We start from the raw sequence: 113,392 nt of genomic DNA, 5'->3' as shown, positions 1-113,392 counted from the left end.
TTTTTTTTTCTGAGGCAAAACTGTATCTTCACTTTATGTTCCGCAAATTCAACGAGATTAATGAGGTGCTCTATTAGTCAATCTATAAATATAAAAAAATCTTTAATAAATGATTAAATTTAGGAGATAGTTTGGTAGATGAGATAAATACGATTGATATGATTGGGAAAAAAAAATCACTCAACTTTAGAAACGTGGACCAAATAATTAATCATAAGCTCAATCATGTCAATTAAATTATTTTACTAATCATGTCTAAGTAGATGCCTCCTAGCAATCTGCAGAATAACATGAACATTCTTTAATAAAAACTCTTCATCCTCCTCATGTTTCGTCGTAATTTGAGTTGTCAGAAAAAAGAACTTTCAAATTCTCGATTAATGAGTTTCGCATGCTCGAGGTTGGAGAAATGAGAAGATTATAAGCTGGCAAAAAATAAGTAGTAAGTAATATTAATCGATTCAAGTTAAATGTTAATTAATTTAAATGCAATATATTTTTTAAAAAAAATTATACCCTTCACAAATGCATTGTTTTCAAATTTAATATAATTTTCATTTAGTATAATTAATGCTTCTATTCATGAAACATTTAATTTATTGCGTTTTTTATTATATAGTTTATCAGCTCCATTTTTCAACAAATATTGGCTAAGTGATCTAATCTGTATATTATACTATGGGGGAAAATACAAAAAAAAAAAAAAAAATCCCGCCAAAATATATAATCCATGCAAAAAATACTATTATCATTTGATATACATATTATAAATATTACTCCCTTTGTTTCATTATAAGTGTTCGTTTGGTTCAACCAGAGGAATAGAAAGGAAATGAAATCAAATAAAGAATTGGAATGATAACAATACTTATTACTTTTATCGAGTGTTTGGTTTAATAATAAAAATGAATCACTAGTAAGATATTCTCTTTCTTTTGTTTCTCCTCTATTTTGAGGGGTAACAAATTGGCTGATTGGATTACCCTCAAGTAAGGCTAATGATTAACTCATTTGCAAACTAAACATAGTCTCCAAAAACACCTAATCAAACATGGGGTAAATATTTCATTATTTTTGGGCACAAAAATTGAGAAATGCATTTAGTAGATACAATGGATTGGTAAAGATTGTTTAAGTATTATTTTAAAAATAGGTATAGACTATAAAGGGAGTAAGGTGGATGAGCTGATGATCATTAGTTAATGAATTTAAGTCCTTTAATTATTTATCAAAAAATAAATAAGACATTTATAATGAAACGTTCTATTATTGAAATTGAAATATTTGTATGGGAGCAAGGAAGTATATTATTATGCATGCATTTAGTTCCATTGTATATCAAATTATGCATTTGATAAGCATATTCATGAACAACGATTATACGTGCTATATTTTCAAATTAATTTGTATTCTCTATGTGTTGCATGTTTGTTGCTGCGATTTAAATATAAAATGTATAATAATGGTGTATTAGATAAATAGAGAATGATCGAGACGGCCGATCACTTGTTCTTGAGCTGTGATAAGGTCTACCAACTGTGGAGCGAGGTTGTTGCTTGGCTTGGCAAGCAAACGGTACTTCAGTGCAAGGTAAAAAACCATTTTAACGCCTTCATCAATCTTGGTTGTAAGAAAGAAAAACGTTTCCTGCTTGGTGTGCGGTCTGGAGTTATTTGGAGTATCTGGAAATTGAGAAATGAGTGCAAATTCCAACTAGGCGAGTGGAATACGTACAAGATGATTGTTGAGCTTAAGTCGAGATTGTGGAGTTGGATGACGATCCATAACGTGCAGAAATCATCAGAGGATTTCAGGAGTTGGTTCAACGCAGCTTCATCTGGAGAGACTTGAGTGGCTGGATGTTTTTGTTTGTCTTTTGTTCTCCTTTTCTCATCTATTTCTCTCCCCTTTGTACTTCTTTGGTACTGTTGGTACCGGTTCAATGAAGTTGCTCCATTTTTCTGCTCAAAAAAAAAATAGAGAATGAGAGATAAATATTGTAAGAACGAAATTTGGAGAAGAAATCACAAGAACAAGATGAGCGGCGCAACAATTATGATCTAAATTTAGGGATTATTAATTGAGGTGGTCTCCTGTACACTCGGGTGTATCGTATACTCGGGTTGTACCCGATTTGGATTCTGACCCAATTGAACTATCTTGACCATTTTTTTTTTAAATGACACTAACACTAACACGATCTTGGAATGACATTAACACTATTTTGTTTTACAAATGACACTATTTCAAAAATAACACTAACACTATTTTGTTTTACAAATGACACTGTTTCGAAAATGACACTAACACTATATTGAAATGACACTAACACTTGACATTCAGATAGGATAGTCTAGTTAAGTTAGATGCGGGTCAAGATCTGGATCGGGTACGACCCAAGTGTACCGTGCAAGCGGGTGTACATGAGATTTTGTGTTATTTATTAGGGTTGTATTTTATAATTTTATTTTTATTTTTTGAACATAAATTAATTTTCTTTAAAGCATGCCTATATGTTTTGGACTATTGATTTAGTTTTAGTCCGTCCACAAAAAAAATAAGTATCTTCTATATTTCCTTTTTGATGCGTCCATCAAATGAATGCTCTAATTCATCTTATTTATAATGGCAATTACTAAGTATAGTATGTACATAGTTCTTACCAACTACACACACATAAATTACATAAAATAAGTTGTTTTTATCCATTTTACATTCTCAACACTTTATTCTAATGTGTATGCCCATTTATAGAGATATGTGCCATTATAAGTGGAAGGAAGGGAGTATAACATAAGTAACTCATTAATTTTATATTCCTAAAAAATATAAATTAATTTTTTACTATTTTAACTAAGGCGTTTGATTTGAGTGATAACACACATGATTGATAAAATAATTCACCATAATCAAGTACTTGGTTTGCATCATTGCATGATTGAACTCGTGATTGATAATTCGGCCCGCAAATAATCATCAAATCAAGTTATTATTTATCACTCAAAAGTTGAGTGGATTATTCAACCACCTCTTTAATCCTATCAATCTTATTTATCTCATTCATCAATCCAAATGCTTCCTAAGTATATATGTTTGTGCATCGCAAATGAGTAAAACTGGTTGATAACATATACTTCATCCGTCAACAAATTAAAACATGTCATAACCCTTTTTTTGATATTCATGGACCTATGATTTTTTTATTTGTAGAGTCAATTTTTTCACTAATTCGCTATATTTTATAAAAAATTTGGGGTACTTTTTCAACTCATTAAATTGTAAATAATTAACTTTTCTTAAATTTTATGCTGCCCTTCGTTACGACGTATTTTTATGGATGGAGATAGTAATATTTTGAAAGCCAAGGTTGATGTTATTTGAATGGTAGATATTTTATTAAATATTTTAATGGTAGTAGTATATTTTAACCGTAATCAAAATAGAGAGTGACTGTGAGAATGAAGATCAGAGAAGATAGAGAAGTGAGATTATAGGAGAGAGAAAGCAGACACCTCAGCACCAATTGAGATCGCTCAATTTCAGTGTAGATAAGAATCAGATAAGGGCGAGGCCCCCTCCACCGTCAGATCGATCCACTCCCCCAATCCAACGCCCCCAATTCGCCTCCTCTCCAAAAAATCTCGATCTCGATCATCAAACATTCAAACCCTCGTCCCTATATCTCAACCGCAAAATCACCACATCTCCCAACTCCCACAACTTCCAACCTCCATACCATGGCCGCCACCGCCGCCGCCGCCTCCTCCTTCATCGGCACCCGCCTCGCCGACGTCCACCCGGGCTCGGGCCGCGTCCAGGCCCGCTTCGGATTCGGCTCCAAGAAGGCCGCGCCCAAGAAAGCTGCCAAGAACTTCACCACCGACCGCCCCCTGTGGTTTCCCGGCGCCAAGGCGCCGGAATATCTCGACGGCTCCCTCGTGGGCGACTACGGCTTCGACCCGTTCGGGCTCGGGAAGCCCGCCGAGTACCTGCAGTTCGACCTGGACTCGCTGGATCAGAACCTCGCCAAGAACTTGGCCGGAGACATCATCGGCACCAGAACTGAGGTCGACGACGTCAAGTCGACGCCGTTTCAGCCCTACAGCGAGGTTTTCGGCCTCCAGAGGTTCCGGGAATGCGAGCTCATCCACGGCAGGTGGGCCATGCTCGCCACCCTCGGCGCCCTCACCGTCGAGTGGCTCACCGGCGTCACCTGGCAGGATGCCGGCAAAGTAAGATACTGTCTGCTTTCAGTCATGCATGTTTATTTTTTGCTTTGTGGTTTATAATTTATTACAAGGTCGGTTACAGTTTACGACGAAGCATAAGTTAATTCATAAGAAGCATGTATTTTACTTAAATCATGAAAATATCCGTATTTTATTTGAATACTTGTACCATAACTTGTATCGTCAAATCAAATTATAAGAAAATTATCTAGGAATATTTTCTGGGTTAGCTTATGTCAGATTAGTGTGTGTAAAGTTTGTTAGTATCGTAATTTTGACTGATGTGAGATATTGGATTGTTTGACTTCACTTTATAGGTGGAACTGGTGGAGGGATCGACGTACTTAGGGCAGCCACTGCCCTTCACAATAACCACATTGATTTGGATCGAGGTGCTTGTGATCGGGTACATCGAGTTCCAGAGAAATGCGGAGCTCGACCCGGAGAAGAGGTTGTATCCGGGCGGGTCCTACTTCGACCCGTTGGGGCTGGCGGCCGACCCGGAGAAGAAGGAGACGCTCCAGCTGGCCGAGATCAAGCACGCCCGCCTCGCCATGGTGGGCTTCCTGGGCTTCGCCGTCCAGGCCGCCGCCACCGGAAAAGGACCGCTCAACAACTGGGTCACCCATTTGAGCGACCCGCTCCACACCACCATTTTGGACACCTTCGGCTTTTTCTCCTGACCGGTTTCTAATTATTAATCTTTATATTTTGTTGAGAACATAGTAAATTAATTTGCATGCTATATGTAAAATGAATTTATGGGTGTTCTCATGTAAAAAAATGTGATATTATCTCTTTTATTTGGTTACATGGACATGATGTTGTTAACCAACGTTGTGAAATGTGTTAAAATGATTATCGAATTTCATCACTATAGGTTATATAACCATATTTGATTTTTAGTTAATAATATAGCATCAATTGATAGTTCTACTTCTGTTTAAGTAGTTTATAGTATCGAAGAGTATATGTGTTAGTGTTACTATTCATTAAATAGTGTATAACCCGTCGAAATTCGACGGGATTTTAAATTATAATTTAAATTATTTATATTATTTTTGTATAATATAATTAATTTTTAATTATTTAGTTTGATGTAATAGAATTTACATTATATTAATCTTAATTATATTTGTCAATTAAATGTCACTTTTTGTTAGAATAGTAAAAATACCCGTTTATATAAATTTTGTACATTTTTAATATATTGATGGATAAGAATTAATTTAAGATCTCATTTTTCATCTAAGCATCATCTCATCTCATGATCATCAAGAACTCGAAAGACGATATCTGACTTTTGAGCATTATCTCGTCTAGACCCTAAAATACTATGCCTGAATGCGTCAATCGTTTGAACATCACTATCTGATGCTTTAAATATCATAATTCACTTCTAAACATCATTTTCATTATGAGCTTGAAAGATCAGAGCTGACTTGTGAGATTCTATATTCTGAAGCTTGTGAGATTATAAATAACTTCTAAATATCATCTTGTATAGAGCTTAAAAAATCACCACTTGTGCATCATCTTATTTAGAGCTTAAAATATCATAACTGAGTTTCAAGCATCATTTTGTTTGGAGTTTGAAAGAATAAAACTGATTCGTGAGAATCATCTTATTTGAAGTTTGAAAGACTATAACTAAGTTGTGAGAATCATCTCGTCTAAGGCTTGAGAAAATTGATGTGATATTCAAATTATATCATATCAATTTATTTAGTATTTCAATTGGTAAAATTTCATAAAAAATCAATCTTCATGAAAAATTTATGCAAAATATCTTATTTCATGACCAAATTAAAATGAAGAAATAATTTATTTAATCACAAGTATTTATTTTTTAAAAATTTAAATAATTTTTTATTCAACTAAATAAATTTGATCAACTTTTATTGCAATTTAAATTGTATTAATCTCAATCACTTCACCAATTAAATGTGGGTTTTTGATTTGGAGAGTAAGAACATCCTTCAATATAGATTTTATTTTGGTGAAATCTCATAAAAAATCAATGTTCGATGAGAAGATTTAGATAAATAAGAATGAATAAATATGAAAATGTTTAGAGAATTAGGATAAATAAAAATGCAAAAATATGGTGATGCCACACAGGAGTATTCCATTTTCCTATTAGATATGTGATGATTTTAATACTTATTCTCGTCCTAAACCCATATAATAATATCAACTAATTTCTCGAATTTGTTTAAATTTATAAAATATGTATATAAACAAATAAAATATCAAACAATAATTAGTTAATAATCTAGATAAAATTTCAAACAATAAGAACCTATTTATTTCAAATATATTTAAATATATTTTTATTATTTTTTCAAAGTTAAGTATTTTTTTTATTTAGATTTTTAAATGGTAAAGTTTAATAATCATTATATTTAAATTGTGAATTGTGAGATTCAATATATATGAGCATGTCTTAGATCAATTCGAGAATGATAATTTATTTGAAATTATTTTTCATGACCAAATTTAATTGAAGAATCTATTTATTTTAAATGCATCTGAAAAGTATCCTTTTATTTATGTTTTTTTCATGGTGAAGTTCAATAAAGATCAATGCACAATGATAAAATATCAATGTGGGAACGATGATAATTGATAAGCTAATATATGAATGAAGATTAAGCCTTTTATTTAGATATATCATTATGAGATTAATGTGGAAATGCATATTTATTTCAAACTATTTTACATGAAAAATTAAATTGAAAATTTTATGAATTTAGATAAGCTAATATTTATTCAAATTATTTAGATATATCATTATGAGATTAATGTGGAAATGCATATTTATGAATTAAAATAAATCTTCATTTCCACATTAATCTCATAATGATTTATTCATATATTAGCTTATCAATTAAATTTAAAATCCCATCGAATTTACTTAGACTCGAATTATGAAGTTTAGTATAAATCTACTATGAAAAACTATTGCAATTATAAAAAAAATATGGAATACTATTTATTTGAAATACATATCATAAGTATTTCTTTATCAAGGTTTTCCCATAATTAAATTTTATAGAATATCAATGTGGGAAAGATAGATGGGCTAATGTATTAATGCAGATTGACCCTTTTATTAAGGTTATGATTGATGAAGTTTAGTATAAATTCAATGTGGGATAGATGAAAATAATTCTACACCATATGACATTTATACATTTGTTTTCATCTATCCCACATTGAATTTATACTAAACTTCATCAATCATAACCTTGGTCAATCTCCATGAATACATTAGCCCATCTATCTTTTCCACAAGTGCCACATAGGATAGAGAATAGTGGAGAGCTCTCTAATATGTATAGATAATTGATATAGTACATAGATAAATAACAAAATATAAAAAATCAAATTTGATGTACATATTTGGATATTATATAATTGATTAAACCCATTTTGAATTTATAAATCCATACCCGTATTCGTTTGAAAACTAATAAAGAATTATTTACTACACATTTTGATTGAGGACCAATTTATAGTAATACCCACTACTACTCATACTTATTTAAGTTATGGAAATATATAGATAACTAAATATAATTTGTAATCTTAACTGATCATCTGTCTCAACAAAAACTCGAAAGATGAAAGGCTAATATATGAATGAAGATTATGCTTTTTATCTAGATATATCTTTATGAGATTAGTGGGGGAGTGAAGTTTATTTCAAATTATTTAACATGATCAAAATTAAATTGAAGAAATTATTTATTTCGTATATATCTTAGTATCATTTTCTTTATTTATATGACCAATTAAATTGAATAACTTATTTATTTAAAATACATTTAAGTATTATTTTTTTATACGACAAATTCATTTCAATAACCTATTTATTTTGAGAATATCTAAACTTTTATTTAGGCTTCCAAATATTGAAATCTAATTATAATTTTCTTAGACTCGAATTATGAAGTTTAGTATAAATCTAATATGAAAAACTATTGCAACTATAAAAAAATATGGAATATTATTTATTTGAAATACATATCATAAGTATTTCTTTATCAAGGTTTTCCCATAATTAAATTTAATAGAATATCAATATGGAAAAGATAGATAAGCTAATATATTCATGGAGATTGAACCTTTTATTTAGGTTATGAATTGATGCAGTTTAGTATAAATTCAATGTGGGTCAATGAGTGAAACAAATATAAATTAGTTTCACTCCCAATTCTACACCATATGACATTTATACATTTGTTTTCATCTATCCCACATTGAATTTATATTAAACTTCATCAATCATAACCTTAATAAAATGGTCAATCTCCATTAATACATTAGCCCATCTATCTTTCGCACATTGATATTCTATAAAATTTAATTATGGAAAAATATTGATAAAGAAATACTTATGATATGTATTTCAAATAAATAGTGATTAAGTTCAATAGAATATTAATGTGAGAATGATGAAAAGCTAAAATATGAATGAAAATTAAGCTTTTTATTTAGGTTATGAGTTTAATGTGAAAATGAGGATTATTTCAAATTATATACATGATCAAATTAAATTGAAGAACTTATTTATTTAATATGATCAAATTAAATTAAATTATTTATTTATTTAATATATATCTAACGATCATTTTATTTACTTTAACCAAGTTCAGTTTAAGAACCTATTTATTTCGGAAACATCTATACTTTTATTTAGGTTTACAAATATTGAAATTTAATTTTGATTTTTTAGATTTTGAATTATGAAGTTTATTATAAATTTAATGTGAAAATCTATTGAAGTTACAAAAATATGTGGAAAACTATTTATTTGAAATACATATTATAAGTATTTCTTTATCTATATTCTCCAATGATAAAATATAATATCAATGTGAAAAAAATAGATGGCCTAATGTCTACATGAAGATTGAGCCTTTTATGTAGATTATGAATTGATGAAGTTTAAGATAATTTCAATGTGGGATGGATGAAAAGATGTAAAAATGCCATATAATATAGAATTGAGAATGATCAAAATACTCACTTGTGGGAGTGCCACATAGGATAGAGAATGAAGGAGAGCTCTTCAATATGTATTCTATTTAATACTCCCTCCGTCCCCCAAATAAGTTCCTCTTTTTCCTTTTTGGGACGTCCCCCAAATAAGTTCCTCTTTCTTTCTTTCTATTTTTGGACAACTACCCCACCACTAATAATACTTTATTTATTCTTACTTTTCACTTTTTCACCACTCTCAATACTAATTATCACACTTTTTCACATTTTCATCACTCCCAATACTAATTATAACATATTTTTCTCCACTATCAATACACTTTACCATTTTTCCTTAAAACTCGTGCCGTCCCCAAAGAGGAACTTATTTTGGGGACGGAGGGAGTAATAGATAGATGCATTTTTATTCTAGGAATCTTGTATCGACTGATGCTTATATTTTACTAGTTTATGGCGTCCCAGAAATACAAGTGTAAGTACGAGCTTGAGTCATGAGAGCGAATTAAGAGTTTATATTTAAATTGACCTTTTAAATATATTTAACTTTTCATTTTAAAAGTATAGTGCATCTTATATGTATAATGACGTTTCTCGTACCAAAATCGCGCTTGTCTGCATTATGTTGCAGTCCTTATTTTATATTTTCATGCATGGCTAAAGCGACGACAATTATATTATCTCCGCAAAATATATGTCGATTTAATTGCATTTTTTTTATAAATATTAATAATCATTATTCTTCTTTGCAATTTTTCATTGATTTATGGAAAGTTTTGTGTGTTAACCCCTCAATTAAACATAATTATAAAATAAGGAGTTCTAATGACAACCCTTACATAAAATGAGAATTGAGAATCGCCTCAAAAAAAAAAAAAAGAGAATTGAGAATCATTCTCAGTCATTTGATTGTGAATATATACGATGGATGTATCGTCTTGATAGATTAATACATTACTTAGGTTTGAATTTTGGAGGTAGCAAAAATTATAAGTTTTTCAAGTGAATTAAAATTTAACGTGAATGCATTAATTTTATAAATAAAAACCATTGTTCTTACGTTCTCATGAAAGATGTAAGTCTCACGATAATTGTAGCGAACACACATGGCGCAGTGAAGGTACACTGGGTCCCATATGGTTTTTTTAAAAAAATTAGAGGTATTTTAATAATGTCAAATTTGGGGGATTTGAACTTGAGACCTTAATAATATGTGAGTGATACTTTGTCACCTTATCCGGTAGTAGCAACCGCTTTAATAATGTCATATTTAATAATTAAAAAATAATAAAATAAAGAAAAAATTATAAATTCCCTTACAAATATGCAATGATTGACCGAAAAAAAGCACATATGCAAAATGAATAGTTAAACAGTTTTTGTAAAGTTTTAAAAATTCATGTGCAAAATGAGAATTTATTGGAAGTTCAATAATTTATATGTAATTAATCTTATACTTTCTCCGGCCCAATAATAATGTCCCAAAAAATAGGCACGCAAATTAAGAAAATGTAAATAAAGTAAGAGAAAGATAAAGTAAATAAGGAGAGACATAGAAAGAATAGTGAAAAGAGTAAGAAAGAAATAAAGTAAATGAAAAAAGAGATATATAGTAGATAAAGTATTTGGGGGGGGGGGGGGAGTGGGGGCTGGGACATTATAAATAGGACGTCCAAAAAAGAAATTACTTAATGAAGTCAAATTTATATGACCCCTTTTAATGGAGCATAAAAAATGAAGAGTGATATTTTATATATGAGGCATTTTCTATCCCTAACGATCGCACTCTTAGCTTATGCGAGGACCAACCCTTTATTAGTGGAGAATGTATTTATAGATACCTTATATCCCCTTCGGTTACGAAAATAAGACATAATTTGATATATTCGTTCATTCATGAAAATATATATGTCTTATTTTTAGTAATGATTTGATTAATTATTGGGCCTCTTTTTTTATTCAATAACTTAATTAGTTTTTTTTTTTTTTTAATTTATGAATTTTTTTATTCACCCACTAAATAAACAACATAAACTTTCTTAAAATTCGTGTCACCATTGCCCCTGAATGTTATTATCCCATATATTGTGCATAAAACATGTCGTAGATGACTAATGATATTTTTATATATCCATATTAAATATCAATCATTCAAAATAAATGTCCAAGTAAAAATAAAAATAAAAATTGTGTATACAAAATATTAGTGGGCAGCCATCTAGTTGACCCGGGCCTGCTGGCCGTTGTCAAGCCCGAGCGAAGGGGGCCCAAGTTATGTTGGGCCCCGAGCCAGATTAATATAGTCGTTCCAGAAAAATGGCGGGAAAATGGAAGAACGCGATTGGGGATTTTGGTTGGGAGTAGTAATATAGGGTTTCATCAAGAACAAAATTAATTAATCCGATTCTACAGCCACGAGGAGAAGTGTCTGCGAATTCGCAATGCCGACGTACAATATTAGGGGTATCAATGTGGATTTTCCTTACGAGGCGTATGAATGCCAGCTTGTTTACATGGAAAAAGTCATCGAATCTCTTCAAAGCGTATGAAAAACTCCATGCTCCGGGTTTCTTTTATTTATTCAATTTCTCTGATTGATTGAGGAGGTCTCACTGAACATTTTGCTAGAAGATAAGGACTTCAATATTCTATGTTTGCTTATGGAAATATGATAACTTGTTGGTAAAATTGTATAAAAACTGACTACTGCTGGGGTGTGGTTGAATTGACTAATCCAACATCCGGTTGAATTCGATTATTGGCAGGTTTTATGCAGTATCATATGTTCATATGGAGTTAAATCACACCACGTTTTGTGCTTTATAAAAGAAAAAGTTAAAGATTCTATTTTTATTTTTTCTATCCATTTACTTTAGTTGTGTGAAAAAATTGCTTCTTGCCCAATTTCGCGATGAAATAGTTTATGGCATTTTAGCTGCTGAAAGAAATGTTTCTTGACAAATTTTCAGCTGATTTTTAAATTATGCCATTTGCTAAGTTGCGCTGCTGTATAATTATCACAAGCCCTTATATTTTTAGAAGAGATACCAGCCATTTCCAAACCCCTTTAATAGAATGAAGTATGAGCGTATATGTTCGTCATTAGGGATCTCATTCCATCGCTGGAAAGACAGTCTGTACGAGTATATCATTTCATATTGCTTTAATTTTTATTTGATTCATTGAGGTGTTTCTCTAGCACAAATTATATTAATTCTGTACTACATTTACTAGCCCCATAGTTGTTTGCTTGATGATATCCTGAAATATATACTTGTTTTGTTCATTAATGTCAATAGCAGTTTCATGCAATATCCTAAAGATTCCATTCACCACCGATTTAATTCTGTTTCATTTTATACAACGGCAGAAAAGTAATGCTCTATTAGAGAGTCCAACTGGAACAGGAAAGACATTATGCCTTCTATGCGCCACATTAGCTTGGAGGAGAAGTTTTGGCGAGTTTTCTAGAGGCCGGAACGATAAAAGTAGCATCAGAGGAAGTCAGTCTGTAGATGAAGATCTACCGCAATCCCAATCTTCTCAGTTTCCCACAATAATTTACACATCACGCACCCACAGCCAGATTAAGCAAGTGGTTAAAGAGTTGAAGAGGTCCAACTACAGGTCTGGTCTACTCCCCTGCTTGTGCTCCAACTACATTGTTCTTTGTTTTTGGTCACTGATGGTTATAAGCGCTTGTAAGGTTGATGCTTAGAAACTTCTCTATGGAGAATGGGTTTCCAAGATTTTTTTTGGATATGCTTTCAAGTGACATTAAACATATTTAAATTATCTGCATGCCTGATGAATGGCTGAATAGGTACTATAGTATATTGAATCATTGATATGCTTGCCCTCCCCTGTTCTTCCAATAAGTATGTGCTTCTTTGTCTTATCAAAATCTTGAAGTCCTTGGAGAAACAAAATCTGCATCCGCAAAATTTGCTGATCAGGCATTACTGTTTTAGTAGTGAAAAATTTGTTACCTGGAATTATTCTGTACGAGTGATTATTGTTGGCTCTTCTTCAAACTATATACTATTAAAGATTGAACATATTAGCCTTTTTATTGATAGTACTTCAAATATAAAGGTTCATCTAAGATGGAAAGATAGTTCGAGGTATAGCCGCTTGATTGACATTAGGACTGAACAAAGCTGGTAGAAAAGGAAGTGGCCGCAAGCTTTATCACACTGTTCCTAGTTCCTTTATTTCAAGTCAGTAATGGCTTGGGATACAATAGGTTTGCATCAAGCTGATGATAGCTTGTAAGTATGTTAGTCATCGGAGTAATGGTGATGAAATTTTGGTTCCACTGTTGTTGGGAGCTCTAACCAGAACACATATTGTAGTTTTTCCTTTGTGGGTCAATGTCATTTTCTTTTGTTTAATTGTATTTATGAGTAAATTTGATAGTTCTTATAACAGCAATGCTTACCAAACATACCGGACTTGTAATTTTTCATTCAACCTTTCTTTGAGAATGTCGAATGCATTTCATATATATGTGAGTATTTTTGTACAAAGGTATAGTAGATTAACTATATGTGAATATTCAGGCCCAAAATGGTGGTGTTAGGATCTCGAGAGCAATTGTGTATTCACGACCAAGTAAGTCTACTTCGTGGAAAGGCGCAAACAAATGCTTGCCATGCCCTATGCAAAAAGCGCACAAAACGATTTTGTGCTAATTTTTCGCGTGTTGCAGGTATGCCTTAGTTTGGCATCGTTCAAATGCATGCATGACAGGCATCATATTTAATAGACCATCAGTATCCTCATTTATAATAGTAAGCTTGGTTGTTATCTTTTGGAAGACACCGTTCCAACTATCTAGATTATTATATTGCAGTCCAATATATATGACTATGACTGTAAATTATTAGGCATAGGAGCGATTAGAGCTATATTACCCGACATAAATATTCAGTATAATAGATATGGTGTCACATGCTGAAGAAAACTGATAAGATATGATTTCCATATTACTTTCTTAAGGCCGTTGTTTACGACAATACAACTTATGGTATATACAGTATATTTGTGATGCAAATAACTGCTATTCAATTTGTATACATTACTTTCTTCCTTGTCTCTTCAGAATTTGTCAAGAAGAATCCTGGTATTGGAGATGATCCTATTGATATTGAGGACTTGGTCAATATTGGAAAAAGCTCGGGATCGTAGGTTTATGGTTTCTGCCTTCTATTGTTATCTTTGACAGAAAATTGATCAAGTTAAACTTAACAATGATTATTCTCAATCTTAGGTGCCCTTATTACCTATCACGGGAGCTTCATAAGGATGTTGACATCTTATTCGCACCTTACAACTATCTTATTGATCGTGGGAATCGAAAATCTCTAAAGATTGACTGGAATAAGTGCATCCTTATTTTTGATGAAGCTCACAACTTAGTACGTATAACTCTTTGACTTTTGGAGCACGCCATTTTCCCCAAATCATTTTACATCTTATCATCAGTCCGCAAATACATCTTGTTTTAGAGATTTCAAATTCATCTTAACAAATACATTGAACTTGTTTGGTAAACTTCTTATTTTGATTGATTTGAAATCTTTGGTGTCCCGTATTGATCCAGTTTTTGAGTTACCTAACTCATACAGACATATATTCACTTAAAGTCCTCCATATCCTCCCATTTATCAAATCCTCTATCTGAATGCAACCATAATTTTTTTGAGATTGCAAGTAATACTATACTATATGTTGGTGGCATGTGAACATTCTTTGTCTTACAAGCTTCACTGATGACAATTTCTTTTCTAATGCAGGAAAGCTTATGTGCTGAAGCTGCCTCTTTTGACCTGCCTTCAGGTCTTTTGACAGCTTGCATATCAGAGGCTAAAAACTGCATTGATCTTTCGGTTACTAGGAGGGACACTTCTAATGATAAATCTTGTAGTCCAGATGATTTTGCTATTCTTAGAGGTATATCAGATCTTTTACCTAATGTTTCCCTCATGAATGATTCATGGATATCAAATTTGTCATTATCCTAATCCTGGACCTGTATGTGTGTTTCTCATCTAGATTTAATTTTCTGCCTTTATCATTATATGGTAGAGTTTTATACTATGGGTATGGCATGTAACACTGGATCTTCCGGCCTCATTCTTCTTTCTTGCTTTTATTATCTATGACATTCTATTCCCAAGTTTTAGGTCATTATATATTCATTACGGTGTTCTGCAGCACTTCTTTTGAAGCTTGAGAAGAGAATTGCCGAGGTGCCAATTGCATCCAAGGAATTAGGTTTTACAAAGGACGGGCCTTACATTTATGAGCTGCTGTCTGAGCTAAATATCACCCAGCAAACTGCCAACATGCTCATGGGTATTATTGAGAAAGCATGTGAACTTCTTGAAGAAGGTACGTACCTCCATTGGTTACCACCATGGACTGCCAGGATCTTTCACTACATTTCTACAGTTCAAGTTTATAACTTTGTTGTGACTATATTGGGATGTGTTGCCTTAAGTTTTTTTTTTTTTTTTAATTACAAATAGTTCCTATGCATGGGCTTTGGTCTGGGAACTCTGTTAGTTATTCGTGTTAATGCAAACAGTAACAGAGATCGCCATATTTGGAATCTTAGGTTGCGACATTTTCACAATTTGTTAATACCCAATGCCAGCAGCGCACCCCCATTTTGCCTTTGGTCTTTCATTTTGAAATACTTTATCCTAGGTGTTGTTATTATCTGTTATGCTCCCGACATAGGGATCTGTTATGAAATCTTTTCCTAAACCTTTCTTGGAAAATAAAAAATATGAGAACATAACCAAGCATGATTGAAGCTTGTTTCACAAATTTATGCAAACATAACCAATCATCAGTGAACTAATGTATGCAAACAATTGTATCTCTCCTGCTATCTCCTTTTTCTTAAATAAGCCATTTTGAATACTCTAACATGTGAAATTAAGTTCCGTTGGTGATACTGTCCCTGATATCTAAATCTTCTGACTTTTCCCTCAGATGGAAATGTCACTGGAAGTGGAGGATCACATAAAATGAATGGTACAGTTTGCAGGCTTGAAAGCATAGGTGATATCTTTGGACTGATTTTTAAGAATAATTGTACTGCTCATGCCCAATATTATCGTGTAAGTTATATCAATTGATTCCCTCACATAATTTAAGCCAAGTAACAAGCTGTACTTTTGTTCATGCCGTCTTCCTGAGACATTTCTCTTTTGTGATTGATTGCTTTGACATTTGACAGCTTCACGTCCAGGAAGTCGAAGCTAGTTCTAATGATTCCCTTAGAGGTAGTCTATGAATTTCCTTTCTACGTAAAAGATGGAGATCATTTTAGAGCCTTATGATTCCCACATATTTGATTATATAGTTTGTTGAAGTCCATGCTTTTTCTTGAATTTTGGCAATTAACTTTGCCTAATGTCTCGTGCAACTGTTGTCTTTTTATCACATGCTTTATACAAGGATTATTTTAAAAGGTTGTCAAAATCATAAAAGTGTTGGCTTTCTTTTTTAAAATAAAGAACCATTAAATTCTGAAGAATGCACTGAAACTGTTCCTGTGGTTCCGTCATGCATCCAATCACATTCTAGCGTTATACTGCATGTTGTTTAGGCTAATGTATGAGAATGAAGATAATGATTAAAGATTCTTACTTTTCCACTTTTCCTAGAAAACTTAATTTTTGAACTGGACTATCATATCTGGTGGACACAAATAACTGGAGCCTATTACTTATATAGCTGGCGAGTTTGTTAATGAATGTGCGTGACATATTAAAATTAAAAAAGGATAGGTCCCATACATGCATGTGTAAGGTGTCTATGCATGGGTGATGCAATTTCAAAGGAAGTGTTTCAGCAATTTGTGCATGCATATGCACAGTGATATCTTCTTGCCATCTCTCAACTAAATTGTACATGTTCTTATACTGAAAATTAAGTTCATATCAGAGTTTTCTGATTTTTGTAAATCAGAAAAGGAAAATGAAGAGGAAAATAGATTTTCATCCTGTACTTTCTAAATTGTAGCTTTGGCTCACTTATTTGCAAATATGATGCATTGTGATTAACGCTTATGAATTTACCCCAACATTCATAATTAGGGAAAACTTCTAGGACTCTGAGCTGGTGGTGCTTCAATCCTGGAATTGCCATGGAAGAATTCTCCAGGCTTGGTGTTAGATCTATAATTTTGACATCTGGTACATTATCACCAATGGATTCATTTGCAGAAGAATTGAAGTTGTGAGTATTATTGAATGAAACTGTTTCTCATAATCATGTTGATGGTTGCTTCCAAATAGAGAAGTATTCATTAGCTGTTTGCTGTTGTAGAGAATTCCCTATCCGTTTGGAGAATCCTCATGTAATATCAGGAAATCAAATATGGGCTGGGGTTGCACCGGTTGGGCCATCTGGTTATTCATTCAATTCTTCATATCGCAATCGTGGTTCAATAGAGTACAAATCGGAGTTGGGCAATGCTATTGGTATGATAGCTTATATACAATATGCCTCAAATCCCTTTGTTGTATCTGGCGAGTCATTTGCAATATTCTCCATGCAACTTTAGATCTTTTCGATTGTCAAAGCTGAGTTATTAGTTACCATAATTTAGAAAGTTACTAATTTGGAATTTTTGCGTCAGTCAACTTTGCTCGAATTGTACCAGATGGACTGCTTGTATTTTTCCCATCTTACTACCTTTTGGAGCAATGCATCAGCTGCTGGAAGGTAATTTATCTTATGTCAAGATTAATGTTTTTTATATTTTATTAAACAAACTTCTTATTGACAGGATCAACAAAATTTATCAAATCCAACAACAATTTGGGAAAGGATCTGCAAGCATAAATTACCTGTTGTGGAACCTAGGCAATCGTCACTTTTTCCTTTAGCGATTGAAGTAAGTTGCCTAAATGCAGAATTATTTGTTTGAGGCTTTTTCTATGCTAAGCTCCCTTCTTTGCATCCTTTGTCAGGATTATATGACAAAGGTAAAGGGAACCAACTCTGGCGCAGTTTTTTTTGCCGTGTGCCGTGGCAAGGTATGGATATATTCTGTGTAACAAAAATAGTTCTTGATTGTGCACATTTTATATGCTGATACTAGTTTGTGGTTCAATTGAATTTCAGGCTGGTTGCCCATGCGCAATTATGTATTGAACTCATTAGACTGTATTATGCAACATTGTTAGAAAGGAAAGTACCAAAGAGTTTAGCTAGTTTAAGATGCTATGATTTAAAGCTCCAATCACTAATCAGTAAACTGTGTGACATGATACAAGATACCATTACATGTCATGAAAGCTGGCAATAACTGCCAAGGCAGCTTGGAATGGCTTAGTAGTTTTCTTGGTCAAATGTTTGCTATTTATTCTTTGAGAAACTCTTAGTAGCCTTGTGCCACTTTTATTATATGTAGAAAATATTTCGTCTTCAGTCCCAAGAAGTCATTCCTGAGTTTCCCAATTAACATCCTTGCAACATGATATTTTGTTCTATCATATTTGTAGGTGAGTGAAGGACTAGATTTTGCTGACCATGCTGGCAGAGCTGTGGTCATCACTGGGTTGCCATTTGCCACCGTGACTGATCCTAAGGTTTGTCTTAAGTGTTATTTAACTTATTTTGCTTTGTGCTTATGCATCTGTGGCTATAGCAATGTTAATATTACAATACTTTCCCTTCACATTTCAAATCGGTAGGTTGTCTGAATGTGCTGCAAAAGGCAACATTCACAAACTTATAAAACTGCTTCTCTCTCTCTCTCCTTTTGTATGTTTAATTTGGGAAATTTCATTAGCAAAATGGCTAGTCTTACTGGGGGATACTTTTTCAACATTGTGCGGATCCTCTAGCTTGAAAAGAATTGAAGGATTTTTTAAATTGTGAGGAATATTTAGGGAGGGTGTATAACAGAGTAAAGTTTAGAGTACCTTGGTAGATGTCAAATTATAATGAGTTTAAAGCCTATCTGTATCAGGTTTAGGTAGAAAAAGGACTTGTATTTTCTAAATAGGATAACATTTTTACTTTAGGGTGGCTTGTGTGTTGCACTGTTTTTTCTATATCAACAAAATTTGTTTGTTTTTTGTAAACGAAAGACCTTTTATATTGTGAAATGCAATGTTTGAGCAAGAAACTGCACATATTGTTTGTTGAAAATTCAAGAATGTCCCTTATAATCTCGACAACACATTTTTGGATTTTTCATTATCTTACCTCATGCATAAAATGCACTTGTTATGATAAAATATTTGTCAAATATGTCAAATACCTTCCATTTGTTTCATTTATAATTATGTCTGCTGAGAAATTTCCCGTGTCAACTGCTTGAGACAGATTCGCCTGAAACGTGAATACTTGGATCATCAGACACATTCTCGGAAGTCCATAAACAAGGTAGCATGCATCTTAACAGCTGGAGCAATACCATTCACATATTCGCACGTTTCCTTAGCAATGACCTACTGACATTGTTAATGGACAGGGTCTCACAGGTGAAGAGTGGTATTCTCAGCAAACATTACGGGCTATAAATCAGGCCATTGGCCGAGTTATTCGTCATCGGCATGATTATGGAGCAATTATCTTATGCGACGAGAGGTGGTTTTTTTCACTGATTGCATCACATCTTGTGTTGCAAATTATTTGCCGACATTCTTCAGTTTTTACTAAGAGCTATGCTTCTCAATTAGAGACACAATTTGGATTCCTTCGGGTTGATCTTCTTTAAAATTTAAAACTAGGAAATTCATCATTCATTTGCATATTGGGTCCTGAAACTTTTTCTGAAAAGCAAACTATTTTTTTAACTGAAAAAAATAGTATTTTTTTTCTTTGTTAATTCTTTAAAATTTTATGCTAGGTATTTCATTATGCTTTGGTGTATAATCCAGAATTATTAGGTCTGCACATTAGGTCTTTCTATGATTTTCTACCAATCATGGCTGAATACACGGACCATTTTAGCTGAAATCAAGTGTTTCGTTGAGATGTTCTCTTGTTGTCTTAATTCTTGAATTTCCAGGATCTATGTTGTCAGTTATATTGTTGGTTATAGTATGTCTCATAGACATCTTTAAGGACAGACTAGAAGTGCTTAACAATTTACTCTCCTTTGTTATAAATAGGTTTGCGCATTCTAATCGCCAGTCTCAGATATCTTCATGGATACGACCCCATCTCAAAGTGCGTTTTGTCTGTCACACTTCATTCTATTCAATTTCTTTATTTCTAGTTAATGCTGTTATTATTTGTATTTGCAGTGTTACTCCAAATTTGGCGATGTAGTATATACATTAAATCGATTTTATCGAGATGTTCAAACATATCGTCTTCCAAAGCTTGAATATGCACAAAATGAAGATCGAGGTGATTTATGTTATTTTATATATATATATATATATATATATATATATATATATATATATATACTTTTTATGTGTTTCTAATGTACAAGTATTTTCTTATGCTTCTTCCTCTGCAAACAATCTCAAGTTCTTGTTTATGTGAAAAACAGTAAGCATTATTTTGACTTCAGGCTGTGAAATCGATTTGGGAGTTGAGCCAGGCAATAAGTTCAATATAAAATAGATGGAATGACCAAAGAGAACTTGTAAACTCTAGAAACCAGCAAACAGAAATTAGTAAATATAAGGGAAAATTAAGTGGGTGAGCAGCAGAAGGACTAACAGAAGTGGTGCTCTAGTTTCTCTGCTCTTTGCCTTTCTCTTCTCTTCTAGATAACATTTTCCAAATACGAGGTGAACATTTGAACAAAGTTTCATAGGAATTCCCCTGGAGGAATTATGAAATAATTGTTGGATAAGATGAAGTTGAAGTACGAATATCCGATCCAATCTACTCTATATTTTCAACCAAATGTGATTAGAATGCAAAAAAGATTTCGTCACTGGAAAAGATGGAACCCAACTGAGGGTATTATTTTGAACTATCAGTATATATTGAAATATTCCACTTTCCCCAGAAAATTGTTTAAAGAATATTTAGTAGTCATACATATGTCGCTGCAGAACGTGCTGGAGTTTCACAGAGCAGCTTCCAGCCTTTGGATAAGATTCGCCTGGAAAAGCTCCAGGTAATCTCAGTTTGCCACTTCAAATTACTTTTAACTATATTTTACAGTCATCGATGCCCTTATTGTGTTCGTAATGGTTTTCTCATTGAAGTACGACAACCAGAAGACAACATTCAATCCAACTAGCTCCTTGGACTCAGTATTCACTGCTGAACAAGTCAAAAGAGGCAGTATTTCTAGCCACACGAGAGAAATACTTCCTGCGAATCGCTCTTCTCTAACATCAGACAAGCTACTTCAAGGTTTGAAGATGAAGTGTTCAAGAGATCTTACACACACTGAGAAAGAGTCTTCGATCATTGATGGGAGAAGCATGCAGGATTATGATGAAAAAGCTGTTGACCTGGTTGCACCTATTTTACTGAAAAAACAAAAGTTGCTCATAACCGGGCCTAATCAGTTAAAACATGAAGAAAAGTCTAACCATTTCAGCAATTTGGTGAAGAAAGAACACTTGCAGTTTCCAGAAAACGTCTGTGACCTCAATCCTCGAGAAAAAGAAGTATTGATTGATGAACATCTAAGAGAAAGAAGAACCATTGAGCCCGACATCACGAAACATAAGGATGTTGTGTCTGAGACTGTATCTAAAAATAGCACTGAGACCAAGGGATCAGCTTTTCTCATCCAGGTGAAGTACCTTACATGTTAATAACATTGCACCTATCCACTTCTCTTCTTCTTAAATAGTACTACTCTCTTTTCCACGTTACTTATTTTTGGAAGAGAAATTGCCTGAACAAATTTGTAATTTGCAGGTTCGAGAAAAGCTTACTGAGTCGGAATATAAAGAATTCGTAGGCTTAATGAAAGCGTTGAAGTCTAAAGCAATGAAAATTGGGCATGTTCTGCAGTCAATTGCTAGATTGTTTTCTCTTCCCGACAGGCTCTTTCTTCTCCATGGGTATGAATCTTTTATTAGATCGTTGTTTTATTTCTTCTCCATGGGTATGATTATGAAGCTTACTAAGGCATCTTTCTTGATCTTTGACAGTTTCAAGGAGTACGTTCCTGCAAAATATCACTCTCTATATGAGCATTACATTTCCACTACATGCGACGCAGCTGGTGTTTAAACTTACCTCCTTCCTGCTGAATGGATTATGCTACTTCACATTGAATTTACGCATATAGTCTTACATTATTTCTTTTCCTCACTTATATATATATATAAAAGCTCAACCATTTATATAAATAGTAAATTATATTTTTTTGCCAAAATCACTTTACTATTTTTAGAAATAAATATTTTTTAAAACTTTTTTGTTTGTTATTTTTGTCTACTTAAGATTATCTGAAATATTTTTTTGTTATAATTTTTCATGTTGCCCCAATTTAAGTATTAGTGAATTTTTGATCTTTTAAATATTTTATATTTGTTAGTCATACAGATAAATGTAAATAAATTATTCAATAAATATTTATAATATTATTAAAATATTTATATTGATAACATCTATGATTACAATAGACTTTCAGATATTTATTTATTTATTCTTACTTGAATATTTAATCAACATATGTAAAATATTTGAAATTTAAGATTATCATATGATTGTGTATCAATTAAAATCTCAACAAATTAATTATAACATAATCATAGCACTATAATTTATTGCATTAGTAATTTTTAATCTCTTAAATATTTTATAGGTAATAGACTAATAGTTATATTATATACATAATTTTTTTTAGTAACATATTTTTGTATAAAATGACCACACATGTTCAGTAAATGTAAATAAAATACTTCATTCGTCCCCATATTTATGCATATATTTTCTTTTTGGTGCGTCTTCCAAGTTTATGCATATTCTATTTTTGGACACTCTTCCACACATAATTTTTACAATTTTACCCTTCTAACTTATACTATTTACACATAATTTATTTAATAATATCCTCAGCGTGTGACCCTTTCTCCACAATCAATAATTCAAATAACTTTTTATTAAAACTTGTGTCGCGTTCAACCATGCATGTTTCTAGGGGATGTAGGGAGTATTTAGTAAATGTATGTATTACAGATTTAACAATTGTGTTGGGATGTGTAGAGTAGAATTTGCGGGCCAAGGGGCATTTAAGAGACAAAGGGAGAGTCATGTGTACAAGGTTGGGATGAATAGAGTAGAATTTGCGGGGTCAAGGGTATTTTGGACCGAAATTGTAAAAAATGGCTATAATTTATACTCCCTCCGTCCACGAAAGAACTTCCTATTTTTCTATTTCGGGACGTCCACGAAAGAACTTCCTACTTTTTCCTATTTTGGGACAATACCCCACCACTTAAAAAATACTCCCCTTTTAAGACAATTCCCACCACTCAAATAACATTAATTAAAACAACACAATAAATTATTAATATCTTTTCACAATTCCCAATACACTTTACAACTTTTTCTCCACTCTCAATACACTATACAACATTTTATTAAAACTCGTGCCACTCCCTCCTAGGAAGTTCTTCCATGGACGGAGGGAGTATTTTTCATATGGGTGGCCGAAAATTGAATTTCATGCTCAATATGGCTATATGAGTGTATATTTTCTAGTATGGAAGGGGCAAAAACATCTAAATATTCTAAATTATATTGTTTAAACAAAATAACTCAAAATATTAATATTATATTCAATCAAATTAGTTTATTAAAAGTAATTTGTCACTCGCATACACAAACATAAAAGATTAAATTTTCACCTTTAAAATTTTGAGGACATTATAGAGTAACAGCTTTCAATCAAGACAAGTGATTTACTATATTTGTTACTAACTTCATAATTCTTCAGTAGAAAATACGAGGTGAGCAGGAATAAAAAATTTAGAATACAATTAAATTCGTTATTACAATTTGAACTTATGAAGATGATTGATTTTTTTATGAAGCGTTAAAGCAAGAATGTGAAAATGTCAATTCAAAATAATTTCATTTTTCATTGAATTATTAAAAAAATAAATTACTTTCTTAAAAAAAATAATTCATTTTAGTTTTAAATTTATCTAAAAAAATATAAATTCACACTGAAAAAGAATATAAATTTTGGTGTGCTCAAAATAATCATCCAACTACTTCGTATCTCTATTGTCCTCATCCGCGTTGATAAAATATACTCTATCCATCTCAATTAAATATAGTACTTATTTTCTTAATGAATAAAAATTATTCATTAAAAGTTCTAGAAAATCTTTTTTGCTTAGTACAATCCTTAAATAGAAAATATATGAATATTTTGATGGATATTTTAACTAGCTAATAATGATCGTTGATAAAATATGTTGTTAATTGATATTGGTCATTGATTTGACTCACATACAACTATAAAAGTCTATCTTTATTTGAACAACTATATTATTAGTGAAATCTATCATATGTATAAGTTAGAAAAATTATTAATGTTATCTTTTAAGTTATGAAAATATTACACTTTCAAAAAAAATTATGAAAATATTACTAATTTTATTATAGTTGTATAATATAAAAAAGCATTCAACTTCAAAATTATAAATTACTTATACTATAAATGAACTGTGCCAACAACAAACATTTTCGACGCAGCAGTTGTACTAGTTGTTGTTTAGATTTTAAAGGGATTCGTTGAAACAAGCAAAAGAGAAGAATTTGATTGAGGCTATGGCAATGTACATTGTTAGGTTTATAAGAACGCATAATTCCAAGGGCTTCTTTGTCTTGGAGTTCTTCATATGAGACATTGTTTTGGATCAAATAAGTGTTTTGGATCAAAGAAGTTGAATATATATTTGGGTTGCTTCTGTGTCAACTATACTTTGAATATATATTTGGGTTGTTTCTATGTCAACTATGCTTGATTTTAGACGAGTGAATAGCACAAGATGATCGACTATTTTTGTTTGAGTAATAAAATGAGTGAAAGATATAGAGGATTATGATTTATGCAAGATAGGATAGTATTTAATAATTTTATCTTACACAATATTTAATTAGTAATTTTAGCACGTACATTCAAATCTATAGATACAAGTACAACGATATATGTATTCATGGAAACACTTTGGTATAAATTAATAAAGACGAGTGGCGCTCAAGGAAAAAAAAAAAAAGAGTGGAAGAAGACGTTACGGTAGGTTTTTAAATGCTGCTCTCATTCAAAATGCCAACTAATATATAGAGCTACTAATTACTACTATTATCATTTCTATATCAATGCGGACATAAATCTCCTAATAAATTTGCTTAATGTAGGGTAGTGAAATCTAACGGTTCAGTTAATAAGATCCTTCATCTTCAATCAATAGGTCGAGATTTAGAGCTCCAAACTAATAGCTTGAAAAAATGAGAAATCATTATTAATCCACTCTTAAAAGAAATAAAAAAATAAAAAATAAATTTGACAGTTGTAGTTGAATATGGTTTGCTTTGTGTTCAAACCCATGCAAAGAGTGAGAGGTCGAGATTTTGTCTCATGTAATATATAGTACATTTCATATTTTGGGCATTTTGTGCAAGTCTATGTTAGTCCATAATCAGAAATAAAAAGAACAATTAAAAATAGTTATTGATGATAGGGCAAGAGAGTCTTTATTTATGAACTTGCAATTCGTGAATTTTGTTGTCTCGATGGATTTGAAATTTGTGCAGAAATCAAATACTACTATAAATCATAATTGGATGATGAAGATCCTCATATTTCGAAGGAATATTATTATCAACAAATTAGTGGGCTAACGATGAAACCCATTTACTTCATGTTTTTAAAATTGCGGTATTGAAAATTTCCCAACCCATCAGAAATAACTTTTGCGGGTATCCATTAAATCCATTACCTATTGTCAGCCCTAATAAATAAAAGAGGCATGAATGTTAGCCTCAACTGTTGTTGGCGACTTATTTATATATATCAATAAATTTATGTAGTCACACATTATGACTACGTAATTTATTTTTTATGAAATAAGATTTAGTTATTCGATATTGTCTACATTATATTATATTTTTATTTTTTGTAATATATATATAAAAAAAAATAGCTACAACATAGATAATACACTAAAATAATTCATTTTAGTTTTAAATTTATCTAAAAAAATAAAAAAATAGCTACAACATAGATAATATACTAAAATAGCTAAATAAAAAAATAGCTACAACATAGATAATACACTAAAATAGTAAAAGAATTGAATTTCAGAGAAAACATCAAAAGCATATTTGGTCGTTTCCCTCCCTCAGATCCATTTAAGTGAATTAATTAAGGTTGTTCTACCTATATCCCTTTTCAATCAATTCCCATTATTAATTTTTAGTAATTCAAAAATACTTAATTGTGAAATCAATATATGTATAACATAAATACGAAAACGAACTCTTGCATTTTAAAATATCTGAGAATCCAGTTTCCTCTCTTTCTAAAACAACAAAAATTTAAAGAAAATAATACTAATATGAGTAAAACTCGGCGGTATATATTATATATATATGCGTCATTTTGTCTTACACAAAATCATTGCAAGTTTCAAAAAGTAATTTTATATTATATACAAATAAACATGATATTCTATTTACGAATTAAAAAGTCCAACAATATCACGTTACAATTATATTATATAAAAAACAACTATTTTAATAGTGACAACGAAAAAGAGAGCACATTTTAATTAATTTATCTTAAGTCACGTTTCATGCATGCATTACATGTCCCCATCCCGAGCTCCGCCGTTCAGCGGCTGCAGACTTGCCGGAGATTTGCCGGAATTCTCTCGCAAAAACACGATCACATCAACGAAAGCTCGCAGAATATACCTATAAGATTTCTTATTGTTCAAATCCAAATAACAAAACAGCAGCTCTTCCAGAAACTTCCAATCCACCCTCCGGTTATGCTCCATCCTCACCTCCACCATCTCCTGCATCGATCGCCGGAAATCCTCGTACGGACTCGGCGAGTACGTCAGCAGCGCGATGAAATCCTCCGGCGCTAAGGCTCCGTCCGCAGCCTCCGCCTCCTCCGACGTCGACGAGGATTCGTTCGTGGCGGAGGCGGAGGAGACGGACGAGAACGGCTCGTCAGTGATCCGCGAGCTCGTCGAGCCGGACTCGACGAAGAACCGCGCCGATCGGCAGAGGTTCTCCGGCGGCGGAGGCTCCAGGAGCCGCGGCGACTCGAGCAGAAACGCGCTTTTCCTCGAGATTCCTTCTTCGTACTCCTCCCGGTAGAGCGATCGGAAATTCTCGAATAGGAATTTGTCGATATCCGTCAGCGTTACGCCGTCGCCATCGACTTCCTTCTCCTTGCCGGCAGCGGCCGCGGCGAACGACGTCGTCTTCACGTGCTTGCAGCCGCTCAGCGGGAATTGTTTGTTGGGGATTTTGAGTTTCGAGAGGCAGTCTTGCAGTGATTTAGGGATTTGCTTTGGCATTTTTCTTTTTCTTCTCACAAAAATGTTAAAACTAAAATCACAATTTCCTGTTAGGATTTATGAGGTTATGAAACAGTTAACACGTAGAGAGCCCTCATATTTATAGCCAGATTTTTTGAGATGATAAATAAATAAAAGAAAAGATCATTTTGTCAGCGGCATTAAATTATGAATTAATAATAGACGTTTTGTTATTGCACCATAAATAGATAGGTAAGTAATTGTAAATTTGTAATGGGACTATTTACTGCATATCTTTTTAGTGAAAATTTCGTCAACACTCATTTTTTCCTTTTTATTCAATTATGAATAATTATGAATATCTATTAGTATATTGTTTGAGGATTTGAAATAATATACTGAGTTACAATGAGGTAGCTGAAATTTAATTAGGCCAATAAAAGGGCCCCAATTATTATTTTCCAATTGATTTTATTTAAAGTTCATCTCTTATGATGACTGGTGGCGCTAATTAAAATCTTTTGTCCTGTTTCTCTTTTCATTTAATAAATATAACTTTTCTTTTCAAAATTTTATAAATGAGATTTTATATGTTTTGAATGGTTATAGCTATCTGAATCTAGTCACTGGATTTCAAAATAATGCTCATTCTTTGTAAAACGAATCATATACTATTATTATAAGTAATTTTTAATTTAGTTATTTATTTCTACCAACATAACCATAATATTACTCCCAGATGATGACGCGTATGGATATCTTAAATGCAATTTTTCTTTTTGAGAACTTAAATGCAAATCTTGGAATTATACATATTCATATAATCAAATCAAATAAATAGTAGTATACTTATGATTTTAATTTTCAAATCTTATTCTAATAATCCGGTCAACTATTAATTACACCCTAATTAAGTTTTCAGTGTTTGACTGCAAAAGTCATAAAACGTTGGTAGATGTAATAAAAGAGTAAAATGTTTGCATGATCATCTGCCTAATGGTTTTAAATCGTGTTGACCATATTTTACTCTCTTAAAATAATCTGTGCCAAACTGCCTATACACCAAATGAAAGTAACATTTAATTTGTAACGACGCCTTTTCTGAATTTTTATTCAGCTCTCTGATTTGATTACAAATTTTTTGAATATTTTATTCAGATTTTTAGACAATTCAATTCGGATTGTCTTTAATTTCCATTTTTACATTGTCTACAACTTATATCCATTCACTTTTTCTAATATTTGTTTGTAGTTAAAAATGTTATATATATTTAATAATATATTTAACACTATATCACAATTTTATCGGTCGGACACATGATTAGCCACCCAAATCATGTGTTCGACCGATAAAATCATGTGTCCGCCTGGGCGCGGACACATGATCCAGCTACCCATCGTTCATATGTATTCTTGACTGATAGCTGTCAAATCGTTGACTTTTATGATTGATAGCTGTCAAATCGGTCAAATGTGTAAGACTTTCACAGAAAACCAAGCAAACCCATCAAATCAAAGGGTATTTAAAGAATAGGGCATAGAATGCTTTGTATAATAAGAGATGACATTTTTACAAAAAAATAAAAGGGTTAATTCTCTCTAAATCCTTAAACTATAGTCATTTTCCGTTTTTTCCCTCAATCTTTGAACTTCCCACAGAAAATCATCAACTTTCAATTTTTCCTAATTATCCCATGTCGGGTTTTCCGGCCAAATCCGGTGTCGGAATTTTCCTATGTGGCGTTATTCTTGCCAAATCACTGTATACGTGGCATATCACCCCCACCCCCACCCTCACCCTCCCCCTCACACGTCACTCTCTCTCTCTCTCTCTCTCTCTCTCCCCCCCCATCCCCCTTCCTGCTCTACCCGCCGTCTGGCTCTCCCTCTCTAACTCTCTTCCTCCACCGCCGCCACAATCGTCCAGTGTAGTGCCCCAAAATATTTTTTTTTAAGTACAAAAATTTCTCTTCTTTAATTTATTTTAATAATTAAATTTTAAGTCTTATAAGTCGCGCCTAGATATTGCATGAGCATGAGCATTTAATCATTTCTAGCATTTATTATTATTATTATTATTATTATGAGGATATTATTTTTCTTTTGTTATAAGTTACTACATATTTTAAGCCCAAAGAATTATATTTTTATTTCAGCCCAATTCTTTCTTGGAGCCCATTGCTTGAGCCCAAAGTAATTTCTTCTCTAGAATTTTCAGCACCAATTGGAAACCCTAATTCACCTTTCCTTGATAATATTAAAATTTTGGTAAGATTTCTTCTTAATTGATTCATCTACCAAAAATAAACTCTCAACCTTTAGTATAAATAGCCACTCTTTTATCCCTATTTTCTTCACACTCAAAAATCTTTCGAGTTTCCTCTGGCTGAGGTAAACTTCTTCTTCCTTTTCTTCATTTTCTTTTGCTTCCGTAAGATAAATAGTTTATGTATTTTTCTTCCTATTTCTTTTTGTTTGTATTTTGCGTTCTCGTCTAGGAAGACAGTACAGTACTCTCTTGTTTATAGGTCATGCCTTTTCTTCCTTTTTGTAAATGGTTGTCAGTCTATGCAATAGGTATTAACTGAAGGTATACAAATGCCATACATATTCTTTTTATATATATAGATTGCAATCATTACTTATTTGTTTATATAGTATATGTGTAATATGAGATTATGCGTATATACACTTTTTGCTAGGAAAATGTGCACTCTTCTCTTTAATTTATGCACATGTTTATTAATTTTAACTTTATGTTTGATATGATTAGTAGTTATGTGCCTTTTATTTATGCAGTATATATATATACTCGTATATTTTAAATATTAGTAAATTTAAATAGAAAAGAACTTTGTTATATACGTACATATACTAGAATTATACGTGTGTATATATGTATATGTTTGTTTAAAGAATATGATTTCATCAGAATACATAATTATATATTTATAAATTCTAATTCTTTTTTTAAGAAAATTGTTGGCAGAATAAGTTTGCATGTTTTCTTTCTTTCTTTCTTTCTATATATATATATATTCATGATCATGTGCATTCATTAGTCAAACATATTTTAATTATGAATTATAATTCATTTTAGGAACGGCGCGCGAGACTTGATTATTTAATTGCAAGTTTTGCTCAAGAAAGGTTAAGGTGGGGTTATAACGTTGCATTTAACATTTATCCTTATTATACGTTTTACTCAATTTATATGTGTGAGAAGCAGGCAGAGCCTCCGGGCTATGAGACAGAAAGTTATAGCCTACGGGTTATATGAGACAGAAAGTTATAGCCTACGGGCTATATGAGACAGAAAGTTATAGCCTACGGGCTATATGAGACAGAAAGTTATAACCTACGGGTTATATGAGAAAGAAAGTTATAGCCTACGGGCTATATGAGACAGAAAGTTATATAGCCTTCGGGCTAAGAGACAGAAAGTTATTGCTTTCGGGCAATATGAAAGAGCAGACAGTTTTTATTGCACTTATATTTTTGTTGTGATTCTTATAATATGGATAAATGCACCCCACTGAGTTTATTGTACTCACCCCAAAACAATATCTTTTTCAGGAGATGACTCGGGCGATGAGAGGCGGGGCGAGTGATGGTCAAGATAAAAGAAGAAATAATGTTTTATTTTCAATTGGAATAATGACTCAGTTTATGATGTTTATTTACTTTTCTCAGTTGGATTTGGGTTTTAGTTATTTAAACATTGAAATCTTATTATTTTTAATCAAAGTACTTCTTTTTATTTAATAAGAAAATTGGGGCGTCACATCCAGGCTGCCGTCTGGCTCTCCCTCTCTAACTCTCTTCCTCCACCGCCGTCTGGCTCTCCCTCTCTAACTCTCTCTGACCCACGTTTTCAGACAGCTAGGGTTTCGTCACCTCTTCGCGTCGCATAGGGTTTGTATCTGAGTGGAGGAGAGAGGGGGGGAGGGGGACGAAGTGGGTTTTCAATTGGCGCCAGAAATCGAGTGGAAGAGAGAGGGAGGGGGGAGGAAATGCCGGCGGTTGTCGATGGGGGAAGGGGGAAGAGGGAGAGCCGATGGAGGTCCATGGCTGCTCGCCAGACTGATTCGAGAGGAGGGAGTCAATTTTGAGGTCTAGAGAGTTTGGTGGCGGCTATCAAGGCTGCTCACCGAAAGTTTCAGAGAGAGAGATGGGCTGAGTTTTGTTGAGGGCTGGTCTGGGGGACGGCGGCGGCCATGGTTGCTGTCGCCGGGAGTTTGATTGAGAGACGGAGGGAGGCGGTGGCGGTGCTCTTCGCCGTTGCCAAGGAGGGACAGCGGTGGTCGATGGCGGCTCCTCGTCGGAGTCGGAGGAGAGGGAGTTCTGTGAGGTCTGGGCAGCGGCTGGTCTTCAGCTGCTCCGCCGGAGAGTTGAGGGAGGGGGAGAGCCAGACGGGGGGCAGAGGGGGAAGAGAGAGAGAGAGAGAGAGAGAGAGAGAGAGAGTGACGTGTGAGGGTGGGGGTGGGGGTGATATGCCACGTATACGGTGATTTGGCAAGAATAACGCCACATAGGAAAATTCCGACACCGGATTTGGCCGGAAAACCCGACATGGGATAATTAGGAAAAATTGAAAGTTGATGATTTTCTGTGGGAAGTTCAAAGATGGAGGGAAAAAACGGAAAATGACTATAGTTTAAGGATTTAGAGAGAATTAACCCAAAATAAAATAAGGAAGTGGGCATTTTAAATTTTTACTCATAAATTTATGTGCTCCAGACATAAATTTAAAATTTACAATTAAAATTTCAAATACAATAACTTGGACTTTTATTTTTCGGGCTATTATTTAGCTTTAATTTCTATTTATAAATACCACTCATTTTTTTGATTCACACACACAATAAAATTTTAATGTAATTTTTAAGATTTTTAAATTAATGCAATTTAAATTTGAAGTAAGTTGTGTTATTTGAATTTCTGCAATTAAAAATAAATAAAAAATACAATAATCAAAACTAAAAAGATCATGTCAGCTATCATGTCATCCCACTGCAGCCTCACTGACCCAATGTGGTCCCCCCTCTATCAGGTTAGCTATCAGGTCATCTCCACTGCTGATGCTCTTAGTACTTAATAATACATCCAAGCGGTGTGAACTCCTATATGTGATCAGTATGGTTTAGGGTTAAAACTCCACCGCTCTTTCTTTTTCAACTAACAAAAAATATTTGAGGTTTTGAAATTATAAAAATCGATCTAGTCCAAGAATGATATACTTTTATTTAGCTAATATAATTAGGGATGTCAATCCAGCCCGATATTCATGGGCATACCCGATGAACCCGCTAATCCGAAAAAGTTAGAATTGAAAATTTTCAACCCAATAAAATTACAATCCGAATAGCTCGTAACCGAATAACCAAACACTCGATAGGATTGGCATGAACCCTATAGAGTTGACCTGAAAATAGTGTATTAGCGTGATTATATGAATTTTTCTCGTTATTTGATTTTTCAACTTCATTATTTTGCTTCTGAAAATTAGTATAATAAGATATTTTTTCCCCAAAAGTTTGTGAAATGTATTTTGATTCAATATTAAAAAAAATTATATTAGAAAGTTATACTCATTATTTCATTTCTCTATGTTTTTAATCTAATATTTAACAATGATAATTATTTAACAAAAATGTTGTATTTTTATATATTTAAGAATTGCATATTAGTTATTATGTAAGTTGATGTTAAAATGTCACTTATTTATTTATGTATTGTTTGTCACAAATATAATATTGTCAAGAGAAATATACATAGTTTATTTTATTTTTTTTAATAAATTTTTGAGCTCTTGATTAGCTCAAAATCTGAACGTTAGGGTTATGGATTAAAAAATTTAATCTGAAAATTTTCAACCCCATTAACCCGCATCTATGATTCGATAGGGCTAGCCTGAAATCCGTTGGATTAGCCCCATTGACATTTTAAATATAATAACGCATGAGATAGGCTATCCATTCCCGTATATAAATGCCATCGATTTAATTTAAACTCAGCGAAGAATGCATTGCTTACGTTAAACCAATAGCTATTTTCAGAGCTGATGGAGATGGAGAGAGAAGCAAGGAGGAAGAAGATAAAATCACGAGAGATGGATCGCATGGCGTTGATAACGGGTCGGATCCAGAACCTGGACGCAACTATTGCCAAATCTTCTTCGTTTTCTGATATTCGCACAGATGATTTGCCCAAGCACTCGCGCTCCTCCTCTGAGCCTGCACCGCCCCTTTTGTTCCTCGACCGCACACACGGTGGGCGCGCTCCCCCAAATTCAATTCAATCAATTCCTTAATTTTAGGTTTTCCATATTAATTCCTATTTTATGCGCCTGGTTCTTCAATTTTATGAGGTGGCGATCGATTTGCATGGGTCAAAATTAATAGGTTCTGTTTCGTGTTTCCTCACCAGAATTTTGTAGTTGTATGGTATCCGCATAGAATACATGTGAAATTGAGTGCTTGAAAGATCATAAATGAATTGTAATTTTCATAAATGATGCATGTGGTAGATTAACCCTAAGCTGTTTTTGAGTTCATCAATTAGTTCCGCATCATCACTTACAATGCCGTTTACATGAGATAAACTAGCAAAATCAGTGATTGATTTTAGTCTCACAAACTGTTGAATGGCTGAAACTGAGTTATTCCAGCTGATTAGTTTTCCAATTGTTTATCAAGGTGGAGATGATGATGATGTGCCTAACACAGACAATGATGAGGATTTCTCCAAACAAAATGCAGCTGCATCCCTTCTTAGCAGAAACAGATCATCATCAGCGCTGGTCGCCACAAGCGGCAGCTCACATGATGCAAAGCTTCCGAGGAAGCCATTGGAGTATCATCTCAGCTCGATCGCCCCAAGAGACATAAATCTCAGCATCATATCCTCAGAGAAAACGCGCGTCATCTGCTCCTTCGTGATAGCAGTCCTTGTAGTCCTGTCTCACATAGATCCCACCCACAAAGTAGTGAAGTCGAAGAGCCTCATCGCCTATAGGCCTCTATACGCGGTGCTGCTGAGTGATCTGTTGATAGTGGCTGCGACAATGGCGCTTCTCTCTCAAGGGAGGGAGGGCGAGAAAGAAGTGAAGCTGGAGAAAGATGTGAATTGGGATGGAGCTGTGAAGGTGTTGGAATGGGGAATCATCTTGCATCAGGCAGTTCGTGCAATCTTCATAGACTGCAGTTTGTATTTGGCCATTGTGATATGTGGCCTCTCTCTCATGCGCTGATTCTTGCATTTCTCAGCTCACCAAGTAAGTTCAGTTTTTCCTTGCATTCATATTTTGCTTGTATATATATCTCAAAACTTTGAAGATAAAATGACACGATTACCACATAAAGAAAGGGCCTTGTTTACTTTAGTGGACAAGAATATATGGAATCGCAAAATTATGAGTAGGGTAGTTTGTGGCCAAAGTTTAGAGTTGGAATCTCACCACTATTTTACAGGTCGTTTTCCTAATGTGGTGTGCAATCTATAACATAAAAGTGAGATTTACCCGTAACGCACCCTTGAGTAGATCTAGAAAAGGAAAAGGGTATTGTGCTATCTTATACTCTGTATTCACTAAACTATGAACATCTCCTAATAGTCACGAAACTGAATAATTGAAATCCTAACCTTAACCGATCTCAAATAAAGCATATAATTCAATACACCCTAGCTCTCGTCCCATGCCGATTATATAACAACCCAATAAACTTTACAATGAAACAGCTATTAATAACAATAACAGACACAAAACTGAATATGCGGTATACCACATTTTCACCAATAATCATAGAGAGAGAGAGGTCTATGGAGACTGAAAATTTAATAAGTAAACACAATAATAGAAAAAGTAGTATTAGAACTATGAAGGGAAGATGGTGTAAAGGCTGAAACTCCCTATGCTAAAACTTTGATCCATTTCTTTTGCTTTTCTTGAGAATGTGAACTTTGACCCATTACAATATATATAGTTGTCTAATACTAATAATTTGTTGGTGAATCAGCAAGGATGATTTATGATGTAAGAGAGTAGTGAGGGGCAGTTCATCGTGCAGACATGAAAGCTATAAAAGTGATGGACCATGTGGCTAGTTTCCACTTTTTGAGGTTACATATTAACTGTTTGTTAATTGGAAAATATGTTGCTGCTAATGTACATATTATGAGGGTTTAGCCTTTCTCTACTTGATGATTTGCTAGGTGGTTAGATGGAAATACTGTTACTTGTCAATTTGATTTGACATTAAATTCTTTCTTGGCTAAAATTGCAATTTGGGTCCTCTGGCGCACTAATTTCACTCATTATTTTTCCTCCACATTTTGTTGGATTTGGGGCCCAATACAGTAATACTCCTGTTTGATTGTTGTTCCAATCAGTATTTAGTCCCTATTTGGAATTTTTTGTCATAATTGCATCCTTTTGAAATTATAATTTTTTGCTTTGTGTTATTCTTTTTTTAAAAAAATCGGAAAATGAATACATGTTTGGACACCAATTGTGGGCTCGAAGATTTCAACTCCTAATTTTCTCGGATGTGGCGATCTTTTGTACCACAATTTATTTTGTATCATTATGACATCGGGTCATATTTTTAATTTTGTTATTTTATAATTATTTAATACAAAAATTAAAAAGATTATTACTATAATAAACTCTAATTAATATTTATCACTAAAAATTATTTTTTTATAAATTATATACCCTAACTTTGAATTAATTAATCATAATAATCTATTATTAATTTAAATAAATATAAAAAAATAATTATAAACTCTAATTGGATGAGCGAATCCTAATTAATTATCTTAAAGTTGAAGAAATAAATACTATAACAAATTGAAAGTGAAATACAAAATGTGACCAAAAATGGGATAGAGAATCTCATGTGGAAAATTAGGGGTGAAATATTGTCCCGACTCCAATTTAGTTACAACTCTCCTCATTTTTAGTTGCTCAAGCTCTAGAACCATTTTTTTCAGTTGCTCAAGCTCTAAAACCTAAAAGAATCAAATCCCTATTTTTTTTTCCTATCCTTAGTGCGGTGCATGCTTCAAATTTCACCCAATCTTTACTGCGCAGGAAAGTTCACAAAATGACAAAATTATAGTGCCAATTTGGTAAGGTAAGCCAAGATTAGCATAGTGTTTGTCATTACAATTATTTGAGAGTGGATGAAAATATCAAGCAAGAATCAATCAAGGAATTAATAAAAGTGCGAATCAGTTGAGCATTGAATCCTACAGAACATGCAAGCAATTCTCTCTCTTGTTTTTGAAAATGACACACAGCAGTACTTGATAAAGACACAAAGTCCTGGTCAATTTCAATGCTGTGTCCTGTGATTTTGTAAATGTTACATATATGGGTGAAAATTATTTTAAATAAAATGTGTAGTATCCACATCGGCTCACTCATCCGAAGGGGACTCGAGTTGTTTTTCGGATAAGTAAGCTGATGTAGGTGGTTGCTTACTCGATTACTCATTCGGATGAGTAACACTCATCCGCCTTTATATACTCAACAGATGTAGGGGGCTTACTCATCCACTTTTTATATGAATGAGTCGATCTTGGATGAATCTCCCCAATGCAGACTGCTTACTCAACGGACGTGAATGCTCTAATATATACTATATATATATGGCATTCACTGTATGCACCAATTGATTTGTGTTTGGTTGAAAGATGGATGTAGGGATTTTCAAAACCCTTTGTAATACTATAAAACACTAATATTAATGAATTTTTATATATAAAATTCATTTATCAGGATTTCTTCATTGCAAAATTCCAACCCGATAAGCTAGGTGGAGAGTTGAAATTTTTTTTTTGGAAAGAAAGTGTGTCGGTACAAAATTTAATTTAGAAAGTGTTGGTGGAATTCAAACTCGTGATCTTTGACTACATGTTCACTCTAAAAGAAGTTGAATACTAGTATTATACTTCCGGGCATAGTATGTTTTAAAACATAAGTATATTCTTTGTAGAAACATGGTAAACTAGATTTGAGAGTAAGAATTGGGACAAGGAAGAACAGCGTCAAGTTTTTATCGGTACTTTGGGCGTGCACCACTTGGCTTATCTGGAAAGGAAGGAATGAAAGTAGATTTGAGAGTAAGAATTGAGAGGTTCACAAGTTGGTTGGAGGTATTAAAGCTAGACTTTGGAGTTGGAGTAAAATCTTCCACTTGATGGAGGGTGATATTAGCATAGAGGTCTGGATGTCTAAAACCATTTGTCATTTCAATTTGTAACTTTCGGTACCTCTGGTACCTTGATTTTTAATGATATTTCTTTTTCTGACCAAAAAAAAAAGAAACATGGTAAACTAGTTCATCATGAAATTACAATTTAGTGCATTTGATTCTGATTTATAATGATAATTTTAGAATGGATTGAAATAAACTTGAGAGGGTAGATATAGAGATAGATTAATTCACATTGCACAAGTAGATATATATAGTGGTAGGGTCAAAAAATGGAGGGGCCAACTAGCTAGAAAGCCTAGAATGTTGGCCGACCTAATATTATACAAACCCATTCCTTGCAAATTTTAACACTATGCCACAAACTTTATTCCAAGTAGAATATAAGAATCTTTTTTGGTAACAATAGGATATTTTAGTGAAATGGCATTGTAAATAACACCAACATAATTTTATTACTTTCTCTGTCATCCACAAAAACCAGAAGTTCATTTTTCGCTTTTTTTTTTTTATGTATAATCCATATAAATAAGAAGTTCGATGAGTAGATGATGGTATCATACTACAATAAGATGTTAAATACATTTGCATCCTAATTTGTTTATTGAAATTAAAAGTTTCGAATGAAATTTTCCAATTGAGAAAATACTGGTTAAAGAAAAATTCGGTCTGGTTCAATTTAAAATTAAAGAATATTATGTATATACATATTATGTAAGTTTTTTTCCAAAAAAAAAAGAAAAAAAAAACATATTTAACCATGGAAAGAAAATGGTAATATTAATATATGTTTCCTAAGAATAACTAAAATATCCCAATCCATTATTTTCTCTAGATTTCAACTATAAAAATCTTATTAAAATCTGATCCAATCCCTATTGTTGCATAAATGAGACAAATATGTCACACATAAGATAGGATATCAAATCAACCCATCAAAAGAATTATTATAATTAAAATTGAAGTATATACGATTTTTTTTTTCGAAATAATAGTACGTATATGAATAGGGCTAGAAAAATATACCGAAAACTCGGTATACCGGCCATACCGTACCGTAAAATACCGAATTTAAGGTATACCGATTTTTTGGTAAGGTATGATACCGTACCGAAGATTTACGGTAAGGTAAAGGTATGAATTTTCCAGATACCGGGGTATACCGGTGTAGAATGAAATCCAAAAATGGGTGGGAGTTGCCTCAGTTCGACCCGACAACCTCGAAGCACACTTTGAAGCCTTCTCAAACCTTGGGACGAGGAAGATCAGTTCGAAGTTCCTCTCGGTTCTTTGGGCGTGCACCATTTGGCTTATTTGGAAAGGGAGGAATGAAAGTAGATTCGAGATGAAGATTTGGGAGATTGATAAGATGGTAGGAGGTCTTAAAGCTAGATTGTGGAGTTGGAGCAAAATCTTCGACTTGTTGGAGGGCGAAGTAAATTTTCACGACTGGATGACAAAAAGCATCTCTCATCTTATTTTGTAACTTTCGGTATCTCTGGTACCCCATATTAATATATAATATTATCTTTTTCTGATAAAAAAAAAAATACCGGTATATACCGATACCGCGGTATATACCAAAAAAATCAATAAATACCGTATTAAAGGTATATACCGGAACACGGTATGATTCCGTATTACTGATATACCGAATATTACTGTATATACCGGTGATGCGGTATCATACCTTATTCCGGTATACCTTAATATTCAGTATATACCGGTAATAAGGTACAATACCTTATTCTGATATACCGCAGTTGTCCGTATATATTGGTATACCGAAAATCGCGGTATATATATCGTATCAAAATCTATAGTTTTAAAATATATAATATATATTTTTATGTTTATATTTTTAAAAGTATTTATAAATTTTATAAAAATGATGTATATAATCTATATTATGTGAATATATACAATTGTACATGAATTTATAAATATCATCAAATGATACAAAAACAAATAAAATACGACATATAGTATAAGTCATACAATAAAATAAAATTGTTTATTTTGATATTATAGTATAGTTATAATCTATAACTAAAATTATTGTTTTACAATAGATTATACATCTAACTTATAATAGTTACATATATAATAGCATAGTTATAATATTAGTATTATATTATAAATAATATTACGTCTAACATATAAATTATATGTAACTTATAACATCTATATAATTTACTATATATTACATGAATGCATACAAGTATGCGAATATAAATATCATCAAATGATATAACTTACATACTATATTATATTTTATTCACTTTTATATCATTTGATGATATTTATATTCTCATACTTGTATGCATTCATGTAATATATAGTAAATTATATAAATGTTATAAGTTACATATAGTTTATGATTTAATATAATTGAATTATTTATATTGATATTGTAACACAATTATAATATAATATTTGAATTTACTTTTGTTGAAGTTTAATTGATGAGACTTGAGATGTAGAAAATGTTAATTTTGTTATTTTGTGTAGTATATGAATAATTTTCTTAAACAAATTACATCTAACTTACAACATTAATACAACTTATTATATAATACATGAATATGTAAGTACGAGATTATAGATATAATCAAATAATATAAGTATCTTATAATTATGTGATAGTGTTGTTTATATTAATATATAATAATAATAATAATAATAATAATAATAATAATAATAATAATAATAATAATAATAATAATAATAATAATAACATAGTTTTATTATCATAGTTTTATTATAATTATGTGATAATAACATAGTTTTATTATCATAATCATGTGACGTGAGTTACATTGTTATATTGTATAGTATATATAATTATGATTATTTTTCTAAACTAAATTATACCCAACTTATAACATAAATATAATTTATTATATAATTTATGAATATATAAGTATGAGACTATAAATATGATAAAATTATATACTTCCATGAGTTATACAATTTGATATAACTATTATGTCATTATTATATTTGTTAAATATTATTCATTATCTAAACATGTTTTAAATAAATAAGTTATCAATATTTTACCGTATTAAATTTTTTCGATTTCGGTAATACCGATTATTTTGGTATACCGTTAAAGTGCGGTATACCGAAATTCGGTAAGGTATACCGAAATAAAGGTACGGTAAAGGTTTTGTATATTCTCCATACCGTACTTAAGGTATACCGAACTAAGGTATACCGTATGTAAAGGTAAGATAAATGTATGAATTTTCTCCATACCGGAGGTAAATGTAAGGTATAAGGTATGGTCGATTTAATAAGGTATACCGTACCGTCCCACCCCTATATATGAAATATAAAAATTATTGCATATAAAGATAGATTTAAATAAAATTTGAAATACATAAAAATGTAATTATGTGGAATTTTTAAATAAAAATTCCTCCTATGTATACACTAATTTTTTATATAATATATATACTTTTTTGGAATTATTACAAGAGGTATCTATTATCACATCAAATAAGCCACTTACACGCATGGAAGACCTCTACACTATACAAAGGTGAAAAAATAACTGTATACAGACGGGACCACTACCCACACAAAGGTAGAAAAACTACGCCGCATGCAGGCAGGATTGAATCCAATACCTTTCACAAATGAGAGTTTTTGAGTTCTTCGCCTTTATATAAATAAAATTAATTATTAAAATAAAAAAGTTCAAAAGATGCAGGTGACCTTGAGGTGGCTCTGTGTTACTGACTTAACCTATTAATGTTTGTATATATTAATTAATTAGTTTTTATATTCAAATTCGTGAATTTTGTAATCAAATTTCAGAATTTAAGATATCTTTTCCTTAATTATGGCCAAGGCTAATTATGTAAAGTGCTAATGCTAATTATATTAAAGTATAGCAATTATTGATTTTTAACTAAATTAAATTGCAAATTGACAAGTTTGTCCCAATTATATATATACATATTATGTTAATTTATCACTACTCGATCGTTCCAATTTGCTTTCATATTTGATACTATATAAATTAATAACTTATGTTATGACATATGAATCTTCTCATTTTCTTGAGTCTCGCAAGAAAAGGATAAAGATGAATATAAATATGGATGCAGGCAAATAGATAATATATTTAAAAATATAAACTTTTGATTATTTTTTCCTTCGATGTCATCCAAAATGCTCGTCTTGAAATCAATTAAACTCGAAAAAGAAAATTATTCCTATACTTTTCTAATACAACTGAATATTGTATAATATTTAATATATACTCGCTGACATAGTGACATGTCCTTTATCATCTGATTAAAGTGCTCTTCAATATGTATGTATTTGTTTGCAAAATCACAACTTCTCTATTATTTGGCTAAAAAAAAACTAAAATACAACAGCAATGTTCATCCCCCTTTAATATTCCATTTCTCAGATTAAAAACAATTATACCTCTTGCATCCAAGACTAAAGACTGGCAACAGCTTACAAATTTAATTAATAATCCATGCTTAATGATTCTCATTTCTCAATGACTAAAAAGAATTAACCAGATTCCACATATGGTATTAAAACTTCACCAACCTCCAACAAATTAAAACAGAAAATTAAATTGGTAGTTCAGTAGACAACGAACCAATTCAATCACCTAATTAATTCTACGGATTTTTAAAAGGGAAAAATTATAATCAGCATTTAAATTCTTAAATGAAATAACCCAACAATGTACGACTTATTAATTAATTCGACAAAAGGGGTATCCAATGAGAATAATAATATAGTAGTAATTTTTTTCATTACCGTTATTACCTAATTATTAACTCAGTTTCAGCAGAAGTTAAGTCAATCGTTGCGGCAGATTTCACTCTCTTGTCTGCACAAACAAAGTGTAAACGCCCCACTAATATTGACTAATTGCAGATTGATCCCTTTAGAGTCTAGGCCTTCTTATTATTATTATTATTATTATTATTATTATTATTATTATTATTATTATTAGAGATTCCCCTTGGCCCTACGTAATTTGGTTGGTTACCTTTCAATACAGTTTGGTCGATCCTTTTTTTCACGGAAAATAATTAATTAATAAGAACCAAGACATAATTACTTTTTGTTTTTTGAAAACAGATATATAATTACTTATAATTAAGTTATTTTTTATTTTCCCTTAGTTTTGCCAACTTGTTTGCATAAGACTTTATTCCTCGCTTCCAACGGCTAATGACCTCTACAGATAGCCATCTCTTTTATTTAATTTAAACTTGTACAAATTTAGTCAACTCTAAAATCTTTCCCCCTAATTAAAATGAATTAAAAAACTGGATTTTTTTTACAATAGCATAGCAAAAATGCAATCCCAATCTCCAAATTAACCTTCTCCAAACTTTGGATGATTAGAGCATTCACAGCAGATCTCTCAAAAGTGAGATAAAATGATCATCCAACATATCACCATATTAAGTTGGGCCCACAAAAAATTCACACCCCTCAAATCTAATCTTAAATTTACACCCCCTTAAATCTAATTCTAAATTTATACAATAGATAATTAAAAATAGGAGAGCTGTGCCATTGTAAAATAAGGGTTAAAAATAATTTAGGAAAGATTTTTAGGAGTATTTTTAGGAGTAAAATTTTGAGAGATCTGCTGTGGATGCTCTCACACACTCGATTCAATTAAAAGCTCACTTAATCTCAAATTTTTAAATCTAGAAAATGAATTCTTTAATCTTGATCCAGTCTCCCTGCTAATGACTTGCATCAACATCAACACAATTCCAAAAGCATCTAAACAGATGCAAAAATGGATCAAAATTGCCAAGATCTCTCATTCACCTCTAGTTACAAAACAGCATGAAACCATATATGCTGCAAAATTAAAATATATAACACCAAAACACAAGAAAATATATTTTATTTGTTGGATGGATGAAACTAAACCATGAGTCTGGGATTATCAAAGATTCTTGATGGAACAGCAAAACGAGCGGAGAAGGATCTAGAAAGATCGTCATGATCAGCCCCCTGATCGAAGTTCTGTGAGTAAGAATGTGGATCATAAGTGAACCTCATCGAGTTGGAGCAATGGAACAATCTCTTCTTCTCTTTCTTGAACTTCCTCCAAATCTGTCTCCAAATGGGAGCTTTTGATCTTCTTACACCAACGTTGTACGACGCGAACCGCTCGTATTGTAGGCTCGAGTGGCTTCTGGGCCAGCAGGCATTTTCATGATCCATTCTTGATCAATGGTGTTGTGTGTGTGTGTGTGTTTTGTGGGGGTGAATGTGAAAGAGTTTGGGTGTGGGGAAGATTATATAGTGAAGATAGGGATTTACCCTTTTCTTGTTACTATATATATGTGATCCTTGGTGTTCCATGAATCTTCTGTTGGTTGGTTATGTGCAAAAAACACTAATGGATGAGAATGGCGCATATGCCAACTTTTGAAGGGTAAATTTGACCAATTAATATTATTGCTTCTCAACCCTCTATAGTGAACTTTGAGCATCACCAAAATCTTGTAGACTGATTTTTTTAATACAAACATGTGTACAAGGATGTGGTGCATCCATTTTTACTCATTGGGGAAAAATATTTGCTTTTTATGTACCTATATCATATCTTGATTCTTTAACAAAACTTCTCGCAGTTAGAATTTTCTATATAAGTGATTGTTTATTTTTATATATACGTCCCTAAATGGTTTTCGAAATTGACAAACATTTTATTTTAGATTAGTAAATAAGGGCATTTGAGTAAAATTGTGTCCATTTTACCACTTTGAGTTACATTAAGAACTCCATAATTTAGTCAATGACGCCTAGTTCAAGTGGCAAAGTTGAGACGCTAAAAAACTCTTCTTTGTGGGAGGTCTTGGATTCAATCTCACATGCGTGGGGTTATTTTTCCACATTTGTGTGATGTAGAAGTTTCACCTACGTGCATATGTTATATAATAGATACCTGCTGTAATTCTAAAACAAAAACAAGAACTTCATAATTTGTGTGAAAAGAATAATGAGATTTTTTTGGGATTGAAGAAGTTAATATTGCGAATTGTCAATTATAGTAATGAATAGTAGTACTTGTCTCTTTACTTATATTCATATTGCATATGTCAATCTTATTTATATATCTACTTTATATATGTAAATAATAGGGTAAATTTGAAATTGCATTTTGCAGCAAGGTTTTTACAGAAATATTAAGAACAGTGATGAGCATAATTTGGAGTGAGTTGAGGAGTGGAGAGATGTGATGTGAGTATATGCTTGAGATATTGATTGAATTGGATGTGGCATGGGTTGTTCGGACAACTCATCTCATTTATGTGCTGGAAAATTTGCTGTCAATCATTAATTTTCAAAGTTGACTCCTCTATTGGGATATGAAGATGTACATGTATTTATACAAGTGACTTGGTAACAAAACTATTTTCAAAATATAATCTCTGCGTATCTTTCCATATTAATAAGTATTGGGAATAATAATAATACTAAGAAAGGGATAAGCTACATTTACCACCTTATACTTTATTTGTTTTGATGTATAAAAAAATTCGAACTATAATTTTTCAGACAATCCTTTATTCATTGGAAGAGTGATAATTTTATACCACCTTATAAGAAGTGGACAAATATATTATCCTTCAAATCAAATACTAAGATATAACAAATATGATCCTCATTTTAAGTGATAAATTTATATCTCATTATATTATCTATTATCGCTCCATTTAGAGAGATAAAAAAATAAACACACTTTAATAGTAATAATATTTACAAGATAGACTCTTTTTGTCTATAAAACCTTTATATTAGCATTGAGCAGGCCTTACCTTAATTACGACGTCGATGAAAATGGACTTAGCTAGTTTGACCGACTTGGTTTTTTTTCTTCTTTTTTTTGTATGTTATTTCCTTAAATGTTGAACCAATTTTAATTGTGCTGCTGATTTTCTGTCTCGGCCTTTAATTATTGGCATTTCCCGTCGACATTATGGTTATCCACGTGGCATGGTTGACCGTCATTTAGGTTTGTTTAATACTCTCTCCGTCCTATTTGTATTGACCCCATTGTCATTTTGAGTTGTCCCAATTGTATTGACCTTTTTTTTAAAATAACAAGAATAAGAACTCAAGTGGACAAAAGTAAAGCACTCAATCTACTTAACTCATAAATAAAAAAAAATTTAATCTCCGTGCAGGTCCGTACCTGAGGACATGCTCAACATGCTGCCGCATAGGACCCCAATTTTTTTGGGGCCCAATTTTATATATATATATATATATATATATATATATATATATATATATATATATGGTGTGGTTCTAGAGAGAACTACATTATTTGTGAGAACGGAAGAACCATCAAATCTAATGCATTCACTGTAAAAATTAATGCATTCGCTGTTAAAATTAATGCACTAAATTTTTTTTAAAAAAATGCTCCCTTTAGGATTCGAACCCAGGTTCTATATTCATCCAACAAGATGATGCATCCACCGTAGATCTTGATGATCGAATGACTGAAAATGGTTCTCTGTTCTTTTTTTTATTTATGGTTCTTTCTTGAACCTCTCCCTATATATCTATATATATATATATATATTATTTTTGTTTAATAATAAAATAGTATTCCAAAAACATATGCAGTAACTTATTTTTTCTTCTTTTTTCATTGAAAACTCTTTCGAATAATTGGTTGAAAAAGTTAAAGTTAATATATTATTGTTGTTTCGTCAATATAAAAGAAAATTATAAGGGACCATTTTTTAATTTTTGCTTAGGGCCCAGTGAGATACAGGACCGGCCCTGTCTCCGTGTCCAAAAGTAAGGAGCTAATACAAATGGAACAGAGAGAGTGCTAATAATTTGGTAAATTGATTTTCTTGAATTAGTTGCTATATATTTATACACACTTAATAAAATCATTCAATATATTTTATGTATACTTCGATGCACATAATGAACGGTAAATCATATCCTCTATCTCGGTAATTTGTAGTATACTATTAACTTACGATGATACAATCAACTTGTATAATCAAATTCAACAATAACGTGTATTTAGTAATTTTATTTTAAATATAATCAAGGGAAAAGGTAGTAGCCCCTATAGCGTATAACCCCTCTTACTCACTGTGTGTGCAATTAAACCCCTGAACTCCAAGAAAATGGTGCAAATTCCCCCCTCTGACTAACGGCTGTTAACGACGTTAGGTCAGAGAGGGGAATTTGCACCCTTTTCTCGGAGTTCAGGGGTTTAGTTGCACACACAGTGACTAAGGGGGTTTTACGCTACAGGGGCTACTACTTCAAGGGCTAATCTGCACATTTTCCTTTCTTTTTTTTAAATTATCTCTCATCTCTCTTTTCTCTCAAAAAGTCACGCACAAAAAAACAGGAAGCCCTCCTCCTCCAAAATCTGATCGCCGCCGCCGCTGATTTAAGCTCCGGCGAGGCTGGCCAAGGGCGCCGCACCTTTCCCTCTCTCCTAGGCCCTAAATCCCGGAGCTTTCTCGGCTGCACACGCTCAACGTCAAGGGCGAGCCCTAATTCCCTCGTTCGGTCCGAAATCGCCGCCGTGATATCCGGCAAACCGGTCGCCTACCGCCAATGACACCCACCACATGCTCTCTATCTCAATCTGTGATAGATCGCGAGCCCTAGCTTTTCTCGATGAGGAGTCGCCTCTTTCTCTCAAATACGACGAAATCGCCGCCACCGCTGCTAAAAGGCCGGCAAGCTGCCAATCCATGGCTCCAGTGCAGCCGCACCCGGCCGGAGAGCCGTCTCCTGCTCGATTCTCCTCTGAAGAGGACGAAGGATTGAACCTTAGCACCGGCGTGCCTCCACCGCTCGAATCTCGAACGAAGAGCGCCGCGCACGCTCTCCATCACCACTGGCTGCTCTCTCTCAAACTTGCGGTCGTCCTCTGTGCTTTACTTCAACAAAAGACAGTGCGAAGGTCGCCCCCAAATCACGCCGCAGAAGCAAGCTTGCCGCCTCGAAGCTTCGCGAGTTTGTGATGTTTGGCAAGGCATCGGCGCCATCGCTAAATTTGACGCCTCTCACAATGTAACGATCATAACCTACTTATTTTCGCTATTTCTATATAATGTCGATTTGATGGATTAATCGTTTGTGTTGCTGATAAAAGATGATCCTACAACTTGTTGATTCAACCACCGTTAGCGGTGGTGCAGTGGCCGAGAGAGAAAGAGGGCTGAGTGAGAGAGATGAGAGTTAATTAAAAAAGGAAAAAGGTGCAGATTAGCCCCTGAAGTAATAGCCCCTATAGCCTAAAACCCCCTTTAGTCACTGTGTGTGCAACTAAACCCCTGAACTCCGAGAAAAGGGTGCAAATTCCCCTCTCTGACCTAACGTCGTTAACAGCCGTTAGTCAGAGGGGGGAATTTGCACCATTTTCTTGGAGTTCAGGGGTTTAATTGCACACACAGTGAGTAAGAGGGGTTATACGCTATAGGGGCTACTACTTCGGGGGCCAATTTGCACCTTTTCCCTATAATCAATAATGATTCTTTATATTCCTTGATGATTAGGTTGGAGAGGAACCATCTTACCAACTGAAGTGCGCTTCATTATCATTAAATAATTACATTAAAATTCTTATGATATATATTTTGTACGTATTTTAAAAAACGAAATCATGAGCCCCGACCTGATTATTTCATCACGTTCACCAAAGGAGAGTGAAACCATTTTATACTGAATATAAATGCGTCCCATTTTTGAAACTTATAACTCAACACAACCATCATAGCTCAAGACCTTTTTGATGAATCATAGCTCAAGACCTAGGACAGTTTCAAGGCTTTTCCATAATTTAGTTGTCCTGCTATTCAATAAAATGTGTTTATGTTATATACTAAGTTGATTTATAAATAAGAGTTCATATAAATATTCAACTAAATAATCAAATCTTCGTTTAACTCGGTTTGAAAAAGAAATCCGTAACCACAAACAAGACATTAATGCAGACCTTTTTTTTCAATTAAAAGATGATTAATAATAGTTCTCTATTTCTCTATCCATTGATTGGAAGATAACGTATTACCAATTGAACTATGTTTTCCAATTTCAAGGCATGTACATATATACCATAGTATCATAGTGGGCTACTCGTAAGGTTATATAGCCCAAGACTATTGATAGACCCTCATAAGGCCCATTGGATTGAAAATTAGAAGTTTTAAATTACTCTAAATCATATCCTCTATCTATTTATTTTTTTCTCATTTTGCTACACTCATTTTCCGGCCAACTTAGAGGGTGTTTGGCTGAGCTTAAAAGCTCTCAAAACAGCTTATAAGCTCATTCAAAGTGTTTGACAAAATAAGCTCATAAACAGCTTATAAGCTCCAAAAATAAGTTCCTTTACCCCAACTTATTTTTTTATAATCTCATATGCAACAATCTTTTTACAAATATTTTTCAACTATAATTTATTATTTTTATCATATATCATTTAAGTTCATTTTTCTTCGATTTTCTCTCTCTAAAAAAAATTCACTCTCTCTAGCAAAAAAATTCTCTCTCTAGCTTATAAGCTCAATTATCCAAACACTTTGACAACTTATAAACTCTTAAAAATAATACTCCCTCCGTCCACCAAAAATATGCCACAATTTCCTTTTTCGTCCGTCCACAAAAAATATGCCACATCCATTTTTAGTAGTAGGGTCCACACTATTCCACTCACATTTAAAGTGGGACCCTTACTCCACTACCAACTTCACTCACATTTTATTAAAACCCGTGCCGAAAGTAAAGTGGCATGTTTTTGGTGGACGGAGGGAGTATCTTATAAGCTCTTGAAACATCTTATAAGCTACAAGAGCTTATAAGCTCTTTAAAATAAGCTTAGCCAAACACCCTCTTAGTACTGAAATGACCATCCAAAAATCTAACGTGTCCAAATCCGTTGATTACTAAAACGGCATCAGTTTGCAAAGATAGCAACGTAGGCGAGATAGCATCATTTCATTTGAGACCTCCACCGCCGAGGTCGGGCTCGCGCTCATCGGTAGTTGAGTTCTACAGACCCCAAACTTGAGTTTCTAACAATTAAAGATGTTGCACAAAATGTAGGCGTGTAGGCAAATTAAACCTTGCAACTCATATTCAAATTCTGCACACACTTTAAAGCAAAGAAATGATATTTTTCACTCCACGCCAATCAGCAGTGAGCTCATTTTCTTATACAAAATGGAATATGAATGATACATGAATAAAGAGTGTATACAAATATTTTCATCACTGTATATAACTGCACAAAGAGGAAACCTGTGGATTCTATCTGTCCCCATATTCTGAATATTGTACAACCCTATCTCGCTTCGGAGACCTGTTCAACATTACTGAGAATTAGAAACTGGTAATAACATTGGCTAATCACTCGACACATCATTTACAATTTCTGTCTGGTCACAATTCCTCTTATCATGTCTGTTTCCCCACTAATAATAACTGTTACCTATCTTCTTAAATGGTTGAAGACCAACAAAGGAACATGTTCTTGGATCTTAATTATAGCTCAGCTTTTTTTTTTGAACTCTCGTAGCAAAAATGGTGTTGTTTTGGGCCACATGTTGCGGCGATGACTCCAAAATATTGCCCAAGGATTTTATTGCTTAGGTTTAGGAGCTCCGAGTGCCTATACGGCTATCTAGACATTGTCGGGCTCAAGCCACTCAACCTTTTACCAGAAGGAGGATAGTATTAAGCAAGGGAAGAATCACAACAAGTTTCCAGCATGTAGGTGAAAGCTTATAATTCTTTTCATCTCCTGGAATCCTACTGCTGTAGTCATTATTGAAGGCGCGAAAGATCAATCAATCAAGATGTCGAAGGAAAAGCTTACCTCAGGGTAGCAACTTTGACGAGTGACTGTTTGGTTCTGTGTATCTACAAGAACTTCACATTGTATTTTTGTCTGCAACAATACAGAGGAAGATGGTAAGCATATCCAATCATGTCTTATAATATTCCTCGTGTGAGAATCAAGAGAGACAGACACACTCAAAGCTAAGACTTTCACAACAGCTACACATTCAAATCCCATATTCTAAGATTCTTTTGAGTGTCCTATTCCAATTTTTCCATCTTCTTAGATACATCTCAACTTTAAATCAATATGAGTTATCAATGCACGATCAACAAACCATTGAGCTTTAGGTGTATCCAGGCTACATTTAGGGAAATTACTATGCCAGTGCCTAGTCACACAATTACCATAAGATTTATGTTTAAGTTACGTCTCATTCTATGATTCTATCACATTACCTTGTACGCACAAATTATTAGTATTTGCCTAACAACATTTTGATATATGAAGATTGACGATTTAGCATTTTTGGCTCCTAGCCAAATTAACATGTTTTGATAGTTTGAAACTTGCTTTGATGTATGTGTCTAATGGAAATCCAAATAAAGTAGCAGCAATGTGCATCAAATTCTTACAGAATCAAACCTTAATTCATCAACATTTTCAAAATGAATAGATAGTAGAGTAGAACAAGTATGATTTACCTCGAGAGGCAGGTCAAAGAAGAAAAATCCAAGCCGGCCGCTGATCACCGACGTCGTATCAAACACAACCGCGCCCTTCGCCAAATCCTCAATCAACAAAATCACGTCCGTCAAAATCTCCACACCATCGAGCTGGAGCGTGGCGTTGACGTACGAGGACTCACGCGCCATCACGGATCCGCGGTCCGACGTCACGTATCCGAGCTGCTTCCCCCTGTACCCGATCGCAACGAGCAGCGAATCGTAATCCAGCGAGTACATATCCGGATTCTCAATCTTAATCGTGAGGTCTAGGGTCGCGTCGAGCGAGATTGTGGGGGTGGTGTGGAACTGGAGGCGGTCGAGGCGGAAGCGGACGACGGAGAGCTCGGGATTGGATGGCCAGAGGAGGTATACGGCGGCGACGAGGAAGAGGAGGAAGATGGCGAGGCAGAATATGCATCGCCGCCAAGCCCTGCGGAGGAGGCGGGGGCGGTTAGGTGGAGGATATTGGGGTAGAACGTACGGCGTGGGTTGTGGCTGCGGGGATAGGGGGTCGACGAGGAGAGGCTGCTGAAACGACGCCGCATCAGACTGTTTCTTGGCTGTCATGATTGTGTGTCCTATACACACACAAAGGGAGTATTACATACACATGTATATATGATTATATCATTCACAGAGTAAAAAAGGAGGAGGAGATGGGTGGGGTCCACCACAGCGGTCTTCTGTTCAGTTCGGTCTGTGCGGTTTCGTCAAGTCGGTACGTGAATGCGCGTATTCGTTGTCGCATTTTTAACTGTCACCAATCATTGTCGCCGCTCCACTAGAGCACGACTTCCGATAAAATGTGTAAATGTGTACTACTATTTATCATAATATAATTATGTTTCATATTCCGTTCACATTGAATAGATTATTCCAATTCACCAAAAAATGGATGATATCAGATTAAACTATATATATATACATATATAACTATATGTAATTTAATTTAAATACAGCATAAATTATTATATGTATCATTAATTTATAAATTATGTATAAAAATTAAAATTAAAATATTTATTTATTTGAAGTTAAAAGATAAAATAACAAATTGAAATTTAATTTTTATGTAATTTATAAACTTAATGGTGTTAATTATAATTTCTAGAGTGCTGGGCACGGTAGCGCGAGCCTGTAAGTAGGGGCATTAAGGGAATTAAAAAGGGGGAAAAAAATTCTAATTTCTAATGTATTAAAATTAAAATAATGCTAACATGAAGCCAGCTTATCTAGTAGTTCAAACTGAAAATCCCAACTTACATAAACAGAAAAACAAATTGGTAATACCATAATTAAACAAAAATAAACAGGAGTTCCCTTTCAGCAAATAAATTAGCAACAGACATTCCATATATATGAATGAATCAACTTACAATCTCATCTCTTGGCTATACACGCAGGAGTAAAATAAATAGAATGTAACAATTCCGGCTACTATTTCACAACAAACACATCTAAGTGGTAAATTATTTGTAAAATACATAGGGAAAAATTACATGTGCAGGAAGGAAGCACACGTACATCAGAAAGAAAGAGATGAGTCCTCATTATGATACCTCACTCCTGCTTCGTGAATGCGCGATGGCCCTCAAATGACTGTACATATCCGAGGAGGCAAGAGAAAAATCGGACAGGGCCCTAAAGAGTTCAGGCAAATGGCTCTTCAGACTCATGAGGGACTTATCTCTAACTTGAATGCATTGCTTCTGATAAGATTCTTCTGCGTCCTCCAATTTCTGCTTTGCAGCTTCAACCGAAAGCTGCCTATCAGCAATATGATTCTGATCCATTGACCTCTCTGGATCCATGTCATCAGCAGGTGACCTCTTCTGCATTTGCTTGTTGTACCAAGTCTCAAAATCTCGGGTTTTTCTGATGAGGTCCTTCCTGGCTTCTGCACATTTGTTTTTGTAGTCCAGCTCCTCCTCTTGATACTGCCATATAGTCTTTATTATGGCTGCAAAGTTGTTGATAGTCGCTCTTGCTGGCTCATCGGGGAGCTTGTCTAGGTATTCTTGCCAGGCTTGGAGGAGCTTCTGAATAGGGGGGTTTTGAGGTCGGCCAGGAGATGAGACTTTCTCCTTCCAGTTTGTGTCTATTGGAATGAGGTTTAGCTTTAACCAATGGTTGAGTGCTTTGATATATTCTTTTTGCTGGCCCATGAGTTCACTGAAATTTGTAAACCATTCCTGAACCACACCACCTAACTGGCGTGTGCGCTCATGGTGGTGTTCGCTTGTTTCTTTTGGAGCTTGGGAGATGTCGAGATATCTCAATGCTTGAACAACCTTGGATTGGCTCTCATTGTGTATTCTGATTGTCTCCCACATTGTAGCCATCCTGGAAGAACAATTCAAATAGACAAATCATTAAGAAAGATAAGCAGAAACATGAGGAAAATTAAATTGTCACGCAGAAAACACGGTATTCTGATGAGAGAATTTAGAAATAACTTGTATGAAAGGCATATACATGAACAATTTTAAGTATATATATTCACATAACAAAAGCTACAAAAAGTAGTGACAGACTCTCAAATGAGCATGGACAGACAGAGAGATCATTAGTTTCTACAAAGGAATGCTTGAGAACTCACGCATCAACAAGGAAAACGAGTTTTGGATAAAGTTGTTCATCACGTAGACGATTAATTTCAGAGACAGTGGAGTCCATGGACTGCATGTCGACTATATATCTTGTATGCAGATGGCTAACTGCTGCTTTCATTCTCTCCAATCCATCTGTGTTTGAACTGCGTTTCTTCAACTTATTCAATGAGGCCACCTTTTTTTGATATTCAAGTTTCATCTGCTCTCCTGCCTGTTAATCATCAAAGAAAAGAACAACATAACATTCCAGACTGGATTAAACTTAAAAAAGAAAAATATGTTCTGTTATTTCTATCTGTCTACAAGACTGCAAGAACCTTATTATTTTGGTTCAATCATAAGTAATAATACTGTACATGGTTTTCTGCTTCGTTTTAGGTTACTGTTTACTGCAAGTCAAAAATATGTTTTTCCCTTTCCGTGGTTCTTCATCTTCAAGATAGATTTTACAGGCCACTGCAGTTTGCATTTAAAATTTAAATGTGAAAGCCACAACTGTAAGTTTTATTCAATTGACAAAAAAACAAGGTCAAGCTACAACAATGTCTAAACGAACAATTTCCAAAACCAGCTGAACTATCATAAGATTGCCATTGACCTAGGACCACTTGAAGATAAAAGGTGATATACCACAAAATGGTCAAAAGCCATGATACAGCCAGTTTCTATAGTTGAACAATGATCTCAACTTGCTGAACTCTATAGCAGTTGATTTACCTTTAAAAAACATAAACCTAGGATGTGAATACCTAAAGATCAATTTCAATTGAAACCAGTTGAAGCCAGCATTGATGATCAGATAAACAACACAGAACTTCGGCCAGTAAAGGAAAAAAGATACTTGTTTCCCACAGAAAAAAAACAAATAAACTTTATACCTTTAAAATGACGGAAAATTAGTAACAAGATGGAAGCATGATGATACCTTCACTTCATCATAAAGCTTTTTCTCCCATGCCAGCATCTTGTCCAACACCGTTGCATGAGTTTCATGCTCCTCCGAATCAAAATCATCCACCCCATCATCAGCATTAGCCAAACCTCTAAAGGACCGATTCCAAGTAATAACGCGCATCACTCTTTCTGAATGATTAATATTCCCTGCCAATGAAGAAACAAATACTACTTAATACTTGCTTGAATAATTTAGGACACAACTTGCTTCATTAATAAGCATAAATTTCATATCTATATAGTAAAGTACCATCACCCAAGAACAAAAAATCTACAATGCAAGCGGGTAGCCTTGAGCTATAATGACCCTTAATTACCTCTTTTATCCGCAAAATTGGAGTGATAATGCAAGCGGGTAGCCTCGAGCATCCGAGAAACATCATGTGCACTTTCCGAAGCCTTAAGAAAACAATCATCAAGCTCAACAAATATCTGCACAAGGTTCACGTTACCCACGCTCTTCTTCTTCCCCTCAGCCGGAAGAACAACTTGTTTCGCTTTCTTCTCAGCCATTGCAGCTGCTATTGCAGCTTCTGGTGGCGGTGGCTGCGGAGGAAGCTCACTCACCAACTCCACCACCTCTGCCACCGGCTCTGCTTTCGCTGCCCTCGCCTTCTCCTTCTCCTCCATTTCTTTTCTCCTCGCCCTTTCTTCAAGCATCTTCCGCTCCATCTCCTCTATCTCAACACTATTCTCCTCCACATCCGCTAATGTCGGCCCAGGAATGTGGTCAGTTCCGAAGAAGTAATCCCAAGACGAAGAATTCGATGGCGGAGGAGGCGGCTGCTGCTGCTGCTGCACGCGCTCCCGATCGTGGTCACGTTGATCATTCTTCCGCTGCTGATGCAAAACCTCGTCTTCTAGAGGCTCAGGAGGTGAGATCCCACCTCTACCCGCACTCTTACTACTCTTACTACGCCGCTTCAAGCTATGGCTAATATCAGATTCATCATCCTCTTCGTTTTCTTCCTCCATGATCGGATCGGCGTGATTGTTTACGGGTCGGGGGATTGCGAATTCCGGCATGGTAGCGGCGCGCTGGAGCGGCGATGTGTTTGGGAACGACTCGTGCGGCGGAGGAGGCGGCGGGGGGAAATTCTCGTAGGGATGAGGGGGAGGCGGGGCGGCACTCCCGATTGCGGTGGAGGAGGCCACGGAAGCGGCGGCGACGGCCGTGGCGGGGTAGATGGCCTCACCCTGGGCGAAGTCGCTGAGGGCGGCGCCGGTATTCTTCAAGGACATGGCGTGGGCAGAGTGCGCGGCGGCGAACTTGTTCCTGGCCGTGACGGCGCGCTCCATGTGCTGCTTGCGTTCCTTACATCGGTTGACCGTCTCTTCGTTCTCGATCTTCGACTGCGTGCAGCCCATTGCGCTCTCCGGCGAGTCAAATCACCGCCGCAGAATTCCCCAAACACAGCGGCTGAAATTGGGGGAGGAAATTGAGGGTTTTGGGGATGTAGATCAACTGTTTGCGCTTTTTCCCAGTGGGGCGAATCAAAATTGGAAAAAGAGTGAAGTTGAAGCAATCCCTATGATGACCAGTAGTTTGATTACGAGAGCTGGCGAGCAGGAAACGACGACGTTGGATTCTTCACTTTTACCAGAAAATGAGTAGAAAATTGGAAGCAGTTAAAAAGGATGATTCGCGGCAGCGTGGAATAAAACACTAATTTTCAGTTATAGCCTTACAAATACAAACTGTCTCTGTAGCTAATAAATTTATGAACAGTGCATATAGTTATCGCCTATCGGAGCTCCGGCCAGCGCCGCCCCCAGGTGGCAGGCCGTAGTATTATACTGTTCCGGCGGCGGACAATGGTTCTAGAAGGCAGGAGTAATTTTTTTAGAGCATCCACTGTGGTGCTACCCCACCGTGGTGTCACATATGTGTCACCTCAACAACTACCTCATTTTTCAACTATCTCATATTTTCTCTACCGTCCCACTACCTCATTTTTAACTATTCATGGACCCCATTATCATTATCACTACTTCTACCATAATAGACATATAATATACTCCCTCCGTCCCTGAAATAAGTTCCTCTTTTTCCTTTTTGGGACGTCCCCAAATAAGTTCCTATTTCTTTCTTTTCATTTTTGGACAACTACCCCATCACTAATAATACTTTATTTATTCTTACTTTTCACTTTTTCACCACTCTCAATACTAATTATAACACTTTTTCACATTTTCATCACTCTCAATACTAATTATAACATATTTTTCTCCACTATCAATACACTTTACAATTTTTCCTTAAAACCCGTGTCGTTCCCAAAGAGGAACTTATTTTTGGAACGGATGGAGTATATATATACATATATATATATATTATTTTAACTTGTGTATTTTAATTTTTATATTATATTTTACTTCAATAAAATTAATATAATTATACAAATAAATTAATTTTTTTAATAATAAAATATAATTTAAAAATTATAGTTATGCTAAAAAAATGAAAAGGAAAATAAAACAGAACCTAAGATTGTAAAATAAAAGTAACAAAAAAAGAGAAAAAAATTGAAATAATTAACGAGAAAAAAAAAACAGAAATTTAGAAAAATAAATAAACATAAGGCAACTCAAAAGCAAAATAGAACAGGGTTTATAATTTTAAAACAAAGGTAAAAAATAAAAGAAAAAAGAAAATAAAAACTAACGAAAAAAACTAAAAATCGAAACAAAATAAATAAAAAGCAACTTGAATACCTACATAAAAAGAAAGAAGCAAAAAAAAAAGAAAAAATTAAAACAATAACATACAAAAATTATAGCAGTAAAATATTAGCATGGGACCTATCTCTGAGACAAGGAACCAGGAACCAACATTACTACCTCAATTTTTTAAGACCTCCACTATGGTACTATCCTCTAACTACCCCATTACTATATAGCGTAGTGGAAACCCTTAGATCAATCTGCCATCAAGTTCGGGAGAGGATATAATTTATTAATTACAGCTAATCACAAATATGCATATATTTATTTGTGTTTTTTTCTTCTGAGTTGGGTGAACAACAAAGCAACTTTCAATCCATCACCTCTCACAATGGAATTTATGTCTCACAATTTTGTGTATTATTATTAAATTTATTATTTTTATAATATTTTTTATAGAAATAGATTTTATTACTAGTCATTCGTCAATGAAATGTTGTCATAATGAAGGAAGACACGAGTTTAAAAAAAATTATGTTGTTTTTAGTGAGTGAAGAATGGGGCCCACATGTTAGTGAGTGGAGAAAGGGACCCACAAATTTACTAAAAATATATTATGATAGTATTTTTTTTATTGATGAACCAAAATGACAAATTAAGACAATATTTTATGGACGGAGGGAGCAATATTTAAATTTTATTTTTTATAATTGAAATTTTAGGTAAAATTTAAACTCTAATTTTAGATTTATCAATTCGAATGATTAATTATTAATTAATAAAATATAATTATAAATTTTAATTGAATAGAATTGACCCTGTTAAAACTAATAAAATTAAGCTAAAATATGCAAAATTAAAATTGAATAAAAAAATAACACAGAATAAAACACTAAGTGTGGTACATTAATTAGGTCTCAAGTGATTATCTTAGATTCTTATACATATTGGAACTTTCCTAAGTATCTAATTTGTTTTTAAGAAAGTTACAAAGTTCAATGAGATTCTCTTTTCTTTTCTTTTTTAATAGAGGAAATGAGAAATTTGTTGTTAGAATTTATAAACGTTGTCATCTAAATGCTACAGCGTAATCATTACTTCAAATTTCGTATCACATCATGGTTTCAAATTTCAATTAAATATACTCATTTTTCAGGGCAAACAATTATCTGTAATTATTTTGTAAAGTAGAATGTCAATATTTAAACAAAAATCTTAATCCTAAATCCTAATCAGCGGACTCTAAGTTCCATATTTAAGAAAGAAAAAAAAATCCCACTCTAAATTATCTCACAATTATATAAGAAAGCATCAATTTTGTATTACGAGTCAGGCTCAATTTGTCATAGAAGAAAGTCATGCGATGACAAATAAAATGTGCATTTCGTGGTTTACTTGATGAAATGGGTTATTTAGTCACTAAATGATTATATGTTTGAATTGACTTCGTAACTTTGAGATCTAAAGAACTATTAGTGATTGTAGGCCATTTATTAAAAAATAACAACCAAAATTCAAAAATATTATCAATGTCATTGTTGTCTAATACAAAAATATGGCTATTACGTAGGTAAGCCGACCTTTCAATAACTTATTAATTTGTGACAATTTTAAAAAGTCGTTAGTAACTTGATTATTATTTGATCGATCTAGGTTTTCTTCGCCTTTAAATTAAGCGTTTTGAATTCACAATGAGTTGTGTCACTTCGAAGGACAATATAACAAGTCGTTGTATTTATCTATTGTCGTATGGACAAGAGGCACTCTCCCATGCAACTGATTTTTGAATGACACTATTTCAACATATAAATGACACTTGAAAATCTTCAAGTGTGATTTTCAAGTGTCATTTGTTTATTTGTATGTTAAAGTAGTGTCATTTTCTAAATAAAGTAGTGTCATTTTAAAAATCGATTGTACGATGCAACCGATTGTATAGCAGTATTTGTGTATAGACAAATTAAGAAATATTCTTCGCGCATTTTGAATTATTTATAAACATAACATTACAAATATGGATTAGTAATTATATCGATAACATGCTTGTCATATTTTTTATTGATATAATAAAAACAAACTGGCCGTCTAGTAATAATCAACTTGGGTGCAATCATTAACAATAACACTTACGACAAAATATCTAATGATGAAAGAGATAGATATTCATGTTAAATATCTCTAGGTAACAAGTTGCATATTCCGTTTACTAAATGCATTCCCTATTTGAACCAATCGCATAATTCTTCGTGACGAAGAATTTGTCAAGATTAAATATAAAACTTTAAAATATATATATATATATATATATATATATTATGCATATATTTATAAAATTTTCATATTTTATTATTACTTAATAAAAATAAGAGATTTGAAAATTGTATATTTATTAATATAATATTAAATCTATAATATATACAATACTCCTCGTGAAGGCGTACTAGTTGATTGTTATAATTGAGTGTGTTGTCCAAGTGAATAAAAGTCTCACTTTTATTGTAATTTAAAAGTTATTAATTTGATTGAGTAGTAAGTCCAATAATAACAATGTTAGTAAATAATGGATAATATTGATGGTTATAATTATTGAGTTGTGTTGTGTATACTTGTTGAAAATGAAATTATATGAAATAGGTAAATTCCTGTAGACAAATCAAAATGACAAAATAAAGATCAAATAACCTATTCATAATTATGATGGGATAATCACCCATGATATCCAACTTCACTCTAAAATGTTTGATTAATAATATTCATTAATCCATATTCTTATTGTTTTTGTATATTTTTATATCCATGAATTTTTGGCTGAAGAAGCTGTAACATTTTACGAGCTCGGCTCACTTTGATCAGCGTGGCATATATGTTAAAATTTCCGATTATTAATGAAGAAAAATAATCCATTGAAATTCAAACTATTTATGAAGAAAATGGATCTACCTACACATTGTTTTTACTGCTATATTGAAAGCTATCCACATCGCTTATATACATACTACTAAGATTTTATAATTTTCAATGAAATTTATATTATTATTCTATTTATATGTGTAGCCCATCGAATTTCAAAGAGGAATCAATTATATATTTACATACTTTTGCAAATAAACTTCTATTCCTTTCTGTTCTTTCTTTTCCCTTGAAACATTTATTCCTTTCTTTTCTAGTATCTCAATTTTAGTTGGCTAATTCGCAAAGTACAGTTATCTAATCTCATACCATTTTCAATCTAATATTTAGAAATGTTGGAATAACAAAATAAAAGATTGAGCCACTAAGTTAGGTATAGAAAAATGTTATGTGCACTCCCTCCTTTCACAAATCTCTCTAGTTTTTCTAGCTAAACAAATTCCTAATATTCATATCCTCAGCAACAATTTTTTGAAGACAAAAGTTTAAAGGCAAGCAGACAGAGAAAGTAAGCATTTTCTTTTTGATGCTGAAATAAAGTGACTTTTTGAGCCGACCTTGCAAGATTCTAAGGTTTGCATGTGACAGCCACAATCCCTCATTTCTCGTTATATGTCTTTCTATAACATGACAAGCTTTCTAGGCATAGCAAAATGTGACATGATAGAATTACCAGATTCAAGACTTGGGCCCGGCATATCTAATCTGCCAAATCTCAACATCGTTTCCGCGTTTGTACTCTTGCACGTACTGAGGAATCTCTTCCAGGTTGATGAGCCTACCGACGAAGCTCTGTGTAGATTCAGTTTCAAGAGCATCCTCCTCCTCTGCATCAACAATCGCAAAGTGAATAGACAATGAGAATTTCGGGTTGATGAGTGGGACGAGTAGAACAACCGTGCCCACCTTCCTCGACTTTAAGATAACTTCGGAAGTGTGAATAGCCATTTGCAACGACATCAAGATCATCAATGGAGAAGTTGTACCGCTTCTCCAGAGCTAGGTATAGCACCTAAATTAGATAGAAAATACATAAAATTTCATCCAATTTTCTTATAGGTCACACAACCTCCAGTATACAAAAGTGACCAACATTTAAGAAATATAATCATATTGGTGCAATTGATAATAATCTGAGACATGATCATGAATGACTATAATAAAGGGAGGGCCATAACAACTTAACTAAGCACGTTTAAGCATTATATATGTTTCCTAACTCAATCTCATTTCTAATGCACAAAAGCATTGAAACATACAGTAACATTCTTATCTGACTGCAGAGAGTCTATCATGATTAAGGCATGGATAAACTACCTGAAATGCTATCACTATCAGATATTATAGAAAATTCAGGTTTCAAATTTAGAGATTTTTTATTATAAAATAACTTCCATTCCAATATGTCATCCATTAGGATCTCTGTTTGTAAATAGTCTCCTTGGACCTAGAGCCTCGATCACCTTACTGCTTATGAATGAAAACAATGACCTTCTCAAACTGCAATTCCAAGCAGTTCAGTTTACCTTTTCTGGACTACACGACATGATTGCTTCTAATACATTGAAGAAGGCATCAGTTAAGTCGTCACTGTAGATAACATCAGCAGCTAAGAGCAAAGAAGCTCTCTGAAGTTTTTCAAACTCTAATGTGCTCCAACAATAGCTGCACGAGATAAGTGATTTGCAATATGAGATATTTATAAGATCAGTTGTAGAGAAGAAGCGGAAAAGAAATAATGTGAAGCAATAATACGACAATTAAACCTCACAAATCCATTAGACTTTCAATTATAACTGCTTGCTACCTCTGCTCAGATGGAGGATCTACCACAATCACAGGTGGCCATGGATGGTTCCAATCCAGTTCGCGTACATATATAGAAGCCTTGTGGTGGAAGATTCCAGCATTGAGATTAACATTCTTGGCACAGTTTTCAAGTACTTCATCACCTTTATCTATAATAGAGTGAAGAACAAATTATCAAATACCAAGGCAAGTAATCAGGTCACATAAACTTGACGAAACAATACATCGACTTGCACAAAAGGTAGCAAACTACGGGGCGACGTCCAAAACATTTATAACCTACATCAGATAACAAGAGTAATGCCACCAAGAATGTTGAGAGATAACCTAATGTGTCCGAGCCATCTAATATGTATATTTTCTTTTCCATTCTAAACATAAGGCAACTCCACATCTTCTACACTATTCCTTTCACCTTGAGCAGTACTATATTACAACCAAACCTTACTCTCTCCTTCTAAATTTCAATTAATCTTCCCATTATGTCGAATGAAATCATCAGTAGATGAAAATGTGAGTTCACAAAACAGGAGAGCATGTGGTTATATCATGCCATAGAAAAGAAGCAGGTGTCTCCAGCAAATTACAGAGTTCAGTTCAAGTCTCGTACCAGTTATGAATAGAGTATTAGCAGCACGGGCAAGTAACATGCCGACTAACCCTGACAAAGTTAATGAAAGAAAATCCAGTTAAAAAAAGCAGCAATATTATCTCCTACAAACAAGACAAGCAGTACTCCACAACTCACCAAAACTAAGCATAAGAAACTTTACCAGTGCCAGAACCAAGCTCTACTGCAACAACTCCATCAAAATTGGATGAATTTTTATATGTCATATGCAGCACAAAGTCAGCTAGAACCAATTCTGCTCTCCAAACCTAAATTAGGAGAAACTCGTATCAGAAGCACGTAGAAAATGTACGAGCATCATATATATCTGAAGATGTCAATGGCTTTGTTACTTGGAGGCCAACTCTTGGTATCGAAGAAGTGATGTTGTGTTGGACAAAGATAACAAAAGAATCCTTCGATTGACCTGAAAATAGAAATAGAATACCTAATTATTTCAATCAGTTCTTCGTGATATCAACATACCAGTAGGTAAAAATGAACTAACTAGACACCAAAAAATTACAGTCAAGCAACTTCTAAAGGAAAGCTTACTCCGTCTTCGAGTTACAATTAAATCTCCATCTTCATCAACTTCATAGGCTTTCCCCCTCACTAAATTCATACGATCATCAATCTCTTCATCTCCTACGTAATTGCAAAAAGAATCAAAAAGGAAAAAAAATATGCTCAATCAAAATTGTTGCGAGAAGGTTGAAACTTTAAGATGCACCACCTTGTTATCCTATTTAAGTGAACAAACTTAAGAGAAGCGTAGAAAAACCCTAACGAGGTGGAAGAGAGACGGTGAAACGGGATATGCGAGGCCCAGAGTGCTTCGGTGGGCACCCCAGGTGAACCTCACTCATCACTTGCTCCTCCTCTAAATCGCCGCCTTCTTCCGCCGCGTGCGGTGGCGCAACTCTTTCTCCGCCTTCCATTTTTGTTACCTTTCCATTTCTAGGAGTATTAATTTTCTTTGACTTTGTTTTGTTTTTTTTTCTGAAGGTTTGCTTTCTTTCTTTCTTTTTTTCTTTTTTTATGAGATTTGCTCTTTCTTTTCAAAATTACCTTTTGATTTATGTAATATACGCATCTCAATTAAAAGATTATAATAAGAATTTTGATTTGATATGTAAGATTTGACATGCGAAAGTTGCAATTAAAAATTGAAAAAAAAAATCGTCTAAAACAAAATTGAGAAAAAATTAATTTAATATTAATCCTTTTCCATGAGGTTAAAGCGAGATGTAACTTTTTTTAGTTTTAATATTGTAAATTTGGAATTTAATTATGAATATTAAATAGGTAATTATTCATTAATTTCAAATAGTAATGTTTCTCAAATAACTGATTGAAAAATATTGAGCCTTGTTCAAGATTAAGACTATTATCCATTTCAGGCTAACATGCAACTGCATCTGAATCAATTCAGCTGCAAATACAAATAGAGACAGACAACATAAAAAAAAATCTTTTTTTTCTGCAAAAAAAGAAAAGCAAAGAAATCAGGTGTCAACATGTTAATATGTTATAATAGCTTCAAATATTCATAAAGAATATGAATATGATTCAGAAATCACAATGCAACCTAGCAATGATGTATGGATTTACACTGATACTACTTCCAACTGATGAGACATATATCATAAGGTGAAGAGATGATCACCAACACCTTAATCTTCAAAGCATAAAGAATGAAATGAATGATGCTTCCCACACTATGTTTTTAAGGACTCATTTCCCTCTAAAAGCCGCGAGTCGAGCCACAAATTCATCATAGTCCGGCAGCTTCGGGTGCACATGAGCATTGGCATTCAGTAGGTCGGGATGGAACGAAGCAGCACGAGAATGCTTCCTCGGATCAGCCTCCGTGGGGCCCGTTGGTTCGACACGAAGAGAGGATGCTCTGGTTGGGCCATCTTGACTCCTTAGGTTCTTCTCTTTGCTTGAATCTGTTGGAGGCAGTTTTGACCCCTTTTTCCTACTGTAGTGTCTTAGAAGCTTATCCATTGTCTTCTCTTCTTCGCCTCTATGGCCGCGGCCACCATCAAAGAATCTCAAGATCCTTCGACCTTGTGCCACGTTTTCTTTGTTCACCGGCCCCTTCTCATCACCTCCACCAACCGGTGAAGGTTTCGTGTGTCTCGTCCTCACTGATCTCCCCATCGGCTTACCCCTAAGCACCTCGTCAACTGTTGGTTCCGTGGCTTCAACCACCTTGTCATTACTGGAATCACTCTCGTCTGAAGAGCTGCTCGTTGCTTTGTTTGGTACGGGTTTGGTGTAAGGAGGAGTCCGCCTCAGCTTGAGAGGTTCGTCTTCATCCCCCTCCTCCTCAAAAACCTTCCTCACGGCCTCCTTTCTTGCATCAGCTGGACTTTCCTTCTTCCTCTCAGGATTTGTGCGGCCAAATTCATATCCGGCCGCATCCTTTTGAGCAGATCCGTCCACACGACTCTGCAACAGAGTCGAAGATTTCCACCAAAGAAACAGTTGGGCTCCAAATCCTCAAGAGCAAGACTCCACATCTTCCATTTCCAATATAAAATGAGAAATGCTTATTCAAGAATGATACCTTAGCAAATGCAGACTCATTGAAAAGCTTGTTTTCCAGAGCTTTTGCATCCCACTCTAAGCCAGATTCTGCGGCTATTTCTTGCAACAGCTGAAGCTTCATATCTTTCGAAGGAGGATTGGCCTTCAACTTCTCAGTGAACTAAACAAAACACATCCAATTTTACTTCACTGAGTGAAGGAAGAGCGTTAAAATGTGAACCAGATAAGAATACGCCACGCGTGATACCTGTTTGTTGACGTAATAATCCAAGGATTTCCCATATCTCTCAGAAAACACGGTTCTCAGCTCCCGCAGCTCTGGCAGATCAGCAAATCTCGCGGCTGCAAACATCAACGATGCAGCAGCTTCTCTGCACTCTTCAGGGCATTCCCTGCTCAACCAGCGTTTATTCAGTTCCAAGGTATATTTTGATACTTTAAGAAAGCTTCAGAGTTGAAATCAAGATTAGGAGAAATCAAGAACATCATAGTGATTAAGTCCATTTGGATGAAATTAGTCTTAAAAACTAAACCATAATAGAAATTGATAGAGTAATTCTATCAACTTTCTGCTCATACGAAAAACACGGTGCTTATTGACCTCTGTTTGTTCATGGCAGAAAGATTCTTCAAGATATGTTCACAGTACTCGTCGATTAGCTCGTAACATTGAGACCTGATCATCTCAGCAAGAAGCCCTTCAGCCTGTTTAAACATCGATAACAGCTCTATCAATCACAAGAATGGTGGACCTTGGAAGTTCAAGCAAATGCAGAAAAAAACAAGAAAATCTAGGAACCTCATTGGCTTCTCAATTATTCATTATAAAAAATTTAGGAACCTAATCTCGCGTTCCCATCATGATTATTGTTGTCACATCAGTCTCTCACAACCAACAACTACTAGGAAAAATCATGATAGAAAATTAACTTAGAATTGTGGACAAGTTAACAATGAGCTTTGTACAAGGATGACATAAAAGGTGGATCAAACATTGTGTCTATCTAACTCTTTCCGTCTTTCATCATCTTTTTTCAAATTTTCAAACAGAAAATCATTATTAAATTCCATCATCTAAAGCAATTAATCCGAAGACAGCACAGGGTGGTGTGCACCAAACTTTTATGTACAACAAACTTTCTAACAGCCTCACTCTCAAATTCCTTAAATTACTCCAAAGAATGGCGTAACAGATAATTTTCAAGATTTTTGATCAAGAACTCTGGCCAATCAGAAGATGGGTTGATTAAAAAATGGAGTAAACGTGCCATGGGTCATTGAGAAATTATTTCAAGAATATAGCTTAAAAACTATCATCAAACAGAATCCAAGATGATTCAACAATCAAAATACCAATTAGTGAAGACAAATTTCAGGCAAGAAAACCTTGCATATAAAAATGTTTACCCTGGCAAAGGCGTCAGTATCCAGTCCATTTCTAAGCAGATCAGCAACATCATTCCTCAGATATTTCTGTGTTGCATTTCTCTTTTTCGTTATAATCTCGATTCGTGTCCGCGTCAGCTTAATATCCGACTTGCTATATTTCCCAAGAAAAAGAAAAAAAAAAACACAAAATCAACCTAAAAAATTTAGATCAGAAAACGCACACACACACATACCATCCCAGAAAAGAAAAAATAAATGAGCATGAAAACTGATCTCACCATTTGGAAAAAAACTTGCTTTTCAACAGGGCGTCAAACATTTTGTCGAATGCGATGCGATTGAAGAAAGAAAGGTTGAAGAAAATGGATGTTTTAAAAGGCGCAAAAATGTAGGGGAGGAATAATAATTGACATTCAAGAGGTGGAAAGAAAAGAAAAGAAGGTCCTTTGAGGTAGGGAAACTCAAGGGAATAATGAGGTTTGAAGGCAAGAGCAAGAATTTCGATTATGAAAGAAAAGGAAAACTGGAAAAAGGGTTTTTCATGCAACCGAAATGCATTTAGGACACCCAATCGACAGCCCGAAGAAGATCAAGATTCGGTAATGGTGTATTTTTGGTGCAAATAATGCGCTCAAAAAAGGGTATATATATGTAGTTTAGAGAGAGAAAGTTGTGAACAGGCTGTCGTGCTTGCTTTAAATTGGGCTGCCACGTCTGAGTGTGGAGGTTTATAACTGTTTTGGTGTACCGGTCAAATCTCTACTTTGTGTTTTTCAATATTTTTACTACTTTGTAAAATGTTTTAAAAAAGATTAATTTTTTTAATATAAGATACGTATCATGTTTGATATAACAATCAAATTAGCACAAACTAAACTAATACAACCCAACCACACATAACTTTGCTAGATGTCTTGTATTAAATGGTCTGGAATTATCTTTCACGTGTATAAATTCTACAATAATGAACTTTTTATATTTAATCTATTAATTTACGGTGTGAAGGTAAAATTATGACAGTTTAATCTATTAGCAAATTAGTATAAGGTATACTTAAGATGTGTATTAGCTAGGTAGTATGCATATTCTCAAACATATAATGGATACTGGATTTTGAAGCAAATTAATAAGATATTAGTGTATCATAACTTCATAAGTATGTTATATATTCTAATGATCCCTAGCAAATGGGTCCATATTATGTATATATTTATTTTAGAACAGATTAAATAAGGTTAATTGCTAAAGAAATTATGAATTTTAAGCTGAATTTGGTTTCGGATAAGACACTTCTTATAAATTATTGCCATGAGCAGGAATGATCGTCGAGCCTCGACGATTGTTCAAGCAATTTATTATTATTAGCTTGTATTTTGTATTTTTTTTTTCACACATTTATATACAAAATAACAATTGTGTCTGCCACACTTATTTTTAGATATAAAAATGTGATTACATTTGTTTATTTTTAAAATCTTAGCCCCCCGCTATAGGCAATAAGGAAATTATTTTTGAACTTATGTGACTTTTTCGACGATCAAAAAAGTGAAGTGGTGTGACTTTTTTGCAACTTGGCAGAAAATTCGATGTGTACTCGTCACATGTCACTTATGGAACGATTTCAAGTGAGTAGTGAAGTTGAAATGTGTTTATTTTGCTACAAATCAAAACATGACTTCATTATGACAAAAAAAAATTATAAAATATGTTAAAAATTAAATTAAAATCAAAGTCATTATTCCTTTAGCAATCAACCATCAGTGGCGGATTCAGGGGGGGCTAGGGGGGGCTGAAGCCCCCTCCCAATTTTTGAGTTTTTTTTTTTTTTTTAATATAGAAATTTATTTCACTTAATATATCAATATATATGTATATGTGTATATAAATAAGAAATAGAAGAAAAAATATAATACATTATTTCTAGTATATCCAACTATCCATATTAATTCTTTGAAATTGTACATTGATTTGTTACATTTATGTTATTTTTATCCTATTTTTGTTCTTAATTAATTTTTAATGTTGAATTTGAGTCCATTCTAAAGTTAAAAGTAAAATAACTAATTATTAACAATGAAAGTTAGTTTATTTGTTTAGAAAATGAAATATATTTTTTTAAAAGAATGCATAAAAGTATTGTTTTGTATACTTTCAATCTACTTGATGTTGAATTAATTGAATTGCAAACATATATCTATTATATTAAGTGATTGTTAAAAAAATGCATGAAAATAAAGTGTACGGAATGTTCAAAAAAATTTGCTTCGGGGGCTCCCGCCCCCGAACCCCCGTGTAAATGTCTACATACGTCGTAGATCAATAAATTCAGCCCCCCCTAACCTCAAATCCTGGATCCGCCCCTGTCAACCATGTTAAATAGTACAATAAATTGTACAATATATATATATTTATTGTAAGCGTCGTTTTATATTTTATGTAAATACATAGTTAACCAATTGAAATGATTAAATATATTCATAATTATGGAACATTGCCCCAATTTTGGTTTCGATAATCTTACCACACGCCAATTCTACAAAGTATATAACGTGTGCATCAGCCAAAGTTAGATTTCACAAATTTGAAAGAGAAGTAGATAAAGGTTGATAGCTTGTATTTCCTAAAGCGTTTCGAGATTGAGTCATAGAGTATAACAAGAACAAATCACCTATTTAATAATGTGGGATGTGGACAATAATATGTGTAAGATAAATTACAACCATGAAGAAGTCGTATAACTTACTTGAAAACAACAAATTTTACGAATATTTGCCATTAACTGATAAATATACATAATTCTTTTAATGTCCGACACTTAAGCTAAACCCTTCAATTTTTTCCCATTTGGCTAGACAATGAAGTGCAACCCTTTCAAGGCTTTAGTCATTAGGTGGGTGGTTCTAGTCATCACGGAGAAAATGAAGAAGCATTATTGGTCATTTTTAAAAAGTACAAAAAAAAAATCTGGTTGTTTTTTAAGGGTTAAAGTGATAAATTTATGAGAAAAGCTAAATTAATCATTTTTAAGATCACAAAAATGGTAGGCTACGTACTATTTATAATACGCGGTGCATTATATATTACATACAAATTTTCAAATGGATAGTACTTTTTTAGTTAACAGTTAAAGATTAATTGGATTATCTAGATATTGGAACATAAAATATTAATATGGATGAAATATTTAAATTACATAAATATCTTTTTGCACGAAATTCTTTTTTCTTTTTATATGAAAATAATTCAGCTCAACCCTTTAATCTCGAACACTTGCTTGTTCCATTTAATTCAATTCCGTAGTGAAATTGTTCACAATAAAGATGGTTGATTCTCGCCCAGAGTTATATTACAATAAAATATATATGAAAAATGTCTGTGCAAAAAGTTTAATCTAATTGTTTAAAAAAATTGTAATACAATAACTTTATATATATATATATATATATATAAATTAATAACTAAATACAAAATTAAATACTACATCATGATGGACTCGAACTCAATAAATTTTTAGGACTAATTAAGTATTAATAACTCTATTGTTATGCCAATGCTCGATGTAATATATATAGGTGTACGTAGTTAACAAAATAAGAATTCAAAATTAATAAAGACAGTTGAATATCTGTTGTTAAAGATGGTTTAACAACATATATGTTATTCTCCCAAAAAAATCAACAGATCATTTGATTGGAGAGGGGGAAAAAAGGTTGATATGATTACAATAGTTTTAGCTATTTTTATGTGATAAGTTTTTCCGATAGCTAGCTGGTGAAGTACAAATAAAAGGGACGAGAAAGTGACACGTGGCCCTATTAGAAATATTGGACAAATTGTAGTATATATTTGTAGACGATATGCTACTGCATAATTACAAACAAATTATATTTTATCAGACGACAATAAACATAAACATTTAACATATATAAATGCAAGACAAAAAAAATTCTATTTCTACTCTGCTATAGATGATCATGAAATACTATATACTCCATTAATCTATAGAATCGTCGATGAAGTCCAATTCATATAGTAAAATTAAAGCATTAAATCTCCTTAATAAAGAGGTTATTAACTCAATTCTCATTCAAGTTCAAATTTATAGTGATACCATCTTTAAATTTAATGTTATAATTATAAAAAAAAAATAGTACTAGTACATTACTTATTTATGGAAAATAATCTAGTACATTAAACATACTCAGTGAAGTGTAATAAAGAATCAAATGAATATTTATTTAAGAGAAAAGAGAGAGAGAGAGAGAGAGAATCAAATCAAATACTATATTATTTACTCTATCCCGATTCATTTGATCTATATTTTATTTCGATTATCCAATTGGACATTGCCTAGTCAATTTTTAGCAAAAATAAAGATCTCTGCCTAATTACACAATTAGATCACCACAATTATAAATAAGTTTTATATAGGTGATCAATTTCAACACTTTATATACAATAAACACTTACTTTTAGATAATAATTTCAAAAAAAAAGAAAATTAGGTCAAAATGAGGGATGGGTATAGATGGAAATTACTAGTAGTATGCTTGTTTTGGGGTGAATTCAATTGTTTTGGAATTTTATACTCCCTCCGTCCCATAATAAGTGGCCACATTCTTTTCGGCACGGAGATTAAGAAGGGGATTATTATGTTTTAATTGAGTGTGACCCACCAAAATTAGTGAGTAATTTTTAGAAAGTGGCCTACAATTGTTGACCAAATTAGTGAGTAATTTTGGCATTTTTAGAAAGTGGCCTACAATTGTTGACCAAATTAGTGAGTAATTGTTGACTTAATTAAAGTAAACTTTTGCCATTTTTAGAAAGCAGCCACTTATAGTGGGTCAGACGAAAAAGGAAATGTGGCCACTTATTATGGGACGGAGGGAGTACTAGTGTAGTGGCAAGTAGGAGCAGCCAAACAGGAGGCGCGTGTGGGGGAAACGCGTTTGGGCCACGTGGCGCAGCCCTGTGGCTTGCGGGCGAAGGAAGAGCCCACTTAAACTAGTGCGCTACTTAACATAATACAGCTAGGATTAGTACCTTGCTTAATTAGCTGTCAAATTTATTTTTCTTTTAAATGATAATTCTGTAATTGCATGCCTAAAGTATTCTTCAAATTCAATAGGTACTTTTAGGGCTTCCTGTAGATATTTATTGTTAGGTTTACTTTTTCCTTCTGATTCATTAGAAGGATCCATTGAATGTGAGAAGATTGTAAAATTTACAAATTTCAGTTTTTTCTTTTATCCTTATTTTATACTATGAAGAAGCTTAGTTGTTATTTATGTATAATGTATTGATATAATCAACGCTGATTTTTCTTCAAGTTGAATTAGGTTAATGCCTAATTAAACGCATTGGTTTGAGGTAGTAAAATAAATGTTAGACGTGTGAGACTTATTTCAATTGGCATTTGATTCTTTGTGGATCCTATCATCGATCTGTATAATACTGTAAGCAATTATTGAAAAACTTTCTGCCCAATTATAAAATATTTGTAGAATCACTCAAAAAAAAAAATCGATATACAAGATTATCATTTAATCAACTACTACATGTAGCATTTTTTGGAAATTTTGTAAAGTTCAAATGACGTTTAACGTTTCCCCTACAATGTAATTTATGGGTGGCAATGTTTTGATGTAGTTAATTTCAGTATTAATTAGCATCAAAGAACAAGGATTGTTCTCGGTCCTACTGTCCTAATTAATACCACTAATTATTATAAAATTTACGAAATTTGAAATTGAATTTTCCAATTCTTTTGGGTTATAGTTTCAAGAACTAACATTTCGGGGTGTTTACAAAATCAATAATGCTATTACGCAATAAATGATCATTTATTCGCTATGTATGAATTTTGTTCACCTATTAAGTAGTCTTAGAGCATCCGCAATGGGGTTACATGATAGCTTATATGATAGCCTACTTTATGAGGGGGGACCACATGTTGTAAAGATGCTGCATTGGGGTTACATAATAGCATTAGTTTTGATTTTTATGCTTTTTACTTAAATTTAATTGCTCAAATTTAAATAACACATTTTACTAATAATTAAAATTTCATTAAAATAAAAAACCTAAATATTACATTAAAAAAAATTAAAACATAATTTAAATTACATAAATTAAAATTACATGGAGGGTGTAGAGAGAGGAAGAAAGGAAGAAGTAAGGATGAAGAAGAAGAAGTGAGGGTGTAGGGAAAAAATGAGGAAGAAGAAGAATAAATAGAAGAAAAAGAAGAGAAAAAAAAATGAACGGTCAAAATTCACGCAAATCGAGGCAGCAACGGTCAAATCGACTTTTTTAATCGGCGCGTGCATCACACGCGCCTTACACTATCATCAAAATGGGCTACACGATAGAACGTGTAGCCCTCGTGTAACTCTCGCCCGCAATGCTTACACGATAGCAGACTTACACGAGTAAGCTGCTATCGTGTAGGCGTTGCCAATGCTCTTATTAAGGGGTGAGCATTAATCAATCTGATTATCGAATCGAACTGAATTATTATAATCGAATTAGCCACAATTTTTATCGTAATTAATTGAAATCAAATCATGCAGTCTAAAAACCGTAATTGAATCAAAATTTTGATTTTTTAAAAACATGTAATCAAAATTAAATCAATTATAAAAAAGGGTTAATTCTCTCTAAATCCTTAAACTATAGTCATTTTCCGTTTTTTCCCTCAATCTTCCCACAAAAAAAAACCCAACTTTCAATTTTTCCTAATTTTCCCATGACGGGTTTTCCGGCCAAATTCGATCACACGTGGAATCGGAATTAAGTGACGTGGACACGCCGGATTGTTATTCTTCAATTTGTCGCCGTTCTGCCACGTCCACCACCTTCTTCTTAAAGTCCGATCGCCGCCGCTCATCTCCTCCAAAAAACCGGCAGGCTACTACCGCCTTCATCTCTGTCTGTTACAGATCCGACCTCAGAACCCTTCTCTCTGACCCACGTTTTGAGAGTTGCAGCTAGGGTTTTGCCCCCTTTTCGCGCCGCCTAGGGTTTGCGCCGTAAATAGCAGCGTCGCCCTAACTTGCTTCATCCGGTGAGCCTCTGTCTCCCAATCACGCAGCCTAATGCCCCGAGCCTCTTCAAATTTGGTATCTGAGTGGAGGAGGGGGAGGGGGAGGGAAGTAGGAAGTGGCTGAGGTGGGGGATGGGGGAAGGGGGAGAGTCGACGGAGGTCCCAGAAAACATCGGCCCTCAAGCTGGCACCGCCTGAGCTCGCTCGCCGCCTCTGAAATTCCGGCAGAGTCGACGCCGCTCTTCGGCTTGTGCCGTCTCCTGGAAACCGTCGTCCCCAGAATCTGGGCGGTTGTGGCAGTGAGAGAGAGGGGGGGAGCCAGACGGGGGGAGAGGGGGAAGGGGGATGGGGGAAGAGAGAAAGAGAGTGACGTGGGAGGGGGAGAGTGACGTGTGAGGGTGTGATTTGCCACGTATAGGGTGATTTGGCATGAATAACGCCACATAGGAAAATTCCGACTTCGGATTTGGCCGGAAAACCCGTCATGGGAAAATTAGGAAAAATTGAAAGTTGAGGGTTTTTTGTGGGAAGTTCAAAGATTGAGGGAAAAAACGGAAAATGACTATAGTTTAAGGATTTAGAGAGAATTAACCCTATAAAAAATAGTCGAATCGAATATTGAATACTCCTGGCTCCTACTAATATATATTTTCAATTTTTTCTTAATCATAGTGTCATTCTTTATATATTTTACTAATTAATATGCAAGACATCTTCTTGACTATATACACAATAAAACAAAATATATAATTCCAACATATGTATAACGTATAATGGGTTAGTTCAATTCCATTTTATCCCACTAATTATAAAGTGCTTTTTATTTTCGAAAAATGCAAAAGAAAGAGGGGAATGAAGAATCGTTGTTAGCTGGGTGCCACTTCCAACTACCAACTAACTACACAATACAATTGACTCACTATAAAAGTCTAAAGACTTTGGTCGAAAAATTCATAAAATATCGTAGTCTTATAGTATTCCTTATGCTACTCTATAGCAAATATATACATAAAGATATAGCATAATGATGTGTGGAAGCAATGAAGCACTTAAAAAGAAGATGTTGTTTAACTTATGGTTAAACACGTCTTATGGTAAAGTAAAAGAAGTTGTCTATGCACATTTGTCCAATCATATAGTAATAGTTAATACTCCCTCCGTCCCAAATGAAATGTCTTATTTTCGTTTTTGGGTTGTTCACTTTAAATGTCTTGTTTTCTTTTATGGAAAAAATTATTCTAAAAAAGTAAAATTTTTGGGGCCCACATCATATTTTCAATTCTACACCACACCACTTAATAATATAATTAACATTTTCTTAAATAATAGACATTTCATTTGAGACGGAGGGAGTATTTGAGGCTAAATGTTTCGTATCATTCGAATCCATCGAGATATGATGATTATTTAATTATTTAACAATTTAAAAAATCTATTTTAATTTAAAGAAAAAATATTTTGTGGCTGACTGGTCGCTATTTTTAAATTTTTTATTTTATTTATTTTTAGTTGAGAGGCAACGTGACATGTAAAGTTAGAGAATCTCACCCACTTAATCATGATTCATGGTTGAGTTTATGAAATTTAGATAATATTTAATTCCATATTTTAGACTTCTAATTAATTTATAAAAGCGTGTAGAAGAAAAATAAATATTATACTTTGGACATAGTGAAAGTGGCAAAATTTTCTTGTCTACCAAATTTTCATGTACATACCTACAGTAAATTATGAAACACATATTTAAACAGTGAAGCTCATCTGTTAATAATGAAGTAAAAGGTTTAACTCTACTATCCTCTTTCTCTATAAATACCATTAAATACAAATATATCAAAGAAAATTTTACAAATAATTACGTGTTTAGTTTTAAACAAAGAATTATAGAGAATTAATATTAACCATTCTTTAGTGATGAATGGATCAAATCACATAAACTTTCCAAGTTCCGTACACTCTCTAAAGTTGAGCTCTAGAGATAACGAAGAATATTTCTTTTGTTATTATTACTTTTATAATTAATATTTCATTTTTCTTAGAGGAATATAATATTCATTATTATCTGCAAATAAATCTCTAGGAGCAGCACATTCGAATGTGGAAGGGTCATCAATCAATCATCATCGACAGAGACAAAAACTAAGATTTTAAAAATAAGTGAACATAAGTATATTTTGTATTTAAGAATAAGTTTGAACGAATAAAATTAAATTGAAAAGATACAAAATACAATCTAAATTTAATTAAAAAAACTTTTGGCTGAACGATCGTTGAGTCGTGGGCGGAATGTTTGATCACGTGAGATATAATGGGATCGTTGACGATCACGTGACCTCCACCTTAAAGTCCACGAAACTTAACTCGTCGCATCATAGGATTAGTTCCAACCTATCAACACCAAAAAAAAAGAAAAAGGGAAAAAAGTTGATTTAATTAGTTGATGAGAATTAATCTCGTGACTGTACATGCATATGCTTAAATGCGTTTGCTTGCTTTATTCGCGCCCTAATCTCTACGCTATTCGGGGAACATTTTATTATTATATACTTAAAAAGTAATATTTCTTTATTGCTTTTTGTAAAATAATAAAAAAAATCTAGCTAATAACTAAAATGTTTTTCTCACAATAAAAATTAAATAAAAGGTAAAATTTAGATGCGAATCAACTATTATGATTGTTGATATTATGAATTTATCAATTTTTTATTGGCATATAAATACACCAATTTTGGATCAATTTTGGTTTTTATTAATATAAACTTTAAAAGTGTCAAAAAATACATCGACTTGTTGATTTCAGTAAGCTTTAATTTAGGCCAATGACCCATTTTTTAATGGTTAATTGGATATAAAATACTGAATTTTAAACAAATTTTCAATTTGCATACCAATTTTAATTTTTTTTAATTAAAAATTTGTATTTAAATCACTCAATTGTTTTTTTTTTTTCATTTAACATATTTGCCATTTTTTGCCGTGGTGATATGACATAATTAAAATTACTCAATTATTAACTTTTGCTTATTTTGCATATTCGTTCATTTTTCAACGTGGTAACATAGCATAATATGCTCACTCCGTCGCATACATATGCATATGCTAGCATCAGGGCCGGCCCTGACATTTCGGGGGCCCTAGGCGAAAATAAAAAAAGGGGCCCCATAGTTAAATACCCCCTACGTTCCGTGAAGCTTGAGCAGTTTCTTTTCGGCATGAGTTTTAAAGTGTCAATATTTTGTGCGTTAAGTGCTGTAGGTCAAAAAATGAAAAGGTGAATATAGAGAAAAAAAATTCCTACAAAGAAAGTGCTGAAGTTTCGCGGGACAACTCCAAAAGAAATACTGCTCAAACTTCGTGGGACACAGGAAGTATGATTTTATCAATTTTAACTTTGAAAAACTTATTTCAGCTGAAACTACAGTAATCGATATAGTCAACAATATCCTATATGCAATAGAATCATTAGAAAAATAATATGAAAGTTTAACAAACTCAAGAACTTCGAACTTCATTTGTAGTAAACATATTTGTAACACTTGTAATTCAAAAAATAAATCTTGAGCATCAATGTCAAATTTATCATTATGTTTCAGGGCATCTTAAAGTTAACACAATATTAATTTATGCAACGTTTCTCATCCAATAAAATTAGTATCTTATGATTAGTAATATAAATTTATGCAATAGAGAGTCATTTTATGTTCTGTTACCATTTAAGATTAGGAATTTGGAATATAACTTTTTTTTTTTATCTTCCTGTTGATTGCTGACCTATAGGTAGTGAAAGATTTTTTTTTTTTAATTAAGGTATAACATTAGTATTGGATCTATATTTTGGGGCCCCCAAAAATTTGGGGCCCTAGGCCATTGCCCCACTTGATACACACAAGGGCCGGCCCTGGCTAGCATGACATAAATATGACTAGGGGTGTGCATTCGATTTTTGCTAAAATCAAACAAAATATATATTTGGTTTTAAACAAAATCGAATCGAACCGAATTAAGTTAACAAATCGAACCAAAAAAAAAATCAAAATTCTTAGAACAAAAATCGAACCGATCCAAAAAATCGAAATAGTAAAAAAAATTGAAAACTCGAAGAAATAAAATGCAAAATAAGAAAAAATAATGAGAAAAATAAAATAAAATTATACTATATATATATATATATATATATATATATTAAATAAATATAATTCGATTTTCAGTTTTATTCGGTATTTACAGAACCAAACCAAACTGAACCAAAAAATCGAATTCTTTTGAAAAATCAAACTGAAAAATCGAAAAAACCGAACCATATTTCAATATTTTAGTTTGGATCAGTTCAGTTATTTGGTTTCGATTATTTTACTCACCCTTAAATATGACCATGTGGAGAAATAGATTATACTTGTTATCGTATAGTTATATAAAAATGACATTATTTATGTCATAAAATTTGGCTGAGAAATAGCCGAGTATGTAACATGGGGGGGGAAAAATAGTACTACTAGTAATACAAATTTTAAAATTGATGTGTAAAATAAGAATTTATTGCAAGTTCAATAATTTATAATTAATCCATTTTTTTAACCGATAATGTTATCCGAAACTCGAACTCCGTATCATGAATAGCCAGATTTGTTGATTCTCTGCTCATGGCCATACATATTTTAGATCTTAATGAATTAATATCACAATCTCCACCTTATTGTAACTTCGATTTCCATTATTGAACCTTCCGATGGGCCACAGCACTATACCACCTTAATTATATTTTGATAATTAGATTTTACGAAAATATTAGTTTTACAAAGCATTCTTCAGGTGGTATATAGGGATGGCAACGGGCCGGATCTGGACCGGGTCTGGCCAATACCAGATCCAGATCCATTTTCATATACTAGATCCAGATCCAGATCCAGATCCGTGGATCTGAAAATTTTGGATCCAGATCCAGATCCGTCAGATCCGCGGGTCCAGATCCATGGATCTACTATTTTTAAATTAAATTAAAAAAAAATTCACAAAATCAACAACATCTAATTTCCATCATAGAAAATATAACACAAAATACTTTTATCTAATTACTTTTAGTTTTTATTCTTTTAAATATAATTTATTTATTATTTTTAATTTAATTAATATTATTAGTAAACTAAATATAAAATATAAAAAATATATATAAAATAAAACGGATCCACGGGTCGGATCTGGACTGGATCCGGTTTAGATCCGGATCCAGTTCGTTTTCAAAACTGAGATCCAGATCTAGATCCGTCAGGTCCAAAAAATTGAGATCCAGATCCGTTTTTACGGATCTGGATCCACGGATCTGGACCGGGTCCAAGATCCACTGCCATCCCTAGTGGTATATGTTGCCTTAAAATGGTTGATTAAAATATTACTCCCTTATAAATTTATATTTACCTCATAAAGCAGCACCGATTTTATTATAATGGGATATAATATGCTTTGAAACCGATTTAAATATGTTTGAATTCGATATTTAAGAGAAGGGAGAATACACTGATATCACTATTTCATCTTTTTTCCAAAAAGTAGGATTTGATTTTAGTTTATTGGTCCATAATCCATGCATGTTGCATGCCATTATTTATGTTTTTCTTTATATGTTTTTTTGCTAATAATCGTGTCAAATAAAATAAATAAAATCATTCTCTGTTACATGATGATTATTTGGCAGAAACAATAATTACCTGAACATGGGATAATGAAGCAGGAAAGATATTATGGTACCAACCCTTCAAATTATGGTTATATTTTTTTAAAATTAAAAAAATGCAGTACACTTGGTCATACTAGCGGTTGAGTCAACTTATATCCAACATAAAAATAATTGTTAATTGTTTTTATAATCACTCCTTAATTAACTATATGAGTGTATAACAAATGAAGTATCCATGAAAACAGACACACACAAAAAAGGATTAGTATTATACTCGATGAAATTTAATATTGAAATGCACTAATATAGCATTCTAAAGTGCAATATGATTAATTACGCAAAAACATTAGTTAAAATGGATTAGTGTATGTTTCTCTGTTTTTCTTTTAGTGTGGACTTTGTAGTATGGTTTGGAGGAGAAGTTTGAGTAGTTTCAAGTGGAGTTTGTCATTATTTTATGAGGAATGGTTGAACCAATTCAAACCCTATGAAAAAAAATATTTAGAACATAAATAACATCATCTTACCGACCAGTTTTCTTATCTTTTATTTGTATATTTAATTAATATTTCAATCATGCTTCTAAGTGGGAAAGATGAAGAGCTGTTGTGGTCTTCCCTTATTATTAGGCAACCTGAAATTAAGGTGAAGATGTCAAACTAAATGATGAAAACAAGTAGAAATGTTACATCAAATGATCTAACAACTTTCGACTTTCTCTTTTTGCGCAGGTCGATATGATTTTAGGTAAATAATGGAATTAGGTTGCTTTTCCCCAATTATTTAAGGTTGAACCTCGATACGAGGATGTACAACATTATTATTATTATTATTATTATTATTATTATTATTATTATTATTATTATTATTATTATTATTATTATTATCAATTGTGTTAAACGGGTACTACCATGTTTATCCCGAGTATGAGCCCATTAAGAATATGATAGAAGAAGTAAATTGTGAATGTAAGTAATTAGATTAGTTAAGTCATCGAGCCTAAGAACTATACTTGGGCTTGGGCTTAGGCGATGAATTACTGATGGGTTCGAAGAAAATCACAAGACACACTCAAACTATAAATGGGCTTGGGCTTAGGCAGTGAAACAATAAACTATTTAATTGAAGTGCGGTTTAAGGCATTTGGATATTGAGATAGAATAACGAAAGTAGCCAAACAAAATTAAGTTATGTGTCAAGGCAAAGTACACCGCTGAAATATAATCTACAAATGAGACATAATAATTAGTTTAAACAAATCAGAATATAATCATTCATTTGTAGTTTAATTAATTTTGTTTGGTATTACGTTTGAACGCCATTGGTCTTACATGTGGTATAATTGTCCAATTTCAATTTCCTCCACACATTACTTCTGCATTGAATCAGAATTATCATAAATAATCTCTTACATAGTCAAAATTCGAACAATGAAAATCAAAATTGCCATTAGGCCGAGTTCTTAAAACACATGATATACCTCTGCACATCTCTAACCTATTTCTATATTAGCTATAAACCCAGTGAGTCCTCTTCCTTCACCCTTCCCTCGATGGAGGTGTTTTAATGGCGCCTCTCGATTCTGACTTGTCATCTGCGCCTCTCTTGGACTGAAAGATCGACTCGAGTCTAAACTCAACTGCATACTTTTGGGGCCTTGAGAAGATGCACACTCTTCACGAATCCTTTGCCAAACTCACCCACGGCTTTTAATGTGTCGACTAGATCTTTATCCTCGTCAGTGTCATCTCTATCGCGCTTCTGAAAGCATAGTAGAGCCAGGGTTGAAAGATTAAGTGTTGCGTTTAATCAAACCACAGAGATGAATATCAGTTCTTACCTTTGAACTGTTATTCCCACATGTAAGACCAATGGCGTCGCCTCCAAACGAATCACACCACACCTTAAATGTGCCAGGGAACTCTCTCTGCATCCATGGCATAACAACAGCTCAATATACATGGTCATATACATCAGGGAGCAAAAATGAAAGTGATTTTGTTACTTACCTCAATTTCAGAGATTAAATATTTCTGTGGATCGAAGCCCACCATCAGCTTGTTCTTCAGCTCTTCCAAGTTCTTTTTTAAATCTTCAGGCAGTATGAAGGGTTGGAAGGCTTTGCTAGCATTCCCTCGTATCACTTGCCTACCTGCACAGCGCGCAAGTAGAATTACAACTCCAATAGAACAGGATTGAGATCTTACATATGTTGCAACGTATACCAACAACACTTTCCCGTCATAAGTATACAGAGGTGATAACAACAAACCTAGCTTTACTTCGGATGGGAACAGAAGACGGTTTGGATAGGGGAGTTTATCCCTGTGCAGAAGAATTACAGCATTGTAGTTGTTCAGAGGTGTGCGGAAAAGGCTCTGCAAGAAACGCAATTGTAGATTTATATCCATCCATCACAAAAAAGCAAAATTATGAAGAGAAGTAGAGGCTGCACTCACTTCCCATCCATAAGAATCAAGCTGATTCTTCATAATGATGTTGGTCAAAAAATTTGCACTGCTGGCTGCATATGCCGCCAATCTCTTAAGCTCCTGGCACGAAAAATAATAAAAAATTAAACATACAAGACAAACATAGATATCAAATTTGTATTGTTTCATAACCTAATCCTTCGATTACTCAATTATGTCTAATCTATCTATCCTATCAACCATAGTATATGCCCCCAAAAAATATTCCTATTCCTCAAATTTTGCATGAAACCTGAAACAAGGTTGTCAAGGAAGGTGATTGACTGGTTATAGAAGGATTTCACATTTTGTAAACATAACATTTCTTAAAGATTCACAGCAGGCCAAACAATGTACCAAAAGTCCCAATAACAAATACTCACACATAAATAAAATTGAACTATATAGAAAACTGTAATTGCAAACAAAATGGAATTTCTAGAGCTACTAACTGCAGCTGTAGGCGATTGAGTGGTCCAGGCTTCAGATTCCTTGTCGTAACTAGTTGCCAGAAACATAGCAGGCTTAGCATTCTGCATATTCCCTTCATATTGTTTTCTATTTGACATGAAAAATTCCTGAACAAAATTAAGATGAACGGAGCTTCATCAACAAAAAATTAAATAGAGTTACTCCGGAAATGAGAATATATAGTAATAAGTTCTGTAGCAGTTACATTGATTTCTTTGCTATCGTCAGGAGTTAAATCACCATTGATGTCAACAATTAAAGGAGAAAAACTCCAATCATACTCTGACAACAATCGTAGGTATCTGCAGAAAATGAAAATGCCAGAGTACGATTAGACAATTAACTAAAACTTAAACTACCACACAGAAGTTTTAAACAAACCCAGCGAAGCAAAGAGTTGGCAAAGAATTCAAACCACATCCCAAAAAATGTGAAATGTGTTTTATGTTACTAAAGAAATAATCAACCTTAGAAATCCAGTTATCCGGGAGCATGGGGGTCTGAATGGAAAAGGCTTCAAAAATAAGTGTGCAACCAAAAGCTCAATAGCCTCTTCTGGTAATGAGTTCGAAAGTAGATGTGCAGACACCCAGCGCTTTGCAAGCCTAAAAATGGAGAGAAAAAATATAACACATATATATACATGCGCGTGAATATAAGAGAGAACTGGGATTGAAAATGTGATTTTTCTTGAAGGGGGGGTGCAAATATTTACCTAACAATAGGCCCATAAATTGGATAACGACCTCGTAATCCATCAATCATGCTAGAATGTTGACCACGAAGAAAAAGTTTTTTATCAGAAGACAGAACATGCTTCGTCTGGCCACCTACAAATAAAAAAAAGTGGAGTTGCATAAAATTCGAATACCCAAAATGTAGCAACTGCCAGGATAAAAGGATCCATTACCAAGTTTTTTCACCAAGCTTAAACCTCTCTCATGCAAAATCTTGAGACGAAATGCATACCCAGACACCAAAATATCTACATCATCCTCTGTGGCTGTGCATGTAATCCCAAACTTCGAGTGAAGGCTGGTGTGCAGTCCATCGGTTAACTTAGTCATACATGCTGGTATAGTGACAGAAATCAAATCAATACCAACCTTTCGGCAATTCTGAGAAGGAAAGCAATCTTGGTCTTCTCCATAGCTAGCTCATCCATAGGCCAATTTCCAGAACCTTCCAGCTATAATGAAATCAGAGTTAATATAAAAAAGATGTTGATGCATAAGACTAGACATATAAATAAACTTTTCTTGCCTGAATCATAACTTCTAACGGCTGTACACAAGTTGCAGTATGCTTCTCCAGCTTTATTCTAGTGCTTTCCTTATTTGCTAATGGATGCGGAACAGGGGGGAAGACTGACGTCAACCTAAAAGCTGTAATACTTGTAAGCAATAAGCATAAAGCAATTCTTTGGAATAGAGGAGTGCTGGAATGCTCTCAAAGAAACAGATATGGAATAAGGTGGGAGGAGAAGAGGAGGGGGAGAGATTAGATATATAGATAGCTGGGAACTTGGGATTTCTTTCTTCATTTCAATTTCTTTCTATTTCTTATTTTTTGTCAGTTACCACTGCATGTATTAGAAGGCGATATATGCCATTGGACTAATGTTTACATTACTAAAATTGGACTGAAAAGCAGCAACTTCACCAGTAAGACCACTCAAGAAACCAAAGGCAATTATCACATAGAAGTTATTTATCATGATTCTGCCTAATTACTGACAAAACCTGGTTTTTCAAAAAGCCTCAGGCAAAGCTTATATGAAATTGATTATATTATAATATGGCGAATAGTTTGTGAAAGTTTAAAATGGAAATTAAGAAGCAAAAAGGATAAAGTCCTAGCTTGGTCAAGCTGGAAGCTATACTCTAGGGGGGTTGAGAATTGCTTGACCAATTTGGGAATACGGAGCCTAAGAAGCTTTCTTGATCATGCTAAGCTGGGACTCAGAGGATTGGTAGATTCTACTCACCAAAAAGGGAATAGTTTTTACTTGGTTATTGTAGTCGTAAGAAATTGAATTCTTTTATATGAACTACAACTCTATATGTGAAAATATCTTTGGCAAGCATGTAATCATGTGAGAGAAGCACTACATGGGGCTGGGGACATTAAATCAGGACAAAAATCTTTGAATATGAACATGTCTTTAATAATAAAGATATTTTTGGCAAACACATGACCATGTGAGAACCCTAACATGGAGTTGGGGACGTAAATCGGGAAAAGAAACCTGAATCCAGAGGCTGCACATTAGATATCCTTAGGGGAATGTCATCAAGAAGTCGCAAATGCTTCGACAGGTCATCATAAGCCTTCATTAAACTTCCAGAGCAGGATATAGGATCTGAAAACACAGTACCATTTTCAGTAATTTTACTGTCTTCATCTTCTAAAAACCATTAAAAAAATAACCAAGAAACACAAAACCATACCTCTGTTGCCGTGGCGAAGTACGAAATCAAGTTGATCTACAATAGTAACGATATTTTGTTTTGGAAGGGACAGATGGCGCACAAGAACATGCTCACATAATTCCTTTATGATAAGATGTTTTTCCCATGCTTCGTGCTCCCATACTAAATCAAAGATAAGCATGAGAATAGCATTTTAATTACCATCAGTACTTCAAATCAGCAAAAGATGTGATGTAATTTCCTTACTTGCAACTTCAGCAATTTTATGGTCACTGAAAATTCTGAGTGTAGCTTTATCCCCCCAGAAATTTCTAAATTCCACAGCCTATTAAAACATAAATATCAGCTGAGGAAACGAATTGAGTTGAAAAAAGTATACACATGCTACCCCACCACAACAATTATATAAAGGGACTTCAAAGAGAAAATAAAATTGATGCAAAGAATTGTGCACCACCTTATCTTTTTCTTCAGGACTTGGACCCACAACAACCTGTTTGAAGGCTTCCTCCACAGATCCAATTGTGATTCCAACAAATAAAGGTTCACCATCAAGTGTAGATAAACCCTAAATGTTTAATCAATTTAAACCAAGTTTGAATTAGTTATATCCCCCCAAGGCATGATTATTGCAGTATCTCAAGTAACTATTAGTTAACACCATACATTCTCAAAATTACAATCAGAAGAAGCATTTCTCCATATTACTCTAACGAGCTTGGTTCTTCCTCTCAGTGCTTGATCAATGACACACAGTACCCTCTGCTCATAAGACCTCCAACATTCATCATCCAAGCAAAATCCAGAAGCATGGAAATCACGGTTGTCCTTTAAATTCAACCTAAAAGGTCAATATGTGAGACAAGCAACAGATTATTGATAATTAGGCCACAGGTGAGGTGAATTTTTCATCAAATTTATATCATATTCCAAATTCTAAAAGCAATTTTGCATTTGAATACCCTATATACTCTATCACAAAGATGGTAGTTTTTTTTACTTAAAGCGGTTTAGTGCCTAATCATTCACTTGCAGCTTCAAGCATGAGATGGTAATGTATGCTGTATAATGCTATCTGAATTTGCCTATTTGTCTTTGGATATTTGACAGCATAAAACAAGCATTTGCGCCCAAACAGGCTACTTCAGATTCTGAATTTTTTGGCATAGATAACAGCTGCTTCAACAATACTAATATAAATTGACAACTTATTGGCAATTGACAAAATTATGCTATGTAGTAGTGTAATATATGAATTAAAGAAAAATATCAAAAGATCCAAAGCACAAACACATTTACTCGAAGAAAACATGCACACACATACGTGAGACAAACATTTTACCTTATGCAATAGTCATATTTGGCAGGATAATCGATATCGGTCATGAAAATCTCATTAAAACCTCCATCCTCACACTTATCCATGCAGGTTAGCGCTACAGCAGCCTCATCGCGTAGCTAAATACAAAATTAAGAACTCTCATTTTAGCTGAAACATGACATGGATATGCCAAACGCAAATTTAATCACACAATGTAGGTACCTCTTGGAATCCACTAGGTGACATACGGAAGGCTGCATTGTAGTTGCCACATGGATCACAAATCATAACAGGAAATGACTGCAACTGTGTCTTCCTCTCCTGCAAATCCAAACATGAAATTAACTACTAAAATGATCAAGAAATGAAAGCACTCACAACACTTATTAAGAAACATATTTAGTATTAGTAGCAGAGATTCAGACACCCTAAAATAAGTATATGACCCAAAGCTACAGGAGTTTTAAATGAGAAGCCATCTTGTACATGAGAAAAACTATTAGTCCGAAAGGAGAGGAAACAATATCACATTAGATCACAAATAAGAGGCATCCCATAAAATTAAAAATAGCTTCACTACAAAAAGAGTGGACACAAGTTTATGCAAGAACCTACTTACATCCCAACTACATATAGCCACTTATACAACAAGTGAAATCTGCACGGATATCTCATAAACTCAAAGTTCAGATGGTTTATTAAATGCTTAGATGTCTACGAGTCTTGCAGACTTCTAAGTTCTAACTACTAATTCTACAGGATTTAGCAGAAAGTTGCAAGACTGGCTTAATACAACAAAAATAATAACTGATAGATTGGGATTACTGATAGCAAATATTGAAGTCAAAGGTAATTAGTAGCAATTGAGATTGAGCATAATACCTCATTGGAAACATTTCTTTCACCTTCAGGTTGAAAGAAGAGTCCACTGTCCCATACTTTGGAATTGGCTGCAAATAATAAAGAGTCATTTTGGAAGATGCTTTAAATGCATGATGTTTGGAAAGTCTGCATCTGGAGTAGTAGTGCTTATGGTTATCATATGTAAGAATTTTAAAGTTCATTCTTCAAATGTTAGACAGCAAACCAATATCATTCAAATGTATTGATAAGGAACTAAAGTTTTAGGTGGGCTAAGCACTTGATGCGTCTTGGTAAACAGAAGCACAGACATATCATGCCCAAACATATGATTTACAAACCACACGATCCGAAAATGAGGTTTGACCAAAAATCAAGCCACATGAAGCATGAGCAGAATGTTAACAAAACTTTCATAGCCAAGCACCCTGCACCCATGAATGAAGCAATACAACAATAGCTTTCTTGAAAGGCATTTGCTCACTCCTGGTGCCCAGCTCTCACTCAATTAAGGTTGAAATTGACATTTCATTCGTCAGATGATATAGCCCAACATGTTCTATGGCATTATTTTCACACTGAGGATAAGTTTGACGAATTTTACTTTACTAACTGCATTTCAGCTTGTTAGAGCATCCCAAATCTAAAATGCTATAAGTACAATATCAATGCCAGAGAAAGATTCTGGAAATTTATGGTTAACATTTCATGCAAATGGGAAGAACAGTAGCATTATAACAAAATACATATATTCTAAGGAAGCCAAAATTAAAATTTAGAATACCAATGAAGTCCAGAGTGATGCGCAATATCTGCATTGCATTCATTGAACTACTGATTCGATTTTTGCCAGACTTTGTTATGAGGTATGCCGTAATAACAGTAATCAAGAATCCACTTAGGCAGTCATGGACAAACAGAGAACCCTTCCGAGCCCAAACCTACATTTCACACCAACATACAATTACCATGCTTAATAAATAGAGAGCAGAAAAGTTACAAGAATAATAATCAATAAACATTATCAGCTTATCATACTTTCAGAAGTATCAATGCCTCCCCTAATTCCTTGCATCCTTTAAAAGTTCTTTTAACGAACTCTGCATTTTCCTCAATAACCATGTCCTCCAAAATACTATTGTTGTACTTCGGGGTAGCTGTTGAAAAGACAGGATTTCACAAATTTATAAATGTCCATTTAAATATAGTTGAAACATTTCATAAGTATAATACCTTGATTCAGGGAGCGAATGTTGTTCCTCTCAAAGCTCAATTTTGACAAGGTGAAAATAGAAGGTGCGGTTGGAATTATTTTCACAGAAAATGCTATATTATTGGATAGTCGTACAGCTGAACAATTAAGAAGCTAGTGATTTATTAGTAACTCTATGGAAATCACCAACTATAATGAAAGTACAAATAACATATACTCAGGAGAGATCATACTTGGATAAACAACCAATACAGGCTTGCGTGCCTCGTTATGGAAAGCTGACCACTCTACACCTTGGATGAGAGGAGATGACTTTAAATGCTCCTTGATTATACAAAGATAAAGAAATCTTTTTGCATGGTAACGATAGTTTAGATAGTCTTTCTCATGGAAGCATTCCTGTCAAGAAACATAAAAGACAGCTCGAATTTCAAGGTGCATTCAAGGAAAAGAAAACTGCGACATATGCACCCGGGAGCCTTTAATAAAAAGCATGGTTTACTCAAACATCAAAAAGAACATATTTTAGTAGTTCAAGACAATGATTGAGTAACTGTTTTCAAGAAATGTATGCTACTGCTTCTATCCTTCTACAATCAAGAAGCATATGTTCAGATAATCTTGAACTAAAATAAATTGCAGTCATATTGAAAAATCAGAGCCCTTTCAGAATTTACCACAAGTATAAGAGAATATGCATATGTCAAATAACTTCTTGGAATCTTGATTTACCTGCAGCTTAAAGAGACCAACATTGCCTATCTGTGGTGTAAAATTTAAGTAAGTACCTTAGGCAGCCGAAGTAAAAGATCCACGTTAACATCGGGTCTCGCAATGCATTGGAACGAATAACTCCCTCCAACTTCTACTGACTTTGGCTTCCTGAACTTGAACTCTACTTTATCAGCACCAACATCTTGAACAAACCCTGGTGCAACATCTGCTGTAACCTATTCGAATTTGCAGCAATAATTAAGAGAGAGAGAGAGAGAGAAGAGCATCAGAAAATTCAGTAAAGCAGCAAATGGAAGTTGCTGCTCTCCCATCTTCTTCAAACGGTGAAATAGTGAGGGAAAGTTAAGTTGTCTAGACTCTGGAAAGTTACCGGAAGGCCGTCAGGGATGCTATCAACAGCATCTCTGATGGCTGAAACGAAGCTGTCTACAATTGAAGTATTTTCTGGAGAGTAGTCCAACTGCACCTCCTTCAACAGCTCTCTCAACTTCAAATTGGTGGCATCTTCGTAAGTTTCTGCTCCAGAAGCCATGAGCTTTTCTAACCAACCTTATTGTGTCCCTTGAACCCTCTAACAAAATAACCTTCACCTTATACCTAGAGTAGTGCAATAAAGGTAAGGTCAACAATCACTTCTCAATAAACATTGAGCTCAGGGTTTAAAATATGTAGGAACTTTGGAATCAACATTAATCAATTAAAACATTATATATTTGATTCTATAACTGAACAGGCATAATACAACAAACAGAACGGACAACAGTTTCAATTAACTGAAAATCAATCAGTAAAAAGAGTATCAAATTTACAGAGAACTCAATTTTTCTAACAAAACATGTATGGACAATGGAACAGTGTCCTAGGGAACTAAAGTAGGCTTGGCTTGACTCATTTTTTCCCTCAAGGTTCAGCTTTTACCGAAGACATTTTTATCATCAAATTGTTTACCAGTTTTGTATCATTGAGCATTTGGTAGGGGTGATCAAATGGGCGGTCCCAAACCGCCCTTAAATATTTAAACCGAACCAAACCGTTTTAATTTCCCAAACTGAATCAAATCGAACCGTAAATTTTCGGTTTGGTTCAGTTTGGCATAAACCGTTTCGATTTTGCAGAAATGAAGATCGTTTGGCCAGCAGATTGAGGTGTTCCTCACCAAAATTTTCGCTTATCTTCCAAAGGACAACCTAAAGGAGCCTAAATAAATTAGCAACACAGCCAACGAATACTTACTGCAACTTCCCAAAGAACGAATCTACACAGCGGCAAATTAAAGTAATCGGAAATTAGGGTGACGGCGAGCTCGACCGAACCTGGGCGACGCGTCGCGAGATGGCTGGACGATGGTGCGCGTTGCAAGGAGCCTGGGCGATGGCGCGTGTTGCAGCGAGTCTTAGGCCTGGGGAAGGCGACGGCGGGACCTCGGGGCGGCGCCTGACGCGGGTGTGGGTGGGGATGAAGGGGGCGGTGGATAGCTTAGGGAGGGAAAGTGATACCCTAAAACAATGCTGAAATTTGAATGTAAAACCCTAATATTTTATGTTTATTTATTCTATGTTTATTTATTCTACTGAGACATAAGTTCTATGAGAACTAATTCCATCAAAGCTCCTACACCTTCAAAATATAAAGCAATACGATTACTAATAACATTGCGTCGGTTATGAGAAGTAATTAATTGATGTGCCAGTTATTTTGCATTTTCCATTCCGCTTCAATATTATTTTAGTTACAATGTCATTCTTCTCTCGTTCAACATGTAAATATTAAAGCAACAAATTGGGCCTGCAAATTGTAATACCAAGCCTATCGCTAATCATAGAAGCTTCACAAAAGATTAAGCATGTTCTCGTGAGGAGGTAGCTTACCTGGTGGAGTGGAAAATTGAGTGGAAGAAAGGACTAGAGACGCCGGAGTACGGATGAGGCGACCACCAACGATAGTCGTGGGATTGTGAGTGGACTCGGCGACGGCGGTGGTGTTGGAGTTTGCAGCGGCCGGCGAGTTTAAAGGGCACAGCAGAATAATTAGGGCTTAAGGGCAGGGGGTTTTAAGTTTGGCGGTAACAGTAGTATTTTTCTCCCTCTTTTACAAACTAGTGTCCGGGGCGGGCCGGATTCATTGGGGTCGCATATTAAATCGGGCCGGGCATAGCTACAAGCCTACAAATATTTTTTTTTTTCGAACATTGTGTCAGTCCATTTATAAATAATCTTTTTGAAGTTTTAATACTTTAATCCAATCTAATCTGAATCTAGCTAAACTTTAACAGCTCTACAAACTACACAGATTTTGATATCACATTGCAGTATCTAGATTTTGAATATGGCAATGGATAAAAAGTAAAAAATAAAAAATACTATCAAATAAAGGTAATAAAATTATACAAACATAGAATTTGCTAATAAAATAAGCTAGCTCATATTTGTCGCACTATGCAGCACAACTTTCTAGTCTAGCAAAGTCTCACTGTTTGGATTGTACAAAAAATTCCCACGCTTGGTTGATGGTCCTGGAATTGTATATGAATTATGATTAAGTATTTACGTCTTTAACATTATGACTTTTTTTATTTACCATTTCAATATAATATAAATGAAGTAACACTAGCTTACACAAAGTTTTTTTTTTTTTAAATACTAGCTTACATGATAAAAATTATTAAGGTCTCATTGAAATATCTTGAATTTTTAATCCGTCAAAATACTTTTACTAATTTTTATCTATCAAAATTAATCCTAAAAAAATAAACGTCTCATAATGAAATACTAATATTATTTGTAAGAAAATAAATCAAATAAAGGCATGCATTAAACACAGATTTTTTTGGGAATAACTGACATTGAAAAGTCTGGGTGTGAGCCTAAGACACCATTTTCGTTGGTTGTAGGTCCCTAATTACTGCCTACCACAAATAAACAAAAGAATGATGCTCACACGAGACGATATCACTATTCTCAAATGCATTATTAATCCCATGTGTTTACTAAACTGTTAAAGGCCATACACGAAATGCATCGATGACATACTAAAATACGAAATATATATATATATATATAAAATTAGAAAATCGGAAATTAAGTTTCCAAATGATGAGTTTGATCTGCAGTGTTGGTGTTGATGTGGCTGTATCTAATCTCACCCAAAAAATAGGATGTAAAACCCCAAAGAGCTAAGAAAAAAGCGACACCTTTTTCAGCGTAGAAACTTTCGTGGTAGAAAATAATAGCTAAAGTCTGAGTGATGGGAAACAAGACATGGATTATTATGGCTGAAAGAAGGGACGATGAGTAGAATATAACACCAATCGCTCCCAAGAAAAAACACTGCCAAATTATGGCGCTCCAAACCACCACCAAATAGTATTTTGTTTGTCCCAGTTGGTATTCTCTTGCTTCTCTTGAAATTGCCTGCACCATTAATTAAATACATATTAGCTACTCTTTTTTGCCTGTTATATCAGTACTGTTATAAATTTAGCTTAGGCATTTGATATACTTTATTTATCAATTTATTTATTTATTATTATTATTAATATAAATGTATAATAAATTATTCCTCTAATTATGCGAACTTGCAATTATTTTGTTTTTTCACATGATCGTCAATTGCGTCCAAATTTATGCAGAGATGGACTCGTGGAATGTCTATATAGCTCAAACGACTCATGTATTGATTCTAGTGAATGATGCAACAAGTTGAATGTCTATGTCATTTTAGCTAGTCACGATGGCATTAACTTGTCACTTCAACTAGTGAAAAATCAACAAAAAATAACAATTAAGCGTGTGAAAATTTTGAATAATTAATTGAAAGTACATGTATCCAAAGGCAATATTTTTAATTTGTGAGCAAAATCATAACTGAGTGAAAATTTCGTGTATTTGGGCGCATTGGTGTCCATCCACGAAAATTATAGTCTTGTTATAAGTTTCATTGGTTCACGAAAATTCTACTCTTTTCTTTTCCATAAACTTTCCCTTAATTTTAAAATTTCATTCATACGCAATATTTACAAAAAAAATACAATTATTTAACACATGGATCTCTTTTTCCACTTATTTTGAATGAGTTTTTTCTTTACTTTATGTACAAATTTCAATCATTATTAAAATTTGTGTCCTCTAAACTACCTTAGGATTTTCGTGGGGGGAATTAATAGAGTAACTTTTAGGGATGGTTTAGTAATTTTGCAACCAAATCATTTTTGACACAAAAGAAATGCTCACTATTTTTCCTTTCTTATTTTCACTTTAAGATTTTCACTTTAAGGATGAATAATATTATCACACCAAAATGGAGGGATAAAATTATCCATCCTTGAAGTGAAAATAAGAAAGGAAAAATGGTGAACATCTCTTTTTGTGTCAAATGTTGGAAAATGAATGAGACATTTAAAGGCATAAATTTGTGTTATCTGTTTTTTTTCATAGATAAATTTATCCATCAAAGTAAACGCAACCTAAGTGAACAAGATTGAGAAAGAAGCAGTATAATTAAACTTAAAAAGAGTGACCTGAAAATCATTGTTGATGAGCATTCCGGCAGTGCAAAACACGGTGGCGAAGAAGCACATCACCAACTGCATCTCCATAACGAGGGTGTACGTTATGGCCTGCTTGGCCGACTTGTACGTCAGCTCCACCAGCGGCAGAATCAAGCCGTAGAGCGCCGCCGCCGACAGCGTCATGAAGAATCCCACCCAGTACTCCCTATCGCTCTCCCCCTCCGCCCGGTCGCCGCCCGCGTGGAGCCCCAGCACCACCGATCCCACCGTCAGCAGCACCACCGCGTTCACCGAGTACGCCGTGAACCTCTGCTTCACGATCAGGAAGGCGAACGCCGCCGTGAACCCCAGTTGCGTCGCCACCAGGAGGCTGGTGGTGGACACGGGGAGCTTCGACACCCCGTACGCGTACAGGTAGTCGTCCAGCCCCGTCAGGACCCCGATCGCCGCCGCCGCCGCGAACACGCGCGGCTTTATGTGGAAGAGCTCCGCCCCGGCGTGGCGGCGGCGGCGGCTCGTGTAGGAGGCGAGGAGGGGGATGAGGATGATGGGCCAGCCGCCGGTTTCGAGCCAGCTGGAGAACCAGATTCTGTTGCCGCCGCGGATGAAGTAGAGGCGCATGATCAGAGGGCCGCCGCAGTTTCCGACGGCGAGTAGGATGCAGTTGGTGATGAGGAATATCTTTTTCATGGCGGCGGTGGATTCACTTTCCATTGGCTCTCTCAATATCTTCTTTCTGCGGTTTGGATTTTCTTGAAAACTGGCACATTACAGTCTCTTATTTTGACTTATGGAAACTTTATCTTGTGATTGTAAGAAAATTAAAATACCTATTATAATTAAAATATAAAATTTAACTATTAATTAATATTGAATTAATTAATTGTAAAATTGAGTAACTTTATAATTAGAATATAATGAAAATTTTCTCATATTTATAATTTTTTTATATGATAATTGAGTTAATATTTATTTTTATGTAAAAAAACGTTCTGATTAATTGCACGCTTGCAAATGTTAGTGTACGAATTAAGAAAATCACAATCCTTGGACTTGGTAATCCTTCTCCGTAGAAGGAAATAGTATGCTAGTTAATTAGTATGCACAATTATACAATGAAAAATATAAGGAGTGTTTGTTTAAGCTTGCTTTAAAAGCTTATCAGTTTTAGTAGTTTATATTTTGTTAAAATATTTGGAAAATTGAGCTTATAAACTATAAAAAGATAAAATTCTTGTTACGAGAAAATTGAAGAGTGTACTTGGAAAGGTATATGATGAAGAATAACTTATCATTGAATTGTTCTTTTTAAATATGATTGTTGTTTATAAGATTGTGAAAAAATAAATTGATATAAAAAACTTATTTTTTGTGGAGCTTATATAGACTGTTGGAACCTATTTGTCACAACTAGCATATACATATATTGTTTTTTCTATGATGTGAGGTTGAATAGTATATGATTTACACATTTTAGAGACATGTTCTGTAAGAATTTTTAAAAACATTTATGAATTCATATAGTACGATTTCATATGTCCGACTCGTTTACTTTATTCTTCATAGTATGGGATTTAAATTTTTTCTATAAATCACCCCCCAAAAAGAAAGAGGTTGAGAGAAAGCGCTCTAGACTCATATATATGAGCACATCTGATAATTTCCACATAGAATGAGTGCACACTGCAGGCTGCAGCAAGGATGCCAAAGTTTGTTTGGTAGATTATATGAAAGTACATTTACACTTATAATTCCACTATACATACACGTACTGCATATATACAAATTAACAGAATTTACTTTGAGAAGCATCAATTAATGTAATTAACACTCGATCTGTAATGATCTGGAAGTCGGGATTCCCTCCTTGGCTTCTTGATATTGCTCGCCTTGACATTCATTAATATATACTCCCTTTCCGCCTCAAAAAAAAAAAAAAAAAAAACACTCGATCTGCAACATGTTGGAATTCATAGCTAGCTACATCAATATAGCTAGAGAGCATTTCTTGGAGACTGTCTGGGAGTTGAGAGGAAGTGAAAACTGCAAATTCATCACACAACAACGATAATTAATTAATCAGAGAACAAATTAATTAACAGCCAATTTATTATAAACGATAGATAAATAAATAAATTTAGAATTGATCTAGCTCCATACCAATTGATTAGGAATCCATCTCATGCTGTACACTTCTACGTTGCTAACTGACAACTTCGACTGGCTAACATTTATACCACAATCCAAAGCAACCTTACAACACACACACAACGTGTTTAGGATAATATTTATATAAAGATCAATTTAACGGGGTGTCCCAACTTTTTTCTTACCTAATTAATAGTATTAATTATAGTGATTTTGAAATCTAACAATTAAAATTATACTAGTAAAAATTAACATAACTGAGGACATTATTAACCTCGTTAATCATTGATTATAAAATATACAGATTAAAATTCTCAAAATTAGATTTTACCTTGATCTTTGGCAACACGATGTTAAAAATCCGAACTTGCGCTGAGACGTCGCCTAAAATTCTAATATCATCAGAAGCTCCCTTGGAAGATTGATATTTTCTTGAATTTCTATCCATAATTTCACTAACGTTGACGCATTCGAACAACACTCGTGTTTGAACACTCACGTTTTTGCTCAATGGGGGTTGATGAAACTGAGGAATTCTGATCAATCCGACCACCAATCCTTGGCTTAGGACATAGAATCTAGAAGCTTCGAAACTCAATCCAACCTTGTTTGGATTGTCTGCTTTCAAGTTGAGAGCGAAAACAGATGAAACGACGAGGTTTTGGGAGCTCAAGTCGAGCTTGTAGGATTCTACATCAAGGTTTTGGAGAGAGAAATCGGGCATCTTTGGCTTCAAGACGAAGAACATGCAAAGAAGAGGAACTCCTACGATGAAGATGACCAAGAAAATGAAGAGCAAAAAAAATAAGAGGGTTTTCTTGAAGGAGAATGGGATGTTTAGATCCTGACAAGGTGAGTGGTGTGAAGATGTTTCTTTCCTCATTTGGGACAAAATTCTTCATTTTCTTGGACATTTTCTATGATATGATGTCTTAATATTTGATTTTGAGGGTTTTTGATTGAGGTGGTCTCTAGCTAGAAAAGGAATGTGATGTTTTTCGTATGGATTTATCTTTGCTCCGATTCCTTTCTTACTGCAAAATCTTTGGATTTTTTTGGTTACTTTTCGCCTATGATGTATGTGTGTGCATGCATGAAGTTTTGTGAAAGAAATGGGCTTTTGGGGAGGGAAAATTAATGAGCTTTTGATTCTGATTGGTTAATTTGTGCTTGTGCAAAAATTTAAGAACATTCACACCTCCAAAATATACAACCATTTTTGCAACGTCATATTTAGCTATCATTCAAACTTTTCTAAAAGTTGAGGATTTTCAAATAAAAAACATTAATATAATTGAGAATATTTTGAGAAAAATGCTAAAAATTGAAGATACAAAATATAATTAACCGTTTTCATTATTTACGGACTTGATAAATTATTGAAGTTTCCAGATAATTAATCAAATCAGTTCGATCCTCACTAACAAAATCTAAACCTGAGCTGTTTTCCTTCCCATTATAATGAGATTTAAGAAATAGAAGTCGGATTCTTAAAATTTTTCCATTCCGGATTAAAAAACGGTCCATTTTTAATTAAGTCACTTACCTATAATCATTTAATTAATTATTTTTTATAACCATTAATTTGATTTGGTGGCAAGAAAATAAACGAGTATAAATTAATAAGAATGGGAGTAGAATAATTTTATAAAGAAGATTAAGTATCGAAGGAGAGAGATAAGAAAAGTGTAGGTTTGAAGGAATGGATATGCGTATGATAGGTGTGGCTACGGTGCTGATGGTAATATGCGCAGGGTGTGCATCGGCTTCTTTCAGCAAATGCTACGGGAGCTGCTATGCAGATTGTGTGGCTGCCAACGGAGAGAAAACATTGTGCACCACTAAATGCCTTTATTTAAAAATTTTCCTTTATTAATGTTGTGTGGTGCAGTGGTTATGTGCGCCTTTTTATCTCAAAGGTTAAGGGTTCAAACCCAATTCCCTCATCTTTTTTCTCGGCCACAATAACCACTAGGTGGGGTGTGTGTGGTTTGTATTATTTATTATTTAGGGCAAATTGCATGAAAATACCCCACTTTATACCAAAATCTGGTTTTTTGACAATCTTTTCAATTGTAGCAAAAATTTGAACTACTTTTCAATTTGTTGCAATTGACTTCCGGAGTAATTTTTCGGCCAACTTAATGCTGATGTGGATTCCCGTAAAGTTGATGTGGCACGCCTCGCCGGCTAATCAAACGACAAATTGCATGAAAATACCCCACTTTATACCAAAATCTGGTTTTTTGACAACCTTTTCAATTGTAGCAAAAATTTGAACTACCTTTCAATTTGTTGCAATTGTCTTTCGAAGTAATTTTTCGGCCAACTTAATGCTGATGTGGATTCCCGTAAAGTTGATGTGGCATGCCTCGCCGGCTAATCAAACGACAACGTCTCTAATTACCTTAAACGATGTCGTTTTCCACGATTTTAAGCAAATTACAATTTCTAGTTTTATATATTTGTTGATTAGGGCTTCAAATGTCCTCATTTCTTCTCCCAAATTTTCTCATCTCAGTTGAAATTCTTGTTCCATAAATTTTCTAAAGAAAAAAAAAAACATATGAATTAAATAAAAGTATATTTTAAAGAGTACAAGATACTTGATGTGGGTATTTTTGTACATGATGAGAAGTAGCGCCTCTCCGGATTAGTCACACTATTTGAAGCCTGCAAGATGCACGGCTCTGGTTCTTCGCATCTGCAGAATTTTGGAGGTAAAGGGAAATTGTATGAGCTCAGTCGTCCCGTTTGAGAAGAAGAATCCACCAGTTCAAAGATTTTTGCTGCAAATGAGAATTTATGGAACAAGAATTTCAACTGAGATGAGAAAATTTGGGAGAAGAAATGAGGACATTTGAAGCCCTAATCGACAAATATATAAAACTAGAAATTGTAATTTGCTTAAAATCGTGGAAAACGACATCGCTTAAGGTAATTAGAGACGTTGTCGTTTGATTAGCCGGCGAGGCGTGCCACATCAACTTTACGGGAATCCACATCGGCATTAAGTTGGCCGGAAAATTACTCTAGAAGTCAATTGCAACAAATTGAAAGGTAGTTCAAATTTTTGCTACAATTAAAAAGATTGTCAAAAAACCAGATTTTGGTATAAAGTGGGGGTATTTTCATGCAATTTGTCGTCCGGCGAGGCATGCCACATCAACTTTACGGGAATCCACATCAGCATTAAGTTGGCCGGAAAATTACTCCGGAAGTCAATTGCAACAAATTGAAAGGCAGTTCAAATTTTTGCTACAATTGAAAAGATTGTCAAAAAACCAAATTTTGGTATAAAGTGAGGTATTTTCATACAATTTGCCCTATTATTTATAATGTAATTTCATCAAAAAAAAGTGCATAGACAAGGATTCTGCTATGCAAACCAATTCTTGCAATTACGATTGTGCCGTTAATCGGTGCGCTCAATTCGGAAACGGTAAGATTAATTACCCTTTTGCCCCCGCTCGAAATTTCAGTCCGTGTGTCGAGGGGCATAAATTAATTAATTATGTATTCACTTCTTCAAAACGTCTTAACTCTAAAGCTTATAAATTGGTTTATTTTAAATATAAAATTACGAAAATACTCTTGCTATTTTTGAAATTTTCAGGGGACCTAGTGACCCCCTGCTCCCCCTCTAGCTCCGCGTGTGCGTGTTTAATAATAGAAATATTTTGGTTTTATATTTTGCCATGATAAATTATACTACTACTTAATATTTTGGAGGGAGTTTATTAGTGGAATGAATGACGATGGCGGCTATAGCCTATAGTGATTAAGAGATTGCGAATTTGGATGATCGAATGTGGGTAGTTAAGCAACATCTTTTATATGAATCGTATTGAATCTATGTTAATTTAATGGTGCTAAATTGACTTGTTATTTTGTATTTTAAATGATCAAATGCAGATGCTGGGAAAGTGGAGGATTGTGTCACTCAATGTGGCAACAACAAATGTGCTCATTAGTACTCTCCCATTTCTATTGGAAATCCTTTAATTCAAGATTGTGATTTTGCGCACATAAATATGTTAGAAATTGTAAGTCTAAGAAAATATAAAGCATGAAAAATAACATGTGATTTGGTGGATCTTATTACTCAATTTTGAGTTAATTTTTTTAGTTTTTTATTTTCTTAAAGAAGGATATCATACTATTAAAGTTTTATTTTGAGAGAAAGACGAGCTAATTCAAACCCCCATTAAAATAGAACGGCAAATTAATATAAGGGTATCGATATATCATAAATATAAGGATATATCATAAATTAATATAAGGGTATTGATATATTCATAAAGAAGCAAATAATAAAAAATATTCCTATATATATATATAAATATATATATATATAATATGTTTCAAAGTTTATAATATACACAAAAAATATTAATAAATATTCCAATATCAGTCTATGGACGTGTATTTCACCAAGAGATTTCCAACAGTGCATCTTAATTGTCCATCGAACTCGAAACAATCAAATTGTTCGTCAACGAATTTTTTAACTCATACGAAATTTCAAAAAAATAAAAATTTATATATTTTGATTTATAAAATAGATTCAATTGAAAATTAAATATAATTCGTGTATGTTTATTGCAAAGTAAAGTTATTCCTTACTTAAATATATTGCATGCAAAATTTTGAACTTTTAATTTGTTCTTTGCTCTAGCTTTTTTAAAAATGGTGAATGTTTATTCCGAAGTAAAGTTATTCCTTACTTAAATGGAGTATATTGCCTGCAAAATTTTGAACTTTTAATTTGTTCTTTGCTGTCATTCGTATTCATTTTCTGCCTTTCTGGAATAGTCTGAGGACATGCCTAACACTTCAAGGGCGTATTTGCTGCCCATTATTAGACAATATTAGCATGTTATGATGTTAATACAACGTTTTCACCGAGTTGGGTAGTTTCTTTCATAACACAGACGGCCCTGCCCTGACCAGATTTCAGGGATGAATCCCGATTACTAATCCCCCACCCCCTATCTGATACGCAAAATCATGGACCTAATCTTGATTCCATTTTTCATTTTTGCCCTTGAAATTCAAATATTATCAGACCAAAATTTTGGGCGGTCGCATCATTTTACAAACTCACCAAAATAAACGCAATAATTGGTGTGCTCGAACATGTATAATTTGATTGATCTGCATTCATAATAGTGTTATTTATACAATTCGAATTAGGATGTGAATTCGGATCAGAGTGTGAGTCGGGATCTAAATGTAATATAACCCAATTGTACGATACACTCGATTTTACCAAGACCACCTCATCTATAAAAATGGTCAATTTTGGAATGATTCTTATAGTTACTTGATATTTGGGTTAATTTCTAAATCTAATCAAAATTAAATAGCGACTTGGGTGTGCTATATATGAAATTTATTAATTAGTTCTACCTGGTGAGCTTTTTTCAGAAAAATAAAAATAATAATTGGGTGAGATAATTAAATGCGACGACATTCGTTGCGTGATGTTTGTTTAGATACAATATACATATAACATCATAGGCTGACGTAGACTTTTTTTTATAGGGGCCGTATTTGTTTTAATTTTGAATTTGAGATTTTTTTTTAAAGGGTTAATGGTGTTTTTTACCCTATTTGAAAAAGGAAACATAAAATATACCCACCCAAAATTAAACATATAAAATGTACCCATTTTGAGGTTGAAATGACTAAGATACCCTTAAAACAAAAAGGAAATACCAAACAAATCCCCTCTCCAAAAAAAACACCAAAAATCGCAACCTCTTCCCCCCACCCCCCAAAAAATTGCAGCCTCTCCCCATCTCTCTTTCTCTCAGCGCGCCTCTGCCTCCGCCGCCGCCGCCCTGGCGTCGTCACCGCAGCCACAGATCCCGTCGTCGTGGCCGCCCAGATCTGCCTCCGTCGCGCGCCGCCGTTTTTCTCTCCAGCGCGCTTCCGGCGCGCCTCCACGCACGCCTCCGCCGCAGCCTCCCGTCTCAGCCGTCCAGCCTCTCATCCTCTTCTGCCTCCGCCTCCGCCGCCCTAGCGCCGTCACCGCAGCCACAGATCCCGTCGCCGTGGCCACAGATCTACCGCAGCCTTCTTCTTCTTCTTCTTCTTCTTCTTCTTCTCTCTATCTACCGATTCCCCCACCTGCACGATTTCCGATCTGATGTCGCATGATTTCCGATCTGATGTCGCACGATTTCTGATCTGAAGTTTGATTTTTGAAATTGTGCCAAGATCTGAAGTTTGATTTTTGAATTTGTGCCAAAAATGTTCAGTGCTCGACGGTTCACATTGCTCGACACTCAATGCTCGACACTTAATATCGAGCAATAGTTCGATTTGAACTATTGCTCGTCTTGCTCGACATTGAACTATTGCTCGACATGCTCGACAGTTCTTAATTGCTCGACATGCTCGACAGTTCTTAATTGCTCGACACTCGATGTTCGAGGCGTCGAGCAATAGTTCAATTTAAACTATTGCTCGACATGCTCGATGCTCGACAGTTCAATGCTCGACGCTTCAGTGTCGAGCAATGCGAGCAATGCGCGAATTACACATAGGGGTAAAAATGTCCTAAGTGGGTAGATTTTATTGTTTTAAAAAAAGTGGGTATATTTTATGTTTCATCTTTCAAAAAGGGTATATCACATTTTGCCTCTTTTTTAAATCATACTCCCTCCGTCCCGTTATTAACGGCACGTTTCTTTTCGGCACGTGTATTAAGGAGAGTGTTATTAAGAGAAAAGTTGTAGGGACCACATGTTTAATGTTATTGTTAATTAATGTTAAATATAGTTAATAAAATAACTCTCTTCTTCATCAACACCGGCGAGGTCGCCGGCGGTGGCGGCGCCGCCGCCTTCCCTTCACCTCGTCTGTCCTCATCTTCGTCCAACAAATGTGTTTCCCCCAAATTCAAGAAATCCAATAAATTCTGCAACTAAAGCCACCAGTTTCAGATCTCAACTCAAGCCTGTATTATCGGATATGGCCAAGGCAGAGAAGCCACCACCGACCCTCCCCTTTACAGAACTCCGGCGACAACAGAGGGAAGGCAGTGGAAGAGAGGGAAGGAAGAAAGGCGAGAGATGGGTTGTCAAACACAAAATCCAAAAAAATGCACGAAAAATTACACCCAAATATAGGTTTTCAAACTCTACAATTACAAACCCATCTCCAATAAAATTCACGAAATCAATACATAAATAGAAAATCAATAATAAGAATAAGAATCAGATCTGGAGCAGGCGGCGGAGGAGTGGAGGCACGACGATGGAGCCGCTCAGATCTGGCGCCGCACTGGTGCTAGGGTTTCACTCGGTGACGAAGGAGGCGGCGGCGGCGTCACACTCAGACCACCGCCGGGCCGCTGATATGGTTTCCTCAGAGGGGTGGAGGCACGACGATGGAGCCCCTCAGATCTCGGAGCCGGCGGCGGATGGAGCAAGCGCAGAGGTGTGGAGGCGGTGGAGGGTGGTGGCGGCGCTAGGCGGTGGAGGGTGGAGGCCGCGCTAGGGTTTAAGAGATGGTGGTGGAGGGATGAAGAAGAGGGTAGAGAGGGCAGGAGAAGGCGGCGGGTGGATGCGAAGTCGTCGCGCCGTCGCCGTGGAGGAGGAGGAGAGACGGAGTCGCCGAGGAAATGATGAGAGGAGGAGAGACGGCGAGTGAGAGTAATTGGGAGAGAGAGAAAGTGTTAAGAGTGAGAGTATTTTTTTAAATTGTTTAATTAGACTTTTAATTAGGATTTTAATTAACATTAATCAATCCCTTATTTTTTACAAAATAGGAAACGTGCCATCAATAACGGGACAACCCAAAAAGGAAAACGTGCCATTATTAACGGGACGGAGGGAGTAAGAAGTATTTAATATTGTGTGCGTGTGTTGGCCAAGCAGTTAGGGGTTATATGTCTAAGGCCAAAGGTCTTGGGTTCGAGTCCCCTGTGGCGCAGCCTGATTTTCTTTATTTAATATCGTAAATTCATCAAAAAAAAGAAGTATTTAATATCTAATCAAATAAATTACTTTTATATGTAGGTGAGACCTCTACATCACACAAAAATTGAAAATATAATTCCACACAGGCGAAACCTACCCACGCAAGGGTAAAAAACTATCTACATAAAAATGGGAACACTACAAGAAAAGCTGTCGGACACCGACAGACGAAAAATATTCCGTCATCGAATACCGACGACTTAACGATGGATTTACAGTTCTGTAGTAAACGACAGATATACCGACGGAACATGAAAAAACGATGATGGGAATAGTTCCCGCGAACTTACCGACAGAATCACTGACTGTATTGCGATGGAATTTTACCGACGGTTGCAAGGCCGTTGTTAAACTATTTTTTTAAATATTCTAAATTTTAAAATTGAAATTAGCGACGAACTGTGATCCGTCGGTGTTACCGACAGACTCAAGACCGTCGTTAATTCGCTTATAATTTAATACTTTAATTTTAAAATTGAAAATAGCGACGGGCTTCACGACTGATTGTTCTGTCGGTGGGCCCTAAAATTTAAAAACACGGGATTACTTAGGCGGATCTCCCCCTTGATTTCACATAATTCCCCCTTCTATTTTTCATCTCCCTCAACGTTCACAGAGATCTCCCCCTTGGATTCCTAGTCGCCGGCGACCGGGCCGTCCCCACCACCTCCCGTGTTCGTCCCATTGCCTCCCGCGTCTTCCTACCTTCGAAAGTCACCGCTGCGTTGGACCAATGTCGCAGCCGCCGTAAAGATCCACCACCGTCAAGCCCTCGCTGCTGTTGCAGATGAGGAGTCGCCAAAGACCCCTACAGCCCGCGCGCAGTCTTCTCATATCTCAATACAGGCCGCGCGCAACCTTCTCATATCGGATGGAGGGATTGTTGCATCTGTACGGGATATACAACTGACTCATTCACCTTCATCTTTGGCATCGGTTCCTACTGCGGCATCAGAGGCTACGGCCACTAGATGTACTACACTCGTCATTGAATATGAGTATAATTTTTATAGTTATACAATCTTATGAATTATTAAATGTTAGTTCTATTACTAATGACTTTGAATGTTAATTGTAGGCCATTACATCCCTTGGGGATGGTTCCAGGCGTAGTCACTAAGATTTTTAAGCAAGTTCAAAATCCAGAAGACTTCAATTGGAAACTCACTCCACCTGTTATTAAGATGGCATACTCTGAGGAATTCAAGGTACGACTATAATTTAATTCAAGTTGTTTAACAAAAAATATATACATATTAGTTAGTGTTTATAAATGTATTTTGTTTTGTTGTTTGAATAGAAACATTTCACATGGGATGCGGCGATAGAGGCGGATATCTACAAGCTTTGGTTTGATTGTGCTGCGCGGAGGTATAAGGATTTTGTCTTCGACATCAAGAAAAGGAAGAACAAGAGGGCCTTCTTTTATTCACGTGGAACACTGGCCTAATTGGATTAAGTATTGGGACTCTGATGAATTCAAAGCCAAATCAGAGATAGCAACAAAGTGTAGGATGTCTGAGCCTTTAGGTCCTGGAACCGGTCAAGTGAAGCACAAGGAAGGTTCGAGATCTATTCTTCAGTATGCTGAAGAAGTGGTACGTTGAAATTGTATTCATATTATTTTTTTCATTGACATTCATATTAATAATATTTATATTTGTTATGTTTTTTAAAAAGGTAAAAGGAAAGGAGTGGAGCCGACTGAATGTTTCTACGAGGCTTATCAAATCCTTCATAAGAACAAGGATGGTACTTATACAGACGATAAGTCTAAACAGATTAGAGTACGTAGTAAATTATTAATTATTTATTTAGGTATTATTTTATTGCTCTAATTCTTAAGTATAACTCCTTATATATATATATATATATATATATATATATATATATATATTATTGTAGGAAAAGGTGGATGAATTAGTTACTTTTCAGAGTCAGCCTATGGATGATGATTCTGATCCGTCAGAGATCGATATGAACAAGGTGTACGTGGAGGCTGTTGGTGGACTCGACAAGAAGAAGAGAATGTTTGGAGTTGGTGGACTTGCAGCCAACTATAGGAGTAGTGAGCAGTCGAGTGGTACATCTCAGTTTCAGGGCACTACTGTCGATCCACATCGACTTGTGGACGTGAAGCAGCAGTTGCAGGATGCCTTAGCGGCGATAGCACGTCAGAAGGAGGAGATGAGGTAGAAAGATGAGCAGACCGAGGCTCGATTTGAGGCTTAACTGCGTATGTTCGAGCAGATATTGGCTAGGCTTCCACCTGGACCCACTCCACCCACTGGACCATCATCTTGATTATTATTATGTTTGTGTTTTTGTATTTTGAATACTTGAATATTTCTATTATGTTTTTGAACACTTGGATATTTTATGTTATGTTATGACTATTTGAATGCTAGTCTAAAATTTTAATATTTTATTGATTTGGTGTTTTGGAGATTGATGTATTGATAATATAGTATAATAAAAGTGTATAACAGAACGTCGATAACTGGGTAGAGTAAATTATAATTTTTATTTATTTTTTTAAATTTTAAATTAGCGACGGAATCATGGTCCGTCGTTAAAAATAAAACAGTCGAATAGCGACAGAATCGTAGTCGGTCGTTAACATGGGAAAATCGAATAGCGACGAAAATGGAGTCCGTCGGTAATAGCGACAGAATTTTCCGTTGTTGATTTCAGACGATGCCTTCGTCGTCGTTCGCCACCGACGATCGCACCGTCGTTGTCTCTGTCAGAAAGGTGGCGACGAACATACAATTTTGTCGGTAATCGACTTAGCGACCATTTTCACGGCAGTGCACGGTCATCGTCGATAATCTGTCGGCGATTGTTCTTAGCGAAGGAAATTGGGAAGTTAGCGACAGAAAATTCTGTCGCTAATCGCCCAGTTTCTTGTAGTGGAAAAACTACCCACACAAAAGTCGGAAAAAACTACAGCACACAAAAGGTGAAAAAATAATCGCACGCAGGCGAAACCTACCCGATGAGGCGTAAAATATGCACCAGCATTGTGCAATATAAGGGCCGAATTATTTATACTTATTATTATTATAAGTGTTATTATTATTATTATTGTTGTTATTTTTGATATTCTGGGCAAAGTTGATTAATACATAACTGATCTGATGAGACATCGAGGTTCGAATATTCTTCCAAATGAAAGATAACTCAGCTTTGGCCAGCCTTGGTTCCCAGCTTCAACGTCTCAACTCCAAGCTAAAGACTATTGTAATAAGGGCTTAAGCCCAATTATTTAGATTAATGGGTCTTAGAGGTCAAATGGGCCAAGCTCACTTAATAGCATATAAATAGGGCTCTTTCATTTTTTTACTCACAATTTAGTCAAGTTAGTCATTCTTCCATTCTCAAGTTGTAAATGTAAACACTCTAAAAAAATACAAGGAAAAAATCCAAAAAAACCCGTGGATGTAGATCTTAGGATCGAACCACATAAATCTGGCGTTCTTCATCGTTTTTCTTGAATGTATTATTTTTTGTTTCATCACTACCCACACAAAGGTGATAGAACTACCCACACAAAAGTGAAAAAAATTATACCGCACGCAGGCGTGATTGAACTCAAGACCTCTCATAAAAGAGAGTTTTTGGGTGCCTCAACTTTGTCACTTGTGTTAGCCGTTAGGCCTCATAGGCCGAATTCGAGATTTTTAGAAGATAATTTTTCTGTGATTCGACTTAATAATATGAGCTTTTGCATAAAAAATTGCACAAAATCCTCCAAATTTTCGGCGATTTAAAAAAAAATACATGTCTTGTTATACAATTGGTAGTTATTAAAAATCTTGCAATTCTTAGGTTATTTTTTCTTCACATCACCCAATAAAACAACATCTTTTTACCAAAGAATCCCATGAAAATGGCTCATCATTCTGTCGCCAAATTTTATGTAGCATAATCCTTTTTGAAAATTGTTTAAAATTTAGAGTATTTTAATAAAAAAAATTAGAATATTTTTTTGAAAAGTACTAAAAGTTGATAACACAAAAAACGACTAACCCTTTATTTTTCATCTTTTAACGCCTCATTTGCTTGACAGTACGAGATAATACTTAATTTGTTTGATTGAGATGTCTTATATTGTAGTATTTATATTATGTTTGGTTGCATGTATTAAATTATATGATTTATAAATAAATTATGGTAGAAGAATTAACTTTTAATTTGCTAGTTTAATATATTAATGTATAGTAGGAAGGTGAATTATGGTAGTTTAATCTATTATTAAATTAATAAATGATACAATTAGAATTTGTAGTACGTATCCCAACTAAAAAGTGGTATACATAATTTCAAAAATATGTATAATACAAATTGGACCTTTGCTTTATAAATGGTCTCGTATTTTAAAGCAAACATATTACGATATAAACACTTCTTAGCATATATAAAATACGAACTACTTAAAATGTATGAATTCTGTGTAAAACACGTATGAATTCGCTGTGTAAATGTACAAATTGCGAAAAATAAATTTTTTGATACGTATGAGATTCGAACGTAGGGATATGAATTTATCTAAGATGGTGATGAATCAACCGTAGATCTTGATGATCTAAGGGCTAAAAATAGTTCATATTTTATATTCTAAAAGATGTTTTTATTTTAGTCCACCCATATATATATATATATATATATATGGGCTACCGTGAGAGCATATCTTAAAATAAGAAATAAGAGCAATTTTTAATGCATGAATTTTATGTAGAACACGTATGAATTCGTTGTATAAAGGTATGAATTGTGAAAAATAAATTTTTGCTACCTTCGGGATTCGAACTCAGGACCATAAATCCATCCAACAGGATTACGAATCAACCGTAGACTTGATGATTTAATGGCTGAAAATGATTCTTATTATATATATATATATATATATATATATATATATATATATAGGGGAGAGTGTTAGGTCCGGAGGGTCTCGAATAGGTGTATGGGGAGGGGAGGAATACACCTATAGGCTATTTTTCAAAATCAAGGTCTCAAAACAGAGATCAAAAGTGAAACTACAAACACAAACTCAGACACCCGTTTACTGAAAAGAGTTTTAACTAAAACAGGGTTGTCGACTGATACTGAAAGGCTCTTCAGTAAGGAGTTATCAGTTAAGTCACAAGAACTTAACTGATGCACGTAAGGCTTCAGTCGAGTTTGATAAACAGAGATGTTATAAATCTCACTGACTATCAGATGACAGATCAGTCAGACTGATAACACATGCAGCGGAAATCTTTTATTTCGCAATAGCCTTTTGGGTTGAGCACGTTGTTAGTCTTATGTATCTCTTTGCAATTAATCAGTTTTCAGTTGAAGTGAGGAAGAGCACAAGTAAGAAATGAAATACTGAAAGCTGTAAATAACACAGAGATTTTTACGTAGTTTGGAAAACACTTCCTACATCCACGGTCGGTTGATCAGACCAACAACTTCACTCTGCAAGTGCTTACGGGTGCACTGCAAACCGATGCTCGTGCTTACAGGTGCACAGCAAACCGAACCGTGTGCTTGCGGGTGCACACAATCGAAATAACTGAAGATCCAATCTCCAGTACCAACACACCTTGTTGGATTTCTCACTCCTAACACGAATTGGCACTAGGACCTCACGGAGACAGAGTACCTTCCTGAACTCCTTTGCAACTCAAACACTCGATTCTATCGGTCGAAGGGAGGTTTGAAATCTTGCCAACTAAACTTCAAAGAACAAGTTCTTTGGAGTTAGTTTGACCTAGGCTTTGGATAATCAAGGTTTGCCTAAGATCTAAGAGAATTTATGTAATCAGCAGTGACTGATTTTTAGCTTTGGGATTCTCTTCTTCGATTCAAGCTTTGTGGAATTTGAGCTTTGGCTGAGAAGCAATTTTGGCAGAGCTTCAACTTATGTTGTTGAATCGGTTAAGATTGAAGTGATCCTCGAGCGCTACTTATAGGAGAAGTCTTGAATAGATCCGTTGGCGGAGAAAGTCTTCAAGATTTCATCCGTTAGAGAGTAATTTGAACTTGGGCTGAGGCTTCAATCTTCGAGGTTCCTTGTTTGGTGAGAACGGCTATGTTGAAGAGCAGGAGATGTGACGTCTTTGATAAAGTAGTCGCCAAATAGGAATGACCTCTGCAGAGAAAGGACGATCCTGAGATCTCTGCATTTAATGCGGCTGTACTTCTGGAGTGTGTGGCTTCCTTTGAACGTTGGAGGTTTAGTCCGAGGAAGAATGTTTAACTGATACTTGACTTTAGTATCAGTCCGCTGATTCCACGTGGCTCGCATTAAATAATCAGTTATAGACTGATTCTTCAACTGCTGCTTCAGTCGGTAACTTCAGTCTTCAGTCTTCAGAACAACAACTAAACTAGAAAAAGAACTCTAACACTTGAGTTCGAGCAGTTCTAGTCTATTACAAATGAAACCTATGAATTTTGGTATCATCAAAACAAGGATTATGATATTCCATAAAGTTCCCAACAGAGAGCTAGAATAAAAACACATTTTTTTGTATATAATAGGAATAATTTTCAGCCATTAGATCATCAAGATATACGGTTGATTCATCACCTTATTAAATGAATTCAGGTCCTGAGTTCGAATCCCAAAAGTAGCAAAAAAATTATTTTTCGCAATTCATATAGTTACACAGTCAATTCATACGTGTTCTACATTTAATTCGTTTATAGTTTATACAAAAAAATATGTTTTTATTCTAATCCACCCCTATATACATATATATGGCTGGAATAATATTTGGTTCGAATCCGATTCTACTTATGTGGTGGAACTTCTTACTTCTCGTTCCACTTTGGTCCCGTGGCGTTTTAAAGCTCGCTGGAAACGAGCTCTATCTTTCGCTCTCCTCCATTGTTTTTCGCGTCTCCCACATCTTTTGCGAGGGAAACAGGGTGGCGGATCATCTCGCCTCGAATGTTTTGAATGAAGGTTTTTGGACTCAAATTATTCCGAAGCTATTTCAATTGATACATGAAGAAGATTCTTATAAGACCTTTACTCGTGTTAATCTTTAAACCTGCTGCTGGGTTTCTTGCACCGGACCAGGGGTTGGTGAGGTTTTGTTTGGCACCGTTTGGTTTGGTTCAACAATCGTCAACCTTGGGGAGTGCTCATTGGCATTAGGGGCAGTTGGTATGGTGCGGTTGTGGTGTCTATTGGGTGAAGCATACTTGGTTTGGTTTTATGATTATCGAGTCTGCCCATGGGTTGAGGTGTGGGGGTTCTTGCTCAGCGATTTGGTCAGGGGTTACTCGGCTTCATTGGGATTTTCCACGCCTTGTGGCTTGTTTTCTCACGTCCCAGCTTACTTGATTTCGGCACTCTTTTGCCGCTTTTTGTTTCTTCGGGTTGAGCGGGCCGATATTATCTAGGGGCGCGATGATTCGGTCGGAGTTCCTGAGGAGATCTCAACTCAGCTCCTCAACTGAGCTTTGATTTTTCTTTTTTCTTGGGTACTTTTTTCCCTCTTGCTTCAAGAGGTTTTAACGAGGCCTAACTCGTAGTTTGCAGTCTGTGTTCTAACGGGGTTCTTCTCCATTTCTTTCTTTAATAAATCTCGGGTTAAGGTTAAAATAAGGTTAAAATATGTAGAACTAATCTACACCCTTAATCAATTAGTATTAATGGCTACGATGAATTGTTTAAATATGTGATTAAATATTAAACAAATCATTAATTAAATGTAAAGGGTAAAAAATGATCAAATTAATGACAGTGGCGTGAATCTAGGCGTATTTAAAAGAGAAGGTCTCTTCAACATTAAATTACACCCACTCCATTACCGACTGTTTCACTTCCCTTCTTCAAAACAAACATGGCTTTCTTCAGTATAATATTCACCAAGAAAAAACGAAATAACAAAATCTACTTCGAAAAATAAAAAATTGGAAAAGATTTATCTGATTTGATGTTCGATTTCCTCGTGTGTGCAAGTGAATAGTTCTTCGTGTTGGTATAATCTTGATATATATATATATATATTTTTTTGGATTTACAACAATACAAATAACAGTGCATGTATATATTTATTATACGAAAGCACAGTTTGTGGCAAAATAGTAATTAAAAAATCATGTTAAGGATATTTACAAAATTCAACAAATTCTAATCTCATATATTTTCTCTTTCATCTCTCCTTTTTCACCACACAATTTCTTTCAATTTTCCATACATACTTTCTCTCTCTCTCCCTCTCTCTCTCATATTCTCTTTTTCATATTTTTTTTATTTTTTTAAAAAATCAAATTTTATTTTAAAAAAACATTCATTATATATATCTTAAATTAAAGATAAATGCAAGATCTTTAATTTGGTATAAAAATTATCAAATATGAATTTAAAATAAATAAATTATTATATTTTAAAATTTTAAGATGTTTATTTTTTCTCTCTCCTCTTTTTTTTTAATCAAATTTTCATATTTTTTGTCTTTTCTTATTTATATGGTTGTTTTAAGGTTGTCGTTATAATTAATATTTTTTCTCTCTCCTTCTCTACTACAAAATTTTGTTTCTACTCTCTTCTCTTTTGATAAAAAAAATAAATATCATTGAAATATTATATTTATATGTTGAATTATTTTATTAAGCATAACATAAAGATACCTTTAATTCTTTTGTGGAAATATCACATCTCCTTAATACTAAACAAACGTTTACTTTTTCTCTTTGGTTTACTATTGTATATAAATTTAGTGGCCTTTGCACATCAATTTTGAAACATATATTAAAATTATCCAATTATTATATATTTTTTATTTTGCATACTCGCTTATTTTTTGGTCAAATTTTGTGCTGAAATACTATATGAAATCCTACGTACCATATTTGTCGATTACTAATACAATGTTAATTTGGGCATATTAAAACAATGTGATTTACGTTTAAAATTAGCATCTAACTAAATAAATTAAGAATCGAAGTATTAAATTGAGAGAAAGTGAGACAAATGAAGTTGATGAGAGAAAATGACAAGAAGTAATCCAAGAAATCAAAGTAATAGATAGAAACTCTTTTTGCTGCAAAAAAAATATGATTAGATATAAGGATTAGGAGAAAACGAAAATAAGAATTAAAATAATTTTAGGGTTTTTAATTATCTAACAGCCTGAAACGACGTTCTTTCCATCCAACTGACGTTATATCTATTTTGCACACAATCGTATTTATGTCAAGCTGGGATTATATGAAAAATATAATTTCAAAAATAATTTTATTGTTTGATTGTGAATGAAGGTATTTAATTACTATATAATAATAATGTGTGATGTCAATTGCCATTATATGTAATTTAAATAGTTTACAAATAATTATAAATATACGTTTATATACCATGTTCAAAATTATAATCAATAAAATTTTATAAACTTTGAAATTATACTCCCTCCGTCCCACTTCAAATGTCCCATTTTCTATTTTGGGTTGTCCCACTCCAAATGTCTCATTCCTTTTTTGGTAATACACTCTTTCTCTATACCTAATATTTA

The 113,392-nt window shown here is 34.1% G+C and overlaps 11 protein-coding genes across 18 annotated transcripts; 3 read left to right on the top strand and 8 right to left on the bottom strand.

The window, feature by feature from the left end:
- Positions 1 to 3,419: 3,419 nt before the first annotated feature.
- Positions 3,420 to 5,103, top strand: LOC130992405 (chlorophyll a-b binding protein CP29.1, chloroplastic-like). The gene is made up of 2 exons (XM_057917024.1): positions 3,420 to 4,232; positions 4,547 to 5,103. Exons 1-2 carry the CDS (start codon positions 3,738 to 3,740, stop codon positions 4,910 to 4,912), a joined length of 861 nt encoding a protein of 286 aa, XP_057773007.1. The 5' UTR covers positions 3,420 to 3,737; the 3' UTR covers positions 4,913 to 5,103.
- A 6,443-nt stretch (positions 5,104 to 11,546) lies between these two features.
- Positions 11,547 to 22,492, top strand: LOC130992404 (regulator of telomere elongation helicase 1 homolog). Of its 2 annotated transcripts, XM_057917022.1 has the most exons (23): positions 11,547 to 11,776; positions 12,604 to 12,860; positions 13,796 to 13,944; positions 14,338 to 14,419; positions 14,506 to 14,653; positions 15,032 to 15,188; positions 15,453 to 15,629; positions 16,239 to 16,366; positions 16,486 to 16,531; positions 17,348 to 17,489; positions 17,580 to 17,734; positions 17,893 to 17,978; positions 18,043 to 18,150; positions 18,227 to 18,292; positions 18,761 to 18,847; positions 19,590 to 19,649; positions 19,738 to 19,853; positions 20,381 to 20,438; positions 20,516 to 20,621; positions 21,284 to 21,348; positions 21,440 to 21,979; positions 22,107 to 22,252; positions 22,343 to 22,492. In XM_057917022.1, exons 1-23 carry the CDS (start codon positions 11,675 to 11,677, stop codon positions 22,422 to 22,424), a joined length of 3,063 nt encoding a protein of 1,020 aa, XP_057773005.1. In that variant the 5' UTR covers positions 11,547 to 11,674; the 3' UTR covers positions 22,425 to 22,492. The 2 variants fall into 2 exon arrangements, with proteins under 2 accessions (XP_057773005.1, XP_057773006.1); XM_057917023.1 differs by lacking the exon at positions 11,547 to 11,776 and having other exon boundaries at positions 12,721 to 12,860; positions 14,338 to 14,423.
- A 4,321-nt stretch (positions 22,493 to 26,813) lies between these two features.
- Positions 26,814 to 27,833, bottom strand: LOC130992403 (transcription repressor OFP14). Its single transcript, XM_057917021.1, has one exon. The coding sequence runs from the start codon at positions 27,740 to 27,742 to the stop codon at positions 27,014 to 27,016; it is 729 nt and encodes a 242-aa protein (XP_057773004.1). The 5' UTR covers positions 27,743 to 27,833; the 3' UTR covers positions 26,814 to 27,013.
- A 5,811-nt stretch (positions 27,834 to 33,644) lies between these two features.
- Positions 33,645 to 35,982, top strand: LOC130992402 (uncharacterized). The gene is made up of 3 exons (XM_057917020.1): positions 33,645 to 33,975; positions 34,402 to 34,979; positions 35,722 to 35,982. Exons 1-2 carry the CDS (start codon positions 33,768 to 33,770, stop codon positions 34,953 to 34,955), a joined length of 762 nt encoding a protein of 253 aa, XP_057773003.1. The 5' UTR covers positions 33,645 to 33,767; the 3' UTR covers positions 34,956 to 34,979; positions 35,722 to 35,982.
- A 14,099-nt stretch (positions 35,983 to 50,081) lies between these two features.
- Positions 50,082 to 52,278, bottom strand: LOC130992401 (uncharacterized). 3 transcript variants are annotated; one of them, XM_057917018.1, is made up of 3 exons: positions 51,472 to 52,278; positions 50,804 to 50,875; positions 50,082 to 50,287 (listed from the first exon to the last, which is right to left on the bottom strand). In XM_057917018.1, the coding sequence occupies exons 1-3, from the start codon at positions 52,060 to 52,062 to the stop codon at positions 50,270 to 50,272; spliced, it is 681 nt and encodes a 226-aa protein (XP_057773001.1). In that variant the 5' UTR covers positions 52,063 to 52,278; the 3' UTR covers positions 50,082 to 50,269. The 3 variants fall into 3 exon arrangements, with proteins under 3 accessions (XP_057773001.1, XP_057773000.1, XP_057772999.1); XM_057917017.1 differs by having other exon boundaries at positions 50,082 to 50,638; positions 51,472 to 52,121; XM_057917016.1 differs by having other exon boundaries at positions 50,082 to 50,330; positions 51,472 to 52,121.
- A 538-nt stretch (positions 52,279 to 52,816) lies between these two features.
- LOC130992400 (protein ROLLING AND ERECT LEAF 2) lies at positions 52,817 to 57,041 on the bottom strand. Its single transcript, XM_057917015.1, has 4 exons — positions 55,379 to 57,041; positions 55,033 to 55,208; positions 54,095 to 54,318; positions 52,817 to 53,838 (listed from the first exon to the last, which is right to left on the bottom strand). Exons 1-4 carry the CDS (start codon positions 56,427 to 56,429, stop codon positions 53,046 to 53,048), a joined length of 2,244 nt encoding a protein of 747 aa, XP_057772998.1. The 5' UTR covers positions 56,430 to 57,041; the 3' UTR covers positions 52,817 to 53,045.
- A 4,096-nt stretch (positions 57,042 to 61,137) lies between these two features.
- LOC130992398 (uncharacterized) lies at positions 61,138 to 64,130 on the bottom strand. 3 transcript variants are annotated; one of them, XM_057917013.1, is made up of 9 exons: positions 63,845 to 64,130; positions 63,610 to 63,702; positions 63,408 to 63,481; positions 63,218 to 63,323; positions 63,055 to 63,105; positions 62,443 to 62,593; positions 62,162 to 62,300; positions 61,542 to 61,647; positions 61,138 to 61,462 (listed from the first exon to the last, which is right to left on the bottom strand). In XM_057917013.1, exons 1-9 carry the CDS (start codon positions 63,993 to 63,995, stop codon positions 61,314 to 61,316), a joined length of 1,020 nt encoding a protein of 339 aa, XP_057772996.1. In that variant the 5' UTR covers positions 63,996 to 64,130; the 3' UTR covers positions 61,138 to 61,313. The 3 variants fall into 3 exon arrangements, with proteins under 3 accessions (XP_057772996.1, XP_057772995.1, XP_057772997.1); XM_057917012.1 differs by having other exon boundaries at positions 62,998 to 63,105; positions 63,845 to 64,112; XM_057917014.1 differs by having other exon boundaries at positions 62,998 to 63,105; positions 63,791 to 63,987.
- A 432-nt stretch (positions 64,131 to 64,562) lies between these two features.
- On the bottom strand, positions 64,563 to 67,704 carry LOC130992397 (uncharacterized). The gene is made up of 6 exons (XM_057917011.1): positions 67,281 to 67,704; positions 67,021 to 67,153; positions 66,215 to 66,318; positions 65,861 to 66,005; positions 65,633 to 65,773; positions 64,563 to 65,514 (listed from the first exon to the last, which is right to left on the bottom strand). Exons 1-6 carry the CDS (start codon positions 67,319 to 67,321, stop codon positions 64,792 to 64,794), a joined length of 1,287 nt encoding a protein of 428 aa, XP_057772994.1. The 5' UTR covers positions 67,322 to 67,704; the 3' UTR covers positions 64,563 to 64,791.
- A 13,390-nt stretch (positions 67,705 to 81,094) lies between these two features.
- Positions 81,095 to 91,349, bottom strand: LOC130992396 (uncharacterized). Of its 2 annotated transcripts, XM_057917010.1 has the most exons (28): positions 91,094 to 91,328; positions 90,539 to 90,733; positions 89,596 to 89,822; positions 89,279 to 89,440; positions 88,724 to 88,889; positions 88,511 to 88,627; positions 88,316 to 88,434; positions 88,062 to 88,218; positions 87,299 to 87,366; positions 86,639 to 86,737; positions 86,438 to 86,553; positions 85,762 to 85,936; positions 85,553 to 85,663; positions 85,342 to 85,420; positions 85,114 to 85,257; positions 84,912 to 85,025; positions 83,927 to 84,048; positions 83,770 to 83,852; positions 83,574 to 83,698; positions 83,379 to 83,493; positions 83,131 to 83,268; positions 82,869 to 82,965; positions 82,645 to 82,770; positions 82,181 to 82,273; positions 81,994 to 82,099; positions 81,731 to 81,873; positions 81,562 to 81,648; positions 81,095 to 81,482 (listed from the first exon to the last, which is right to left on the bottom strand). In XM_057917010.1, exons 3-28 carry the CDS (start codon positions 89,755 to 89,757, stop codon positions 81,357 to 81,359), a joined length of 3,150 nt encoding a protein of 1,049 aa, XP_057772993.1. In that variant the 5' UTR covers positions 89,758 to 89,822; positions 90,539 to 90,733; positions 91,094 to 91,328; the 3' UTR covers positions 81,095 to 81,356. The 2 variants fall into 2 exon arrangements, with proteins under 2 accessions (XP_057772993.1, XP_057772992.1); XM_057917009.1 differs by lacking the exon at positions 90,539 to 90,733 and having other exon boundaries at positions 91,094 to 91,349.
- Positions 91,350 to 92,251: 902 nt separating this feature from the next.
- On the bottom strand, positions 92,252 to 94,584 carry LOC130992395 (purine permease 3-like). The gene is made up of 2 exons (XM_057917008.1): positions 93,742 to 94,584; positions 92,252 to 92,635 (listed from the first exon to the last, which is right to left on the bottom strand). Exons 1-2 carry the CDS (start codon positions 94,444 to 94,446, stop codon positions 92,303 to 92,305), a joined length of 1,038 nt encoding a protein of 345 aa, XP_057772991.1. The 5' UTR covers positions 94,447 to 94,584; the 3' UTR covers positions 92,252 to 92,302.
- An 848-nt stretch (positions 94,585 to 95,432) lies between these two features.
- On the bottom strand, positions 95,433 to 96,844 carry LOC130992394 (NDR1/HIN1-like protein 6). Of its 2 annotated transcripts, XM_057917005.1 has the most exons (3): positions 96,212 to 96,844; positions 95,893 to 95,985; positions 95,433 to 95,775 (listed from the first exon to the last, which is right to left on the bottom strand). In XM_057917005.1, the coding sequence occupies exons 1-3, from the start codon at positions 96,761 to 96,763 to the stop codon at positions 95,713 to 95,715; spliced, it is 708 nt and encodes a 235-aa protein (XP_057772988.1). In that variant the 5' UTR covers positions 96,764 to 96,844; the 3' UTR covers positions 95,433 to 95,712. The 2 variants fall into 2 exon arrangements, with proteins under 2 accessions (XP_057772988.1, XP_057772990.1); XM_057917007.1 differs by lacking the exon at positions 95,893 to 95,985.
- Positions 96,845 to 113,392: the final 16,548 nt, after the last annotated feature.

Source organism: Salvia miltiorrhiza, chromosome 7 (genome assembly GCF_028751815.1).
Source record: "Salvia miltiorrhiza cultivar Shanhuang (shh) chromosome 7, IMPLAD_Smil_shh, whole genome shotgun sequence".
Taxonomy (NCBI): Eukaryota; Viridiplantae; Streptophyta; class Magnoliopsida; order Lamiales; family Lamiaceae; genus Salvia; species Salvia miltiorrhiza.
Note: the sequence above shows the minus strand (reverse complement) of the source record. Positions and strands in the feature narration are given on the sequence as shown.

Excerpts from the sequence above, each read along its gene's own strand:
- LOC130992403 (XM_057917021.1), bottom strand. The coding sequence starts at position 27,742 with ATGCCAAAGCAAATCCCTAAATCACTGCAAGACTGCCTCTCGAAACTC.
- LOC130992405 (XM_057917024.1), top strand. The coding sequence starts at position 3,738 with ATGGCCGCCACCGCCGCCGCCGCCTCCTCCTTCATCGGCACCCGCCTC. Across the intron at positions 4,233-4,546 it reads CCTGGCAGGATGCCGGCAAA|GTGGAACTGGTGGAGGGATC; the intron begins GTAAGATACTGT and ends TTCACTTTATAG.
- LOC130992401 (XM_057917016.1), bottom strand. The coding sequence starts at position 52,062 with ATGACAGCCAAGAAACAGTCTGATGCGGCGTCGTTTCAGCAGCCTCTC. Across the intron at positions 50,876-51,471 it reads TCTTTGACCTGCCTCTCGAG|ACAAAAATACAATGTGAAGT; the intron begins GTAAATCATACT and ends GTATTGTTGCAG. Across the intron at positions 50,331-50,803 it reads GTCAAAGTTGCTACCCTGAG|CCAATGTTATTACCAGTTTC; the intron begins GTAAGCTTTTCC and ends TCGAGTGATTAG.
- LOC130992395 (XM_057917008.1), bottom strand. The coding sequence starts at position 94,446 with ATGGAAAGTGAATCCACCGCCGCCATGAAAAAGATATTCCTCATCACC. Across the intron at positions 92,636-93,741 it reads TCATCAACAATGATTTTCAG|GCAATTTCAAGAGAAGCAAG; the intron begins GTCACTCTTTTT and ends TTAATGGTGCAG.
- LOC130992398 (XM_057917012.1), bottom strand. The coding sequence starts at position 63,995 with ATGGAAGGCGGAGAAAGAGTTGCGCCACCGCACGCGGCGGAAGAAGGC. Across the intron at positions 61,648-62,161 it reads TGTCGTGTAGTCCAGAAAAG|GTGCTATACCTAGCTCTGGA; the intron begins GTAAACTGAACT and ends TATCTAATTTAG. Across the intron at positions 61,463-61,541 it reads TTATCTTAAAGTCGAGGAAG|AGGAGGAGGATGCTCTTGAA; the intron begins GTGGGCACGGTT and ends TTGTTGATGCAG.
- LOC130992394 (XM_057917005.1), bottom strand. The coding sequence starts at position 96,763 with ATGAGGAAAGAAACATCTTCACACCACTCACCTTGTCAGGATCTAAAC. Across the intron at positions 95,986-96,211 it reads TCGTGTTGCCAAAGATCAAG|GTTGCTTTGGATTGTGGTAT; the intron begins GTAAAATCTAAT and ends GTGTGTTGTAAG. Across the intron at positions 95,776-95,892 it reads GATGGATTCCTAATCAATTG|TTTTCACTTCCTCTCAACTC; the intron begins GTATGGAGCTAG and ends ATGAATTTGCAG.
- LOC130992397 (XM_057917011.1), bottom strand. The coding sequence starts at position 67,321 with ATGTTTGACGCCCTGTTGAAAAGCAAGTTTTTTTCCAAATG. Across the intron at positions 66,006-66,214 it reads TCTGCCATGAACAAACAGAG|GGAATGCCCTGAAGAGTGCA; the intron begins GTCAATAAGCAC and ends CTGGTTGAGCAG. Across the intron at positions 65,774-65,860 it reads ATTATTACGTCAACAAACAG|TTCACTGAGAAGTTGAAGGC; the intron begins GTATCACGCGTG and ends TGTTTTGTTTAG.
- LOC130992396 (XM_057917009.1), bottom strand. The coding sequence starts at position 89,757 with ATGGCTTCTGGAGCAGAAACTTACGAAGATGCCACCAATTTGAAGTTG. Across the intron at positions 85,937-86,437 it reads AAATATGACTATTGCATAAG|GTTGAATTTAAAGGACAACC; the intron begins GTAAAATGTTTG and ends TTGACCTTTTAG. Across the intron at positions 82,771-82,868 it reads ACGATAGCAAAGAAATCAAT|GAATTTTTCATGTCAAATAG; the intron begins GTAACTGCTACA and ends AATTTTGTTCAG.
- LOC130992400 (XM_057917015.1), bottom strand. The coding sequence starts at position 56,429 with ATGGGCTGCACGCAGTCGAAGATCGAGAACGAAGAGACGGTCAACCGA. Across the intron at positions 55,209-55,378 it reads CAATTTTGCGGATAAAAGAG|GGAATATTAATCATTCAGAA; the intron begins GTAATTAAGGGT and ends CTTCATTGGCAG. Across the intron at positions 53,839-54,094 it reads CTCGTTTTCCTTGTTGATGC|GATGGCTACAATGTGGGAGA; the intron begins GTGAGTTCTCAA and ends TTGTTCTTCCAG.
- LOC130992402 (XM_057917020.1), top strand. The coding sequence starts at position 33,768 with ATGGAGATGGAGAGAGAAGCAAGGAGGAAGAAGATAAAATCACGAGAG. Across the intron at positions 33,976-34,401 it reads GTTCCTCGACCGCACACACG|GTGGAGATGATGATGATGTG; the intron begins GTGGGCGCGCTC and ends TTGTTTATCAAG.
- LOC130992404 (XM_057917022.1), top strand. The coding sequence starts at position 11,675 with ATGCCGACGTACAATATTAGGGGTATCAATGTGGATTTTCCTTACGAG. Across the intron at positions 14,420-14,505 it reads ATTGGAAAAAGCTCGGGATC|GTGCCCTTATTACCTATCAC; the intron begins GTAGGTTTATGG and ends TCTCAATCTTAG. Across the intron at positions 15,189-15,452 it reads TGATTTTGCTATTCTTAGAG|CACTTCTTTTGAAGCTTGAG; the intron begins GTATATCAGATC and ends GGTGTTCTGCAG.